The sequence below is a fragment of the Coturnix japonica genome, chromosome 6, assembly GCF_001577835.2.
Source record: "Coturnix japonica isolate 7356 chromosome 6, Coturnix japonica 2.1, whole genome shotgun sequence".
NCBI classification, from domain to species: Eukaryota; Metazoa; Chordata; class Aves; order Galliformes; family Phasianidae; genus Coturnix; species Coturnix japonica.
The window spans coordinates 10,736,353-10,880,531 of NC_029521.1; the positions used below are offsets into that span (position 1 = coordinate 10,736,353).

General features: G+C 37.4%; 2 protein-coding genes and 1 long non-coding RNA gene across 9 annotated transcripts in view; 1 reads left to right on the forward strand and 2 right to left on the reverse strand.

The window, feature by feature from the left end:
• Positions 1-28,644: 28,644 nt before the first annotated feature.
• Positions 28,645-73,929, reverse strand: LOC107315791. The gene is made up of 3 exons (XR_001556059.1): positions 73,876-73,929; positions 35,229-35,315; positions 28,645-29,235 (listed from the first exon to the last, which is right to left on the reverse strand). It is a non-coding gene; the product is annotated as an uncharacterized LOC107315791 (long non-coding RNA).
• A 50,039-nt stretch (positions 73,930-123,968) lies between these two features.
• Positions 123,969-129,818, reverse strand: RPS24 (ribosomal protein S24). Of its 4 annotated transcripts, XM_015866796.2 has the most exons (8): positions 129,713-129,818; positions 128,591-128,656; positions 128,017-128,226; positions 127,427-127,537; positions 127,303-127,305; positions 126,561-126,578; positions 124,815-124,850; positions 123,969-124,061 (listed from the first exon to the last, which is right to left on the reverse strand). In XM_015866796.2, exons 1-6 carry the CDS (start codon positions 129,713-129,715, stop codon positions 126,573-126,575), a joined length of 399 nt encoding a protein of 132 aa, XP_015722282.1. In that variant the 5' UTR covers positions 129,716-129,818; the 3' UTR covers positions 123,969-124,061; positions 124,815-124,850; positions 126,561-126,572. The 4 variants fall into 4 exon arrangements, with proteins under 4 accessions (XP_015722282.1, XP_015722283.1, XP_015722284.1 ...); XM_015866797.2 differs by lacking the exon at positions 127,303-127,305 and having other exon boundaries at positions 123,970-124,061; XM_015866798.2 differs by lacking the exon at positions 126,561-126,578 and having other exon boundaries at positions 123,970-124,061.
• A 10-nt stretch (positions 129,819-129,828) lies between these two features.
• The window catches only part of POLR3A (RNA polymerase III subunit A), a 30,443-nt gene continuing 16,092 nt past the window's right edge, over positions 129,829-144,179 (forward strand). For 2 of the 4 annotated variants that reach the window (XM_015866792.2, XM_015866795.2), the window contains exons 1-20: positions 129,829-129,949; positions 130,309-130,387; positions 130,524-130,659; positions 131,641-131,778; positions 132,375-132,546; positions 133,246-133,400; positions 133,800-134,039; positions 135,047-135,209; positions 135,331-135,467; positions 135,978-136,081; positions 136,786-136,927; positions 137,417-137,557; positions 138,503-138,572; positions 138,886-139,013; positions 139,675-139,813; positions 140,414-140,578; positions 140,826-140,998; positions 142,157-142,268; positions 142,929-143,047; positions 144,036-144,173. In XM_015866792.2, the coding sequence (XP_015722278.1) occupies positions 130,344-130,387; positions 130,524-130,659; positions 131,641-131,778; positions 132,375-132,546; positions 133,246-133,400; positions 133,800-134,039; positions 135,047-135,209; positions 135,331-135,467; positions 135,978-136,081; positions 136,786-136,927; positions 137,417-137,557; positions 138,503-138,572; positions 138,886-139,013; positions 139,675-139,813; positions 140,414-140,578; positions 140,826-140,998; positions 142,157-142,268; positions 142,929-143,047; positions 144,036-144,173 (2,616 nt within the window). In that variant the 5' untranslated portion in view covers positions 129,829-129,949; positions 130,309-130,343. Of the gene's footprint in view, positions 129,950-130,151; positions 130,171-130,297; positions 130,388-130,523; positions 130,660-131,640; positions 131,779-132,374; positions 132,547-133,245; positions 133,401-133,799; positions 134,040-135,046; positions 135,210-135,330; positions 135,468-135,977; positions 136,082-136,785; positions 136,928-137,416; positions 137,558-138,502; positions 138,573-138,885; positions 139,014-139,674; positions 139,814-140,413; positions 140,579-140,825; positions 140,999-142,156; positions 142,269-142,928; positions 143,048-144,035; positions 144,174-144,179 lie in introns of those variants that run through there. The other 2 variants (XM_015866794.1, XM_032445341.1) reach the window with 2 other exon arrangements.

Below are 144,179 nucleotides of genomic sequence, written 5' to 3' on the forward strand. Positions count from 1 at the left end.
TCTACACGTGTTTCACACAAGAATTGACAAAACTAATTTTTCCCACATTAATTGAAGTAATATATCCTGGTTCAGTAGCACAAATTTCTTCAGTTCAGCAATAAGCGCTGAACAGATGGGCTCTGAAGATCTCTGCTAGAAGGCATACCTTCCTAATGCAGGCATCTATCTAATCAGCTAAGAACTGTTCAGGTGATGCACAAGTTCTTGAGGGCATCATTTTACAATTTTCATGCTGAGCAAAGAAAGAATGGCCAAAACAACGTCAGTATGCCAAGCACAAGGCAGTTTTTTTGTTTTCTGTACATAAAAACAATTATATGCAGACAGACAACTCACAATCGTGTAAAAACAGTAAGAACAACAACAACAAAAATAGAAGAGATTTAGAGAAAGAATTGATAAGTCTTGCTGTTACAAATACTCTACTTGCAAATGTTAAAGGATTTAATCTGCTAAATGAACCTTCATTTTTTACTTTGTACCTCTAAGGCTCTAGTCTCCACAGAGCCTCTCCAAAGAAACCCCAGTAATTAACTGTGAGCAAAAGCTACCACATACAACTTCTGTCTCAGTACTATTCCCTGAGCACGGGATACAAACTACCAAGTTATTCTTCTCTTGAACAGGGGAAACTAAGTTGAGGTCTGCCTCTTAATGAACGTGTTGAGCCAACTAGCAGGCTCAGGGGGGCTTGTCATCACATTTCTGCAAAAAATGTTGGTTTTACAAGCTCTAATAATCTTTCTCTTTCTCACTGATACTTAGCGCATAAGGCCTTTGCACCACAAGAGCTGAAGATTGGTGTGAGTTGACATATTGCTTACCACAGAAAAGGAAAATTGATTAAAATAAAAACACCACATTTTCTGTAGTCTCAATACGAAAGTAATTAAAAGCAGCAGATAGGGTCCTGACAGTACCATTTTCTGGTAGGTCTGTAAACTACAGGCAATTACTGAGGATGAATGTGGGAGGGGGAATTTAAATCTCAACTCTACCCTCAGCCAATAAATCTCACATTAGCCTTTTACCTAATAAGAATGACACCTCATACAATGCTGCTGTGACCCAGAAAGGAAAAAAAAATTAAGAATTAGATAGAATTTCAAACCAAACTCTGCTTTTCTCTATGAAAATCAAAGAAAGACCCTTGCCTACTTTCCTTCAGTGTAAAGGTTATGTTCAGCCAGCTAGGAAACACAAACTGCCACGTGGCTTAGGGGACCAGTTGTTGTGTCATGAATCTGTTATTGTTCCATACACACAAAGATGCTTGCAAGTACATCAACATGTTAAGAAAAAATAAAGAAAGAGCAAAACAAATGGTTGAGTATCTTGAACAATACATAAACTGAAAGAAATTGTCATCTGCAAGAAAACTTCCACATAAACAGGAAAAAGGACTTCAGTAACTCATCAAATAAGCTGTTTGCCATGAATTATTCACTGAGTTTTACTACTAAGGCTGCCATTTGCTTCAAGTCATGCAAATCTGATCAGGAGATGTAAACCTGGGAATCAAGGTTGTGAAGGTCTTGCCTGCTCTTACACTTTCTAAGAGAGGAAATGAAGTTTGAATAATTATATTTTTCTATTTTTATCTTCCCTATTAATCTCTTGGCTGGATTACTGAGGGATGCACTCTCAGCTTTGTCCACTCAATGGCCCATTTCCTCTGGAAGTCACTAAGGGAAATTTTTCCTTTCAGTTGTAGTTTCCCTCTTTGTGAATAGAGTCTTCAACAATCAGAGGAGCCTGTAAGTCACTTAAGTGCCTGTAGACCTGAAGACTTGTTTCCAGAACTCTCCCCTGATCATGAAAGAAAGCAGTCCAAAGAGAAAGTGCTTCATGCAAAGTTTGGTGATAATATAATAAGGAAGGAAGAAAGTAGTTAGAGCCACCTAAGAAACAGAATGCAATAGTGATTAGGATGCAAATATCTTCAACAAAAAAATCCCTTGTCCATTAGTAATCATTTTAAAAAGAAAGGAGTAAGATCTTCCCATCGGTAATGATACCATGCAGGAAACTGTCACCTTCAGCCATGTATTTTTTCAGTAGATCCTGACAAACTCACACACAGTGTTCTTTCTGTTCCTGTGTGAGCATTCCTGAGATCCACCTGGCTCAAACTTTGTGAAATCCTACTGTTGCCACCTTTATTTCCAGTGCACTGAAGCCAATACTCAGTGTCAGACACAGTTTCCTGTTCATAACCTACCAGTTCACATGGATGAGCTGACTGGAACTGTCTTCACTTTGTGGTGTGACAGCTGTTTGTGGGTGTCCAGAATGTGGTGTGTCTTTCACACTGCTGTTGTCAGTGCTAAAATGTAACACTCATTGCCTCACTGTCCTAAAATACAGTGTTTGGTCTTCATAAAAGCTCAGCAAGAATCAGTGAATGTCAATGGGTCCCATTTTTTTGCATGGAGGTATTCGCTGACACTTTGCTCCATACACACTTCCATTTCAGATGCCATTTTTTCAGACTGCCCATCTGCTGCCATTTGTCTCATGGCAACAGAAAGTAATGGAATATTTGAGGGAACATTCATTCTCTACTGCCATATCACCGACAACCACCTCTGATGTTGTGAACCAACATAATAAAATAAGAGGCATTACTTTCATAGCAGCCCCCATAATAAAAGTACAATAGAATCATTTTGTCTTGAGGTATCTGCTTGTGATGGAAACAGGCAAAGAGTGAGGAAAGAGAGAGCATATGAATGAGTCACTCAAGATAGACTGATTTAACTCAGTTGTAGAACTGAACTGTGACTGAGAAAAAGAATAGCAGTGAAGGAAAGTAAGTAAATGATATCAAATTTGTTTTCACTTTGTACTTCAACCATTTTTCTGAAACCTTTTTCTTGTTGAGTTGCCTAAGCCCCGAAGCATGATACTTTACAATACCTTCCCACAAACTGTAGAGAGAATGACTTGTTTCTCAGAAAGGCACAAGCATGCACTTAAAAATAGATAGTTTGGTTGCACGTGAACATGGAAGTACTGACTAGAGAAAGGTAATGTATATATATTAGCAAATCATGTGTTTTAATGTACAATTAACAAATTTTAAGAAGATGATTTTCCTAGAAAGCAGTGCTTATATTTTTTTGAAAGAATATTAACATTGTAAGGACTAGAAAATGTTTTTACGTCAGATTCATAAAGACAGTTTTGTCATTGCTTGACTGAGTAGGGAAGATGCAGTGCAAGATTGTCTAACAGAATATTTTTAACGGGCTCAGGCATCCAAATGCCATACAAAATAGAGGTCTAATGGCATTATTCCTAAGCCCTATGGTTCTTAGTACCAGAGCCTGGCATACTTTCAGGACCTCTTTCATTAGGGTTATCCTGTGCCATATTCTTAGCAGCTTTAAGTGACTTTACAAGTGAAAACTCCTAATCTGGAAGTAAAATTCTTATTCAAATAAATATTTTCCACCACTACCTTATGTCACATGTAGAATTTAGAAAGAAAATGTACGATAACGGAAAACCAACATAGCGTTGCTATGCCTGTAGCAAGAGGCTGACAGCTACTTGAGAGTGGTGGTGTGTGAAGGAGAGTGGTTCTGCTTTATATCATAGAAAGACCTGTGGTACTGTCCCTTTCACTTTTCCTGACAGCCACTGTAAGTAAACCACATTCTCCTCTAAGCACTGCAGTCCACCAGCAGAGAAGCACCACACTGCTTTCAGAGCTGATTGCTGCCAACCAGATGGCAGAAACGCAGTGTTCCCTGCATCTACCCCATGGGGCCCAAGTCTGTTGCTCAGCGCTGCCCTGAAGGCTACAGTGCCTATGGCAGAGGATGCTGTCACCGCTGTGGCAATCAGAATTTTGGCCACAGTGTTCAACATCCATCAATAACATCACCAAGTGGCAGACATCTAACAGTAACGTTAGATGTCACTGTTACTGGTTGCTTTTTCATAAGGATGATATTTTATATACAAATATAGCCACTTACATGAGTATATTAAGAAATGTATATATCCACAGAAGCTAAAAATGAATGCTAGGGAGAATTCAGCAAGCTGCCACTTGCTCTCACATTTCCTGCCATGCTGCCATGTCTGGAGTGTGGGGTTTCAGGAGGTTTGGCAGGGAATGCACTGATGGTCCATCTGCTCACAGCAATGCCAACAATGCAGCAGGTTTAAAACTCTATTATTTCACAGTGTTTCAGTGTTTAACATTCAAGTTCAGTGTTTTCCTACTACTTAATGCTGATTTGTAAACTGTCTCATTTAAACCCTGTTTGCCTGAAAATGAAGGGAAACACCATGAATGACTCCCACAGCACAGCCTGTACTGCAGTATGGGGCGGATGGGAGAAACCCTTTGTTGTTGGCTACAGCTAACATGCTGAGCAGAAGGATCTACATCTAGATTTGAATATTCGGATAATTCCATCAGTAATAGAAACACGTATCCCCTCACTATGTTTTAATTTCCACTTGCTACACTTTCCCCCATGCTGTTTTGCATCTCTATAAGCCTTCAATTATTACCACTGAATCAGTCTCACAGTGTACACTCTGACTGTCACATGGATCTGCATCAAGATCACAGGAATACTCTCACACCTATAGTTTATCTAGACTGTTTCTATGGTTATGACAGATATATTATTGCTTTTGCTTAATTATACACCTAGCTCTTGAATACTCTTTGTGATCCTGTCCCTAGACAGCACTCTGCAACTGGGTCTGCTGATGTTAACATAAGGAAATAAAATAGTTATTTTCTTATGAGCTGAGGGAAGTTGGGGGGCTTAAAAGAGACAGAACAATAAACACCAGTGGTCACAGATGGCTCACAAACACTGATTTAAAGAGAAACAAAATAGCATCAGTCCTGAACTATTCTGTATGTGGTATTTAGGGGAATAAAAGTGTTTTGGTAAGTATACTACTGTCTTTAAGCCAATTAATAACCTCCTGAGTATTTCTACAGATTTTACTGTATTTTGCATCACACTGTACCATAATTACACCTAGAATAGCATCAGTCTTCTCTGACACCTTGCTTTTCACAGAAAATATACTTGCTTATGCAAAAACCTGTTTAGGGTTTCTTGGTGGTGTGGGTGGAATAAGGATGAAAGCAAATTCTTTCTGATATCCCAGAAATGCTGTTCCAATCCTAGCTAAACTTATTATCATATGAGCCAAGCTCTCGTATGCGGGCTGCTATGCCTGCATATGTCTCCTATATTATTATATGAGACAGTAATGTCTCCTATATTATTATGATGGCCCTTGATAACTGAGGTGGATATTGGTGGCACCACAGTGGAGAGTGAATCTTTCCACCAGTATTCCATTACACTGTGTTGCTGTGTTACAGATGGCAGCAGAGGGGCAGTCTGGCAGAATGGTGTCTGATATGGAAGTGCATATTATGCAAAGGTATGTCACTGAATTCGTCCATGCAGGAAAAAAATCACACCCACTGGCATTCACTAATGCTCACTCAACTTTTGTGGAGACCAAACAGTGAATTTTTAACACAGTGCATGGTACATTTCAGCCATGGCAACAGTGGCTCACCTCCCCTGGTGCAGAATTTTGCAAGTGCTGCATTCAGGCTCCTGTTTGTTTCTGGCAAAACTGCATAGCTAATAGTGGTGACTGTGTTAAAAAAAAAAAAAAAAAAAAATTAAAAAAAAATGCTGCTTTGTAGCTGAGAATTTGCTCTATCAAATAGAGTTTCTGAGCACTTTGTTGTAGTTCCCATGGAAATAAAATTGGAGGCATTACTTTCGGAACAATCTAAATGCAAACCCTTGATATTTCTCAGTATGTTCAAGGCAGCATACAGTATCAGCATCAGATTCATTCTGCCTGTCAATTCAATACAATTTCTTTACACCAGAATCTATTATTGCGGCATCCATTCTCACACCAACACAAGTAATTTGGAATAGTACTGCGAAAGAACACATAAGTGATATAGATCCCATTCACTGTATTGCACAATGTGGATGCTGCAGAGCTCCAAGATTTTCAGACTCATCAAACATGAGTACAATGTAGAGATCTAAAACTTAGATTGACCTTATTTCATATCTAATTGGAGTTTGGCACAGCTCCACAAACTGCCCTGACAGACTGAGTTTCCCATAGAGGTACGTGCAGCAGGGGAAGGTGTTAAGCACATCTGATCCTGAAATGAGTGGGATATAACTTCAATATACACAGCATTCATTGAGAGTGTTCATACATGAATGAAGGTAACTTCACTTGAAATGGAAGAGTTCAGTTTACAGGAGGGCTAGAACAAGGGATGGAGAGGAAGAAAAGGATAATATGAAATGAATAAATAAAGAATAATGAATAGCAAATGATAATTAAAGTGAGAGAAGCACACTCAAAGTACAGCAAAGTTTCCTGCAGGACAAATAGAGTATAAGTTCTATTGAAATGACAGTGAGAAGCATTGACTAAGAACCGGTACTTCTGTAAAAGCACAGCATAAAGAATATATGGCTTACATGTTAAAATAATGATAAATAACATCTTTAATTTCCATTTTGCCCTAAAACACATCAGAAGAAGATGTGGCAGGAAAGCTGCAAGCTGAAGTTCAGAAACTGCTTAGAAATGCACTCAATTGGCAAAGGTCAGGAAGAGAGGGACCATCACATTCAATTTAAAGCATAAGAAGAATTTTAAAAGACAGAATGTAATTACTTAATCTGGAATCTAGCCGGGCTACTAGAAATATCAGTGTTGCTGTAAAAGCCTTTAAGAGGTAAAATATCAGGTACAAAATAAGACTGGAAAGATTATACATTTCAGATCCAACAGCACAAAAAGAAAGTGCACTGCAGAGGAAGAAAGCAAAGCTGCACAAGAGGTTAAGCTAAATAACAAGAAATTTTCAAGTGAATTAAGAACGTGAGGTCAGTGAGGGAGACAGTATGGCAGTACTCTGAGAGGTGGGAACTATAATTTATTCACGAGTGGGGGAGAGGAGCTGTAATTCAAAGTGTACTTGGAGCCAAGAATCCAAGTGTAAAGTTCAAAAATGACACATTCTGTCAAAAGAGTTGAAAAGAAAGATACTACACCAGGTCAAAGCATAAAAACATAGGAAATGACTTAGAAAAATCCACCAGATCATATTTGGTTTTAACCAAATCCTTTGCCATAACAAGCAGAAATGAAGCTATTAGTGACAGGAACGTAAATGAAGTTGTAAGTACTTTGGAAACAGAGAAGTCCAAAATAAATAAAAGAAAAATTAAGCATTACAATGGAGCACAGAGGTCAATAGGAAGTGTTTTTCACAGTAAAAATAATGAATGAAAATGTACGAAATCTCCTTTCTTAAGACTGTGAGTATAAATTAAGTTTTCCATCCCATATTGCTGTGGTAAATTAATGGAGGAGAAATGCATGCAATAGCACAATATTTAAAATAATAAATACCAATGAAAGAAGTGGATACATCCTGAAAAAATCCAGTTATGATATCTTCCTGATATGTACAAATTTAATACACAGGCAAGTCCAGATTTGTGCAGAGAAACCTAGAATGTCCTGGGTTGAAAAGAACCTCGGAGATCATCTAGTTTCAACCTCCCTGCCATGTGCAGGGTTGCCAGCCACTAGACTGAGCTATATCCAGCATGGCCTTGAATGCCTTCAGGAACAGGGCATCCACAACCTCCTTGGGCAACCTGACTCTGAGTGAGCCTTACCACCCTCTGAGTGAAAAAATTCATCCTAATATCTAACCTCCCCTGCCTCAGTTTAAAACCATTTCCCCTTGTCCTATCACTAACCCCCCTTGTAAACACCCATTCCCTCTCCTGTTTGTCTGCTTCCTTCAAGAATTGGAAGGCCCATGTGAACAAAGTGAAAATATATATATATATATATATATATATATATATATATATATATAATATTATATATTAAATATATATTAATTTAAATATATTAAATATTTATATAATATATATATAATATATATTAAACATATATATTATATATAAATATATATATTTAATATATATTTATATATAATATATATAATATTATATATTAAATATTTATATATATAATATATAAATATATATAAAATATATAAATATTTATATTTTGTGTATAGTATATATATATATATATATACACATTGTATATATTATATTAAATTTAAATCTGGCTAAAGAAAAAAGTCTGTTGATGGATAGAGAGGCCCAGAGGAGAAACTGACTGTAATCACCAGCAAAGGAAACTGTTTCAATCACAGAAATAAAATAAATAAAATAAAAAAACACTTCCCCATGAAAACATGCATATGTTCCAACAGATAAGACACAGTTCTGGAAGGGGCTTTTAGAGAACCTAATTGCTATGATGCCCTGAGCACTTCCTCACTGAAGAACCCCTTTGTTTTTCTCCTAAGGAAAACTCAAATATCTTCCAAGCAATAGAAATCAGAGTTTTAGAACCAGCAAAAACAACCCTAATTTTCCACATAGTTGTAATATTCATTGCTCAAAAAAGTACCATTATTGAAAACCTTAAAATATACATATGGAGTGACCTACCAATGGCAGAACCCATCACCTTCCTGTTGAGAAGCCAACTGATTTTGCATAGGATATAATAACTTGGAAATAAAGCTGGTGCTATCATTCAATTAGTTTTAGCTTTGCACTGCAGCAGCTGAGGGAAGTTCTAATCAATACAGAGAACATTCAGCTTGCTAAACATAGAGCACTTTTCATACAAAGCTGAACATTTTTCTCCTTGTCACACAGAATTATCTTAATTATTGTTTCAAGGAACAGCTTTACATAGAATCATCTAGTAGTCCAAAACGCTACTCAGAAACTCATCACTGGAATAATTTATGATTTTTTCTTCCTAACGTCTTGGGCTTGTTTGATATGCTTGCCATTTCTCGCTGACAGGGAGGTCGATTAAATCACATTTATATTGTAAACGTATGCATTGCTTTTTACCCTAGGCGGTGGATGAAGAGATACAGAGCCCCATGGGAAAAGCAAGCCAATCCACTTTCATATTGCAAATTTCTGCTGTTCGGAAGAAATGAATGGTTGCCAGGGAGAGCTGGGAATTACTCGAGGATGCAAAATGTTATTTTAGAATCCTTTGATAGAAGTTTTCTTTCACGCACCTCACCATTTTCACATCTTCTACTAATGCAGCTCACATCAGTTTCTATGAAAACACTGTAGGAATGCACTTCACCAACATTCTTCAGAGGATCTGTATAAATCAGGCTTTTACTCTTCCTGCATAAAGCAGCCCATTCCTTTACTTTCGAAGGGAGAGGTGAGCAGGGATTTGTAACATTTTCCAAAGCATTATGTCTCCCAAAGATCATTCGAGATGAGGAAGGTCACCACATGTTTTTGAACTAAAATAAAGTGTTAAAAATGAGGAGGGTAAAGGTCATTGCTCAGGGCTGTGCTATCATTAACATAACAGAACTAATTAGGAAACATTCAGCTTTTATAAATTATGCAAAGCACTCAAATTACAATTTTTAAGATTTCTACCATAACAGAGATAATTGGGAAATATTTGCAGCAACAGCATAACCTAATGAAATAACTCTTTCATATCAGAATACTGTTCTACTAATACTTTCATACCTACAAAAGCAAGAAACAAGTATTTTTACCTGAAAATCGTTATGGAAAATGATTCATCTTAGACCTAACATCAGCAAGACCATGATATTATTTTTCCTTCACTTAATGCAACATGAAAGAGTCAATCAGTCAAGCAACAAGATAAAGAATTGACACTTCACAAGCCTAAGACCTTTTCTCTAGTTTGTGGCAAATACTCAGTTTTTCAAATTTTACCTTAAATATGTATGGCATGTTATTCAGGGATTATGTTGACTCATGGGAAAAATCTTGTGACAGAGCTGATTCCCACTTAGAATCCAGAAGAACTGGAGAGCTCAGGCACTTTAGTGTTTTGAGGTGTCAGCTTGGTTCTCTGCTTAGTTTTAGAATGCTTACATTTACTAAATATTAAAAAATAAAATGAGTGCTCTAAGAAAAATTAATGCTTAACCATCTGTTGAATGTTCCAGAGTGTCTTTGCTGTATACAAATAATATAAATCATTGAGTTCTGCAACATCCGCTTTTGATTTTGAAAGAAACAAAACAAATCTAATTGGAGGAGATGAGTGTTGTGGAAGGGAAAAGAGGGACATAAGGCTTGAAATCTCATAAAAGTCAACAGGCATAAAAATTCTACCACCAACCATTCCAGAGGGTTAAGGAGAAGTGCAAATACACATACTCGTTCATCTGTTTGTACTGCTTGTGCTACTAAGTGAGTTACAGTTTGATACAAAGCAGCCTGAAGTCATTGGAAAAATTGCTTCCATTGGCCATTAGATGCTAAGTAAGAAATACGTCCTTATTTTTTATGAAAGTACAAAGGATTTACATGTAATCAGAGAGATTCTGCTTGTGAGCTGTGGGAGAGAAAGACAAAGAATAAATTCTGGTCTACCACAGTTTTAGCCAAAAGTGCAGAATATAACTTAGTAGAGATTTATTGTATGTCATCCATCATTTCTCCTCCTATAAAACTTCACAGTCAAATACATGCACTGTATGAACACAACAATAAAAGTAGATCTCTGTAAGTTCCTGAAGCTTTTCCCCTTCACCAAAAGTAAAATATTTGCAAAAGCATTGCAAAACTCACATACGTTTCTGCTACTGCCATAACTCCTATACTTCTGCAACTCTAATGAAAATACACTCACAGAAACTTTCTGTGCTATTACTGTGTAAAGCTCCAACCAGGAATCAGAATAAAATACATTTGACTTTGTCTATCTGCCATATTTATCTGGTTCTTGATTGTGAAGTTCTAGCACTCCACCGCTACAGTTTCTAAGCACAGTTTCTAAGCTCACAACCAACTACACCTAATTCCCTGATGCACGAGGTGCTTTGCTGAAGAGGTGTGTATAAAAACCAACCAGGCACCATTGAATGATGTATAAAAAGTTTACAGTCTGAATAAATACTATTATTTCCTTGACCAGTCTTTTCCAATGTCTGTTTTCTGTTTGTTTTCTTACGTCTCTATGAGTGTTCATTGTGCACTAATCTCTTGTGGTTCACATTACAGTTGAATTCATACTTTCATTTTTCTGTTAATAACAGCGTCATGAATATTACTGAGGACACGCACACTATGAAAAATTCTCCAACTGGTATAATTCAGAATAGTGGAGACGACCAGGAAAATGTGAGACTTATTGCATATCTGGCTCTGTCACTCACCAGCTACATCACCATCGAAAAATAGTTATAGTTGTCTAATCCCATTTCTTCTTCCCTCATTGTTTCTTAGGTACCTTTGCCATAGGAACTGCTCCTATGTTGCAATAGGCAGTGATTATTAATTTTTCTGGGTGTTGGTAGGTGCTAATTTAATCCTGACTGCAATACTGATAATAGCACAGGGCCTTCAAAAATAAATTTCACAACATATTTCTACTCTTGTGTTTATCTGACTCTAAGCTGATTACCAAAATGGCAAGTATGACCTTCAGTCATTGTCAGGTATGTCATGAGGTCATTGCATTGACTGACAGATCTACCAGACATCAGGATTTGCAGTGATAGAACTCAGGTACAAATCATTCAAACCTACTGAAACTATGGCTTAAAAGGCAGCCATGATAATGAAATAAAACTGAGAACAGAGGCTCAGATTAGAACTTCTCATTATTTTCATTCTCCCTTCTGCCCCAAAGAAAAGGCGCCTTTCCACAATTGGCCCTGAGAACCAGTGTGTGAAAGATGGAAACCTTGCTCTGTTTCACAATTACTTTGGTAATTCTGTCTGAGCAAACAGAAGCATTGCAGCTTTACCAACATAATATCTTGGAATTTCACCTCCAGCAGCCCTATTTATAGCTGTAGGCTACAGGGACCTATCTGCAGGCCTGCAGCTGCTCTGCCCAACTAAGCCTGCTGGAGGACACTGCTGTACCTATGGCAATAATGCTTCCTGCGAATTAAAATAAAACTGCAATTTCTTCTAGCCTTAGAAATGAAGAACTATGACAAAAAGCATTTCAGAACAATTCTATACACTTCTCTCCTACCCCTAAAGACTGTAGAAGACAGAAAAAAAATCAGAGAAAGGTAAACCTCTGTGGACAGATATGGCCAAGGGCTATGAACAGGAACGAGACAGGTAAAGGAATAGGAGAAACAGCTGCACAAGGAAAGTTCAGAGCAGAATAAGGAGGGGGAAAAAAAAAAAAAAAAAAGAACCTAGGAGTCAGATATATGAGAACCTGGAAACCTGGAAAGTAACAAATGGAGAAGAATCTTATGGAAAAAAAATGAACAGGCGGTCAATGAAAGGCCAAAAGAATGAGCAGGAGAGGGTTACAGCAGAACAAAATTCTGAGGGACTGAAAGAGGAACAGAGCCACAGGAAGGCAATTGAATTTAAGGTGTTGAATTTGAGATGATGGTGGCCCAAAAGGAAATATTCAATATGTAGTTAAAGTGCAGAATTGCTAAAATGTGACAGGAAGGTCAAGAGCTACATAATAAAGCAGAGCATATTGAAGTTGCAATACTAGCTTTGCAAGAATACATGTCACAGTGTATGTATCCACATGGGAAAACTGATGGAAATGTGGCTATCAAACTGAATAAGCCTTTTTTTCCTATTTTCCCCTCTTTTTTTTGGTTTGGTTTGGTTTGGTTTGGTTTGGTTTGGTTTGGTTTTGGTTTGCTTTTAAAGGCAACAACAGACCATTATTTTGACTGTTCAAAGTCTGAGAAATCTGTGCCTTCCTAATTGCTCTTTCCCTAACAATTCAGTATGTAAATAACTCCAGTCATAAGGAATTAATAATCCATAAGCAATGAAGTTAAAATTAATTCTCTTGTGTCTCATTTTCTTCTTTAAAAAATACATAATACACAGTGGAAATGAAAATGGTTCAAGCTGTTTTACACCAGTTAAATGCATTCATGTTTTTTATAGTGTACTCTCTTTGTATGAAAACTGTTAAATCTTAATATTATTATTTAATAAGATTAGTAAAAATTAAACCTCACTATTAAAAAAAGAGAGAGAGAGAGAGAGCCAGAGAGAGGCATGTTTCCTTTTGTTTACAGGTAATTAGGTAATTTTAAAATAGAACAGAAAAAGAGATTAATTAACTGGGGGAAGGGAAGGAAAGACTGGAGAGGAAGTGATTGGTACTGCATGAATAACTATTAACAGACACATTGTACTCCTTCATATATTTCAGTTAAATAATAGCATGTAAATCACAGCAAAATTTAAGTGCTGAGAATTTTGCAAGGCATTAAATGACTAGTTTTCTTATGAAGTAAATCCATTAACTCTTGTTTTGATCTTGGGAAATTTACAAGAATTGAGAGAAGAAGGGTAAGAGGTTTGGAAAATCTTACAGTCCCTTGTAAGAGAGATCTTACAATGACATTTCAGGTATGCATACAAAACCTGATGTGTTGAGTCAGTGATAAAACCAAGGCCAGAGTGCCGAACCCCTAGTGCAGAGTTGCAGTGTAGCATCTGTAATTGTCTCAGGGACTAGTTCTTACTTGACATGCTTTGTTTCTCTAAAAAGCCTTTGATATGTGATCGGCATTGGAGTATGTGACTTACTGATACTTATCATGTATTAAATTAATGGTATATGTAAGTGCTAAAGGCCTGATCCCAATTTTAGGTAAATTACAGGAGGAGGATCTAACACAAGACTTCGTTCTTACCAGAGCTTATAAAAGGAAAATTCAAATAAAATAAACCACCTACTCTGATACAGGTTATGAAATACAAACACTGAGAGCAGCAGGATGAATAGAGAGAATTAACTGCAAACAAAAACACATATTTGGTGAGAATTACCACAAAAACAAAATGTGCACAAATCATTGAGCTTCAAAAATTTGGGGACAAAAGCTTCTTGTTTTATTCTGAGATAAAGGACTAAAGTTACTTGTCAGTAAGAGAGCAGCCTGCTAGTGATTATAGAATCACCTAGGTTGGAAAAGACCCACAGGGTCACCCAGTTCAGCCATCTGCCTAGACAAGATCAGCTCCTACAGGTCCTATACAGGTTGCACACAGACTAGATTCCTTCAGCTCTTTGTACTCCAGTTTAGAAAAGAACAATGTATTTAACTGTAAACACACAATCTTACCAATTCTTCTTCCTGAAAACTTACACTAGATTTCAGACTGAATTCTTCAGTTTGCAGACAGTACAGAGACCATAGGGAGACCAGGTCTGTCCCTCTCTACTGTTACATGTCATGATCACAGAATCACAGAATCACAGAATTGTAGGGGTTGGAAGGGACCTCTAGAGATCATCGAGCTCCAACCCCCCTGACAAAGCAGGTTCCCTACACCAATGTCACAAGGAAGGGCGTCCAGGCGGGCTCTTAAATATCTTCCAGAGAAGGAGACTCCACCACCTCCCTGGGCAGCCTGTTCCAGTGCTCCGTCACCCTCACTGTAAAGAAGTTCTTCCGCATATTTGTGCGGAACTTCCTATGCCTGTAGTTTATCCTCATTTTACCCTAGTCCTATCCCCAAACACACTACTGAAAAGAGACCAGACTCCACCACTATGGCTCCCACACTCAGGTATTTATAAACCTGGATCAAGTCCCCTCTCAGCCTTCTTTTTTGTCAAGAGCTAAAACAGACCCAGTTCCCTAAGTCTCTCCTCATAGGGGAGATGCTTCCAGGCCCTTCACCATCTTAGTGGCCCTCCGCTGGACTTTTTCCAAGAGATCCTGTCTTTTTTGTACTGGGGAGCCCAGAACTGGACACAGTATTCCAGATTGAGGCCTCACCAGGGAGAGTAGAGGGGGAGGATTACCTCCCTTCGACCTGCTGGACACGCTCTTTTTAATACACCCCAGTATGCCATTGGCTTTTTTGGCTACAAGGCCCACTGCTGGCTCATGGTTTAATCTGTCCGTCCACCAGGACACCACGGTCCCTCTAGCAGAGCTCGCTCTCCAGCAGGTCTTCCCCCAGCCTGACGGGGTGCATGTAATTATTTCTACCCAGGTGCAAGACTCTACACTTTGCTTTTGTTAAACCTCATCCGGTTTCTTACTGCCCAGCCTCTCCAGGCCTGTCCAGGTCTCGCTGAATGGCAGCACAGACTTCAGGTGTATCTGTCAATCCTCCCAACTTCGTGTCATCAGCAAACTTGCTTGAGGGTGGTCACTATCCCTTCATTCAAGGTCGTTGATTGAAGATGTTGAACAAGACCGGACCAGCACAGACCCCTGGGGGACGCCGCTAGTTACAGGCCTCCAGCCAGACACCGCACCGCCAACGACAACCCTCTGCACTCTGCCAGTCAGCCAGTTCTCGACCCACTTCACTGTCCACTCATCTATCATCTATCCCATACTTCCTCAGCTTTGTTATAAGGTTGTCATGGGGGACAGTATCAAAAGCCTTACTGAAATCAAGGTAGACTACATCTCTACCGCCCTCCCCCTGTCCACCCAGCTAGTGACATCTTACATAAAAGGCCACCAGGTTGTCGAGCACACCTACCCTTGGTGAACCCATGCTGAGTACTCATGATAACCTCCTTATCACCCAGTTGTCTGGAGATGGCATCCATCACAAGCTGTTCCATCACCTTCCCTGGGACAGAGGTGAGGCTGACTGGCCTATAGTTAACCGGGTCATGATGTTACACCATGATGTTACAGCTGAGACATGCAGGGCCTGACCTGTACCAAGTGGCTGTTCAGTGGGGTTGGGACCTTTCCAGTTCTTCACCTTCTACCTAATTTTGCTAATTTGTTTCTGAATATTATCTTTCATTAAGATACATTGTAATTCAGAGTACAAACAATCTTTCTCAGAAATGATCCATCACTGGAACTCCTTTAAGGGAAATCCAAGAGACTCTGACACTCCACACTTCCCACTCCTGACCAGTAAAAACAAGGTAAATCATGGATCCTGACATCTGAATAATCACACATGCTTTCTTTGTTTGTTTTTGAAGATGGGAGGAAAATCATGAAAAAGTTAAAATACTGAAGTATACAAGTCTGGCACAGGTCTCTCTTAACATATAAAGGCAAGCAAGTTTGTGTTATATTTTGCTGACAATTAAGAATTTTCAGTTAATCACCGCTGAAAGTTGATACCAGTATATCTGAACTCTGTTGGATACCAATAACTCCAATGAAAAGAAGTATTTAAAAATACATTGTGAGAAACTGATAAGTTATGTAAAAGTTTTATGACAAAGATGGTTCAAAAATTTGCACATTATTAATTTCACATTCCTGCTGAATACCCAGATGTGGTCAAAGTTAAAACTAATGATAGTAACTCCTTAGGATGTCAGAGAAAGTTGTGCTAGTAATAAATTAGAACACAAGGCTACGAGTGCCCAAATGATATAAAAGACATCAGGGTGCCGTCTAACTTAATAATAACCAAATACAAATAATTACTTCAGCCTCAGCTTAGTAAATTATATAGCTAAACAAAGGAAAAGAAAAAACCTGAACTAAATGAATCAATCTTATATCTTCATATTGCCTGCCATACCATGCCTTTCCTCCAACATTTTGCTATTTACCATTATTAACATGCCTTTTACACTAGATCTGTCTCAGACAAGAGAGTAAATGTCAGGTTTTGCCCAAAAGACCTATACGTTCTAGCTATAAAATACCAGTCTGTTGGTCACAGCAGTTTGAAGAAACATGGAAATAATCACAGTATCTTGAAAAGTTATTACTATTAAAAAATACCTCTATTAGTTATATTATTTTTTCATTAGTAACTTTGCTTTTCAGAATTTAAAACCTTATTTTAAAAAGTAATCAAACAGGTCAAGGTTGCAAGTTCACTTTCAACTATTGGAGTTACAAGAACACTTTGGTAGCCCCCTATTTTAAAATTCAGTTTTAAGAACTCAGGTAAGATATTTTGGTTTGGGCATGCCTACCTGCTTCTCTAAGGCAGCCAAGAGAGTACTTTCATTAATATCTTGATTGCTGATAGACTGTTCATGTAACTGACACTGTAGTTCCCCACTAAAGACTACATTCAAATGAATCAATATCTGAGGATTTTTACTGTGGCTATATTTCCTAGGTGTACCCAGTGGAAGTCTATCAGCATTAAAGAAGTTAATTAGTCAACTGAGAGCTGGAATCTCACCAAGCTAATTTTTGCTGTCAGGGATAATGATAGATTTTTCAAGTCTTAAACCAACAATTGGTGCAAAAGATCAACTCACTAATGATTGTCAATTAGTCGTGTAAGTGTTGACTTCATTTTTCCGCCTTTGAAAAACATGTCATACTCACTCAACAGCAACCCATACCACCTGTATTTTGCAGCTGTGAAAATACAGATATTCCAAATAAATCCCCAGAGACAGCAGGGCTAAATATTTTTTGGTAAACAGTAAATGCCTTATCATTGTAGTGTTACTAGCTGTATTCATTTGCTTAGAAAGCACACTGGAACATTCATAATGGTAAAATAATCTAAATATTTCTGACAGTAAGTTAAAGCATTCGTTGCAATAACTTAGCTATATTCAGACAAGAACTGAAAACAAGATTTGAGTTAAGAAATTGGAGATTGACTCTCACTAAATACACTTTACAAGTCATCTGCAATCAACATGAGGCAATCAGCCTTCAGAGTATTCACACAAGTAGTCAACAATCTATGATTCATATCAAAATCTTCGTGTAGTTTTGTGTACATGTCAGTGTTACGGTATCACTTCTAGCATGCCACTGTACAAGCATTTGGATGCTGTTTTTGGCAGATGATTTCCTCAACATATTAGCACCAAAAGAACTCACTCTAGAAAGAGCTAAGAGTGAATTGTAAACCTGTTTACCAACATGGATTTCATAAAAACATGTAACTTCTTAGGAATCTCTATGGTGACAATAAATAAAATAAAGGTGCAAATCTAATCCCTGTGATGGTTTCCATGTGGTTAAGATTTCCATGCTTGAAACTCAGGACAAGAACCTCTTTTTTACACTACATTTAAATGAGTTTACCTGTATAATAGGTCTTGATGGCACTTGGCAAATGCTGACAGATCATGCTCCCACCTTGCACAATACATATTATTATTTCAACTTCCCTTCACCTTTTCTATAAATTAATACAGTTATTAGGGAAATTGAATACACGTGTACTCATCCAGCCTTAAGCATCTACACTGCTAGCAATAGCAGAGGTGGCAGAAAGGATCTGTAAAGGTGGCCAGCACCTCAGAAAGTGAAAAAATAAAGAACTTGACCTCCATCTTGGTTCAAAACAGCCTTTAGCTTAGAAAATATTTTCTTTCACAGGAAGTCAGGCTACTTCCTAAATGCCTCCTCCACTAAATTCTGTGGCCACAACAGCTCTGGCTTAGTCCTCAAACTTTTGGTAAATCAACCAAAAAAGAGGTAAGCAGTAAAGGTAAGCAATAACATGCCACGAGAATATTCACTCTGAAAAGCTGATCCTATAGACACTATAGGCAGTGAATAACAGCATAGAAGCAAAAGATGAGAATATTAAATTAAAAGTCTAACTCTTGGCTCTAGCTTCAGCCATCTGTTCACCGTCCGAACTCCAACCTATAAGAAAATCTAGGCAGACATATTTCATGCCATAACACCTCTCACTGAGGGACTTTTTGACTCACCAAATCTCAATTTGAATATCCAAAAGACTACAGCATGCTTACTTATTGAGAAACAGCAGCTGAATAGATGTGCAATTTCCCGATTCTGGACCCTGGCATGGAGAGGAAGCCAACAAAGATAGTGACAGCTCTAGCAAAATCTCAAGAACTGATACAGTCTCTCTCTTTTAAAATGAGAGGGCCAGTCCTTCAAACATGTTGAAAAAAAAAAAAAAAAAAAACAACATGAAAAGACACCACTTAGTCAGAAATGGAATTGCCAACATTTGGTAATATCAAAACAAAAGAGAAAAAAAATAAAATACACCAACCCCCATCATGGTCAATAAATGAACCATATTTCTTCATGAACTGCCATGCAAGGAAAGGAATATAAAAAATATTTCTCTAATTAATGTTCTCCTGACTTTCTACCTGAAAAAAAAAAACCTAATCCTATGATTTTATAATTAATAGTATTAACACACAGGCTGCAGCTATTCCTTATTTCCGTTCCTGGCCAGAGAGCACAGAATAACAGGGGCAATCTTTGCCACTTAGCTCTCTTTGCCAGAGCTACCACATCGGTTATTTTCACCAATATTTTTTATTTAGAAAGCACGATCCTTGGAGCAAAGATGGTCTTTGGTTTTATATCTGCTTGCAAAAATAAAATTCTATCCTAAACAGGGACTCCCAGTGAAAGAAAAAGATAACAATAATATTAAAAATATGTAACATTTGGATAATACGTATTTTTAAAAGTGGAAAAATAGAGATAGTTGGCCAATAAGCATACTGATGCTGGTAGTTTCATTCAGTCTGCACTTTCCAGAAAGTCATGTGTGTGTCTCAGTAACTGGACATGTTGTAATGGGGACTTTTTAATTCTTCCTAAAAAATTTACATTAAAGCTCAGGCTAGGCTAGACGGCACATCATACATGAGGTGGGGAAGGAAAAATTCACATAACTGGAATTCTGTCTCAGCAGAAGCTGAAAGCATGGATGTTCTCTGGTTATTGCTATGCTGAGTGCTAAGATGGCTGTTAAATATTTTATACGTGAAGACTAAAACCAAGAAATGCGCTGAAACCAAGGCTTGAACATTCTCTGTTTTGAATCTCAGTGTGCAAATATACAAGTAGATTTTTTTCCTTCCCTTTTTTTTATTCCTTCCTCTGCTTTTTTCTATTCACGTTCCCCCCAGATATCTCTCCTCAGGCAGCTTCTCTGAGGGTTTTCTTTCCCACCGCAGCAGCTGTAGCACAGCGCACTTTATAAGGGCTGACAGTTAACCGAAGTAAACATAAGGACACAGCAGCATTAGGGATGTCAGCCTGCAAATAGAATTTCGTTGTAATTCTCTGCGTGAGGTCTGGGAGCTGCCGATGGCTGAATTGAGAACAGGGCTTTTGCAGATTTTATGAGGCTGATGCATGTGACTGTTCTCCCTCCCTCTGTCACATTAGAGGTATGGGTGATGGAAAACCACGTGACTGTCTGTGTGTGTGCATACACACACGGCAAAATGTATTTCTCTCCTCAAATCCTTTCTTTCTCTTTATCCCATCAGCTCTCTGCAGCTAACTGCTGCCACCAACCCCCCTGGTTTATTTGTAGTGCAGTGTACAAGAGCTGAGCAATTCCCCTGTCCTCTCCAGAAAGCCCCCCCTCTTAAAGCCCTTTTTGTGCTGCAAATACCCACTTCCAGCCCTGAATCTGCCACTAACAGCATATTTATCACCAAGTACTGCCTATGTTTTCTCTCTGCTGCACCAAAGGATTTGACAAATAAATCAAGTGCGATCATTGGATTAAACATGAAACATGCAGTCACGCGCTGCAGCTCAGCCTTTGTTTCGGGGTGTTGAGGTGATGGATGGGTACCTCCACACATAAACCTGTGTGTGGGGATGTGTCCAAACCTGGGGCAGCTGGAGGAGCACTGCAGGGAGATGAGGGTGCCCTGAGTCCAATTTAATCAGGGAAACCTGATAAGGGAAATGAAGCACAGCTCAGGCTGCAGCTGGACAGAGTCCATCTTTGTTTCATAGGGAGGAGCCATTTCATTCAGAAGTGTTTGATAGAGATAAGTGCAGGGAAGCGTCCTCGTGGCTTCTGGGATGGAAAAATGCGCACAGCAGAGGGACTGTGTTATATGTCGCCCAAAACCAAAGGCATTGATTGTTTTGCCTGTTTCTCGTCGCCAAGCAGCTGCTGCCTAGAAGGGCTGTGGCACCCGTGCCCATCAGTCACAGCTGTCACCCCCCTGCTGCCAGTACCCCGCAGCGCCCGCCCAGCCGGACGCCCTGTGCATGCCAAGCAGCCGGGTGTGGGCAGACCCCACCTCCTGCTATGGATCTCTGCATTTGCGGGACTTTCTCCTCCATGTGATCCCATAAAACGTTATTAAAAAGGTCTCATAGATCAAACAGTAAAATATTTTTTTCCTCCAGAAAGACATTTTTTTTTTAAAAAAAACCTACCATATTTTCAAAGTTTCAGCTCAATTGCAGGAAAAGAAATTATTTAGGAGCTGCAGCCATTATCTGGTGCTCGTTAGTGTGTTGTTTATGGGGCTGCAGCACAAGCTGCTGCCTCCCAGCCCGCCAGGACATTGCTCTCCACACTAAACATCTCACCCCCCAGCATCTCACTGCAAAGGAGCATCGGTTATTAGAATAAGATTTTCAGTGATACTTTAAGACATAAAGAAAATCCCATGGAGAAACATCTATGAAGACTAACGGGGTTATAAAAAATAACTTTAATAAAACTCCACAGAGTTGCATATGGGATGCTTTCCTGTGGTTTTTACTCTGTTATTCCCTACAATCAAAATCTGTTTAAAAATTTATACGCAGCACCACAGACAACAGTGGTGTCACCACACTTCAGTAACTGTTCAACTACTTCTCCTGCTGAGTAAAAATAAAATTCACTTGAAATATAAGTTGTTACATTGCACAGACGTAGAGAGCTCTGTTATCAACCAAGACCCACATCTAAGATAAAATTTAGAGGAAATTTGTTAAAATTATAACTTTGTCAAGCAAACTGATGATGTAAGTCAGGCATAATAGTACTCCATAAGACAAATTTTCTCAGAATATTATAAGAAGTATAACTTCAAACTGAAATAGCCATATGTTTGAGTTTGGGTTTTGTTTTAAATATTTTTCAAGTGAGTTCATTTCCTGTGGTCTTCTTTTACAATTTGGTAGAATTTGGTAGGAGGCTGCTTATTTGTTCATTTTACTCTATGAAGATTTATTTTCATATTTAATTCTGATCCTATGGAAGGGACGGGATATTCTGCCATTGTCTTCAGCAGTCTAAACTTCCCTCCTAGTGTTAAAGAATAATAAATTCAAATACAAAATACAAGGTGGTCAGAAAATACTTTCTAAAATCATTAAGAACTTCTATTTGTAAGACTCTGAAACCTAGAAGTGCTCCATGTAAAAAGCTGTTATGCTTCTATTATCAACACACCTCGTGATTTAATAAACTAGGCACTTCTATACACAGAGCATAAAATTTTTTGCTTTAAAACAATATTTAACAATTACAGGTAAACATAAGGAATAAAAAGAGAAATCTAGGAGGGAGGAAGGTCATATTCAAAATTAAGAATTTGTATTGTTGACATTTCTGGTCAAAAGATGCCCCAAACCATGCAGAATTGATTTTGATTTTCAGCCCTAATGATCAAAGTTTGGGGCATTGGCTCAGAATTAATGATTAGTTGGATGGAGCTGATTCCATTAACCTCAGGTGTTCATTAATCCCTAGAACTACCTTCTATCAAGGTCATTAGTGCTATTAAAAGCTAAACATTTATCATGCAATTGTATTGCCATATGGAAGATTTCCAGCAGAAATGCTTCAATTTCAGTTCCCTGGGTACACTTGCCTACATTGCGCTGACATTGTCTACAACTAGAATGATCACATGCCCAAAGTATCAACATATTTTCTTATATTGTTGCAGTTTCACTTATTTTGGGGGACTGGACTCCAATATGCCCAGATACGGACAAAATACACTCTTCCTATCCTCTGTGCTACTTGTTTGTGAATAGAAAGCAGAGTTGGCAAAGGTTCAATTGTTCAAAGTAATTCTCAGCTGAAAGGCAGTACCTGATAAATCCTCTTCTAGCTGAGACTGGAGCCCAGCTGCATAAAAGTTTCCTTTCCTTAACTCACTTCCAAGAGGAGCCAGGCAGTGATATCATCTTGTAAGCTTGTAGGATTTAGCTCTCCGGAACAGAGGTCTCTACTCCTATGGTTGGAAATGCTGTCTCAATTGAAAAGCAGTAATTAGGCAATGATCAGTAGTAGTTTTCTGAACCCCTCAGTTGTCATGCACAACTCTTCCTATCACAGCTTTGTGCTACTATTAGAACGTCTGAAGACAGAGATCAAGGCCTCTGTAGCCTAGCTGTATCAAAGGAGGTCTAAACTTGGGTTCAAACTAGGCTGATTTTACAGGCACTGAAGAACAGGATAAATGTTTATTTATTCTTTACAAACCCATCCTACCCTAAACACCTACTACTAGACTATGTTGCATAATCTTTATATTAGATAAGCAGAATCGGTGTTTAAAAAGCATTAAGCAGCTTTGATGGTATTATATAAATTTAAACATTTTTTTCTTCAGCTTTTCTGTTAGAAAAACATAAGCCAGAGTTTAACAGAATTGCTCATTTGGAGCTGTACAGCATCAATTTAGATGTAAAAGACACAGGCTCAAAAAAACTATTTTTTAAGTGCTATTCCCATCTCTAAGACCAGCCTGTCTACTCTCTGACTCACCTAAAATACATTACATTTTGCTGCACGTGCTATGAAAGGAATATTGGAAAAGGCTGGAGAAAACAGAATGGCAAGGTAACAATATGTCTTTTAATATTACCCGCAAGTCACTACTAAACAAACTAATTCTCTTCCTTCCTCCAACACACCCTCAGTACCCTACAGCTTGAAGATACTTATTACATTCTCTTATTTGAGTTTTGGCCAACTAAAATATGTAGGCTTTCTAATTTTTCAACAAACAATTGATTTGGTCCAAAGCAAAGCTATTTTCTTTCTTACTCCATACCAAATTCTTTTCCACACACTTTTCCATGAATCTATCTGTAGTAAGAGGTCAGCAGTATAATAATGTAACTCAATGCAACTGGTTACTTCAAAATACCATTTGCACTATATATGAAAATATTGCCTTTTTTTTTCTTCTTTTTGGAAGGGATATAGGAAAGACTGCACAGAACATAGGATGTAAGCCTAAAATTATTATTGATTGATTTCAGTGCTGCGCTATCAGCAACACAACATCTAATATAATCTAGTTGGTAATTTCTTGCTCCTGCTATCCTAATTAAAGGCTATTCCAAAGTCTGACTCCTCTAATGGCAAGGAACCTTCTTCTCATTTCCAACGTGAAATTTATTCATGACCAGTTTATACCCATTTGTTCTTGTGCCTGTCGTTTCAAGATTAAACAGCTCATCTCTTTTCCCTCCATTTCCCCTTCTCGTGCTCTGTGATGTATTCATAGACAGCACTCAGATCCCACTCAGCTTCATCCTTCTAACTCAAATAAGCAATCTCTTTCCAGCTTCTTCTCACAAAACAGATTTTTCATTAATTGTATAGCAGTTCTGTCCACCTGTTCCAGTCCAAGTTCACCATTCTTGAACATGAGCGAACAAACTTATGTTCTGTGCTTGAGATTTCTGATAGCTTTTTTTGTTTTGTTTTTGTTTGTTTGTATGTTTTGCACTACTGAATTAAAACTATTCAGTGTCAAGCAGATACATTTCATTTGGCAATTAATAATCAACAGTCTAAAATGGTAAACCTTATATGTTTACACTGTCTAAGGTTCTCTACATAATAGTAAATTAATCCACACACTCTTGTTTCTAGTAACAGTCTGTGAAGAGTCTAAAACTTACAAAGATCTTAGTTACCAGAGACAGCTTGGGTGCTTCAAAGCCTTGGCCTGAAGAAAACAAAGAAATAAATAGCAACAACAAAATTTTATCTCTTGTTACTGTTCATTAGAATATTTTCTGTTAAATATAAAAAGCATTTGTCCATATCATTGCCTACAGTAATACAAAAGTCCTCACTCAGAAGGTTTGTTTATGGAATTTTTACAGCTTTAGATAGAAAAACTAAGTTGCCTGTGTCTTTATTTCTATCATTTCTGTTACCCACCTGCCTAAATGCAGCCATTAGTTTAACAGCACAGAAAAAGATTTTATACAGGAACACAGCCCACCAATGTTAGTACACCTCCCAGAGCATTTCTTTCTTAAATACACTGGGATCTATTTGTTATCATTTGTAGCCTGGAGCTTGGCTAAACAACCTACAGTCAACAAAAGCATCCCTTCAATTTCTGCACAGAGACTATCTCCATCACAAGAACTCACAATGGGAAAAGAAACCACCCCTGACTTGTCACTTTCCTCCCTCTGAAAGCATGGAGGGAAGGAACAGTTATAAGAGGGAAACAGCAGCTTGTTAAGTCCCTTGAAAACTAAATTAAGCACCAGAACCGATGCATATAAAGAAGCAATCTAATCCTAGTGAAAGAAGTGCTGCATGTTCCTTTCATTGTTGAGCAGTGAATGAGACAAGCAGCAGACTGTACCCAAAACTGGAATCTGTCACCACTGATATCCTGTGCTTCTAGGGTAGCACAGTCATGACCAGTATGAGATTGCATGGTAACAACCTGACCCCTTTCTGTCAAACAGAAAATTTAGTTGGTGGACTATTCTGAAGCCTGCAGCCAAATGGAACTTCTCAGTGCCTCTCTGCACTCCTACCATTCATTTCAGACTTACCCAGACATCTCTTAGTATACCCAAGGGAGAAGGCTAGGAGACAGCTATGTAGTGCAAGAACATACAGTTATGGTGTTTCTGTGGCTATAAAGCTATTATAATAAAGAATATTAAAGATGTCTGCACGTAAAGATGATTTTGTAAAAACTGTAACCTCTAAAAACTTTTCCCTCTATCAGTATTTTACAGATCCCTCTACAATAAAACCTGCCTGCTATTTAGTATTGATGTAATTGTGAAGTAATTGTTAATATTTCACAGATGCTGCAGAACATTCAGTCCTGCTTCTTCATAAACAAATTAAGGATGAGCAAGCTGACTAAGAACAGGAATACAAACATTCATTCTCATTAGGAATAGTAAATAAGGTCTGAGTATGAATGTGACGTCTTGGCTATGAGAATTCCTGCCTGTAGAATGTTGGCAATAAGATCCTTTCTGACAGCTATTCAAGAATAGATTATTTTCCTTTCTATAGTAACAGTGGTATCAGAAAAAAAAACAAAAGTCAGCTAATAAATGTAAAGTGCTGCCTTGCTTAAAAAATATATTCTTCAATAGTATCAATTTTGCGTCATCAAAATATCAGAATGATACCATTGTTATTTGGCAGCTAAATCAGGGAAGTGAAAAAAATGAACTAGAACAAATGATTCTAATCATACACACAGACTTAGAAGTGGGTTTCTTTATAGTAATCCCCTGTACAGGTGACAAATAAAACATGAACATTAACAAAATCCTGTCACAATGAGAGAAAAAAAGATGTGATTTAACAGAACTTTTGTTTTGTTTTTACTTTTTTACTCCCTGAAGAAGCCTCCTCACACCTTGAGGATGAGGTAAATTACAAGATGAAGAAATGTGTACCAATTGGCATAGCAAAGCCTAACCATACAAAAGGATAAATTAATATCAACAATTCTTCACTCTCTTATACCATCATGCAGAGGCCAGAACATGTTGCATGGACATGCATAAACATCCAAAAGAAACCATGCAACTTTGACTTGCAATTTAAATAAGTCAAACAGCTGGGAGTCAGAAATCGCTTCAACAACCCAGTAAGGTTTGTTCTTTTGTCAACATGAACATAAAGTGATTCAAGCAGAATATCTGACGGAGAGTACAAGGTTACCCTACATATTCAAGTGAGTCAAGAGAAAAAAAATATAGGAATTTAGATCAACCTTCTCTTTTCTCCATGATAGTGTTTGTTATGTGTGGCATTTCCACTGCAGTTTTAGCATTGCCCCCCCAGAAGGATCAACAAAGACAAGGAGCTTTCAGGGGGAGTTACAACAGAGGGCAAGAAGCAAACAGATGTTTTGCTCTAAATGCCCTGCTCCCTGAGGCACTCCTGAGAAGACAACATCTATATTTATGACACTGTAGACCTGCCTGAGCTCACCAGTTACATCCTACTCCCAGTGGAAATTTAAGCACTGATTTTATGAAGTGCAGGATCAGCTACAGAGTATCTCATTTCTATGGAATCTAAAAAGTAGTTCTGTAGAAAGGCTTTTGAACAATGAGCTTGGGTGTCTTAGTCAGCAGGAGTCTTATCCTTCCAGTAACTGTTTATTTCCACGCATCTCCCAAAGTATTGTGTTCAGTTAGTAATGCGGTAGAAGCAGTTTCATTCACTTACTGGAAAGACTCAATTTCATACAAGCATGGTACATTTGCGGTTGGATGTTGCACAGTCCAACAACCTCCTGCTCAAGACAGTGACATTTTTTTTCCATTCAGTTCTCAGGAACCACTGTGATTGCTATGATCTTCCAAAAATAGTTGAGTGTGCCTTAGCAATGGCATTTGTCAGCTTCCTCAGAGCATACGGTTGTATCCCATCTAGTTGCATGGAACTGTGTAAATCCAGTTTACTTTGAAGTTCCCTAATATAATCCTTCTCCATTAAGAAAGAGTGTTCCTTTCTCCAGCCTTTCCCACTGGTGTCAGGGATCTAGGGTTCCAAAATATCTCTTTTACTAGCAAAGACTGAGAAAAAGAAGGCCCGAGGTACCTCAGTCTTTTGCTTGTCTTGTTGTACCAAACATGCTGTGACCTTCAATTGTTTTTAAAGTCTTTCTCACAAGATTTCTCCAGAAGGAGAGTTTACTTTAGCACATGCCATCAAGCCGTTAAGTACATCCTGCAGGAATCTGTTTGGGACAACAGGGGCTGCATTCCTGCTGCTACATGAAACTCACTATCAAGTGCTTAACTGCTGCAACACTTTCCTTTTCAGCATCTCTACACAGTAAATTCTGAGGTCTTTTTATGTGGTTTATACTTTCCTCTCTCAGTGAAACAGTCTATTGCTCATATCCTTGACCTGGTCTCTTACCGGTCCTTCTGATCTAGAGGATATTGTCAGAGACTAATGATTGTAGCAGTGCAAAATGAAAACATTACAGAAGGAGAATGCAATGCAACCATAACACAGTTCCACATCACCTAAAAGAACACAGCATTTAAGATGGCACGGCTCCTTTAATCCCTCTTCCCTACCAAAAAACTGCATTTCCAGCACTGCTCTGAATTTGCCCAGCCATTTTCCCCTCAAGAATGTTGTAGTTTTTTCCCCCCTTGTACATCTAATGCTAATGATCTACATCTGACAGACAATCCAAAAGACTGCACTGTTGCGCAGAAGGTTTTCACACAGTCTAATGATGGGACTTGGCAGGTCAGAATGACAGCTGGACTCGATCTTGAAGGACTTTTCCAACCCAGATGATTCTATGATCCTGTATGGCTCCTCTTTTGCTTTGTTTTTTTTTGTTCTGTTTGGTTTCTATTGTATATATATGTACATATAGTATAGATAAATAGATGTACATACACATGTATACACTACATACACTAAACATCAGAATCATGTTTCCATTGCCTCAACTCATCAGAAAGCCCATCTGTAGTATCAGGAAAACTTCTGCTGTCATGGTATACTTAAGATTTACTTGTCCTCACTGAACTTCACAGTTTTCCAGATAAACTTCATGAAGATACTAGCAAAAGGCAAATTATATTCTAGGTGTTTTATTAAAGTGGACTTGGTCAAATTTAAGTCACATAGTGCCCTCTTCATGAACAGAGCCTCCATTTGTCAAAAATAAACATTGCAAAGTAGCAGACCTTTGCTTCCACTAATTTGCAACATTCTTTCCAGAAATAAAGAAGGAAAAGCAAATGGAAAGAGAAACATGTTATTTACACTCCTTAAGTCAATTATACAACTGGGTGATCAGAGAGTTTTCTGGTTTTTCAGTCAAATTAAATCAGTTGGTGCTGTGTAATAGCTAGCTCAGCCTTCAATTATGTTATGGAATGGTCAGAACTATTTTATTCACAAGTAGGCGTTCTTTTCTACCTATGGTCCCATCCTCTCATTTAACCCTTTCTTCTTATCTAAGTCAGTTTTTAAGGAAGAAGTTCAAAAAGAATCCAATGAAATGAGAATTAACTATTCTGCTTCTCAGATTTCCTGATCTACTAAATTTGCATGGCTTATTTTTCATTTGCTTAATATTTTCACACAGTTTCTCAGAAATATCTTCATGGAATTAGATCTTCAGCTGTCCCAAAGCACACTTTCTGTAGAAATGCATTGTCCTCTAAAAAAAAAAAAAAAAAAAAAAAGCATTTTGACCCCTGCCCTGATTTGCACAAGTATAGCAGTTCTGCAAAGAATAACATACTATGACAGCTTTTATACTATCTCTTGGTTATTCTTCTCTTCTCCATCTATCACTGTCTATAGAGTGAATGTTCCACAGGAAAAAAATCTTTCTACCTAACTTGTCTGCATAGCCTTTTCACCAGAATCATAGAATTATAGAATAGTTCAGTTTGGAAATGATCTTTAAGATCACCTGGTTCTGAGTTCCTGCTATAGGCAGGGACATCCCCCTCTAGACTATGTTGCTCAAAGCCCTGCCCAGCACAGGGAGGGAGCATTCACAAGGAAGGATTTTTATAACACATTTTTCAGGAATAGCAAATACTATGTTCTTTCAAAAATGTGAAATTATGAGAACACGAAGAAAAAAAAAAAGAAAAAAAAAAAAAGCAAGCAAACAAAACAGTTATCACTTTCTTGAAGATAAGCCTTTGTTTTCACCCCCAAGCAATGATCATGCATATTACATGGCCTAATTCCTTTCTTAAAGATTTTCAACTACTTAAACTTCAGAAATTTCAACAACAATTTTACCACATAAGAAAAGGTAGTACAGAGATTACCCATTGTCTGAGCTTTTAAAAATCACTTCCAATTTGGCTTAGAAATTTGCCTAATTTAGTCAGTTTCACAAACCAGATTAATCTTGCTAGTCGATAAGATTTTTTTCAGTTCTCATATTTTCCCTGTAACCATCCTAAACTGTTCTGCTGCCCTTTTCTGTTAACTTATCTTGTGATAAATGCTTGTTTCTCTTAAACAAGAAAAAAAAAATTCTATTATATCTCTGTATTTAAAATAATATAGATAAGAAAGTAAATCTTGAATAAAGCACGTATTAATAGCAAAGTATAGTTAAACCATGTATTACATGCTGCTTGTTTCCTGCAGTGCACCAGATTTTGAAGTTGAGCTTTTGCCTTGATCTTGCCATTTGAGCTAATCTATTTCTGCTAGGAAACATGTTGGCAGTGGCAAGTGAAGGTCTTTATGGTCTAACTGAAATAATAATTTTCTCTAAAGCCTTGCTGGAGATAAACAAGCAGTGATCAGAAGAAAAAGGGGAGAAACAGATTTTAAGAACTGACAGGAAAGCCTACTTCCCCTGCCTCTTATTTCTGCATATGAAAAGGTCAGAACTGCACTGCAGGGTTTTTCCAAATACAAAAATAAACAAAATAAAACAAAGCTCTGGGTTTTGGTTGTCATTTCCCCTATTGGAAACACTGAACTAACTGTTGTAGGTAGGTTAAAAAACTGCTATTTTTACTAGGAGACTCTGCTATTCCTAAATAACCTTTGAGAGGGCCACTGTTTACGGGGTATCCTTCTGCAGCTGACAACAAAAGGGGACACATACGAATTAATTGGACCAAATCCTAATGTAACTTCTTTCCAAATAGATCCTTTGTTCTGGCTCATCTGAGCATTACCCAAGCCTATAGCATAACAAGAGGCACTTTTCCAGTGGTAGGGAGCTCTTTATTATTTTAAATCAGCATTAGACTAGGTAATATTTGCCCACCACTCTAAAAAATACATACATGTTATTAATTTATATACTATTAATAAAGTTCCATGCATTAACTGAGAATAATTCTCTGTAGAAGATAAATTTCCTCTTTTCACTCCTAGTTAGCTGTTAAACACCAGCTTGAGTATAATCAATTGAGATGAAATTCTGCTCAAATAGACTGCAGACACTGCTCACACTCAACACCATATAGCCTCTTAAAGCAAAGTAACTCTACTGTTGCAAGGGTTTTGAAGTCAAGAATTATCCAAAACAGACTTGGAAAACTATGAAAAATGTTCCTTCTTGGTCTCCCCCCTCTTGTGTTTTGTGGTGTGGGGGCTCTTGTGCTTTAAATGCATTTCATCTCAGTTCTCATTTTTTCCACAGCAAAGTTAATCAGTTTTTTCCTGTACATATTTTGTTGTTTATGCTGTACATGAACGAAATGCTTATACAGACATTAATTCATCTATTTCCTGCTCTATGTAGAGGATGAAAATGACATTAATTTCCATAGGAATCTCTCAACATATTTGGGAATCCATCTCCTTTCCACACAGTTTTGCAGAAATGCGTAGTACGTACACCATTAAGAAGTTTTATCATAAATATTAGACTACTGAAAACACTGCCCATTGTGCAGGCTCCCTGCATCTACTGACACCGTGTCTGAAACTGCATCCCAGGGTTGAATTAATTATGCATTGCAACAGCTGCCATAGATTCAGTGGTGCCAGATCTTCAGGACAAGTTTTTCTGTCAGAATAATGGATAAAGGAGCAACACCTTGACTGTGACCGCAGTCCAAGCTGAGTACAACCATTGGATTTTTATTCTAGTGCTGCTGCAGAATGCTCTTAAACATGAATTGCATCACGTTAGTATTTCTTCTATGACAAGAGCTTTGCATTATATCTCATCCCAAATTTTACCAGAAAATTGCAAGGTTCTTACTGCTGGGATTACACTGGAATTTTTTGGATGCGCTTCTCAGTAAGAAAATGTGACAGATTATGAACTCTCTACCTCTGGAGCAGGGAGCATCTTATGTGACAGTCCAAGAGGAAAGTTCTAACCATGCAGAACAAGTTTTACAATGAAACATCTTGAGGATAAAGCACAGAGGAGTGAAAGGAAGAGGGTAGGAATAGGAAGTTAGACCTCCAGAAGTGACTAATAGAGCAGTATCAGGTGGAAGGTATTTCTCTTTTATCTGAAGTGATAAGTTTAAGATGGAAGAAACAGAAAATGAGTGCTACATACACTAACTTGCAAGCATCAAAGCAGCTATATTTAATGTGAAACACCTTGGAGATAGTCAAATATATTCTGTCTTCGTTATACTTTAATCTACCTGCAAGGAAGCAACATTCACCATGAGAAGGATCTAGATAAGGGCACCTTAACACACTAGCCAGAAGGTTTCAGAATACAGAGCTCTTCAAACAATTTGCCAGAGTTCCCAAGCACATTTGTGGATGTGGACATTTAATTCCTTAACACTGAATGCATTCATAGGAAAAAAAGAAGAACAGCTTAAGAGGAAAAGGACAATAACATCACAAGAAAAATACTGTAAGAACAAAAACTGAATGTCAGTTTTGTCAGCTATCTAATCCCTATAAACCACATGATAATGACAGCACCACATGCTCAGCTATCACCTGCCCTTTTTCAGACTTCTCCTCATTTAGAAGTGCCTCCCCAGAAGAGGGCACTTATCCCTCTGCTAGTAACATCACATTCACAGTACTCATTCTAAGGGGAATTTTTTGTTTTACATCTTCAGGTTATAGTTTCTGGAGTAGTTACTCCTCAGTGAAATCAAAGTCCTTTCCTTCAGGAAACACAAGCACTCCAGAGAATAACTTGCTGACTTAACTTTGACAAGGCATTAGAAAAACAAATTGTTTTACAATGATTAATCTACAATAATTTATGTTTACTTAAAACTAGTGTTCACACAGTTCATTCACGTCCCTCTGTCTGTGAAGCTACACAGATTGTTCTGCCATAAGTATCTCAGCTGCTTCTCACTGTGTTTCAACCCAAGTCATATCTGCCTAGACATGTGCAGGGTAGAAAGAACAAGCTTCACAAACAGTTGGATGTAGTGATCTCCTCATTACTCAGATATTCAGGTTGCTGCAGTAGTTTTTATTAGCATGACTACTTAAGAACCAGGAGCTGAACAACATTTTACTGGAAAAGTATTTAGGCCCTAATCCAAAAATGCATTTAAGGACATATAGAACTGCTATGAAATTGACTTTAATGGGATTATATGTGAATGTTTTGCTGTATTTGGGTGTCTATGAACTAAATTAACATAAGTAGGAATTGCAGAATTTATCTAATTACTCTCTATATTATAAATCTACCATTACAGACATTTCAGCATTTAAGTACTCGGGTTAGGAATTGTCAGTATGATTCTTCGTGGATAACTGCTTTAAACAGACAATCCTGCAACAGATTTGCTGATGATGAAGATGAGCAAACAGTTTACCACACATAGTCTGTAAATTCCAGTTTTCCTGACAAAGATAAACACAGATATTTTGACGGGTACGTAAACTAAAGAAATGGAGTGCAGAAAATATACAGATAGTTTGACTTCTTCAAAAAAGAAAGAAAGGAAGAAAAGATTAGTTAAAGATTCCAGATACAAACAATAGCTTTCATTTTGATGTATTATGATAGAATTATGGGTTAAACTTATGGATTTCAACTCCTTATGAAATCTATGTTTAGGCAAAAAAACAGCTTAGTGGTAATGAATTGATGCAATCTGGTGAAAATGCTTTGTCACATGAATTATCTTCCTTCAGCATGTATCTTGTAACGAAGCGAGATGTACTTTTACATAAAGAGTAGAGATAATATAAAGAACAGAAACAAAGCAAATACACAGAAACAGTCTGTTTTCTGTTCAGCTGTGACAGAAATGAAATGCAAAATCTACAACGCTAAAATAGATGTGCTGAGAAGCACTGTGTACACCCAGACCAGAGTAAGTGGCATGGCTGTATGGTCACTGACACTCCCAACATTCCCTTACTGTGCAGACTGGCTGTGCTGTTGCTGCCCAATAGCAAGACCAGTCAGACATCCTGTGATGGAATCTGCATGTGCACCAATAGTTCAGAAAGAGGCACTAGCCCTGATTTAAACATAAACCATCTGAACAATCTTACAGCTGAAATTTCTGAAAAACAATACAGCAAGTACAAATTTAAAAACTGAAAGGAAGCACCTTGCATGAGGTATATTTTTAAATACTTTTAACGTTTGTTTCTTGGAAAAGATTTTTGCAAAGCAAGATTAATTAAAACTGTGGATAAGTTCCTAAAGACAAATAGATGGAAAGCAGAAAAATGAAAACAGTCTTATTCTTGGGATTTTTTAGGTGGCTAAATATTTCTGACAGGTATAGTTTCACCCTTCCAACTATAGGACCACACAAGAAGCAGAAAAATCCCTAAAATCTTCAGAGAAGAACAGCTGTAAATGTCACTCTGTGACTCTGCAGCGCTGTTCCCAGCATACTGGCACAGATGACCTCAGCAAACAGTAACTGAAAATCCAGATTTTTCTATACACTCCAAGAATTACTTTTGATTCAGATTCTCATGCTTCACTTACTATCTCTCTCACATGTATGCTTAAAAACTAGTTATATTCTCTGTGTTAATTTAATGAATGAAATTCCAGATAAGACACTGGAATAGTTCTTCCTTCTTTGTAAAATTAAACAAACAAGGTTCAGAAAAACCTAGTAAAGCTGGCTGTAGAAAAATGTAGTTAAAAAACTACTGTGGTTTTTTGCAGCAATAATACACTGAGGGATCTAAAACTAAACCCATGTTCTAGTTCAGGTACAAGTTACTGGGGACATAAAATGATGAAAACTGAAGACTTTGACAAAAGATTTTTTCTTTATTTGAATATGCTGAATGGGTTGTTTTTTGGTGGTTTTTTGGTTTGGTTTTTTTTTGTTTGTTTGTTTTGTTTTTGTTTTTTTTTTTTAAGTATTGCCTTGCAGCAACCTAACATACTCCTTACCTGTGCAATTCTAACACTGCAAAAGGAACATTTTTCTTCTCCTATCAAGAATTTTTACATGCAATATAAAGTCACTTACTGTCCCAACAGGACATTTCCATTTTTCTTCTATTAACTAAAATGATTTTTAGATTTTGATTAAGAAGCTGAAGACTATAAGCTGAAAGTTATTTATGGTCCTCTTGGGTTGATTCATGTTTTTTTTCCTAAAGGCAGTGTATCTTCAACACCAGCAGAAGCAACTGTCCTAACAAAGACAGTGTAACATTCTTCCTGTCTATTATAGTAGTTCTCACCAAAATTCTTATAATCACTTGTAATGAAATCTTAAAATCCTTTGTACTTACACTCTTGGCCTCAGCCACTCACATTGACACGAGGTAAGGCTGACCTATTCCAGTCTTGGTTTTCTGGATCCATTTCAGCATCCTTTTCTGTGGAAATAATACAAAAAAACAGTGAATAATTCTGATAACCTATAACTGGTAACTCTAGTAACAAATCACATTTCTAAAAGCACAAATGCAGATACCGTGGTTTTAATTACTTACATATGAAAACTAGCAAGAACGTGATCTGCCTTGGCCATTTTAAAACAATTAAACCAGTGCAGCATTTTGTCTCCTGTTACACAAAACCTCAAAAATCAGTTTTAATTGTGACTCCAATAGTGACAAAGATCTGTGCAAGAACAATGCTGCAGATCCACTCCAGGACAATCTGCCCCAGCTGTGGTGCTTGCTGACAATGTTGATCAATCCTGTCAGTCCTGCTGAGTAGCAATGACTTATGCTTCCATAGTGTTGGAACACATCAAATTCTACAGATCAGTTTTCTCAGATTTGTTACATATATGTTTTTGTGCCATTATGTCTGCAACACACCTAATAACAGGACACTTAAAACACTTCCATTACAATGCTTTCCAGCATAAATGTACTTGGAAGTGCTGCAGGCAGAAGGCTCAGACCAACTCAGTGCAAGTTCATCTGAGGACCCTGGCTTTACTAGGAGCATCCCGATGCTACTGTGGATGTATTTAATGATTTAATTTTCCACACTCGTCTGAAAGACAGAAGAGGTATTTGCACTACAAAGCTGATGTTCTGCACTTGCAAGGTTTAACTTCTGAAAGCTATTCAAGCGCTAGATCTATCTTAAAAGCCTGTCAAGTTCCTCCTTTAGTACCTTATTTAAACTTCCTCAACAGTTCCAAAACCTAATCAGGTAACAATAACAAACTCAAACAGTAACTTCCCTTCCAGCCTAAAACAATATACAGCATTCACAGTTTGACACCACTGAAACATACAAATCCCACTGAGTTTAATAATGAACTTTGTTTTTTATGCGTTATCATTAATGGGTACTGCTTTTCTAAAAGCAGAAGAGCTACAATGCTCCCTTTACCAGGCTTGATTCATTTTAAAGCTCCATGATTTTTTAATGGCATCTTTGTAATCCCCTTCAAGCTCTTTTCAGTAAAAACACAGGGCCCCTCATTTAACCACAGCGATCTCTTGCTTTCTTATGCAAGTAAAAGGGATGAGGCAAACACAGGGAAAGACACGCACTTGGTATTTCTGTTATGCACGTAGAGAATCAAACTCAAAACCTGGAGTAAAAATGTTTTATCTGCAGTTTTCTTGCCAACAAGACAAGGCAAACAGAAAGAGCATTCCATTTGTTGATTCTGTATTATCAAGAGATGCTATTATCTCACTTCCACATTCTAGCCTTCCTTTATTTTTAGATTTTCTGAGACAGCAGAAGGCATAAATACAGTAAATGTAGGCAAACAGGTGAAATTAAGTTGTTGGCAGGAGTGACTGGTTTGTATCATAAGTATTATCATCTCCCTCAGCTCCTGCAGGGATACCAGGAGCAACCACTGCCAAATCCCATATTTTCAAAATGTAAAAATGTGGTGACTACGGATGAAAGTCCTTCTGCTCATCAAGAAAAAGTCTCTGAAATTATTTCTACACTTCAAAATCATTATGAGATCTTCTTTAAGAACATCACCAATGTTTAAAAAATAAATAAAATAAAAATTGCACCCTTTGACACCCATCAACAATGACTGAACATTTCTGGAGACTAAACAGTGGGCATGAGCAGAGTGAGGTGGCGGGTGGTGTGTTCTGGCAGTGGTGACTGTGGTAGTGGTTAACTTTTGCTGATACGGATTTTTATGAGCACAGCATGCATGTATTGTTCATTCCTAGTGAAAAATGTATAGTTAATGGTAGTAGCTGTGTTGAAAAATGGCATTTTGAAGATTTGAAGATGAGAATTTGCACTAACAAATAGCATTATTGTGCACTTTGTATGTGTTGTACTTTCCACAGAAATACATAGGAGGAATTACTGTTGGAGTGACCTACATAGTTTACACTGTGCGTTTTGTGATATAAATAACAGTATACTATACAAAAGCACATGAAAAGAAGAAATAGGAAATCCTGTCTATTTTCTGAAAACCTCAGAGTGATCCACCAGTCATAAATATATATCAAGTATTTACTTTCACCACAGTATTAGCAAGATGGTTGCACGATTGCTAATTTGTACTATACTTCTGTAGATTTTTTTAGTCCTAATACAGCACCACTGTAAAAGAAGTGGCAGCCTCAGTTGGCTGTGGATCTAAGCCTACTGTTTAGAACTAAGGAGCTCTCTCATATGGCACTCTAGTCTATGGAGTGAACACTACTCATCCATTTACATAGTTTCACTTGGACTGCCTCTTCAAAAGTACTACACAGACACCTACACTCAATGCAGAACTGTCACCTCAAAGCATAGAAGAAGTACAGACATATGGTTAACACACTTAGCATTCTCTGCTGTACCACAGTACTTCTTACAGGTCAAATTAATATATACTACCTGTCTTCACACTAATTAGGTCATGTAAGGCCAACAGTAGTGAAAACAGCATAAAGCTGAAATTTAAGATGTGAAAAGATCACAAAAAACAAAAGTTATTTTTTATGTTGAAGACAGTTATACCAGCACAGCTTTTTCTTCACACTGTATATGAAAACTACTACTAAATAACCTCAGCAAATTTCAACAGGAAAATAGAAGCAATACTTTCTTTTCAACAATGAACTTTCTAAACCATCAGCGCATTTTTTTATATCGTATCTTGTAGAGAGCCTGCCGTATGACCAGTATGGTCTTGATCTCAGTTAAATGCATTCTTAAGATACTTAACACGTACAGCTTCATTGCTGAGATTTTTACAAGGTTGTCAAAGAGAAATACTGTTTTTCATCCCACTTTATTTGACTTTGCCTCAATAGGTAGCAATTAACAAGTGTTTTTAGATGCTGGCAAAAAAACTGCCCCTTTTGATGTTTCTACATAGCTGTCGCCCTGGAGATAAAGGCAGATTATTCAATCTTGACATTATAATTGCGAACACAAGATAAAAGACTGGATTAGCAACTCCATAACTTCATGCCTGGGAAAAAAAAAAAAAAAAAGAGAGAGATCACCATGAGGTGATTTTACTTCAGTTTCGATGGTTTAAGGAGCTCCATCAGGATGAAGTGGGGGAGAATATCACATCTTGAAAGTGTATATAATAGTGTATATAATGATTTATATAAACTTTTTCACATTCCAGTATAAAACATTACTATTATATTTTATTTATACAGTCACAGAAGAACACCAGGATATTCCTGACAGATGATTTATTCAAATCTAAATACTAGATACTTTCTGCTACAGCTATTTACAGCTAAATACAGCTATTTTTTCTTTTTTCTTTTTTTTTTTTTTTTTTTCCTTTTTCTGCATAGAAATAACAGAAAACATGGAAAAGAGGACTGGCTTTTACAACCTGTTGCCTCTAAGGAATTGCAGAGAACAAACCAGAGATTGTTGCACTATAAGCACATTGTATAAACGACTTCATTTCCTACTTAAAACATTGTGTCTTCCTCATAGCAAGCACAGCTCACCAAAATTCTGTGGCTGAGAATTTGTGGTCTAAATCAACAAGGAAATTGAACTGCTAACTGACCCATGGATATCTTTCCAGGATTTTGGTGTGCATTAATTTAATAGTATTTGAGCAGAAATTTATTTATTTATTTTTCTTTATAATGCTGTTGATCCATTTGGTGGAAAAAAGAATAAAGTCAGGCTTTGGACCTACCATCCTACCCATGTGCTTATCAACCTGTGGACGAAAAAAAAAACATGAAAGTAATATACAGTGCAACAAACAGTTCATTTAATGTCAAGATTAATGTTATGCATTTAAAGAAGCAGGATACTTCTACCACTTAAAGGGTACATGATTTTTTACTGTACTCAGATTTATTAGATGAAAAAAAATCTCTCTCAAAGAGAAAAAAAGAAAAGAAAAACAGCTCACTTTTTTCTGTATAAAATGCACAACCTGAGGAATCCCAAAAGGTTTTAATGAAATAAACAATGCAGCTGTTACAATTTTATATATATATATATATATATATATATATATATATATATATATGCATATATGCATATATACACACATATTATTTAAGTTGTTGAAGCCAATGGGATTGAATTTTGGAATCTGAACCCTGTTCCAAGCATTAAAGGACTAGTCAGAATCACAGCAGCTTAAGTTAATTCTTAAAAACTCTTTTCCCCCGGAAGACAGTAGGATGACCACACAAATCCAACCTAGCTGGTTGTCATGTGTATTCCATATATGAAATACAAAGACAGAAGTGCAAAGCATACAAAAATATTCACATTGCACTGCAAAATTAAACACAAATCTGAATCATTGGGCAGTTAATTTTGCTGGTCTGCAGGAAGGAGAGAATTTTTAATACCTATTACTGAAAACTAGTATGTAGCAAGAGATCACAAGGAGAGATAGCCTAATACCCAGCAATAAAACAATCTTCTCTTAAAAACACCGTTTCCTACTGCTCTCAAGGAATCTCACTTTAAGCCACTGGCATGTCAAACAATGAACATTAATGTAAGAAACATTTTCCTAATTTTGAATCATTATTTAGAATGGCATTTATATTGGTAGTAGTTGGTAGTGCTCTGTAATTTCATTTGCATTTTTGTTTTTAAACAATGTGTGATTTTTTGAGAGGAACACCTAAAACTTCAGTCAGAACTGTCTGCTTTCTGAGAACAAATCAAAAAACTACTAAAATACTATTGTATGCTTTCAAGTATAAGGGAATTCATCAAATGAATACATTAAGGCATGGGTCTCAGTGCTGCACATGACCACTATGTCATTTCTTCTTTCAAATTCTTGAAATTTATTCAAATGTAATGAGGGGAAGACTCTTACTATGCTAATTGTAGACACAGATATTGGTTTCCATTAAGTTGTGGCTCTTTAAATTATTTGAAGATTTAATCTCTTTTTTTACTAGTTGCAATTCACAGTGAAAGAAATCCTTTAAAACTATACACAGGTTTAGTTTTAATTGTGGTTTTTAGGGTATTTGTAAATGTGTGCAATAATTCATTTATCAGGAGATTAGCCTATATTGGTAAACAGTCCAGTATGGTTTTTTCTGTTTTTTACTCTTCTCAGTATTTTACCCCATTATTTCTAACACTTTCTTATTGAACAGAATTAAACTTATTACATTTTTGAATAATAATGCTTGATCTTCACAAGATCATTTGCAGAGAAAAGACATTCCAACTGTTTCTTAGTTTAGGGCCAAGCATCGAATACATTGCAGACTGGGAGAATTTCACATATAAACACTATGTCCATTCACTCAGTGTTAGAAAAATCTCTAGCAAACATAACTGAACACTCCTTGCACACTCCAGCACTTGACACATTTCTTCAAATGATGCTTGTTCAAAGCAAAATCTGAATACATGAACATTTACTGAAGGAGCAAATCTATAGATGGCCTGTATGCCAGCCAATGATCAGAACAGAAAGTTCTCAAAGATAAAGTCGGAAAGAAATGACTTGTGGCAGTGCTGACTACTGGAAAGGTTATCACGCGTAAGAAATGTGACATGCCAAGTATTAGTCTCAAAATTTGACCTTATTTTCTGGAGAACATAAGGCTTCTCAGAAATCCAAGTGATTTTAAGGAACATAGGGAAAAACTGAACAAATAAATTCCCAGAACTCACCGGAGGATTCAAAACGAACTTAGGGAGAAAATGGAAGAAAAAAAAAAAAAAGTGCAACATACCGCCAAAGCTGTTTAAATGCCCAGTGATACTCAGAAGCAACAGTAACATTTCAGCTAAATAGAACCAAAGAGACCCAGCTTAGGGGAAAAGCTCAGAGAGAAACAAAACTAAAAATACGCTGAGGCTTATTAAATGCACATAGAATTACCAGGAAGAATCTGCAAGGAGCCACATGCACCTCCCTGCTTCTCCATCAAGTTGGGGTACCAACATGGATCCACTATCAGATGTGGAATGTTCTGGCTGAACACCATACTAGTCCAACACTAGTAGGACACTGTAGAGATTTTCTGTACATGTCCCAGACCAGGAAAAAAAGCTCTCTTGCTATGTAACAGAGACTGGTCTACATAGGATGTTACTGTATTATTGAATAGATTTAGTGAATGAATACTAGACAATGTGATGAACTTTGTAAATGTTTAATAAGCTCCCGAAACATTATGCAGTATTAAAGCCAGAGAAGTGAGACTGAGTAAGTGTCCATCTCCATCCCTGTCTGTAAAATATGTTCATGTATCTTCAGCATCTAACAATGTCCTATGAACTTCCCATCTGCACAGAGCACTTCACTTTCCTTCTGGTTAAATATCACACTCCAGGATCATGGCATAATTTAAACAGAGTTTTGGGCTTCTGATGATCATGCTTGCTTTTAAGGGACTGCATGCAGTAAGATCACTGTTGAGCTAAGTTCATACTTGATTTTAATTTTTACTAGAACAAATTCAAGTGACCTTCAAAATTACAAAAACCTGGGGGAGCAGTGTACCATTTAAAGTTTATCTTAGATGGAGTACTTCAAGAAGAAAGTCAGAAAAATATACTTTCTGCTATAACACATGGGCATTCACAAAGTTGTAATTGAAAAGGATACCTAAACCTAAGCAAAGAAGAATAAATTCTTAAGAAAATGGAAGGTGAACATCTATTGTGAAATGTGGCTGCATCTACTTTTTGGGTTTGTTTTTCCCCCCCCTCCATAACTCAAGAGATGGTACTAGTGATTTATATTTGCTTAATGTGATACTTTAAAATGATTTAAATTTCTCAGTATTAGAAATTATTCAATGAGTATTTCAAAATCAGATCTTTGTCTAGTTAATAGAACAATTGCAGTCTGCTCACCATGGATTTTTTCCTCTTGCCTTCTTGTATCTATACTGACTATAGCAATAATCAATAATGCAAATGCACTTTCTGTATTAGTGATAGTACATCTGAGGCAATCCAACTGCCGATGTTGTTTATAAACCAGAAATATCAAGTCTGAGAAAACAAGACTAACCACTGTAGAATACAAGTAACGATGTTTTGTAAATCTTTGCTCATCTTTAAGTAACAGACAGTGTGAAATGCAGAACTTAAGAAAATGACAAGTCACAACTCCTATTTGGAAAACTTTGCCCATTTCAAATATAAGACAATCATGTGGCCTCACAGCTATTTCAAACCAGCACAGCTCTTGTGAGTTCAGATAGTAAAACGCTGGTTACTTTTATCTTTTTTCACCGCCTCTTGGATAAAAGAAAATAATAGAATGGTGACAAACTACACAACATCAAGTCCCCTGCAAGACTGTAACATTGCCCTCAGATTCTTCAGCAAGACCAGAGCCTGAACATCAGCAGAGGCTTATCAGCACCCTGTTTCCCACCTGCATGACCAGGGTGTCACAGCCAAGGGGCAAAATGGAGGTCCACAGTCCTGAGGCTTATTTCTTCTCTTCTATCATTTTAGCGCAATTCTTTATTCACATTTCTGTTAATCGCACACATTTCATTAGCACTAATTTCCTGTCTAAAATCCAGGAAAGAAAGTTTGCCCTCAAGGCAGGAAGATTAGCAGAATCATAACTTGAGTTATTTTTACAATGCCCTTAAAAGGAACAGGAAGGAAGGAACACCAGAAATGATGTACCATTATTAAGTGTGTGGCCTTATTTTATAGAATTCATTGACTTAAAATGATAATGGAATTACCGCAAAACAGCAGTGTATCTGTTAACATCACTTGATAGTATCTAACAAATGAATGCAATGCCTTAAGACTGTTTTGAAATATTTTAAAGGTCTTAAGAAGGTGTTAAATTATTAAAAAAAAAAAAAAAAAGAAAAAAATGTTTTCCTTGAAGATTTATTAATATAAAAACAAACGCAAGAAACTAATACAACATGGATTTTTCTTATTAAGATATTGTAGAAACAAAAAAGTATTTCCATTTCTGGACGTACTTAGCATTTTAGAGTGCTTTACAGTGTGTGAAGAACTTCTCTTTCCGAAGTGCATCGTTCTTATCCACTAGGCTAACTCAAACTGCTGCTGCTATTTGGCAGCAGGTCTACAAATAGTGGGAGAAGTACTACTTCAGTTAAAGATTCAGTTTTGGAGTTTTGCTGATTGTTCTGCTTTCTGGAGTTTTGTTTTGATTGGTTGGATGTTTTATTTCTTATGTGGTGGTGGCAGTAGAGATTGTGCTTTTGCATGATTTTTTTAATATTTGTTTTTTAAATAGGAGTGAAGTGTACTTTGTAAACTAGTATAACTCTGCAGAGATAAATTCTGAGTACTAAGCAGACTTTTGGACAAGAAATTCTTCCAGGGAATGTTTGCCCCTGAAGGCAAGAATTCTACCAATTTCAATGAGGTCAACACTCTTAACCTCAGTCTTGAAAAGCATCTACAAAGCAAATACTGGAAAGCAACATAATTTAATCACACTTTCTCTTGAAATAAGATTAAAGATATGAAAGTAAGAGAAGAGTAAAAATGACCCAGCAAAGCAACAATGGCATAAGGTAGTATTGTTTTGTAGTCCACTTCTAAAGCAAGTGAGCAGCCATTTGATAAATCAACAAAACCATTGGGTCCTTTTTCAATGTTCAGGGGAGTCCAAAGCCTGACAAAAAGGTTCATATCAAGGTGCTCTCATCAGAATTGCCAACATGCTATCTCCAGCAAATCTGCATCTCCTGACAGATCTTTACAAGTTCTTTACAAGATGTGGGATAATCCATCAGGAAACAGCATAGATAAAAATGGCATAGCCCGGAATCCCAGGTGAAAATGGGACATGCACTAAGGCATTACTTCTGGACCCAATCCATGCTTTCACATCTGGAGATAATGTTGAGAAACAAGCTAGGACAGACATTTTCTCCTCACCATGGGCAAATTTTATTGTCTTAAGGATCTGGCTGCACTGAAGCAAGTTTCTTCCCATAACACCTGATTTCAGAAGATTTAATGCTCTCTAGTTCTCCATTAAAACTAAAATATTTGGAAAACCCTAATTCAGAAAAGGGTTTTTTTGAGAACATTTTAGAGGCAAAGGGGCTTCCTATATAGCCAAAATATGTTGACAATATTTTTCAAAAATAAAATAGTTCCATTCTACTACTGTTAGCAAGTATTTATTTTGATTTCAGAATTTGCTTTTACTTCTCCAATGCTTCTTGAAACAGAAGTTTCCTCCACTACCCAGTTCTGTCCCTTTGCAGTTTAGGAGATGGTGCTGGATTAATCCCATTTGTTATACACTCCAGCATCCCCTGTGCCAGCCAAAAAACAGGAGCAAGCTCTGTAACACCTTGTAACACTCATACATGTCCATGAACTAGAAAGGATCATCCAGGAAGACTACACTGTAAATTATATGCAGGGGCTTCTCAGTGGGGAATCTCAATCTGAAAAGAATCAAGAACTTTTCAGCTCATTTGGGCTTGTAAAAGGACTGCAGAAGTCTGGTATCATATCTTTTTACTGCTCTACTACATAATCCATGCTAGATTCATAAATAATACCATCTGAAGTACCTGGAAAAGCCAGATGAATCAAATACTTGTGTGTGCATACACAGCTGTAAATGCACTATACCCAAAGCTATTGTGGAACAAATACCAAGCAAAATGAAATGGGTAGTTTGAACAACAATTTCTACAGTGGACATATTGCAAGAAAAACATTTTGGTTTTTTTTTAATGAAGTTCCCAGTTTTCTTTCCATTTTTGTTTCATTTGTCTGTTCTTCACACCCATTATTTATCCCAACACAGCACCAGAGAATCACCAGCAACATCCTCAAAAAGGCTCTTTGGGACTCCTAGGAGTTGCTGTTAAAGTTCAGCCAAACTAAAGGAAATTACAGATCTATTAGCTATTATTGGTTAGATCCTGACTGTGTATTGGGAATGTTTTCCCTCCTGCTGATATAGCTCAAACATCTTCTCAATATTGCCAAAATTTGTCCAAGGCATAATACTAATCAGATAAGAGTCTGCCTTTCAAGCAATGCTTAAGATACAAGGGGACTCCATATTTCTACTAGGAACTACATAAACTCAAGACAAGATACATTGTTACTCTAAGCATAGATTACAGCAGAATAAACAAATCTCTCACTGAAATCATTTACATGAGGAGTTCACAGATTGCTTTTGTTTTATTGTCAGTGATAAGGAACAGAAAATCCACATAGGTTCACTACAGAAACAAACAACTACTATTTCACTACACCCATCTCATTTGCAAACATGTCCTTTCAAGCATGTTTTGTTGAAGGTCAAGAGGAAAACACACAATCACCTTATGTTAATATATTAGTGGCATATCCCTTACATACCAATTCCTCTGTTTCCAATTGCTTTGTTGCTACTGGATAAGTTCAGTAACCAGACTACAAACAGCTACTTTCATATGTGTATTTGTGTGGTTTAAAGCATAATGTAAGTAGGTTGAATCGATGACTACTACCTCAACCTGGAAAAAAACACCACTGCTAATGCCACTATTCTTTCAGTGACCTTACAAATCTGCAGTACTATTTTACTGTTATTTCAATCTTTTGGTGCTTAAATACTTTCTATTTTTAAGTACAGGCAGATTCTAATATAAACAATCACTTTAACTTGTAACAGGTATACCATCAAGAACAACTAGACAGCTACACTTCCAGAACGCATCTGAAACACCCAACATGTCCATGGGCACCCTCAACTTTTGAGGACTGCCCTACAGCATGATCAATCTAGTACACAACAATAAAATGCCATTGGAAATAGTAAAGTTGTTAAGACACAAGGATTAATATTGTAGTCAGGCAAGCAAATGCCTTGTCCTTCAAAGCTGCTTAAGGGGGAAAGGGAGCAGAAAGGTTTCCTCTTTCATCTGTCCCCAGCAGAGAAACTAATCAGAACAGCCATCCTGACACCTCCCAGGGTGACTTGCAATCTGAGCTTCTACAAGAGTGCGACAGTAACATACACTAAAACTCCTAGTTTCTGGAATTAGTATTGGGATTTATCACAGCAACATGCTCTGGAAGGAGGCACAAAGCACGCGATTGCTTATGGGAAGCTGGTTGCTAACCTAAGGAAAATTAGGAAGTGGTTCCACTCCACAGAACAGAAGTAATGAATTTGGGAAACTAGTACAGGCACTCCAAATGGATTATGCCATATGCATATGCTGCCTAATGTGCCCTCAGCAACCCATAAAGAAGCCACCCTCCTCCCCCATACTCTTACAAGACATAGTATCTATATGCTGGGGTTTAAGGAAAATTGATGTCCAAAGTCAACTGGAGACTAGTATTTGCAGAAATACATTTACCCCAGCTCAGGGAAGTGGGACACACAGCACTATCTACTGGAAGTTTAGCCTCTGCACTAAATATTCTCTGCTATTCCACCTGTCTCTTTGCTGAGCCTCCAACAAGGAGTTACATGGCTACAGCTAAAGTTCAGTACTCCCAAATGAAAGTCTTCTACCCACAGGCGAATTGTGCTCAAATGCCACAAAACAACAACAACAAACCTATCTATTCTCCTCTAACTAAAGAAGGATTTTTAATTAATGAACTTGACTAATTAGTAACAGCTGTCAATGAAGAGAGCAGGTACAAACGTCACTCTTTCAATTAACTCATGAGATTCTTAGATTGAACTTGTATTTGAGAGGAAGCTGTTTAGAAAACTAGGAAAAACACATCCATAGGTCATTATATTTATTCCCCTGATCACATTTTCTCCATCCAGAGATACCTCTCTATCAAATGCAGAGCATTAGTACTAAGACTTAACCTTTTTAGTTTGGTTCATACAATATGAAAACATACCGTTATTTTCCCAAAACTAATGCAGTCTTACCTTGCAAATGATAAAGCAAAATACAGAACATATACTTGAATTCATCCTGAAACAATTATTCTTTGATCCTAATTAGATATTTCAAAAAAAAATAAATAAATCAGTTTCTATTATAAGTTTTCTGAAAGGCTTGATTTGAACTGTGTAAAACTAGGCCCCAGTAAAACCAGAGCATAAAAGCCATTTCTGTCACATTCTTCTCAGCCACTTTTTTGTTAAGTTTCACTTATGTTTCCTTTAACACCATTGCAGTCTCAGTTTGTCACTACAGACAGACTGTACCTATGTTTTTCATTCCTTGGATGACAATTGCAAATCCACAAATAATAAGAAAGAAAAATCATAATAATTCTTTATAGGACCCTGAAGAATCAGTGTGATCTCATTTCACTCAAATAAGATCTGACAGTATTCCTAACACAGCAGTTGTCTCAACACATCTTAGATTTTGTGAAAATCCAGAGTTTCAGAAGTATTTGCTCTACAGAGAATCATCTAACAAGCGTATCTATCATTACTTTTGAAATGCATTTCCCAAGGCCAAACTTATGTGATTCTTCTGACTCTTCTTCTTGTAAGGCACTGCTGTAAGTCTGCCTGTTCCCAGGTTCCCAGCAGCAAAAGAAAATTAAATCAGGTACTACCATTAATGTCATCAGTTGCTGTAGATTTTCCAACCAGAAGGCTAAATTGCCAATTAAAAGAGAAATATTCAAATGAATACTCGATACAAATTGTTTACTTTCTAACTATATGCTATAAATGTCACACTAACTGTCACACAAATAGAGCATAAAATGTTCTTAAGAATGAAGTGGTATGGAAACCAGCCTTTTATTACAGAAGTCATAAAATAAGGGGACAAAATTAGGGAAGAGGAATGTCTTTCCTGAGTTATACCCAAAACTTTATCATAGCCATGCTGATCACCCACTGGCTTTGTACTTCAGGTTGAGTCGCACAGACACCCAGGGAGATCCATTAGAGATCCTTTTGGAACTACAGTAGTAAAGTGGTAAGTAGACAGATGTGGTTTGTGACCAGGAGGTGTCTGTCTACATACTGGACAGAGAACTCCCTTCTTCAAATTTTGCACCACCAATAATATTAGTTCTATGTTGTTAATAAATTATTTTAAGTAGTCTACAATCATTACTGAATTATTTAAGTAATTACATGGTAACTGAGTCCCAGGATTTTCCAAGCAGAAGGAATTTTGCAGTATACATATTTTTATACTGTACCACCTTTGAAATCTTGAAAGATAAAAGGAAAAACAAAACAAACTGTCAAAAAAAGCAGCTCCAAAGATCATCAACTTGTTTAAAAAAATCTTAAAAATAAATAAATAAATGATAAACAAATAAATAATGAATAAAAATCAGACTTCATCTTACTTTGTAAATAAGCTTTCAGTGTTAGGTCTCTGCATTTTGTGTGTATATACATCCAAAGGTTTGCACACATCCTATAGCCAAAGCCTGCAGAAACAAATTGAAAATTCCTATTCATACAAGTGACTTTCAGAACATTCCATTGATATCCGAACTCATAACAAAACTGCAGACACATCACCACATTAACTTGTTCACTTCTCTAGACATTGTCTCTAGTGTAACTGTAATATACTAATATCATTGTGCAAGATGGCACAGAACTCTTCTGATTTTGAAGTTGTTGAGCAGGAGTTGGATGGCAGAACAAGAGAACTGCTAGAAATTCTGGATGCCACCAACAAGTGCACTGTCTCTCTTCCATACAAATCTCCTTCCAGCTTATCTATTCAGTATTCAAAAACAGATCTATTGGCAAGAATTCAAAATATAAAAACATTGCTGATGTGAATTCAGAAGCAGCATTAGGAGAAAATAATTCTCATAGAATGGAGTATTATGAGAATGAGAAATTTAATGCAAAGACACAAGTTATATCCTTTGCTTTCATACAACCATTTCACAGCAATGCAAAAGTTAATACAGCTTCCTTTTTAATCTAAATCATTTCACAAAAAGCTACAGAGCACCTCAGATATTAAGTGGGCAAGATGAGTATCTGGACTTCAGTTTACTTTTCAAACACAGTACGATGCACTACCAAGCTGAAGCACAGCCATTGCTAACTAGCACAGTTAATGGGAGGTAGGAAAGCTTGAGGGATCCTGACACATTTAGAGAAAGCAGGAAAAAAACCCACAGTGAACCACTATAAGCTCTACCTGAAAAAGTAATTAAACAGTATTTCGAAATAAAACTTTAACTGCTCAGGAATAACAGAAAGTAAAAGATCATATTCCTTTCTAGTTTTGAAGAAAAATAAATCCAACTTTGGTTTTCAAGTTAAAAGTATTAGTGTATGTGTATATTTAACTTGAGTAGAATTTGTGCCTATGGACAAAAAAAAAAACCACTAGGGACTAATTGCTAACTCTCCTCAGTTTGTTCAACAATTGGACTTAAAATCAGTCCTCACTCATTAGTAACTAGTGTTGTGGCACAGCAGTTCTTGATGATAAAACTGACAGCTAAAAGGAAACAACTTCCACCACAAACACCACACTGATATTGTAGCTTCGCTTAAGGAGACTTGCTCAGCACCAACTACCACCTCAAATGATAAGTTGCTAAAGCAGAAGTCTGGAAAGGATGCAGTAAATAGCTCTGGAGACACTATTAAAATGTTCTTCATACACACATCCACACAACTTTGATTCCAGCTTCTGAGGTAGATCTGAAGACAGCAGCCTGACTCATCCAGAATGTAGACAACATTCCTAACATAGGTAAGGTTGTGGTACAGAATATACCCTGTTCAAATCCACTTCAGGCCTAATTCTTCCTGTATGCTAACAAGTAGCAAAATTACAAAAATCCTTTATTTAATTGCTTTATATCAGGTTTAATCACAACACCATACACATTACTAATTATAACTCAGCTTTGAGCTTATTAATCAGAAACTTACGCTCTTTTTCTAGTATTTGATAATATTCTCTGAAGATTGATCCAAGTCCTTAAACTGTTAGATCAAGAAAATTGACATGGAAAATAGCTGTGACAAGTATGAAGCCCTATTACAGATCACCCCATCACTCAAGGTGGATGATCTTTGAAGGAGACTTGTGGCAAGTACAACCACAACTTGGTGATTTATTCATCAAATTAAGAAGACACCTTACTGGGGCTTAGGAATTTTCTTTCACCTTGCACAAAACAATTCGTTCAAGCAATGTCCATGAGCTTGCTAGATTTAGATGTCTTATTTTTCTACCCTCCTCTCTCGTAAGGCTAAGATTTAGAAGTACAAACTGCAAAATATTGCATGCTCATGGTACTACAGTAACTGCAGTAGCTCAATTTTTCTAAAAATTGTTGTGCTGGTGTTTCAGGTGAGGTGTACAATGTACTCATTATGCACCGTAATTTTTAGTCCCTTTTTTACCTGCATGCAAATTCCCTTAACAGTGGAAATTATAAATATTGAAATAGACCAAGCCATTAATTCCTTGCTAGTCACCACACAAGCTACAAAGGAAAAAAGTTTTTGTTTTGCTCAAGTCATCATGGTACCATAATACTCCTATTGTGAACATTCCTGTTTGATCCCATCAGCTCATATGGCTGGGTCTGAAGCAGGAACAGGTAGTTGGACAGTTAATAGAATTTGGTACTAGCCATAAAGAAATTATAGGTGGCAAGATCCCTTTAGAGTTCTTTTTGTCAATCCATGCTGCCTACATACGTAAGCAGAATTCATCTCTTCTTACATACGTGTATGTGTAATCCATTAATATTGTCTATACATTTGAAATAAAATATTGACACAAAACTCACTTAATTTATATTTACTTCTACATCAAGTCTGAAGAGATAACAAGACTCAAACACATTCAGAGCTTTAGCACATAAGAACCCCAAAAGAATAATTTAAGACTCTCTTGAGTAAGATCATTTAATAACTCTTTAGATGTTAAGAGGTTTTATATGCTTTAAAAAAAAAAATCATTTCCCAATTGCAATGTCATGATATTGCCTCTGAGAGCAAAGAGATAAAGTGATACACACATGCTGAACACATGGATATGAAGGAAATGGTTACCTTGGCAACAACAGCCATGTAAAAGATTCCCTCTACTAAATTAGAAGAGTGAATATTGGAAAAAAATGTGTTTTTTCCCAAGTCAGATTCTGAAAATAGGTTATTACAATTCCCTCTTATATTTTCAGAGCCTCCAACTTTCTGTAGTTAAACTGCACTTGCTTTATCCCATATATCTCAAAGTTCTGTAGTATTTGGTTACTATTCATATCTTCATTCAAATATACTTCTGCCTACTCAGATAAAGGTGCAGATATTTGAGTAGATTAAGTTTGCCAGCATAGCAAGTCTAGTTACTGTGTATACTGCAAACATAAATAAGACAAAATCATTTCAGTGTTCTGAAAAGTAGCTCTGTTATTTAGAAAAAAGAAAAATGTATTCATAGCCAGAGAGTACATAACAAATAAAAGAACAATTTCAACCAAATGAATTCCATGTTCCCAAATCACTTAACAGTTGCTGAAAGCTCTACATCACAGACAGCTTAGGAGAACATATACCAGAGAGTGCTCCCTCAAGACACCCTATCAAGCCCACCTTCACTGAAAACCATGTGCTGTTTGGCTTGGAAGAGCCAAAGAACATTCTTTTCACATGTGTGGGGCCTGTGTTGCATAGCACAATACTACCAAAAGCGAACAAATTAATGAACCGTAATAAAAGACTGAAAGTCACAGCAAATGTGAGATAGAAGGAGAGTATGTAACCTCTAGGACAATAACAAAATCTCTGCCAGTGCTGCTTCCAATTCCATGAACAGTTGCAATGTAGGCATAAGAATTAGACAGGACTAGAAATGTGTTCAGTTTATGGAGGGGCTTGTTATTGATTAAACCAGAATGTATAGCACACATAATTCTGCAAAGAATGTCCTTGAGCAATGTTCTATTCCATTCCATCAAAGAGAAGCACACTGATGCATAGTCAGCACTGTCCAACCCTCATTGTTGTGCAGAGGCACTGGAAAAGGTCCTAGTCACGACAGTTCTAACTGTATGGCTGCAGCTCTACCAGCAACATCCCTCCCAATTTCTCATCAGTAAAGGAATGTGAAATTTGGAGCTTAAATAGGAATTACAGGAATAAAATGCCTAAGCTCTTCAGAAAATCTGGGCCTTTGTATTTTACAAATTTTTGCAGTCCTCAGCGGTGCCCTCCTGCCAGTGATGAGACAACTCCATTTTAAAGACAGTGCTTGAAAGAAACAGCACTCTTTCTTCTGACAAGGTTTTCAGTGTGAGTACTTAAAGAAAACTCTAAAATCAGTTTATGGGTGTTGTGCCACTTCTCAATAAGCATAAAACTTGCTTCCCTGAGGTAACCTTCATTGTTTACTAGTGAAGCCCCACTGACAGCATGCGATGAAGCCAGATTGCTACTAAAAGAACATATTTGCTAATTTATGGCATGCTTACTTCCTTTTCCTGGTCATTTGGAAACTACTTACAAATCCTGTTATGCTGGTATTATTTGAGTAGAAATGCCATTATAACATCATTTAGCACTATCACCCCTCCCACAGAGTTAACTGTTTGTGAGCAGACTAGTCAATTACTGCAATTCCTTTCCAGCAGTAATTTGCTGCTGCTATCTTCTTCATGAAACACAGTACACATAGATGTGAGAAAGCTGCACTAAGGAGGACAAGGTACAAGGACCATATGCTAGCAAATGGCAGATAGAGTAGGTATCCAAATGAGAAACAGACAGTGCAAATTATGGTTTCAATTGGCTCAATAGGTTAATGCAAAATTTTGAATGATCTTCCAGATGTTTCTTAAAATAATCAGTTCAACCAGACTACAACAAGGTTTCGTGCCACAGTACCATAATTAGCTCCAGCCTCCTGTTACAATTAGAAAAGCAAGAGCTGCTGAGCTACCCTCTGAGTTCAGTGAACTATTTCAGTTCTACCTTACCTCTGCTGGTAAAACAACACAAATGCTGTAGACACACACGCACACACACACAAAAAAAAAAAAAGGAAGTTTCTTACTAAGTCAGTTTATGTCAAACGAAAACCATAAAGCCACTAAGCACATGGGTGGAACTGTTCTCCCCTTATTCTATTTCAGTGTCTAAATTGACCAGCTAAGCAGCAGTGAGAAGGGAAACAAAGGTGCAGAGAGATGAGCAGATTTGCTCCCAAGCACATCCCAAAAGGATACTAGAAAACGTAAACAGAACATCTGAGTTCTGAATGAGACATTTATACTGAAATTTACACTGTGTAACTCTATGTTGCCTCCACATGCCTCATCAAAACTGCAAGGGCTGCTCCGAAAATTATTATTTTTATGATGTCGGCCCACAGTATCAGGGGAGGTTGGTGATGGTGTGCCAGTGGAGGCTGAACCTTCCTGTCAGTATCCTATTACATGCTGTTGCAATGGGATGGATGGCAGCAGAGGGTTTTTCTGACAGAATAGCATCTGACATGGAAAGGTGTGTGAAGCAAATGTGTAGAACTTAATTCCCTCATGAAGAAAAAAATGGTACAAACTGACATTCATCAACACTTGCTGAATGTTTCTGGAGACCAAACAGTGGACATGAGCACAGTGAGGCAGTGGGTGCTGTGCTTCAGCAGTGCTGACAGTAGATCACCCCTATTGGTACAGATTTTTGTGAACACAGCATGCAGGGGCTCTTGTTCATTGCTGGTGAAAACGCATAACTAATGGTGGTGACTGCTGAAAATCTGTTCTGCTGCTAAGAATTTGCTCTATCAACTGGTGCTACTGTGCTCTTTGCATCTGTTGTATTTTCAATGAAATTAAATAGGAGGCATTGCAACCTACTTATATAGTGCATTTGAGCATTGCTAAGTTTGAACTTACATTACTCTTAAATAAAGGACCTACCAGACTAAGCAATATACAAAGCAACTTAGTATAATAAATGACCTGGATATTCTATTTTATGCTAAAAATAAAAAATAAATAAATAAAGGTGTTGCAATTAATATTCTTGAGGAATCTGAATAAGCAAGGAAGAGACAACAAATAGTCATACTTAAGCAACTGTGTGCAGCTTGTTACCAGAGATCTACTTTCCAACAGCAAATAATAAAACTGTACTTTTTGTGCTGTTAATTATATGCAAATTAAAATTGGGTGCACATTAATGCAAAGAGTTGAATATCCATTTAATCAGATCCTCCCTGCAGGGTCCAATGATAAAAATGACAGAAGACTTGCATTGCTAATTCTGAACTTCTCACATCTTGCACATGCTTACCTTGTAAACGAACTGCTACTGTGACACCTGCCTGCTGGGCTGAAGGCTTCTGTTGATTATGTCTATAAGAGCTAGTAGTAATACTCCTGAAGGAAAAGTTCAGTTCCCAGAGCTGGAAATCCTGAAGAGCAAATCCCCAAAGTAATAAGAATCGCTTAGATGATGATGATAAAAAAAAAAAAGACATGCTCCATAGTGAGGCCACCCATCTGTTTAAATCTAGTTTTCCCCTTTTACTTTTTTCTTAAGAAGGTGTGTTTGGAGACCCTTCTCTCCTTTGCTATCTGACTACGTGTCTTATCTCCCTCAGGTCTTCTTTCCTGAAGTTCTGCTAAGTATCTCCCCTTTCCTCCATCTCTATTTTTTCAGCTTTCATCTTCACTTCTAATTTGAGCACTGAGAGAAACTTTCCAAGGAATAGAAGGGCAAAAGCCTCCTTGATGTAGATTCTATTAATAACAGTGACAAGAGGGCCCTTAACCCTGTTTAATAGCTAAAAAGACAAGTGGCAAGGGAAGAAAACAGAAATTTATACGAATGGGACCATATTCTATTATGCTTCCTCACATGGTGACAGCACAGATTCATGAATTTTTATCCGACATGACAGCCAACATCATTCCCAGGGTCTTACTATAGACAATGAAGATTTCTCTTTCTTGCTGCATCACAAGGCACCAGTTGAACTAGACTCTTACAAAGCTGCCCATATGCAGGATGAGAATGATTTATTTTTTTTCCACTACACTGTTACAGCAAAAGCATTCCCTGTTGTGATGGTAAATCCCAGTAACCTGACAAGAGATCCCTCACTGTCAAGTTGCACAGCTTAGCAAAAGAAACCCAGGCAGTCCTGATCAGCAGCTAATACCAGGATAAGACTGAGTTAGGAGGGTATCATTTGAATTGTTTCAAATTTGTTTCAGCCAACAAAGGTTTCATAGAAATAAGATGTTCTCAAGATGGAAGATTGTTCCAGTGGGTGCCAGAAGCTGTCGATGACAGAAGCAAGCCCTGCTGTCATCACTACTCCCTCCTGGGAGGGGGATTTTCTCCTGCACGCACTGCTGTAGAGAAATGGCACAGTGAAGTAATGCGGGCACCATCCCAGTGGGGGCCGCCCCATCACATCCCAGGCTCTAGAAGGAACTCAGCTCTTAATCTATTAGCAAGGCTTTATTACTGTCTCAGTAATAAAGTATTTTTTCCAACGTCATCTAAAAAGCATAAAATGAAACACTTCACCAAGGATATCACAGCTCAGCCTAGATGCCAATACAGTTTATCTGCCCATAGCAGGTTCTGCCCTCTGCTTTTCTTGAAATACACCATGAACACTTACATAAGCTACAACGAAACATAGTTTAAAATTCTAACTCTATTTAATTGTATTGCTAATCCAGAACTGACTACTAAATGAGCATAGCAAATTTTATCTAAAAATTTTCTGAAGTGATGGATATTTTGAAATCTCTAATTGCAGATGAGATAAATACCTAATTACAGACTTTGTAGAGAGTGCATTCTTTCCTCATTAAAATGTAATCACCATGTATTCCAGAAAACATTTATTTTAACCAGACTTTTTAGATGCATTTGTGTTGAAGCTTACCAACAGAAGTATTTAGTTCATAGGAAATTGGTCTAATATGGTGTAATTGATCCTTAAAGGCTCCTTTAAAATGTCCATTCAGCCACTGCCATAAGAAATAGCTACATAGAGCTGATTTTTTGAAGGAATTATTGCTTTGCCTTGCTTTGTCCATACAAAAACCTGTTTTCTTGGTATGCCTGATTCTTTCATATTTCAGTTTAAATCATTTTTAAGCTGTATTTATGCAACATTTTGACTTAGTAAATTAAGTTTGGATCATTTGTACTATAAATGACATTCAGTGCTGAAAGCAGAGTGATAATGTTCTTCTGCTATCCAGGGGAAAAAAAAATAATAATAATACATATGATGACAAAATCTGGTAGTTCCAAAAGTTTCGAGATATAGCAAAAGTCACCTAGACATCTACAAGTGGATTTGAGAGACCAATTTTACAGTCCAAATGGATAGACAATGTTCAGCTATACTGAAGTATTATTACATTGATCTAAACACTTCTGAAAATTTGGTGCAAACTGAGCTCAGATAATTCACTAAAGCTACTTCCTCTTCTGTCATCTTACTGTTGAGGACTCAAACTTTTATAAAAAGTGCTTTTAAAAAAAAAAATCATATACTCATCCCAAAAAAGGAGATTTTCCTTAATGAGTTTCATTTTCATTTGAAGAAACAAGATATTATTCTTAAAATAATTTTAAAAATCTACACAAAATAAATTATCCTTAAGCAGATAAACACATTGTTTATTGTTTGTAAAAAGTAAAAATTAGTATGAATAAATATATACATAAATATGTTTTTAATATATCCTCCTTCGGAAGGTATACTACCAAATATTATAAGAATGTATTTGGTTGCAGATCAGCATTGTTTATACTCAACAACAGGACTGGAACTTTCTTTAGGAAAATAATTAAGAACAAATTAAAATTAATTATTTAAATACAGGTTTCCTGCCTGCTGACTTAAATCATGATTAAAATTGGTGATTTAAACGAAGCCATCCTGCTGAGAGCTACTAAAAAAAGTTTTCTGAATTGTAATCAAATAATACGCAGTATTCAGTATTAATTGGAGCATTTTATGGTTAGGCCTGATACCTGAAATGAGAGACACAAGGGTTTCCATGAGACTGAATTCTTAATTTCTCATTTCTCTTTTAGTTCTATTTGTCAGTTACAAAACTTTATTGCATAACTCATTTGTGCAGAAGACTCTGCATGACATTGGAATCAATTAAACTGCACTGTAAGAGAAAGTATTTTATAGAATCATAAAGCGGCTCAAGTTGGAAAGAACCTTAAAGGACATCTAGTTCCAACCCTGCCACTCACTAGGTCAGGATGCCCAGGGCCCTATTTCATCTGCTTTTGAACGCCTCCAGGGAGGGGACATTCACAGCCTTTCTGGGCTGTCTGTTTAGCACCTCATCACCCTCTAGTAAAAAACAAACAAACAAACAAAAACTCCTAATACCTAAGCAAAATCTTCCCTCTTCCCATTTAAAGACAGACTCCCTTGCCCTATCACTACCAGACTTTGTAAAATGCTAGCCTCCCTCCTGCTCGTAAACATCCTTCAACTACTGTAAGGCCCCAGTGAAGTCTCCCCAGAGCCTTCTCTTCTCCAAGCTAAACAAGCCCAACTCCCTCAACCTTTATAGGAGAGATGCTCCAGCCCTCTGAGAATCTTCATGACACTTCTCTGGACCTATCCTTCCTTTAATACAAGTCCCAGGCTTGGACACTGTGCTCTGGATAGGACCTTACCAGGATGAAACAGAGGAGGAGAATCCCCTCCACCTCCTTTCTGTTACCTCTTTTGATGCAGCCCAGTACACTTATGGTCTTCTGGGTTGCAAGAACACACTGTTGTCTTATGCCCAGCTCTTTATCCATCAGGACTCCCAAGTTCTTCTCTGTAGGACTGCTCTCACAATGAGTTCTTCTCCCAGTCTGCATTTATGTCTAAAATTGCCTCAAAACCTAGCACTTGGCCTTGTTAAACTTCATCAGCTTCACATATACCCACTTCTCAAGCATTTCCAGATCCCTCTGAATTGCATTTCTCCCTCCCTTCTATTGTGAAAACTTCACCACTCAGTGTCATCAGCAAACCTACTGAGGGTACACTCAATCCCACTGTTCATGTTGTTGATAAAGAATCTGGATATTTGTAATTGTTAAGGAAAGTCTTCTGACAATGCCTATGCCTCCCTCTTCTTGGCCACTGCAACTATTTTCCTCATGTTGTTCCTCTATACCCATCTCAGTACAAAATGCATAGCCCCTTTAAATGTTTCTTCACTTGCTGTTAAAACTGAACAGCTTCAAAATCTTATGCTTTCCACCAGCAACTCCTCTTTACATCTCAAGGCAAGCTATACTACAATTTGCTCATACTTAATATTCAGCCTTATCATGTTTGAAGGAGCTCACATCTGCGTATCTATTATTTTCTTGTGGAAATTAAAAACAGACAATTATTAGGAAAAGACACAACCAGAAAACATACCAAGAAAGTCTCTACCAAGAGATTTCTCCTCAGCTTGCTTTATCAAAGTAATGAAATCATAAAATCTTTAAGGCTGGAAAAAACCCTTAAATCATCTAGCTCAACTGTCAGTCCATTCCCATCATGCTCACAAACCCATGTCCGTCTGCCTACAGAGGCAGAGACACCTCTACCTCCCTATGCAGTCTATTGCAGCTCATTACTACCCTTTCTGAGAACAAGTTTTTCCTAACATGCAAATTAAGGTTCAAATTAAGGCCATTATTTCCCATCTTAAAAAGTGTAAAGAAATGTTCTCCAATGGATATTTCTTCATTGTTAAATATGCATCACTATATATCTTCAAGTCTTATTTTAAATAAAAGGTAGTAAAGTCAATACAGCAAAAAAATTGAAGTATGACATGTAACTGACATTAACAGTATGAAGTTTATACAAATTACACAGGCTCCACTTTGCATCCAACTCTTAACTCCTGACTCCACCTTTCTAAACAGCACAGGGAGTGGGTGAGAGAGTAATCTGAATGACATTGTTTCACCTTCATCTTCAATTATTTTACCATTGCTCAGGATTAAAAAAAAAAAAAAGGGGGGGGGGGGGGGGGGGGGGGGGGGGGGGGAAGGGGAGCGAAGGAGAGAAATAGATCATATAGCTACTCAATTCTATTCACAATCACCGCATCTGCTGGAGGCCAACCAACAGGCTAATGTGATAGTCAGTAGTGTGTCTCTTTGAAGTAAATCAAGCCAATACCCACACCCCAGAAATCATGGGCTGGACTTCAAAAGATTGCAGGCAGAATCAAGAGGTCCTGAGGGGAAAGTATGATGGATGACAAAGAGCTGCCCGTTTTAGCTGATTATGTAAATGGTCACAAAACTAAATCTGTGAAACTTCAAGACACTAAATGGAGAAGAATTCATAGGAATGAATTAGTTTGATCTGAAATATAAAATAAATAAATCAAGATTTGTCCAGAAACCATGCCTCTCATAATTTAACCAAAAGCTTCCTTTCTGAACAGAACTATTTAAAACTTAGCTGGAATATCTACAAGTCAGTGTTACCATTAGTTGTTATTTTACTTCTGCTTGCATACTAGATGATCAGTTAGTTTTAACATAGTGAAAAGATAAATATTCAAGCTATCTCCAGGGTATTTTCCAGAAAGCTCACTTGACAAAATCTGTAACAGCTCATCACAGAAATACAAGAGTGTCAAAGGACAAGGAAAGCTGTAATGCAGATCCTTTTCTTCCTTGGTTACCCGAGTTACAAAATCACATAATTCTCCAATAATATGTTTTCAAAGTCCCTGAAAAACCTAAAGGGTCTACGACATAGTCCCATCCGCATTTGCACTGACTGTTGGCCCAGAGACAAATTTCATGTCCACATGGCATCCCTCTGCATCAGTCCTCATTTCTACTTCCCATGGAAGGTTACAGGGAAGAGATACTGCTATTGCTTCAACCTTTTTTTTCTTCTTTTTAAAAAAAAAAAAAAAAAAAAGTTAAAAAGTTTCCAGAGTAATAAGGCTCTGATTTTATTTTTATTACTTGCTAGCCTCTAGGCAGAAATTATTCTCTAAGTATTTTAATCACACTAGCCATTATCATATCTGCATTGTCTCACATTTTTTCTTGTGCCTCAAATTTACCTATGGCCTCAGTGCGAAATCAAATGCCAGAGTTGTTCTTGTCTTGAAGATGCACAGTACCTAGCACAACAGTGTTCCAATACATGCACAGAAGTTATGAATCATTACAAAGCAAATTAAAAGGTTAGTTAACATTATTAATCATCTAGACTCTCAGAGTTTCCAATGCACAGCTTGCCCCTCAGTGCAAAACTAGGAGAGAAAACTTAAATTAATTAATTTGTCAGTTATAAAAAAGAAATGCTACACCTTGTCAAAAAGCCTTCTCAGAAAGTTTCACACACAAAAGAAAAAGCCATGAGACAAAGCTAAGTTGCCAGAGCAGGGTCAGCAACAGGATAAATCACAGCTCAGTGACTAATCTGTCCTTTCTGTAAACTGTAAATCAAGAAGAGAGATAAGCAAAATCTCAGGTTGGTCATAGCCTTAGTTTTTCACCAGCTAATAGACTTGTGTTTTAATATTTTCTATTAATAAAAAGTAGATGTTTAGTGTACTTTGTAGTCATTATTAATGAAATTATTTAAAAGGGTTTTTAGTTCATATATTTGCTTTTTATAAATATCTGAAAATAACAGTTCAGGCTTCAGAAGCTGTCATTATTCATTGCTTGTACAGTTTTGAAAATTTTAGTAGTTCAAGTGATAATATCTACTGCATAGAGAAGTCACAGAGCAGTAGCTTGTCAACATCTCAGTTCTCTCATGGGATTCAGGATCAGACCAATTAGTCTTCAGCCATCTTCATACCATCTTTCTATATGACCCTTATAGGTACAGATTTCTCTACAACAGTTTCAGTAACATTGTATTCATTGACAACAGATGGTGCTACAAACAAAAAAACCACCTACATTCAACACAGAGTAAAAGCAGTACATTACTGAGTTCCCTGCAGAAGCACCTGGGACAGATTCCCTAACTCCTGTTTGGACTAGGAGAGAAGTAAATTTTGTAACCACATTGCAAGGTGCTTCTTACTATCTTCGGTTTCCTCAACAGGACCCTTCCCATTCTCCTTCTTCTTCCATTGCTCTGTTGCAACATTCTTGAAAGATAGTAGCACAGACTAGCTTGTGGATTGGCCTTAAGGTGAAATGATCCTTCCTTAGAATCATAGTATCACCAGGGTTGGAAAAGACGAAGTTTCCATGTGAAATAACTATTCCATGGCTATGCTGGTGCCTCAAAGCATCACTGTTTCCTCTTTCAGTGCTTCTCTCCATTGATGTTAGGAGTTTTAACTCTTTTTCATTTTATTGTTTTGATAGTGTGATGAATTCAAAGCCAGGCATGACAGTAATGTAAATGATATTAAGTTGAAGAATCTCCTATTCATTTTCTTAGATAGATTCTGAGTTTTTTTTATATTATCTTGATACTAAATACTTAGGTGCTGTAGGCACTTTCCAACTCTACCATATCACTTTTTCACATTTCAACAATAGAAATATGAATAATGTGGTTCAGAATTCACACAGGCTCAGAACAAATTTTTTCAGAGTGTTAGCTGAAACTACAAAGACATTCACATTCTTTAGAATATAGACACATCATCATCAAACTTCAGAAACACAAATTTTGAAAATCCTCCACTATATTTGTGTTTAGATTGACAAATTTCTAGAAATCTGGCCATAATTTACAGTTTAAAAAAAAAAAAAAATTTAAAAAAAAAAAAGCATATACATGTGGTTAGGAAATTGATCCAATCTTTAGAATTACTATGCATCTTACTGCTCTCAATTAACTGGGATTGCAGACTTATTCAGATAATAAAACGTGGATAATAAAATATAGAATTTGCCTAGCTTATGAGGGAATGTGAAATAGCTTCAAAGACCTGTATAATGCTAGGCCACCTATCTATATAGAACAGAACAACTCCCACTTTCTGCAGCCAGTTGGCTAAGATCACTTTTTATATGCTAGGTAGGTTAAAGACACTAAATGAATCTAGAAAATAGCAAGAGACCTCACCAGACTCTGAAGTGATAATGGAGATAAAACAGAGAAAGCCAGCACAGCCTTGGGCTTAGTCCCCCTTCATGCTACTGCTTAAAGCTGTGTACACATATGCTTACAAAGACTCAAAACTTAAATAAGTTACTAAGGAAGAATGGAAGCTCCAATTCAGTGAATACTTGAAATTACCTCCCTGGCTGATTTTTCCAGAATGCTTAATCCCATTCTCAGATGCTCTGCTTACACTTGTCATGCAAAGCAACACAAGGTTACTACTAACAGAGCAGCAAGAGTTTCTCTCAGGATTTGAGTAAATGCTCTGACGCAGAACTGTGCTGATTTTCAGACAACAATTTGACATCTGCTCCATCACGTAAAAATGGGTCTTTAGGAAGACTGTCAATTCATTTTAAAGATCATTTCAAGATCCCATTCCAGACCCTCTTGCTGTAGATTTCACTTCCCCAACTGCTTAACATGCACACTGGAGCCTCCAACACTGAGCCATATAGATTTGTCTTTGTCTTTTGTGTTAATTATTAGCTGCCGCAGAGCTGTCTCTGTGGGTGAACACACACAGAAACAAAGGCGGCAAGGTTGTAAAACCTTTTATCTCTATCAGGGCACATTATTTGATAAGGTGCTAAGCTAATAGCAACGCATGTCAAATTGTGTTTAGACAGATCAGTGCGCTGGGAATTGGAGGTTATATTTGTCTCTGTAAACCAGCACCTGCAGAAGCAGAGAGAAATTCATACCAATATTCGCAATACTGTGTAAACTGTAAATTGTCTCAAAGTGGTTATTTTACAAATGGCTCTAAGAAAATGAACCTCTCATTTCATTTGCCTCATGCCTATCTTTCTGAGCATTCATCATCCTTATTCTCATGAAAAAGTGGAAATAGAGCACTGGACAGTGAGCAATGAAGTATTATGCCAAAATTGCATAGCCTACACCATGAAAAGGGTTTACGAGCACTCAAATGGAGATACTGGCTTTGAGGAAGTCCTAAGTATCTCCCCACAAAACAGGAAAAGGTACTTAAAGCATTCAAAAATGGATAAAATACTCGGGGGGGGGGGGGGAAGAACAACTAGCTCTGTACATGTGTATGATAAAGCTTACAGATGTTTCTATTCTGATTTTCAGTTACTTATCAGTACTGAGGGTAAGGTAGGGTCTGGATAAGACTAGTTAATGGAAAGACAACAATAGCATTGCTTGTCTATGAATGTTAACAGATGATAAAGGCTCAAGGTCAGCCTGCAAAACATCCTGGTGCCCCCATCCTACTGAAGTCTTTGAGTTTTCAGACAGCCTTGTCATCTTTCACATTCAAAGCCAGTTTTGCTCATAAGTACTATATGTGCTGATTACCATTGCTTCTATCAACACCTTGAATACTTTCTATGATGAAGACCACAAGATGTCACAAGGCATTTGTCCAAATGTTGGGTGCTTAATTTCCATAAGCATTATAAACTTGATTATCTCAAAGTCACTGAGATCAATGAATGCTACAACACTGCTAATAGGTTTGTGTAAATGAAGTTCAGAATAATGGAGGCTCAAATAATCTGAATTATCCTGTACACAAAATGTTTAAATTACTTCTCCTTTCTCAACAGCCCCTGTGGTAATACTGAACTGAAATTCTAATGCTTTTAGCAGTTCTATACAAGTGTTTGCAGACACATAATACAGATCATGCAACTACTTTATATGTGGTAGAATACATATTCATCTTAATGTTTGCACAAGTTAACAAACCGTGCTCCAAAAACACCACATAAGCTAAAAAGTCAATAAAACAGAAATTTATTCTTGATCTCTTTTGAAGAGAAAAAACTGTTTATAATACATCTTTCACCTGAGTGGTGGTTCCTAACATTCCTAATATACAACAAAAACCCAGCACATGCAAAAACAGGGCACTTTATCTGCTGTTAATGCAATAATGAGTTTATATCTGACACAAACAAAGCTTACAGAGACATGGAATACCTCTCATTTCCTATGTAACTCTCTTTTCTAGAAGGATTTTTTTTTTTCCCCCCCACAGCTAAGGATCTTTTGAGTTTGAGGGGACCCTTAAGGGACCTTATATAGGCCATATACTTCAATTCACCAGCAATGACCTGGGACACCTGCAGCTAGATTAGGCTGCATAAAGACCAGTACAAACTGATCTCGAGTGTCTCCAGGAATGTGGCATGCACCACCTCTCAGGACATCCTGAACCAGCACATCACCACCTTCATTGCAAAAAACTTCTTGTATCTAATCTAGTTCTCTCCTCTTTTAGTTTGAAACCATTTCCCTTTTTCCTATCACCACAGACTCAAATTAAGATTCTGTACCCTTCTTTCTTTTAGCTCCTCCTTAGATATTGAAAGGCTGCTCTCAGGTCTCCCTGGAGCCTTCTCTACTCCAGGATGAATGGCCCAAGCTCTCTCAGCCTGCCCTCAGAGGGAAGGTGTTCCATCTCTTTGGTCATTTCTGTGGCCCTCCTCTGGACACACTCCAATAGGTCCACATCACTCCTGTACTGAGGATTCCACACCTCGATGCAGTACTCCAGGTGAGGTCTCACTAGCACAGTGTAGAGAGTCAGGATCATCTCCCTCAACCTGCTGGTCACTCCTCTTCTCTTGAAGCTCAGAATACAGTTGGCTTTCTGGGCTGTGTGGGCACATCTGTGGTTCATGTTCAGCTTACCATCCTAACAGAAACTCCAGGCCCTTATCGGCAAGGCTGCACTCTAACCTTACATCCTCTGCTTGTACTGGTAGAGGAGGTTGCCACAACCTAGGTGCAAGACCTTGCACTTAATTTTGCTGAACATCATGAGGAGCTCCTGGGCCCTCTGCTTATACCTGTCTAGATCTCTCTGAATGGCATTCTGTCTCTCAGACATGACCATCACACCACACAGCTTAGTGTCATCCATAATCGTGGTGAGGGTACATTTGATCCTACTGCTGATGTCATTGATGAAGATTATTAAAGAGCAACAATCTCAACACAGACTCCTGAGGGAGCACTAGTTATCACCGGTCTCCATCCAGACACTGAGCTCTTGATCAACACCCTCTGCATATGATCTTGCAACCAGTTCCTCATCTATAGAACAGTCTACTAATCAAATCTATATTTTCCCAGTTTAGAGAGAAGGATGTTACATACAGCCATGTAATGGTGAGGGAAGCAATAACTTTTGCAATAAGTTATCCCTTTCTGACTAAAAGGGCAGAGGAGATACAGATTACTGTACACACAGAAGAAGAATTTTTCTTCTCAACTATCTCCATCACATGACTGGAAAAAAATAGCCTTCCTTGTACTCTCCCATCTTAAAACCAAAGTGATGTGTACTCCTCAGAGACAATACTTGCTTAAATATCAAGTTACCCAACCACCACTTGTTTGTACACCACACACACACACTCTATTTTGAGTACAGTAAAGAGAAAAGGAAAACAATTTGGGGTGTACCATGGTTCCTTCCCATAGAGTATGTTAACCAGCAAATGGGCAGATGGCAGAAGCAAAACATGTGAGATTTACTACACCATTAGAAAACGTTTTTCATCCAAATAAGTTTAAGTGCTTGAACAAGAAATTTAGAATCACTATACTGATTTCAAAGGCTAGGAGAAGCAATACATAAATCAAAAGACATTTCCCATGTGGCCAGTGGCATAATTAAGGATAGGGGAAGCTGAAAAATACAAATTAGAGGTCCCCCTCCCCTGTACTATCTGGAAGCAAACTACTTATCCTTCAAAATAACTCTGAAGTACTTGTTTATTCCTTGCTCCTCCTAAATAGAAAGTTATATTAAGACCATGCTAAATGTTTCCTTCTCAGTCTGCTTTTACTCTAAGGTTGATAAACACGAAGTACAAATACTGAATCAAAACATTAGAGATTATTTCTTCTCAAAATTGATTATAACAACAACACTAGTGTGTGTTATATCATTTAAATATATTTTCCAGTCATGTGGTAATATGCTTGGATAGGGTTCCTTACCCACAAAACACATCTGTAATTCAAAAGAGCAGAATACTCAGCAAGAGGATGCAAATGAGACCACGCAGAGCAACCCTGACAGAGAAACCTCATCCACCCACAAAGATGGGTTATGCATGTCGCATTTTCCAGTCTATTTCTCTTAAACATGTTTTGCACTTTCTACCGCTAAAAATAACTCTGTGGTACATTAAAAAAGGAGTAGCGGCAGAAACCAGTGCATGCTGGCTAACCACTTTCTCTCTCTCCCCACACCACTGCTTTTCCATATTTTTATTTTTTATTTTTAATAAAAAGAGGATACCATTCATCTGTAGTATTTCAGACATTTTTAGTTTTACTACAGCCACTGAACTGCCACAGTAAGCATGAAATTAGCTAAGAGTTCATCTGGTTTTTATGTATAACTGTTTACTGATACCCATATAAGTCTGGACTGGCTCAGAGAATTCTGCCCACTACAGAAGAACTGTGAAAACATACTATAACATAAGAGCACTGGCACTTATACTTCCACACACGCTTCAAGACATGTTTACTCATCACTGTTCAATGAAATGTATTTAGTATGAGTTAGTACACTGAAAATGCAACATGGTAACAGAAGTGAAGAGGGCATTAAAAGAAAGCTGTATGTTTAAAGACAATCTTCTTGGTATAGACCACCTTTAAGCCACTTGAAAAATATGTACTTGATGCTATATGGCAGTTAAATACTATTACTCCTCCAGAATATTCCACAAGAGTAAGTCATATCTACTATAAGCGCCACTCAAAAAAAAAAAAAAAAAAAAGAATAAAATAAAAAATCATCAAGTTAGATCTGAATTTTTTTAATAACAACACAGCTTAGAACAGCTTTGCAAAGTACAAAGTAGTTACTACTCACTGGGAGGGAGGACACATGTATACACCACTACAGACTGTGTACCTTACTTAATGTTTCCTTTAAAAGCCAGAAGAATAATTATCATATAACAATATATTCAAGTACAATGAGATAATAAACACTGCTGTAAGCAAAAGTCACCAAATAGTGCCACCTGGTGCACACTGTTTAGCACTGTCAGCCAACCACCATTCCCAGTTCTGCATTACCTACAATTCTCAAAGTAAAATATAACACAGCCAACCCCCTCATTCAGTTTAGAGACTGAAGAGCTATACAGAGAAGAAAGGAACAAACAAACATATCACATATCACATATCCCTGCAGGAGTTGGTGGGAATATAAAAAGCACATTGTTCCAGTGTTTCTTCTCTTAGCTCCTCTATGATCTGGAAAAGGAGCATCTGCATAAGAATATCATCATACAAATACTGGGGCACGCATGCTAGTGTGAATGGCTTTAAAAATGCCATTTATGGCCAACTCCACAACAAAGGTGAAATATTACTATTCAGTCTCTATCAAGAGCCTTCCTAGAGAGCCTTCACTGTTTCCAAATTAAGTCTCGCCTTAGAAGAGACTGGGATACCTTGGAACAAATTGCACAACCATAACCCTCAAAGCCTAAACTTTCAAGACACTTCTACAGGATTCCAAAACTGATAATATGAAATACCACTGCAAACTCCAAAGTAGGCAGCGTGATAGGGAGCCTTGATTTGAGTTCTCAATTCTGATGAGTAAGACAAATTAGTTGAAGCATTTTAAGATACCTACACAGTGCATCCAATGTCAGTGCTTCCCTGTTTTGAAGTAACCACAACTCAAATGAGAGACAGCAAGATATTTTCAAAGCAGCTGCAATTTCCAAAGATTTTTAAAATCTTTCTGGTGTTTCATATTTCATCTTGTAACTCCTATTTCACTCATATTGCAATGAACAAAACTGTCCATTTGCCAAAATGTGAGCCAAAGTAAATTTTTTGGTCATACACCAGCCCAAAGATAAAGGAATGTTTCTTCACTCCTGTATGTTATATGTCATTATGATAGAATGAATTAACTGAAATTAGCCAAACACACTGAAATTATGCATTGATCTCCCATCTGAACAGAATATCCGTAATTTACTTAACTCCCACAGACTGACCTGCGAAGGTAAGGACAAGATCCTGCCTGTTCACAGCAGCAGATCCCCCAGCATTACTTTGCTCTACAGATCCACCTGCCAGGGACAGAAACATCCCCATTGTGAAATTCCACAGTGTGTGCTGCACACCATTTGATCACCACCTGTATCTCATAGGTAATCACAGTTCCATAGAGGTATGTCAGCCTGGTATGAGTTTAAAAACTGTATGTAAACTACAATTACTAACAGGACTGACTCTATTTTTATGCTACTTCAATAAGAAATTCATCAATTTTCATTTTACATGACTTACAATTTGTATAAACAGTCAAAATACTCATTATTTGTCTTTTCTGAATTACAAAGCTATAGCTTAAAGTATCATGTGAAAGGTTAAAATGTACACATTTTATAAAGGTACAGAAGAAAAACTGTAAGAGAGAAGCATCCATATTAATTTCTTGCACATTTATTATGTAGCATTTTAACAAAAACATTTAAACAAAGTCACTACTCTTCTTCACTGTATACTGACTTAAGACAACATACAAGTGAGCACTCTGGAAGGCCAGATTCTCATATAACCCAAAGGATCCCTTCTTCTGCGCAAAGCCAGACCTCAACTAAATACTCAATTGAAGGCTGTTCTAATCTGCCCTACACAGATTTTCATATTCTGAATATCTAATCTCTAAGATCTTACATAATTTCACCAAGTGAAATTTAAGCCTTCAGTCTTTCCATGTCTTTTGACTCTTTCCAACCTTCCTCTTATGATCAAACATAAAACATCATGTTACCATGACAAAGGCTTGTGTCTATACAGAATTTATCATTTCCACCAACTATCAAAAGCATGCAGCTTAAAGCTTCATTTGTTTTCTCACTCCCTGGCCTACAATCTTTTGGTACCTTCAGTTTGACACTGAGGTCACCCTCCGTCTACCCACCTTGGAAACAGCAATAATAAAATTGAGTATTTAAAGACAAAAAGGCTTTCTGCAGTGCATATGAGAGAGTGAAATTGTTTGGGTTTATTAAACAGTTATACTTAGATGAAAAGGCTAAGTGGGCGGAATCAGTAGGTTGCACTGAATCTATACTGGACAACTGGACTTCAGAGAAGAATTTCCATATGACAGTAAACATGGCAAATTCCATTCAAACAAAATGCCACTAACTAAAGTAAATCAGCAGGGGTCTCTCCTCACTATTACAAGCCCCCAAAGACTCCCTCACCATAGAGTGATCTGGAAAAATTGACACTTAACCCCTTCTTATAAAATCATGTCAGATACCTCAGAGTCAGAATAGGACTTGGCTAGTCTGAAAGTCCTACAGCTGTATGTTATCCACGTTGCTACTATATTTGCACCTCTTCCAAGAATATACATTCATCAACAGAAAGTAAATAAAGACTATTGGATGCTGCCAAGTGAAAACTTTAGGAAAATACTACCTTATTCGCAGCATAACAACAAGATTAGTGGGGATAAACAAGTAGAAATATCACTTGAGACTCTATCAAATGAGGTGTATTTAGTTGATGCAAAAAAGTCCAAGTGTTAATATACAAGTCTTAAGTAAAGCATCACTTCGAATACTATGGACAGTCCTGGTCTTGTGTATGCAAGAACTATGAATTTAAATGAGAATTAATTTGTAGAGGACCCACTGCAGTGCTTAGAGAACTTGAGTGTCTGCAGAGATATTGAGAGGACAGCTTATATTGGTAGCAAAATGAATGCTGGGAGAGGATATATGACTACAGAAATATGTTTAGGAATAAATATATCAAGGAGGGATAAAAACTTCTTAAGACAGATTAAGGATCAAACAACTATGCTTTAGTCATGAATATTATTGTAACTAATCCTGCAGAAGGACTCTTTCAGAGTAGCTGGTATAAAGAACCTGAGGTTGATTTGAGCTCAAGCTCAATATATACATCTAAGAGACTGACTGACAGCTCAGGAGAGTTTAAAAAGGAAAAAAAAAAAAAAAAAAAAAAAACCACATTGATATTTGAACCCATGTGTCCAATGAGGTTTTTTGTGCAGAGAGCCATGAAAGATCATGGTTTCTTTTGTTATACTTGCACTCAAATCCTGTTCTTCAGGACATATTTCACTGGCTACCTACAGAAACCTGGAAAGAATGCACTTTTCCTAGAAATAAAATTATGCATTAATGAGTTAAAAAAAAAATACAAGGAGAAAGCATCTTTTTCCTATGAACAAATGGAAATTCTGTGCATTTAGAGAAAGAATTTGGATGCTAGACCATTTATTGATGGTAGCATTCAGAAGATATATCACAGAATCATAGGGTTTGGAAGAGTCCAACACCCCTGCCAAAGCAGGTTCCCTACACCAGGTCACACAGGTGGACATTCAGGCAGGTCTTGAATACCTCCACAGAAAGAGACTCCACGAGTCCCCTGGGCAACCTGTTCTAGTGCTCTGTCATCCTCACCATAAAGAAGTTCTTGCACACATACATGCAGAACTTCCTACGCTCCAGTTTCTGGCCGTTTCCCCTTGTCCTGTCTCCACACACTGCTCAAAAGAGTCTGGCCTCACCACTATGGCCCCCACACCTCAGATATTTATAAACCTGGATTAGATCCTCTCTCAGTTGTCTTCTCTCAAGGCTAAACAAACCCAGTTTGCTAAGCCTTTCTTCACAGGGGAAAGAGAAGAGAAGGCCCTTCACCATCTTTGTGGCCCTCAATTGAATTCTCTCCAAGAGATTTGTCTTTTTTGTACTGGGGAGCCTAGAATGGGACACAGAACTCCAGATGAGGACTTACCAGGGCAGAGTAGAGGGGGAGGATCACCTCCCTCGACCTACTGGTCACGCTCTTTTTAATGCACCCCAGTATGCCATTGGCCTTTTTGGCCACGAGGGCGCACTGCTGGCTCATAGCCAACCTGTCATCCACCAGGAGGCCCAGGTCCCTCACTGCAGAGCTCCTCTCCAGCAGGTCATCCCCCAACCTGTACTGGTGCATGCATTTATTCTTCTCTACGCTTGCCTTTGTTAAACCTCATCCAGTTTCTTACCACCCAGCTCTCCAGCATGTCCAGGTCTCACTGAAGGGCAGCACAGCCTTCAGGCATGTCAGCCAATCCTCAGAACTTCATATAATCAGCAAACTTGCTGAAGGTGGCCACTGCCACCTCATCAAGGTCATAAAAGAAGATGCTGAACAAGACCAGACCAAGTTTCTTGCAGCAGAAAACTATAAGTCTGTGTCCCAACCTCTACCCCTATGATTTTTTTGTGCTGTGCTTCTTTCTATCTGAGCCAAGCTGCTACAAGAGACATAGTTTTGAAATCCTGTAAATCTACAATTAGTAACTGACAGAAGAGATGCACAATCAACTGCAGTAAATTAACCATTTAAGCCATAAATCACAATTATATTTCTCACTAAGTGTAATTGTTAAAACTGTTTATCTTAATAGTAAACAGCAGTTCAAAGAAATCAACCCTCCTCTCCACTACCAGCACTTCAATGAGGTATGAGAAGGGGCGGATCCTGGCTCCAGAATCGTTGCATACACCTGAGCTCCCCTGGGTTGACCCTGCCTTCCCACCAGGTGCTCAATCACAGGTGCAAGCCATGACTTGCATTTCCACTACACAGAGATACTAAACTGAAGCTTACTTGCTGCAGTAAAGCTATTAGTCATTTTTAATTTTAACTTCTCTCTTCAGAAAATACTCACAACTGGCTGCCAGTAGCTACTATGAGGGAAGACACACTCTATATAAGCCCAAATTATCAAATGTGGAGGAAGTGTTTGACGTTATTTGGTGGGTTTTGAGAAGTGTAGGCTTCTTTGCTGTTTTATTTCTTTTTCTAAATGTGCAGTAATAACATAAACTGTATCTGGGAAAATATACTTGTAAAAACACCTCCCACCAAAATCCAAGGGCATTTTTTCAGCTTCTAAGAAATGAATATTCAGAAAGCACGTTCATTTCTTTAGATTCCACCTTTCATGTACATGATCATGACTCATTCCTAGAAGAGGAAGGCAGTGGATTCAAGGTAATACTAGTTTGGCTACTATTTCCTGACTTTGCTCTGTCTTCCTACCTGTTTTATGACTAAGACACCCACCTGGACAATGCTAATGGCAAATTAAGTACACAGAGAAACGTATGGATCCAGATATTAGAAGAACGTCAGAAGAGAATTCAGTAGTGATTAAAATAATAACCATACAATACATAGATTTCTGTTCAAGAAAGATATAGCCATCAGAGGACACCCACTAGAAACTGCATAACTTAACAGCTTGGACATTTGCCCCTTTTTCAGTCAGACAGAAAAGGTTTGTCAGGTCCCCTAATGAGTCTCCTCTGGAGTGTCTGGCAGCAATGCAGAGTGCCTTCTTCAGAAGAAAGTAATACATCATCTATGCTGCTCCAAACCTTCTACACAGCTTGCATTGCTGGGCACACCACATGGATTCCCAGGGGGCTACAGTGCCCAAATTCACAGTCATCTTACTATGAGGTTTAAATCCCTTGCATAGGAACACACAAAATAAGGCATTCAATAACTCATTTGTGATAGAGCTACATCTTCACTGTGGAACCTTAACTTCCCATTTAATGAGTAGTTTCAGAAGAACATTCTTACCAGTAACTTTATACAGCGTAATTTCAGGAAAAAGGGCAGAACATTTTTGACAACGCGGCACAGTTTTATCTCCCAGAGCAGCAGTTCAGGTTTCTTTGCCCATAGCTTTTTGCCTTACAGAAACTGAAAATCACAATACCTAAGCACATCACTTTCCCAGAAGATATTTCTTAAATTGATGTTTTAGATATTACAAGACTATCCTCATTCCATATGGATATTTAAGTGTTAGGTCTGATCCATAAAGTTTAGACAAATTTTAATGCAGACTTCATTTTAATATCCATCAGGGTCCCCTTTATTACAGTAATCCTAATTACTGTCTGTTTGAGGCATAGAATGTTGACTAAAGAAGTTGCTCCTTTTGGCAAGAGCTTTGAGAACTGCAAATATAACATCTCCTCAAAAGAAATTGAATGTTTTGTCTTCTAGCACAAAAATTACAACATTACTAATAAATTTTATTTCATAAAATGTTAACAGAGGTAAAAACAGACATCTAGCAAAAGATCTCTTCTCACAACAGCATATCCATATAAAACAGCACACAAGCAAAACATGGGAAAAGCATACAATACCTTCATAGTCCCCACATCAGCACTGAGAAATGAAGAATTAGAACATATTATAGTATGATCAGTACTGAATTTTTTATTATAACACAAAAAGAATAAAGCATAGGTTAAAGAAAAAGAAAAAAAGAAAGAAAACCCAACATTTCAGAGATGTTCTAACTTAATTTTGGACTGTGTAGCAATTGGGCAGATCAATGTGATAGGAGGATCAGCACGATAGAAAGATTACTGTAAGAAAATGGAAGAATATTGCTTACCCAAATCAGAAGATTCCAGATTCACGAGGGATAGTTCCACCAGGGAGGGATCTCCAGAAAGCAATTCTTCCCCAGGTGCAGTAAGCCCTTAAATGGAGTCTGAGAGGTGCAGCCAGGCTCCACCCCATCTGGTCACACAGCTAAATTGCCCTCACCTGTGATCCTAGTGCTTACTGAGTTTTTCCCCCAGGTGTTCAATCAGTGCTTCAGGTCATGACTCAACAGTTTCCATACAGGTGGTCTTCCACTTCTTAATACATAAGGACATTAGTAGGAACTGGTAAGAAGGACTTGGGTCACTACAGTTTGCAGTTGTATGTGTCAAGTTACCCCAAAGACACAGAGACTTTCAGTTTAACGGTCCAGGTATGAATGAATGCCTTAGTTTTCACATTAAAAATTAAAATTAAAAATTGTAGCATCCTATAGCAACAGCAAGATGACTGAAGAAGTGTCTCCTTGTTAAAACTACACTACAGGCCTAATGCTGAAGCAAAAATACTCTGGTCTTGAATACTTAACTTTTTCACTTCACAATAGTTTCATAATTCCATTCCAAAAATGCATACTAGTCATATAGTTTTGAAAGATTGTAAAGAGCTGACTCACTCCATCTGCAGATGCTCAGAATGTTTTCTTATCTATAGAAATTCTCTGGCTTAAAGCAGGAGACTAGAAGTATTTATTCGAATAATGGGACAAGATTCCACATGCGGGTGGATTTAAGAAATATCAATCCTAGCAGGGTTCTGAAGTTAAAAGAGCCTAATACATGGGGAGTGATATGCTTTACAAGAAGGGAAATGTCAAGCCATGGAAAAAATATTCCAGAAAGTAGCTATGAATTAAGTACCGAGTTCGTTTGTCACTTGATCCTCTCCTTAGAATTAAGGACTGAACTTATCATTTTGAAACATGTAGAGTAGCAGCCATAAAAACTTAGTACAAGATCGCCCATGCAAGGAGATTTTCTTCTTTTATACAAGTTTAAGGGATTGTCAGAGGTCAGAGAGAACTGAGCATCCCCTACTGAGTCACTTGTATGAAAAGCATGCTGTGGAATGATGTAGGTGTACTTGCTCTTCATGGCTATTGAGGCAGGACAAATGAAGAATGGGGCAGTAGGACAAAAGACTTGCTCAATGTTGATTCCCAGTGGGCCTCAATAACAGGGACAGATATTAACCTCTAAACAAACAAACAAGTATTCCTTGCTTTTCTGAGAACCAAATTGTGATCAAAGATTTTTTCAATTATGTCCACAAGATTATTTAAGAAATTTAGAATACATTGCTTATTACTCAGGTAGTCCAATTTTTCAGAAAAGAGCAGGACTTTTGTGTTTATGAAATCGGGAATACAGACACTTGCAAATCTCCAAATACCCTTTAATAAAATAAAAAATTATAAATAAATAAATAAATAAATAACCAGACCAAGATATTGGCATTTACAGAGTGGCAGATACAGCACCCTCCACCCTATTTATTACTGCTTCTCTCTCCCCAGAGGTGAGGACTGCCTTCCCAGGAAGCAGCAAGTATACTGTTGTTTCCTGGCAGGGGGCAGGCTAATGATTCAGAGTAGGAACATAGCTCGCATTTAAATATGAGATTGGACTGAACACCTTCCAGCCTACTTAGAATGCAATGTTTTTGTTTAGGAGATTAACAGCAGTTACTCTAAACCAGCTTGTATGTTCTGTAAATACTATTGTAAGAAAAAAATGTCTTACATTTGGAATACATTAAGCAAAGGTCTATCATTGCATCATTGACATCCTGGTGTAAGGCAGCATTTTGATTAATTGATTCCATTTTAAAAGTACCCTCTTCCTGCAGTGAGTTTGTATCAGGGCTTGGTGGTGTAAGGAAAAGAACTATTGAGTTATATTCAGATACAGTTCCTCACTACAGAGACTCCTGGATTTAAAAGGCAGCTGCCTCCTTGTCTTTCCTTAAGAGAAATGTTTATATGCCCCCATTAAAAACTAATGTCATGGTGATGTATCAGCCTCTTTGAATGTTTAGAAAACACAAGTGTATGAGTACCAGTTTCCAGAACAGAGCTAAACTTTAACATGCAGGTACTGAGTTATCAAATTTCCATAGCTCCACACCACATAGGGTATGCTGTTACCTGTCACTGGCCCATGGATTTACTGCAGTTATTTTTACTTTCAGTATTTACTTGGCACAAGGCTTTGGACCATATAACTCATTTAAACATATCACAATAATCACAACTGCACATCACATTTAGTGGGAAAAGTCTGCTTGTGTAGGGTTGCAGTAAGATCCATGCCACATTTTTTCTGCAGTTGTTCTCAAAACAAAATTTGTACTTGTAAGAGCAAATTAAAAAAATATAGTAAGAATCAGGTAAATAAAAAGTCTTTGATGGTATTCCCTCTGTGCTTGCAACAACAATTGTTTAATCATTTGTAGGGTGAAATGATTAGTTTTTTTTGTTTTTTTGTTTTTTTTTTTTTTTTGTTGTTGTTGTTGTTGTTGTTAATAGTCAAGGATAATGACCACTGGAGTGCAGCAGACCAAGAATATGCACACAGGTCTTCTCCAAAAACCAAAGCAAAGTTAGTAAAAAAGATTTTAGGAATCTCAATCAACACACTGTAGTATAAGGACTCATATAAGCCAAGAATAAAGAAACAGCAGAGTGAGTGGAGAATTCTTCTAGTGGGAGATGCAGCATTATTAGCAATAATTATAGCACTGCTAGGCTCTAAGAACGGCTGTTTCTAGGCAGCAAAGATCATTATTGCCTTTAATAGCAAACAGTAATGTGTTATTTTAAAATAGCATAATATCGTCACATAATGCCTAGAGGAAACCTTTAAGATGATCTGTAGAAAACTGTATTTCTAGTAGAGCACCAATATCCCTGCCTTGATGTTGAAATCAGCCTGTGAGTATACTGTGATACTGTGTTGCTTTTTTAAGTTGTTGCTGGGGCACACCATTTTTCTGCTTGTTGTGTGGAAGTATGGGGCTGGAGTTCACTCTAAGGTTACAGGTTTTTTCAGCCTGATTGGAGACAGGTTATTACATGGGCTGCAAGCACATGCCTGCTGTGACAGTGGGTTACATTTCATTTATCTTTTGCTGCCATGTACAACCATTGTATGAGCAAAATTTTGACTGCACACTGTATCAATGTGGGCACACTGCACTGGTTATATATATTATTAAAGTATGCTTGTAACAATGCAGAAAGAGAAACCAGTGTAGTAACTCCCTGGTTTTCTGCTATGAGTGATCCAACAATCTGTATCCAGTTTATAATAAGTTTAAAGCCATATCTATAATTAAGTAACTGCTGCCTGGAGAGGCAAGAGGTTAAAAAAAAGAAAGCCAGACCAAAGAACCACACTAAAGCTGAAGAGCTTCTAGTAATTCTACCTTTGAGCAAGCTTTTAAAATTAAAATTAAATGAATTTACATCAAGTCATTATTCCTAACCTTATGTAGTGCATACTTTACGGCCTATGGAGACAGCTTCAATCATGCTCAAGCATTAAGTTGAATTAGTGTCCCAGAGTGCCTACCCCCTCCTCCTTTTAGCAGGTCTCTGTTTAGGCACAAGGTCACAAATGGAGATGAGCTGCTTGCTACCTGCAAGTCCCTCATCTGTCTATTAAGGGTGGATCTCAAGTTTTATGGCTGTGAGGCTTATGTCAGCCAAACCACCATTAATTTAATTTATTAGGGGGAACAGCAAATGATATGATTGAAATAATGTATAGCCAAGCCACTCTGAGAATACAATATCTGCTTATTACAGGCAAACCAGTTCTATTCTGTAGCTCTCTACTGAAGCCAGTCTTTCCCTCTGGGATCACTTAAGATGTGATCCCTTTTTTTCATTTCCCCCCCTATTTCATACCTTCCCTGTGATCAAAACTTGCCATTCTCTTCTCCTATATGTACTTTTTCAGTCTCTAAGTTCATTTAATTTGCTTGCATGAGATCTGGAAGAACACTGAAGACTTGAAAAAAGAATGTGAACCTAATACAAGGTTTGAATTAGAGAGTGTCCTTTCCTACACTACAGATGGTGGTATTGCAACAGGGATTTTTCTATATATATAGTGCAACTTATCTTAAGAGTTAGTTTTAATAATAGTCGACTTTAAAAAAATACTCTTTTTGGAGCTTTTCAAGACAGTTCATCAACATGGACAATATACTTTTTGTACTATAGTTATCTTGCTCCCTTTAAGATGTTTTAACTCAGTTATATCTATCAGGGAACTGGCACTTCAGCCTACACATTATAAATGTCCTCCTGAAGTAATCTTCACTCCAGTTACACATTTCCAATGTAAGGGATACAGGAGAGCAAACTGCTCCAAAACAATACAGAGCAAATCACAAATTTAATATTCATCACCTGTCCAGTTACCTACATCAGTGCTTCCCTTTAAGTCTTACCTCGAGTTTAGTTGGTTTGGCTTCTGAATTTATAATGACACAAAGTAACTGAAATAGTTTTGACAAAAATACTTACTAAACAGTTATAGGAATGAAAAAGCTAAACAAATTTAGGACTAGATACAAACTAGTGACCATAGGCACTTGCAAGGATACAGTGTTTCTTCACTAGCTATTAACGTTCCTCCACTTCAAGTATGTTTGCCCATTGGCCTACCCAGCTACTTTAAACTGTTCCTTGTTTCAGACATCTTCTTTAGAGGGCTCTGGAATTCAGTAATCACATTCTGATCTAGACCCTTCTCTGACATCAGAAGTCATTTACCATCAGAGTTGTAGCTGACACCAAAAAGAGGGGTTTTTTTGTTTGCTTGTTTTTTGTTTGTTTGTTTTTAACACAGAATGATTGTTTCAGCATATGGACATACTCATTTTGATGGTTCTCCAGAGCACAGATGTCATTAATGCAGACAGTTGCTGGATTTAAGTTGTTAGTTATTCCAGACAACTTCTCAGTTCTATTGATATAATTGACTTTTAGAGTAGCATACAGTTACACCTCTTCTAAGGTTAGCTTAGTTCAACATTTTGCTTAGAACCTCTCCAGAAATTCAGGCAAATTTCCACTACTGGTAGCAAACAAGAAGCTAACAAATATATTCTTTGAAACTATATTTTATACAAGTATTTAGATCAAAGGTATACTGAAAATGAAATGAATACTTTTAGAGTTTGTACAGGCCTTCAGAAATCCTCTAAAACAAAGTTCTGCATGTGCATGGACAACACATGGAAGATGCTTAAATTTTCTTTATGTGGTTTGTCCCAAGGAGCATCCAAGTATCTTCTGTGTTAATTAGATTAGTATTAATCACAGTTAAAAAAAAGAAAATTCCCCTGCAGGAAAAACTTACAAAAAACATCACTCACTGTAACCCATATGAAACTGCACATGATCAATCTCTGTCTTTTTTTAATAGAAAAACTTCCCGTGGCTGTACTAGCTTTATGAACTCTCCAGTTCTAGCAATTAGACAACACAAATTAGCAAAGACAATTCCAGAGCCACACCAAAATGCAATTGTGTAAGAAACCAAAGCAAAATGTCAGCAGCTCTGCTCGAGTTGTCATCCTGATTCAATCTGAACTAGTGCAATTCTAACAGATATTCTTAACATTTTCAAGACTATCTTGACCTCAAGCTATGAATTTTTTCTGATACATACACACAAGCAAAAATGGAATCACCTGTTTGAATCATATTCTTTCAGGCAGCAAACTATAAGCTTTCCACTGTGCATTCATTTTAGTGGAACACTTAAAGTCTGCATTTATTGCATCAAAAAAGAAAAAAAGAAAAAAAAAAGAAAAAAAAGAAAAAAACATACACAAAACAAAAACAAACAAACAAACAAACTCACCAGAACGTGAACCATCATATAGTATTGCTATGGTTCATTAGTGATTTCTCAGTGAGCAAGCACATTTTTTCCCTGACTGACAATCATTTGAGGCCTTTATTTCTAAACCACAGTTCTACACTTCTGAATTGAAAAAACAAAAATGCTTAGATAGCATTAAGAGCTGAATTCCTAAAAAGAGCCTAGGAGCACTGAAAATTTATAGTTAAATGCTGGATAGATATTTTTTAATGATGGGAAGACCTTGATGTCATTTCTATCCATTTGTCATTAAAGATTATAAAGATTATCCTCACCTCTATCCTGAGCCTTTATTCTTGGAAATAAATTATAAGAGCAAAAATGAATAATAATTTAATTTCTACACTGCACTCTGCTTTTCAAATCTAGGGAGCCTTACTGTAGAATAACACATACAGGTTAAAAGGAGAGAGGTCTATTTTTCTGCCACTAAGAATTGAAGACTGTCACTTTCATACTCCCAGAAAACAACTGCTATGCTCAAACCCTCTTGTCGCAATGTCCCCAAAGACCAGTAACAGGATATCAAGTCAGTGACTGTTGTGTGGTTGGGTCAGCCAGGTTTCACCTTGGCACTACATGTTTCTCAAAGCTGTGGAACCAACAGTATGTTTTGTCAGACTTTTGTAAGTCACTGTCCACAGCAGACAACAATGGACGAGTTTCTGCCAATTCACTTTCCCCTTAAGTTTTCTTTCTCCAAGCTACTTTCTCATTTAGCAAATTCTTCAGTTCTTATCTGTTTCTTCATTATACATATTAGCAAATGACCAAAAAACAAAAACAAAATCTTCAAATACAGCTGTGGCAAATCTATTAGGTTATGACATACTTTTAAGTCAAATAAGTCAACTAAATTCTAGATGGGACAACCAGTTTTGTGTCAAATTTTCTTGGACATTTATTTTGAGGACTAACTCATTCTGACTTGAGATCACAGCATTATCACAGGCATACTAAAGCTGTGTACATTAAATATCACACACACAGCTTTACCTCCTAGTATTACCAGCCTAAAAAAACAAATACAGCTTTTAAAACCACTTATTTGTGGTGTACTTCAACAGCCGATTACTGACATCAGCTTCAGGAGTTGGAAGCTTGGTTACCACCAAAGCCAGAAAATTCACACTGCCTTATGCAGAGAAAGAGAGGAATAACTGAACAGAACCATTAATGAAACTCATGGAAACAGTTTCCTTAAAATAACAAGATCTCCTGCATATTTTAATTCCTCCATGGTTCATTTTTTCCAAAATTATTTTCAAATGTAAGAGAATGTATAAGGTATGTCTGATTCTCCATCTGGTAGCAACAGAAGGTGTTATTGTACTGTAAGTGAACAATGAAAACAAATATAATTCAGACGTAAACAGATATGAAGTTACACAGTGCATTGGAAATCAATAAGAAAGCAACTTATACACACTGCTGAAAATCATCCTGAAACACTTTAATTGAAGGAAAGCATATTTTGGAAAGAATAATATTTTTCTGTAAACAAAGAACTGGAAAGAAGCCATTCTAAAGACAAAAACCTCTATCCCAGATTACATGAGGAATGAACAGCTATTAAAAAGAGAATGGTCAAATCCGGGATACATTTCTCCTTCTAGCACAGAAGCACTTCCCTAATTTATTCATCCTTCTATCTTGAATTTCTCAATATCCCATAAGCTTCCCACCCTACTCTCTCAAGTTTTTGGTAGCATATCTCTCAGACAAAATAACTGCAGGAAAGGAGGCAGCAGATAACAATGAGGACTAGAACACATTAAGGCATTTAAACTATTTTCCTACTTTTGGAACAAATTGCAAAATAATAGGCTTACTGTCATCACTACATGCACTCAAAAGTGTTCTTTCTTAATAAGCAGAGAAAAATTAAGAGGCAGATACATCGTCTTTATGGATGGATTGAAGTTATGAGCTTTACTCCCAGCCTTGTCCATTCTGAAAATGCATTCTTCAGAATGTCATAAATAATACTTCTAAATGTATTCACATATATTTAAACATACACAAAAATATGTATATACTTTGCAAATGTGAAGAACACATAAAACACATACTAATTTGAGCATTATGACTCTGCTCTATTTCATCAGACTATTCCTACAGAACCTCAGTTATCCCAAACAGTACTTTGCACTGTTTCCCAGCAATTTGTTGGTGCTTCAGCCCAGCACCTAGTCACTACCCTAATGAGCCAGAGAGCATCCTCATCAGAAGAAACACACTATTATTATTTAGCTCCAGATCTGTGTTTGAGAGCTCCAGCAGTCTTCCTCTTGGAAGAAAGTCACCTAGGGAGGTATGAGAAGAGCTACAGGCACAGCTCCCACTCTGTGCATAAGATTGCATCCTGTGAAGACAGCAGAAAACCATTCACGTCGCTGCACTCCTGGGGATGAGTGCTCTACATGCCTCTGGAGAGCTGCAATTGTTGGCCACAGCATGGAAGGGAGTGTGCTGCAAACCCTGAGCACACACAGACAGCATATGTGCACAGCTCAGAAGGCCATGTCCTGTTTGTGACACTGTGTGCACTTGAGCCTTGACACTGTGTGCACTTGAGTCCATTGGGATCAATTTGAATGAACAAGAAATGGCAGTGTAAATACATTCTTCTCTCATCTCTGTTTACAGTTTTCTCCAAATCAGATCCCATAACTTAATACAGCTTCAGTTTTGAAGAGGCTCTCCATACTCTGTACTCAGCATGGAAATTGCTCTAACTTCTGGAGGATAATATTGAACTATGGAACAGAGTAGCTTGTAGTGAGTATAAACTGCAATTTCTGTTAAATAGCAATAAATTCAGCACAAATCACGTGTCAATGCTGTTTAGTTGAGGACAGTATTGTAAAGAAATCCTACAAAATGTTGAGAAAGGAAGGTAAAAGATGGAACTTAACTTTAAGTATACAAGAAAAACAGTTCAAAACCGTGCTCATTCTTGCAAGTTCTTACTTAATCCAAGGCTGGTTGCATTGTGTAATTCACTGTGCAACACAAAAAGGAATGAAAATGAACAATTCAAGGAAAAGTTAGCAGCTGCAGAGAACCCCGAAACAAAAAGAAAGATGGTAAACAGCACTTGGAAGAGACTGCTCTGTGCTGTCCAGTTATGCTCCACAAATAGCCTCATTGTTAATGTTTATAGTTCCAGAGGGAAAGAGTTACGCTAAAAGATGACTATTTGGTTATCACTTCTGTTAAAGTTGTTACAGAAGTAAACTCAGAATTCAGAAGATTCAGGAATACTAAGAGTTTTCATAGATATTGCTTGGCTGCATGTCTTCAATTATTTTAAAATTTTTACTTTGTATTATTATTGAATAAGCAACTTGAAAAAAATACAAACCACAAGTAGTTCCATTGATCCAGTAATGTGTTTTCTACACATAAGAGATATTAAAAGTAATAATCAGATTTGGTACAGCCAAATATAACAGGCTTATTTCTTTATAAATCAAGGTGTATTCTGTCACAAATTTGCTATGCAGCCAGTAACATCTAAAAGCTGAAAGCAAGCACGAAGGCTACACGCACTTATAAAGACAAAACATCTTCTCAAAAATTGTCTAGTACAGAAAAAGCCTGCACAGTTAAAGAAAATGCATAAAATCACACTTCATAGAAACTACTATCATAGAGAAGGTGATACAAAGCATCAGACATCAACAACTTGAGCTGGGGGCTCGTCAAGATTGTTGTTGTTGTTGTTGTTGTCTTTTTGTTCTAGAGGTTGTTTTTTGTTTATTTCTAACTGAAGTTTTAACACTTTTTCCAATCAAGAGGTTCATATTCCTATCTCCAGCTGTCAGTCAAAGAAACAGAGCAGTCCTTCACTAAGTCCTACATTAGGTACACAGTGAAGGCAGTGGATCAGCATCTGCAGCTTCACAGTGATGCAGCTTTTTAAGGCATATTTGCCACATGTCAGCAGACAAATCTTTCAGAACACCTGCAAGGAGCCAGTCCTTATGATCTTTGATCCCTTCTTGCACATACAAGAGACACCCAATTAGTATTCTGATTTCCCATAGAAAACTGAAGAGAAGCTGTTCTAAATTTGCTTTCCAAAGGGAACAAAGAAGATGCCTTCTTCAAGATCCCAGTAAGTTCATTCTTATTTCTAATTCTAAAGTACAGAATATTTTAGCAAACTGAACAAAATTACAAAATTGACTTCATTTCTGATGTGTGAATCTGTGTGATTCAGTGATTTGGCCCTGCATGTGGCAGGGGAGTTGGGTTTTGATGTTCCTTGAGGTCCTTTCCAATCCAAGCCATTTTATGAGTCTATGGTTTGCCTTGCATTTCATCAGCGTGCATTCTTTGTACATGCAATTCATTTCCTCTGGACAAAATTAATTTTCCAGACCTCTCATGTTAACAAACACAGGAAACTAGGACAGTTTTGTGTACCAAGCATCTCATTTCTCCTTCCTCCTCTTCCAAGCAGACAAGTTGCACATCACTGAAAATGATTTTGCAACTGGAAACGTACATGGTTGTTAAATTTTGAATTTTCACTGTTTGCCTGACAACCAAAATGTGAGAATTAAAGGTATTTTTGCTAAGTTATATAAAAAGACGTTTCATGCATCGTCTAGTTACATAACTTCTAGTAACTGCAATTTTTAATATTTATTAATAAAACAAACATTCCTCCTGGGAAGAATTCAGAAGCGGGCCTCAAAGACGAAAAATGGCTTTCTCATGAGGAAAGACTGAGAAACCTGGGTCTGTTCGCCCTTGAGGAAAGATGACTCAGAGGGGACCTGATCGATGATAAATAATTAAGGTGTGAGAAGTAAGGGGGATCGCCAACAAGGACACGCTGCATCTTCTCAGTAGTAGTAGCAACAGGACAAAGGAGAAAACAGCCACATCAGAATAAGGAAGGTCCACACAAATGTGCTTAAGAACTTCTCATATGTAAGTGTGATTGGACCACCTGGAACGGACCTGCTCAGAGACCAATTTGAGCGTCTATCGGATACTCCTTCCTCTCGGAGACATCTCTTCAAAACCACACTTTGAATGCCCACCTGCTAGCCAGGGCCTCGCCGGTCTAGGAAACCCCTGCATATTCTGAGCACAAGGAGTGACTCAGAGAATCAGATGACACCCCTAGTGTCCCTTACCAAACCCTTACAATTTTGTAATTCTATGTTTCTGTAATGCGCTAACACGCACAATTAAATTTTGCAAATAACAGTACCACATCATAATATGAGGAATACTACACTCAAAATATCTGTCTCCTGACTACTAATCTGGTGCAGTACAGATTCCTGAAAGAACAGTGATTTATTCTTACTTGGATGTCTGGGTAGTCAGAACATGAAGGATTTTTCTTACTATAGACAGCAAACTCTTTTTATGCAATATCCTTAATCACATGAACAATGTTATATGCATACATATGCTGGCAGGTCAAACTCAACAAGTACTCCTGATTTCAGTTGTCAGTACATTAAGTCTACTAATAATAACTCCACCAATAGCACTTAACATGATGCCCAGGTATTCCAGAAACACACTTGTCTCCTTCCTGAAGTCAGAAGATACTAACATCATTTTGCACTTTCCAGTTAATAAATATTTAGGCCTGTCTTACAATACCTGAAAAGGGAATATCATTAATAGTGAATATTAAGTTGCACCTAACGTATTTCAGACTGGACATTAGGAAATATTTATTTCTCACGAAGGTGGTCAAACACTGGAACAGATTTTCTAGAGGGGTGGCTAGTGCCAGGTAACTATATGAATTCAATTGGCAATTCAATAATACTCACACTAGTGTGTTTTTGTTAGCTCCAGTATGATCAGGCAACTGGACTTCAACATCTATAGGCCCCTTTCAACTATACTGTTCCAAATGGTTAATATTTCACATGCATTAGATTAATGAATGCAAAAATTTTATTTATAAATGGCTGAAACAAAAGCAAAGGGACGATCATAGTCTCTTACACCAAATTCAACTTCTATGGCTTCAAGTAGTCATTCAGATCTAATATGTTAAATGGTGTTCTCTCTCTTACTGAGATACATTGTTTTGATTTATATACTTACTCCAAGTAATATACAATTTACATTGCCCATGAAAGTGTGCTCCAATTATTTATACCCCATGGTTAAAAATTTATGTCTAATCCATGATTTGAACTTCCTGGACTTCTAATGTCTTGCTACAAACAATTTAAGTCTTTCTGCAAGTTCAGCATCCCATCTTTTCTTGCAGTGCAGACAGTTACAGAGTTATTAGTTGCTAAACCTTCCTACTTCTATGCTTCTCAGAAGCTCTGTCATTTCTCATTGTTAGAATATGTCTCCATACCTCAAGTTATTTCTGCTAGTTCCCTGGTACACCTCGGATTTCTCAGCATTCTCTGTCTGGATCTCCAATCATTATTATATTTGCTTTGACATTAAACTAAGCTATTAATTTCCAATACTTCAAGATCAGTTTGTTACTACTATATGTGGATAGAAGTATAGGCACTCAGAGGCTTTAATTTAGTACTGAATATAAGTGATCTACATTTGTCCTACTTAAGTCTCTAAAATCTGTGGAAACCAGAGGCATAAGCAGTTTATGACCTTTAAATTCCAGGTGTGGTAGCCTCTAAGCAACAAAGATCCTATTTATGCCCCACTCGTCTTAATATTCACAACGTACATTTTTTTCCCCATCAGTTTTGCAAGTTAGTTTCTTTTTGGTATCAAGTTGTCTTCATTTCAAAAAAAAAAAAAAAAAAAAAAAAAAAAAAAAAAAAGTCAAGGAAAAGAATTTATGTTGGGCTTTTTCTTTTGGTAACTTCTCTAAATACATATGTATATTTATTTTGCTTTAGTAATGAGATTCAGATCAGAATGGCATTTTACAATGTGCTATTTAAACAACCTGCAAGTAAGTACAAGTCAAGAATTGCTCTGTTGAAGGCAACCAGAAGTAGTAATCAATGGGTGAGTCAAGACACAGTTTTTCAACCACTTAATAAAGAATCTAAAAAGTCATAAGCATGATCCCAAAATTTTATGTAGTGAGATAGCTACATTGTCAGGAAACAGCAAAACAGAACCAAAACAGCAGATAGGCAAATCATGATATATCGAGCTGGAATCCATCACTTGGACCACTATAGCCATGGAACCACACAAATGTCTCTCAGCTTCCAAATTAATTTTGTTGAAAGAAAACAACTGCAGTTTCAGAATTGAAGCCTTGTATCATCTTTGTTCTACATGGCTCAAACACATTTGCCAGAGCATCTTCTGGACAAGTGGGAAATATATCAAAAACAGCACAAAATTACACTGACTAATCAGATTTCACTAAATGGTTTCTTTGTATTCTTGAAGAACTTTTCTGTACAGCTGGGTGGGCTTCTGATCTCATCACAGAAAACTGTCAGACAGCAGCAGCTCACATTAGTATGCTAGTCACATCCAGCCCTCCATCCATCCAGAGACTGCAATCAGGTACCTGATAATAATGCAAGTCACAGCAGCTGGACTGCTGCCGCAGTGAACTGATTCATGCTGGTGCCTTGATGCAAATAACAAGGACACTGGGGCCAGAAGATGTAGGATCTTGTCTTTATAATATAGATGCTATTTTTGAGACGGAACATTCTAGTCTCTTGCCTCTCTTACAGGTATGCAGTGTACCAACATTCCCTCTTAGCCTTTGGCTGAAAAACAGCATTGGGAAATGCATTAAAAAAAATCAACTGCCACATAGTGGAGGTTAGGGAGACAAATGTAATTTAATCAGAAAACAGCTACTGTCTTTTCAGCACTCTGGCACTATTTCTTACTGCAAGTGATATGTTCTCCCATCACCTTTGGCACTGAGTGAAAACTTGTCTAATATCCTTGACGCATAGAATGCAAGGAAAAGATTAGTCAAACACTGCTGAAGTGACTATTGATCAAAGAGGTATCTTTTCATTATGTTCAGCAGAAATGTTTTCTCCTCTTCATCTCATTCTTACCGCATGATTTCATGGAGATGTATAAATATCTCCAACTTGCAAATACAGTAAAGTTACTAAGTTTATGTACAATTTTTTTCCACTCCAGTTATTTTCCTGATTCTACTACAACAGTTTTAGTGTCAAGTCATCCAACAGAACAATCCTCAAGTGCTGGCACATCCAATACAGCCTGCAGAACAAATGATAAATTGAAGCAGCAGCAACCTATGGTATTGTCAAGCTGCACTTAGCTACAAATACTAAGTAGGAGAAAGTAATTAATTTCCTTATCCTACTTGATTTTTTCTCAGCTTTCCCAGACAATTCAACATGAAGTATATATACTGGTAACAGACGAAAGAGACCCAAAATGAGTTGTCTACCTGTTTTTTGAATATGTTGGGGATTAAATAGCTCAAAAATCATGTTTGCATTGTCTAATTACATTAAGTAACTGGTGCCAGTAACGAAACCTCTGTTGTTGAGTTTACTGTTTTCATATTACTCTGGGTTGTAGGCACTGAACTACTACACAACAATAAGTGGATTAAATTATTCATCTAAATTTCTTTCAAGCTGAAGTCATTACAATTTTAGTACAACAGAAGTTAATTTACTAAATTATTGTTTAAAGTAGAGAGCTAAGCCTTTATATCACAGCAGACTTTTGAAACTAATATGCTCTCTGGTTCAACTTGTCCATCTGTGAAGTAAACACAGTTTTACTTTCCTCAAAATTTTTAAAGGAATTTAATCAAGAATCACATAGTATGTGGCAGAAAACAGGTGGTAGCAGTTCATCAAATTGTGTTTTATTAGTTTTTGGGTTTTTAATTTCCACACATGGACTAACCTTCATATTATATCCAAACCACTGAAGAATGTTGCTAATAAAAAATAAAAAAGGAGTGAAGTGTCTCTCAAGTCACCGTGATACACAAGTGCAGAAACATAACTTTGAATCAGAGCCTGTGGTGCAGAGAATGACTCTGCCCTCCTGCTTCCACCTCCAGAAATATTCTCCAGTCTCTGCTGCACTCAGTAGAAGTGTTCCTCTGACTGGAGAAAGGTAAAGCCTGTTTCACACTCCCTTGAATTAATCCAGCTATCAAAACAGCTCAGCAGTACTGTAGCCACTATGTCAAGAATATTCTAGTATTAGCACTGTTCACATCATTCCATATCATCCTCACTGCTATGCCAAAGTACTCAGTTTTTGTACTCCCAGGATTCCTAGAACTTGTGCTTACAAGTGAGCAGCTGGAATTGTCTTAAACCAGAAAAATCCAAACTCACCCCATCCAAACTGACACCAGCTGCACCAGTGCTTCTGTCTCTCAGCCCTTCGTCCAGGCCTCAGTCATGAGCACAGTCCCCCCCCTCCAGTGTGAACTCTTGTAGCCAGCAAAAGTATGTGGAGGTGGTCCCCCTCCAAGGAGCCCAAGACCTCTATTGTACAAGTGCACGAGAAGCAATCCTGACCAAGATGGTCTGCTCTCTTATCTGCATGTCATCACTACAGTCCTAGCTGGGTAGCAGACTGCCTGCTGCATCCCCATGGGACAGGCACCATCCTGCTCTGGGGGGAGAAGCAGGGAGATGCATCAGTTTCTTCTCTTCAGGCAGTACAGATAATCATTATCAGATTTCCATTTAGACAGAAAATCCTTTGGAAAAGCTTGTTCTACTCAGGAAAATATCAGCTGTCAGGCTTCCATGGCACTAACAGCCTTTGTCTGATCTGATTCACTTCATGCAGGGCTCATTATAACCCCAGGGCCTGTTTCAGGCCAGGTCCAAACTCTCCTGCCCTGCCCAAGTTACCCTGCAGGGCAGCATCCTCCAGGTGGGAGTTCAGTGGATGGCTCTTCATCCATCCTCTGCAGCTCATCTCAAATCCAGTTCTGGCATACTGCCTCCCTCCACCCAGGAGGCCCCTGTAGGTGGTTCAACTGGTCTGAGTATCTCAATGAATACCATCACCAGCACCCAGATCTACCTGCTCCACTCCAGTCCTAGGGATCTAGGCTGCTGGGGGAGGGCACTTTTAGTTCCTCATCACAGGGATGAGCTGCTTTTCTGCACCCCAAAAACACGGCAATGGTTCCATGCTTTACCACAACCACAGCAAAGCACAGCCCAGGGATTTGTCAGCAAATACCCCCAAAGGCTTAAGCAACATGCACACCTGTGGGTTTTTTTTTTGTTTGTTTGTTTTTAAATTACATAGAACATTACACTACTGGTCTGACACTAAAACAAAACTCAGTGAGTTTGAGGAGTTTCTTTAAGGTTTTGGAGGGTTGATTTTGTTGTTGCTTTTCATTTGTTGTCTTCATTTTAAAAATATCAGCCATTAACAACTTCCACGATTTTACAAAGCACACAAAATTTCCAGAAATTGTCTGTAGCAATTGGATAGATCAATACTATGGGAAAAGTATTACACCAGATGCACCATGATGAAAGAACTGGCACAATAGAAAGGTGCTATGAAGGAAGGGAAGAAGATTATCACCTTTATTAGAAGATTCCAGGTTTGCATGGGAAAACTTCACCAAAGAGGGTTCTCCAGAAGGGATCTTTCCACACTGTTCAGCCCTTAAATGTGTCTGGGAGGTGCAGCCAGGCTCCACCCCTCCCAGTCACACAGCTGAATTCACCTTCCCAGGGCTGATCAGTTCCTTTCCCAAAGTGCTTAATCAGTGATTCAGGCCATGACTCAACAGTTTCTATACACAGTCTTTTAGCTGACTTTAGATTTGGTTTAGCAAGACTTGGAGCAACTGAAATTTTGCTCTTATTTTGGATCCTGTCTCACTCATACACAAGACTCTACCACCCTGTTTCAACTATTCTACATTTTTAGATCAAGTTTTAACAATCTTAAAGCCTGTTTTGGGTGGTTGTTTTTATATATTTACTTATGGAAGATGGTTCTATTTCAACTTCTGCTGAAAAAATGCCACTGTTAATCATTAGAATAAGGACTGTAGATGGAAATCCAATCAAAAAGTTCATGAAAGCAGCACCAGCACAGAACATATCACACTCAAGTGCAAGCACTTTGCTAATTGCATGGTTTCACAATGTCAGAGTCAAAAAAAGCCTCTATGGCCAACATGGTAAAACATTTACAAAACTCTGCACTAAAGCGTGAGCTTAAGGACTCAGGTTCTAATAACGAGCAAATGTTATCTAGGAGTTGCATGATGAAAGCATGAAAGAAGTTCCTAGTACTCCAGCCAGACAGCATGAACAGAGCTCTCCAGTCTGTGAAGATACTGCCAGGACTAATTCTCTTCATAAAAGGATACTTGAGCTGCCAGGCCCCCTGCTGCCAGATAATTGTCTGCATTGCTGTGTATTTCAGATTATTTTTTGTCTTACAAGAAGGATAGGAAGACACAGAGGAGATATAACTTACCAGAATGCAGTGAAAATGCTGAGTGGCTGACAGGCTTCTGGCTTATTTTATAAGCATCCCTTGTGAATATTCTGCTAAAGAACAGCAGTAGATGGTAAACAAACATCATACACCTTTCTCTAAGGATCTCCAGTCCTCTCTTCCTGATCTTGAGCTATCAAATATGCAACAATTCACCACCACTGCACAGCTTATTGAAATGCATTTTCAAAATAAACATTTTGTTCAGACAGAAAACACTTTCTATTGACATTAGTTTTCAATTAATAGAAATGTCTTTGCATAAACAAATTCAGTTTTCTTTAAGAAAAATAAGAAAAGTCAACAGCTTTTTTTATTTTTTTTATTTTTTTATTTTTTTATCTCTAGGTTAATCCTTAATGAAATAGAATTTTTCAGTGACATAGAAAATTGTTCTGCTCCCTCCCTCCCTCCTCTCCTGAAATTGATCAGGTATAAAACTAAAGAATGCATTACAGGGTAATAAAATTTTCTACTCAAGATAACACTTAAAATTTTTACTAATTACCTACATGTTTAAGGCCAAAATTTCTTGTGATCAAATTATACTTTGTAGTCATTATCTGAGGGAATTAACTGAAACATTCTTCACAGTTCTCTTGACACTCTAGTCCAACAGCTAATCAACTTCACCTAGTTAAGCTTTGTTTCATATTTAACTACACACAGCTTCAGCATGTAGATAGCTGTGTTTATTATGCTTCCCCCATCAGAAGAAACGTATTTTAGAATTTCCTCCAAGTAAAGGTATTAACATTACCACCAGGATGCTAGATAATCCCACTGTCAAGCTAAATACACTATTCTTAAACCCATCATTGAATTACAGAACTTAAATAGGCTATGGTTCTTTTCTACTTTCCTTTTTTATTCCAGTGTCTTGTTCAAAGTGTGGAACAAGCTCAGAGTAGCCTAGTACTGGCCTGTTGATTCTACATCAAGTTGTGCACAAAAGCATAATGTCACCCCTACCTGCTATTCCCTTGTTCAACTCTGCCATTCAATTCTGCATTGTACTTAGAGCTCACACCAAGTCACTAATCTGCTACAGTGACCCAGAGCCACTGATGTCTAAGATAGAGCTGCAAATTAGGAAACCATGGGTTTGTTTGCCCAAGATGTCTAAGCTTGCCTTGGGCAATGGAAAATTTATTTGAATAGACACAGGTCAACAAATAACGTAAATTGCTCTAAAGTCCTGTCTTTTTTTCCCCCACACTGCTTACAACGCTTCCTGCTCCCCATGCTTTTAAGCATGTATTCGAGGATTAGTCTAAACTATTGACTGCCTAAAGTGTGAAAATACCTGACCCTGGATTTTAAATGCTTCACACCAGCTTATTTCCAGAAACAAGTTTGGTCTCAGCAAGTCGGAGGATGTTCTGTACTTCTATACCTCAATTGCTTCCAACACCTGAGCTATCTCATTCAAAGCTGGCAGGTTACCTCTGCTCTGCTCTCTGTGGCCAGCAGCAATTGAATATAATGAGGCTTAAACTGAAGTGCTTTCCTGCTAAGGAATACCACTGATACCAGCACTAAGGAGTCCAGCTGAGGATTATAGCTGAAGAATGTAACTCTTCCTCTTTCCCCAATCATTTTAATCTGCCTGCGGAGAAATCCTGTGAGCTTTTCCCACACTTACGTATTTCTTAGACTCTGTGAGCTGTTTCATATGCTGCCTCAACTCCCTATCATTTATTAACATATAGCTCCATCTCAGTTCTATAAGAATATGGAAAGATTTGAGAACATATTTCCAAAACCTCCCTGTTATTGGGGAGAAAAGGGGTTATTGGAAAGAAGTAAACAAATCATAGAATTGTGGATTTCATGTAAATAAATACTTTTTAAAAAGAGAGAAAACACACAAGCTAAGATTAACACTGAGCCAGGGATCCTCTTAAACAGATGGCTGAATGTAACCTCTAAGTAACTCAGTTTCATCTCATTACTTGTTTACTGAACAAAGTCAGAAAGGGACACGCTAAGTGGGACAGATAGAGACAGCTGAAAATGCAGGAATAAGAAAAAACTTCTGGAGGACATATGGGCACTGATGTTAAACAAAGTAGTTTTAAAATGTATATACTCAACATAAATCATTCCAATTGGCTGAACAACGCTATACCACACATGTAACAGCCAATCACTATTGACAAACACCACTGAAGCCCTACCACCCAGTTCAGTCAGCACTGCAGCGTGAGCGCCTGTTGAGTTATCTATCAGGATGTGCAAGACTAGAGGATGCTGTTACCTGGGTGCAGATCCACCCACTTCTTTGTTCTGCAAGCGATCTGCTAGGCTTCAGTGTTTTAAGCAGTATGGATACATTTTCAAATGCAACCTTTTACCTTTTCAAGTCTATTACTCAATTCCTCAAGATCAAGAGTACTATCACTGTGGAGTTAGGTTCATCCCCCTACCCACACTCCCCTTTCTAAGGTAACAGCAGCTGCATACAACCTAGGCTCACTCCCTTACCCTGAGAATGTTTATATTTTCTTTGGTGAAAAATATAACATTAGTAAAGCTTCTGCATCTACCTGGGGTTTTGCAAGAACTGGATTAACACATGACAAATAAAGTGAAAAAAATGCATTTGACTCCAGACAAAAATAACTTTGGAAAGTAACAAGTTTTGAAGTGTTTATTTCCTGAGTCAGAGGACATATAGATTCTAAATAATCTGGGATTTGGCACCCTGTGTTGCCTTCCACCGGTATTTGTACCATCACAATCTATTCAGCTACACTGACCAAATTCATCTAGTTAATACACACTGACATTCTATCTGAAGTGGGGAAACTGGATGGGAAGCTTCCACCATCTGTGGTCCACCTCATTAAGGTGAGGCATTTGTGGTCTAAGGCACAGTCTCTCAGGACAAAGCTTCTAAATAAGTGTGCACAGAATAAACATGGGCAGTACAGTTACTAGCAGCTGCAATCAAACTATAAGAATTGCAGTGAAGGGATGACAAAGTAATTAATCCAAATGACAGCACTTGCAAGCTTAAGAAAGAATTCCACAATATTTGCCACAGCACAAAAATGAAATACATATAAAAACAAAGGTTTCTATTAGATAACTAGAATAAGCAGCTGTAGTATATACTGAACAGTCTTATTCAGCCAGAAATCCCACCACCGCTTTTCCAGATCCCAATCTCCTGTACTCCTCCCCTGCTGTTTCATATCCCCAATTGCCAATGAACCTCATTAGCCTTTCTACATGAGGCACCTGCTAATCCACCCATCCTTGTTAGCACAATGAAGAGCATCTGGTGATCTAGAGACAGAGGAAGTTAAAGCCCTTAACTCTATGCCTGCCAGATCCACTTACTACTAGGTATTCTGGTCATAACATTGACAAAGAGAAAAGAACTGCTCAGAATAACACCTCAAGCATCATCTCAATTGCATATACAAATGAAGAGTGTTGAGAAGTATCTGAACCTGGAGCAGTCTATACCTGACCACCTCTTAGTATCCTCAAAAGGGCAAAGAAATTACACTGTCCAGATTTTAGAGCTGGAAAAAGAAAATGCAGGGAGATGAAAAACTTTCCCTGAACAGAAACATTTGGATTTCCTATTTTAAATTTTGGTAATAGGTTCATTTGATCACATTCTCTACAACCTATCCATAAAGTCCTACTCTCTGGTAGCTGTTGCACATTTGAAAAAGCAAAAAGAACTACACATATCCTCAGTTTAAAAAGATTGAAGAAACTGAATCAGCTCCATGGGAACACTGTAACAGAACTATGCAACACTTCTTCATACTCTTTCAGTTGCAGATGTAACTGTAACGTTGTAATCCTACAATGTACCCATTGTAGGATTATACAAAACGACTTCTTGAGAAGCTGCAATCAAAACAAAGAAAGATGGGGAACGGAAGAAAAATGTAGTCATGTTTTCACCACTAGAGAACATAGAGGGTTCTACATAGGAATAGTCCCAAGAATAAGCAGGAGGTTTGTGGCACAGCCAGGAAGTAAACCAGATGACAACTCCTGTTCTGGAGTTTTTATTGAAGGTTTCAATCATGAATATTAAAAGATTTGATGAAACCATTTTATTGACATAGCTGGAAAAAAAAGTTGATGACTTGTTACTTTGGTCTTGATTTACATGAAAAGACTAGTGGGTTTAATCTCCAGCATTTAAAAGATATTATAATTAACTTGTTCTTATAGATTTCAGTATGAAATTCTGATTTTCCAATAGCCTTACAGTGGATCACCAGCAACACACATTTAATTCGAAGTAGTTTCAACCACTTATCACAGGGAGGTGGTAGTTTATTCCTGAGATAAAATGTCTTGCTCTTTTTATGGTTCCTGAGCAAAAAAAATCTTGTTCATTTATGGTTTAACCAGCTTTTTGTACTAGTGAGACCTTGTGACTTCACCACCCAGACTTCTGTAACTCCAGCTTTCCAGACAACAGGTTCTGCTTCCTGAGGGGTGGGGGAGAAGCAGTGGGGTTTGTTTTTCAGCACCTGGTATAGTTTTACCACTTAAATCAAAACAAAGGGGGGGGAAAAAAAAAAAAAAAAAAAAAAAAAAGACTTTCACCTTGTCAAAGTGATCTTAGTAGAACTCAGACATCCTTGAAAAGCTGACTGAGTAAACATGCACCCAGCCACATGCAGACCTGATCACACATAAGTCATCAGCATTAATAGCACAGATACCATAGCTTCTTAGCGCAGATGCCCTGGTTTATACTGTGTATCACTTTTTCTTATTGAAATTAGACTAAGCATCTCAAAACTGCTTCAAGGCTGTTGGAGAACAGTTTACAAGTATTTCAAGTATTTCAGCAGTCTTGTCACAAGGCACACTATGATGAAGGGAAAAATAACCCTATGAAAATACTGTTACAGTGAACTAGCAAACAAAAGTACGAACACCATGCCTTCTACTCAACCATCATAGCTTGATTCATTTCATAGCTCACACTGTTGAGTTAAAATTATGCTTCTTGTTTTATGGTGTAGGTAGATTAAGAAAAAAACAAGTGTATTTTTTAAAAATTATCTTGAAAGTATGAAGCATGTCCCACATTCAAATTTCTGTCTACCAGCCTAATATGTTCTTATAGACAAATTATTGTATTGGAACATACTTCCTCACAGAGGACCATGCCTATGACGCATGTTTCCATTCCTAGAAGTTCAAGGATATTTAACAAGTACATGCGCATCTCACTTGTATCTGCTTCACTTGAAAGTTCACATTTCTACTAAGACAAGCTGGCAAAGCTTTTTGACTACTGATAATAAGATCTGAAAACCTGCTGGCAACACAAGTAATGAATTCTCAGTCTTTCATTCATTCTATGTAATTTTGTCACAGAAAAAAAATGAACTTTATAAAACAGTATCCTTCATATAGAATGCTTGTGTGCCATTTCAGTCTATTAAGAAATGAAGTCGAAGTTCTACAGTTTTCATATGCTCTGTTTTCTACTACATTTTAGCATTTCTTAGTCCACTTGAGTCATGTATAGGCAGATGTGAAGAAAAAGTGGAACAAACCAGGCAAACCTCACATGCTGAAGGGTACAGATCATTATTATTATTATTTAATAACAGAAGTTCTGTATGATAAAAAGAATCATGGATAAGAAAATTTAAGTGGACGGCACTGCAAAATCCATAGCATCTATTTAAGAGTAGGAAACTCTCTCAGCTTTGTATGCTCTCTCTCAGAATTGTATGCAACCAGGATCAAGAAGTAAGTGGCTTTTACCTTTTGGAAGTAATTTCTTCCTGTCCCAGCAGTCAGTTTATCTGGCTGCTCAGTCAGATAACTCAGATAATTACATAATGCTGGAATGATGAACTTAACAACATGCCCCATAGCTGTGATTAAATATTACCTATGTGAAGAGCAGCAAAAACACTGGAAAATAAATTGAAGATAAGAGGAAAAATACAATACTTTCCTGAACTAGAAAAGCAGTATCAATAGAATGCAAGCATAACATACACAAAGATCAGTCCTGGTCTTGCATTTCACTTACAAAACAAGAAGCCTAATGGTGAAGGAGAATCGCTTTACTGAGTTAGTACCCAGATAAAGGGTTCAGCCTATGGAAAGGACTTAATCACCAACATGGAGAAGGTCTGGCTATGTGCTCTGAGAGAAATAACACACCTAGAAAGCAGCAATTTTCTTAACACAAATATTAAAAATGCAAGCAGTTAGATACATTGGGTATTTTTGTTAGAGAGAACACAGCATTTTACCTAAGAAAACTAGTAACATAGTGAGAAAAGTCATAAACAGCTTTGCTCCTTTGCAACGCCAATTCTTCTAATGTTCATTAATTGACAATGACTTTGACTTATACAGGAAGTCTGAAAAACAAATGTGACTTCTTTGACTGGAAACACTATTTCAATAACAAAGTAAAGAAAAAAAAACCCAAAGTTCACATATCTTGGCCATACGCAGTATTTAAGAGCTATCTGTTTCTGATGCAAAGTTTTAAATAACAACGTATGTGTAAAAACATTGTTAGTTCAGTTTTTAAAACTTGTAAAAATTATCTTTCGAGTTATTTATTCTGCTCTGTTTACCTCCAACTGAAACAGGCATTTATTTTGCCTACATAGTGTCTAGTGTACTGAAGACAAAACAATAATGCAATCAGTATTTTTCCAAAATGGATCATGTTTATTTGGGTTGGCAACAGGAAGAGATTTTCTGTTAGTTGCATCCATGCCCTGCCACCTGTGGTAAGGATCTTTTTTTTTTTTTTTTTTTTTTTTTAAATAACAGAACAGCACTGAATTGTGGATGAGTACTGGAAAATTTAATTAAAAGTCACTTCAAAACCAGCATATCCTCTAAGCATCCCAGGAAATCTATACATTTGTCATCAAATCATTAGCAAGTTTATAAAATCCAAAAACAAAAATACTGTTCAAATATGCATGAACACACACAAAAAGCAACCGCCCCCAATAATGCAAATTCTCTTGGACTTCATGTATGGTGGCAAGGCCCCCGGAGTAAGGCAAACATGAACGACCATCTGTTATTTTTGTCTGCAAAGCAGCGACTTCCCCCCTGATGACTCTTTGATAGCAGCCAAGCAATGGCAGCAACTGCTGCGGCAGGAACTGACAGCCAGCAGCCCCAGCCTCCATCTCTCTCCTCACTCACCCTGCATGTTAAATGGCTGCTTCAAACCCAAGAGTAGCTCTTTACATATTAAAACCAAATATGCCTTTTCTGTGCTTTCATTTAAATTGCAGCAAATGAAGGGAAGTGTCAGAGAGCAAGTGGAGGGAAGAAGAAAGAAAAAGAGTCGAAGAATGAAGAACCCCTCAGGGAGCATTCACAGTGCCAAAAAGATACTCATTTTCAAGCACCATCTGTCAAGATCTACTCAGAGCTTTTTCTTTCTCTGTATTTATTCCCTCCCCCAGGTTTTACCATCCCACTGCTTCAATGGCTTGAACAAAAAAAATGTTATCTTGAGACCAAGGAAACCACAGTGAGAGTCAACTCCAAGAGGCACGGTTTGGATTCTGGAGACATTTGTCTGCAGTGATAGACTTACAGCTTTCTTTCATTGCTACTATTGTACAAGTTTCAAGAAAGGAAAGAAAAATAAAAACTCTGAAGGTCTGGATGAGTCTGCCAGTTGAGATAACAACCTTCCCCAGATCAGCTGTGAAACAACAGCATCAGCTCAGCCTCTAGTTGCTAAATGGAGACAAAGAATTTCAGAACTGAGTTTTGAAACATTTTTCCATTCTATTTAAATCTGTACATGATCTGATTTGTCAAAGTAATTTATTGAGATGTAGCAACTTCAACAGGTGATAAGACCTTCTCATTGTCATAGTAGAAGTTTGTATTAGACAACCCTTAGTTGACATAGAAGGTAAATGTTAGATTTATCATTCACTAGTATGTAAATGCCATTTCTAAGTCACCCATGAAAACTCCATAGAAGAAACAATGACCATGAGAGGTCACTGGTTGTCAGCCCTAAGGAACAACATACTTATCAGGAGTAATGGGGGCAGAAAGTCGAGTGTTTCAGATCTGTGAAATCTAGTACTGCCAGAATGGTTGGCTGGAAAAAATAGAAGTTGTGTTTTGCCAGAAATTCTGCATCTCCTACTTCATTTGTAGATTCTTTAGCCAAACCCAGAAGCTTTTCAATCTTCCATACAAGTGGAACACAAATAGGGTTGGACAAAGCTACTTAAGGATAGCCAATAGAGAAAGAGCTACAGAATTTTTCATAGGATATAGTACACAGACAAATTCAAGTCAAATTTGAATTCCTTTTCCTCTATCGCAACCCAGATATTAACCAGAGGACTGCCGTCTGTCAGCTTTTCTTAAACACAATCGATTAAAGCAGTTCTTAACAAAGGAGATCCTTCTTGAAACTATCAATATTTGAATACATAAACAAAGCAGAGGTTGACGAGGAGACCCTCAAGCAGGCATATTTATAGTGAAGTGTAAAGAGGGTCCATTTATTTACTATCTCATTCAGAATCTAGCTTAGATTCTACCAGTGAACATTTCAGACAATGCATCAACAATTCAGTTCCCTGATAAGATTCTGTTTTGGACAGTAAAAAAGAAAATGCATAAAAAGGCTTCCCTGTCAGCTTTAATTGGAGAATCCCATAGTTCAAAACCATAAATCCAGATCAAAATAAACATTTCTGAAAAAGATTGTAAAGACAGTGCATCACAGTTCAATTTACCAGCTTTCAATATTTTAGGATTTTCATTTTTGACCTATTATACTTAAGCATTACAATTGGAATGCCTACACTCACCTAAAAAGATTAGACAGTTAGCTTTTATAATCAAGGTTAACAAAAAAACCCAAACACTCAACTACCATTTTTACCCTAACAAAGCCAGAACAGTTCGTATGAATAACCACAAACTTGATCTTCCAGAAGCAAGTAAAATTCAGCCATTTTGTCTCTTCTTACTTAACCAATTAATTTTCTCACATATTACTGTTCCTTTATCAGTGCTACTATTCTTTTCAAAAACAAGTTTATTCCTCTCATAGCAATATTACACAAGGGCTACATGTAAAATATGAGACAACTACTTATTTTGCCCTGCTATTCACCTTATTATTTTATTTGTTCAGTGACCCCAGAACAACCCAAGGGAACACATCAGGATGCTAGTTGAACAGGATTCTGAACAAGGTACTGAAGTGCTTAGTTTTAAGCATTCAAAGAGTGCATCAAGTACAGTGAGACCATTCAAGTCTGTAGCGATTTTTGTGATCTGTATTGGGACCTACAGAGGATTTCCAAAGTGCTGTTAGATGCAGACAATCATTCTCTAGAGCTTATTATGTCCTCTATGTCTAGAGCTTATAATTATGTCCTCCAAGGGACAGTGACTCCACACCCCCCCAGGCACCCTGTTAAAATGCATTACCACTCTGTGAAGAAATATTTCTTAGTATCCAAACCAATCGGAGTTACTGGTTTCTTCATTATATAACATATTTTCAGATATGTAACTGACTTCTTTCTCATTCTTAAAAAGAGCTCAAGAATTAGAACACAGATAAGTAAAAAAAAAATAAATAAATCACTACTAGCACTCATTGGAACCTTCTCTTTTGTAGTTCAATCAGTACTTCATATTGTTATCTATTTACACCATAGAAGCAAATTTTCGCAAGAAACAGGGTTTGGAACTAAATTGAAATTGTCTACAACAAGCAAACATTTCTGGAGTCTGATTTACTGGAAAAAAAATCATAATACCATTCTTTGTATGCAACTACAAATTTAGGGCACTTACCTGTGTTTTTACACACATATCAATCACATATGTGCTTTCAATGGCACTACTCAAACTGTTAAGTTAAACATGTTCATTGATAATTGCAGACCAGAGCCAGACTGATACCATTTATTACTACAGCAGGTTCTTCTTCCAGCATATTTTACTTCTAAGCACAGAGTCCTAATCATGAGGGGATGTTATTTTCATTGTGTTATTCTAAAATACAGCTTGTGTTATTTGCTAAAAGAATTGAATTTAGGGTCCAGTGGACATTTCGTCTTAATTCTGTCATTTGGAATTAAAAGCAGAATATCAATTTGTCCATGACCAGCTTCTTAAATATTACCTCTTCTTCCTAGAGGAAGAAGATTTCTTATTTAATCTGAATAAGTTCATTGTTATGTGTTCATGGTCAGTAACTCAAGAACATCTCATGACTCGTTACTAGAAAAAAAAAAAATACAGAAGTTTATTCAGAAACAAATTTCTGAAGCACTCAGAATACTAAAAGAACATAATATAATGATCATAAATAATCATAATATTATTATTATACACCGTAACTTGGCAAATCCTTGCAAAGTGTTTGATAGTAATCTGTAAAATCCCTTTACAGGTAGCATCACTTCATTTACAAAATTCTGTTTACAGCAAACACTAATTCAGAAAGGAGTTGAGACCTGTGCTTACATAAGTATTGAATCAGATTTTGCAAGCATTTCTAGGTAACAAACATCTCATGCAGTATATATTACCTATCTTTTACAATATTTCACATGAACCATGAGACCACACACCTTGTGTGGCTTTTTAAGTATAAATTTGTTTGTACTTTGAAATCTCTAAGTAACAGTATTTGTTAAAAGATCTGGAGTACAATTTAATGTGCTTTACCTCTTCTCTCATTTTATAAAATCATTTTTTCTCATTCCAAAGGTACACATGCTGCAGCATAAGGAGTAAACTGTTGGCAGATGGCATTAAAACACCACAGTCCCATAATTGAGTCTTACATTCATACATCTCTGCCAGTTTGGAATCTCACTGCCAATAAAACAATACCATGATATTGCCATATCCAATACAATTGTATGTTGCTGAAGTTATACTTGAATCCACTAGTAAACTCCATTCTCCCAGAGCAAAATATTTTCTCTATTCCATTTAGAAACAGGACTATAAATACATGTTTAGTAGTTCCATTTTGAATGAAAACTGAATTCTCCTCCCCAAAGAGCTCTCACACACTTATTAACAGTGTCAGTATGAAAGTGCTAGGTTTTGTTTATTTTGTTGCAGCACTTGTTCTAGATTTCTCTTACTAGAATGCAAAATGACACAGCTGCCATTGTAAATGCTTTTAAAAGCCCACTGAGCCAGGAGTAAAATATGCAAGCTTTGCTATATTGATTGTCTGAAGTCTACAAATTCAGAAGACTTGAACAGCTACAGCATCTGCTTCTGAATCAGCAGAGGCAATAATTGTAGCATGAGGTGAAGCAGTTAGGACTGCTACTCCTTCCCATGGCTGCTTTGAGGAAGGCAGTCCACATATTTCCACATTCCTATGATACCAAAACAAACTTCTAGGATATATTTGACATGTGCTGCAGTAAGATACCACATTCTGAAGTTCCATGCAGTGTGAGCCACAGCCTTGCAAATTAAGTCCTGCTGATTTACCACTGTGCTAAAATTGCCAAGTTTTAATAGCTCCATGAAGTATTAAAGCAATAAAAATACACCTATGACAATTACACTAGCATTAGGGAATGAAGTCAGAACATCTAGTCTAAAACTGGTATGTTAACAATCCCAAATGAGACTTCATAGGATTCCTCTGTGCATGATAGGCTTTGACAATGCAGTTCTTGCACTAAGCACAAGCAAGTTTTGTATAACTGCTTAATGTGCACATATCCACAACAACTTTAAAGTGCTTATAGGTGTTAGAATGTGCTAGGAAACATGATTCTCATTGCATGCAAACCACTTAAAACCAGGAATTAAAACCATCAGGTGCTAACCCGCAGCCCAAGTGGGATATGTATTTATGCTAAATAAAAGCTCATAATCCAAAAGAGAATTTCTGTCGTTAATTCTGTGTTGAAGTAAACTACAAGTAACCTATAAGCAACCCATTAAAACCTAACAAATTGTTCTGATAATGGTTTCTTAATAGTCTATTCCTAAATTCTTGTGGTCCTGTCCCTCTGTCCCCATTTATCTTCTCAAACAATTTGTTAGCAAGTCCTTTAGTTGGCTACACTGCTCAACTGAATCTGATTCATACAAAGAGAAACAGTATCTAAACACATCACTTGAAGTATGTAGAACTATGAAAGATGTAATTCACATCTCCCATTACCACTTGGTTGATTTCTGTCATCTTCCCTATGAGAGAGGTTAAGATATTTTATCTTGGTAATAGAAGTTATATTCTGTCTCACATAATTTAATTAATTTCAAGCCTAAAGTAATTTACAGAAAAAGTAATAAAGCACTATTAGTTTTAGTGTTCTTATTACATGAACAGAAAAAATCGAAACTTTGCCTGTCAGCTTGCACTTCATTTTCACTTTTTTTTTTTTTTTTTTTTTTTTTTTTTAATTTTTTTTTTTTTTTTTTTTTTTTTTTTTTTTTTTTTTTAAATATTAGGTAAACTAACAAAAAGGTAAAAACACTGAACCTGGAAAATAATAAAATGTAAGGTCTATTCTATAACAGTGGTGTTTCTAGGCATTACTTTTGGAGCAGCACACCTTCACTGGGAGACAGTTTTTTAAAATTTATTATTATTATTGTTTTTTACAAGCACAGCATGTAGGCACGTGTTAATTGCTGGTGAAAATGCATAGCTAATGGTGTTAACTATGTTGAAAAATACTGTTTTGTAGTTGAGAATTTGCTTTATCAAACAGTTTTGTTGTGTTCTTGTTCATAGTTTTCATACAAATAAATATAAGGCATTGCTTTCAGAGCAACCTAAGTACAAGTAGAGAGAAGTTCTAAAAGAAAAGTACAGGTCAGCCAAGTGAAAATTGTTGCTTTGAGTATTATTTATCTAGACTTAAACACAGAATTTTATTATGTACACATGTCCCCTCATCCTATAACATGGCTCTACAGCACAGCAAGAATTTTCTTTCCTTACATTCTGCTTCCACTGATTTCAGTGGTGCAGAAGGAGGTTCCACCTCTTCAGAACTGATTTGTAATGGAGTTTGGCACAGCCCTGTCTTTAATAGCAAGAAACATCAATGAGTTTGTACATGACCCCACCTACAGTTTATGCTGCATGTTACTTTCTTAAAATGCAGCTTGTATATCACAACAAGCAGTGTCTAAGCATTGGTAAAATCATTTTGTGTGGGAAGAATTAGAATTCTCTCACTGTCAAGAAGATTCATTCTTTGTTAGCAAGTGCCTTCTTGTTAAGGGAATGGCTGCTACAACAAACAGACAGGTCACCATCAGTGGGTGACGCTGAAGACTCTGTGGCAGCAAGAAATGAATGCAAATGAAGAGAGATGAGCAGAAATTAAGAGAATCAGGTAGTCCTGCAGCCACCACAAGAGCTCCTACAGCTCTATCTTGCATTAATTGTCATTCAATTCCCCACAGCATTCTAAAACCTAGATGATCAGATAATAAGAGGTTGAGTGGTATGCATAACATCAAGCTGATTAAATTTGTTTACTGATAATTCTTTCAGGTTCCCATGAATATCATGTAATTTTCAAGGTTTATTTCAAACAGATTTTATGTAATGTATTATTGACAACATCCTCATGGACCATTTCTACAATGTCATTCAGGATAATTATTTCACAACAGATTTTCAGAGTCTCTGATTCCTGTTGGGATTCATTTTTGCATAAATTACAGAACAGAATATTTAATCAGTGTCCCCATTAGAACCCTATGGCTTATTTTTAGGAATAAAGAATGAGAGAATAGATAGATGTCAGGATGAATGAGGAGAAAGAAAGAAATATTTGTACAATTGCTGCATGAATATTTTCATCAGCTATATTCTCTAAAGCACAACAGAGCTAGATGCTATCCTGCAGCATCTTCGCCTTTTTTAGAAATAAACACAGGTATAAATCTTTTGATTGCATTAAATTAAATATTCATCCTAATGAACCACATAATGTTGAGTTTAAAACAATTAACATTTAAATCACTTTCTTCTTATGCATGTTCAAAATAAATAAATAAGTAAAAGGAGTTGCCCTTCTTTAATAATGCCAAAGTAGTAATAAATTGAAGGATTATGAGCATGGAAAAATATTTTTTGTTTTTTGTGGTGTTTTTTTTCTTCTTCTTCTTCTTTTTTTAACATATACATGCAGATGACCAATACTGTTCTGACATTCAGCAAAGCACAAAGAATTAAATAAAAAAACATGAATGTTTCTCTAAAGGGCTACAAGTCACCCAGCATTTATAAAGAAATTAAAGCAAGCACTCAGCCTGAGCAATTGGAATCCATTTCCCTGAATAGGACAAAACAAAGCAGTTGCCATAGTCTCTACGGGAGCATCCAGCTATTTTGTCAGAGTAAGGCAGTGTTTTAGGCCATTGGAACACAACAAGAAGAAGCCAGAGTGAGTTTTGTATCTTAAGCCTCTAGCAGAGAAACAAAATACATTGTTAATGACTCTGCAGGGAACAGGGCCCTAAGTACTGCATGAAACAAGAAATAAAGTAGCATCTTGAAGTGCAATGGAGGTTGCAATTCCAACCATAAAATATCTAACAAAGAAGTCACATCTCAAATTTCTGCATGAAACATATTAGTATCTACTAAAGTGCTGATTCAAAACTTAAGTCCAAATGATCTAAAACTTTCCTATCTTTTTAATTTATTATGACAGCTACCAGATTGAAGTCACTCTGAGTCCAGTCTTACAACCCCATCCACTTCTGGGCACAACAGGGCCTTGCTCTCCTATCCCATGGACCCAGACAGGGGCAAATCCAGTTTGGCTCAGATCAGCTGGGCTAAGCCACAGCTGCTACAGCACTGGCAGATCAGCAACAGGTCTCAGCTTCCAGCTGCCTCAAGCCAAGAAGCTGGTGAGCCCTGAGTTTTCTTCCCTCTGTGTGTATGCACACACAAAAACACAGGACAGTCTGTAAGAGTGACTCAATTTGAGCTACATACAAAATAATAATAATAATTAAAAAAACCAAAACAATAATGAATTGTGGAAACAAATGACAGGCACCTGTGTTTAGGGAACTCTTCTGGAAGGTGACTTACTAGACTCCACCAGAAAATAATACCATGAAGCAGCCTACAGTGATTCAATATGTGTCCTGAAGGACACTGTTAGAATGGAGACAATAAATAAATAAATAAATAAATAAATAAATAAATAAATAAATAAATAAATAAAAAACTGCACTAAAAAAACAAGAAAAAAAAGAATCATTTTTCTTACATTCACAGATTCATTAGACATTTTAAAATCCATTTAATACCACTACACCACTTTCTCTACATGGAGACAGACTAACAATATCTTGTAGAAGATAATTAGAAATACCTATACACGCATGCACAGGAAGCATGAAAGCTTCAATAAACATAGAGAAGGTGAAAGAAAACAAATCAGTGTTAATAGACAAGAAATAATGTGGGTTTAAACAAGATTGCTTTGTCCCTTAAATTTGTTCAATAAGTACCATGTAAGGTTAGTAGTTATGCTTTTTCCTTCAAAGTACACATGTATGTAATGACTGAAGTAATGTTTAAAACTAGATAATACTAGATAGTCTGAATGGGACAGAGAGGGAAGTTACTTGATCTGTCAGATATGTGAATCCAAAAGGCAATTTCTACTCAGATTCCTTAGTAGACTTTTTCTATTATAAAACAGCAGATTCTCTGGCATAACATTATGATAAGCACATATTTATAACCCTCTCCCCATTACCTGTGTTAAGAGCTGAACAGCTTTCATAATGTTATTCTAACACAGCTGCATACATGAGCACAGTGATGTGAATTCTTTCTGGCTAAAAGCCCTTGAATTCCAGGCCGTGTTGCAGTGCAGGTCCCACAGAACTTGGCCAGCCACCAGCCCGTGGGCAGCTCTGTCCTACACTACCCAACATAACACAGCTGGTGACTAAATTCTTCGTGTCCACAACAGCCATAACCTGAGCTGGGACTGAGGCTGCCCAAGGGGCTGTCAGTAAGGTTTGGAAGGGGCACACAGAGGGAGGCAAGGCAGAAGGAAAGTTTTCCTCTTGCAGCAATGCTCTTAACCAGCAGGAGCTGTCTACAGAAAGCCATTTCCATCTTTTTGCACTCACATTTGTGCTCCACATTGAACAAACAGAAGAATTAGGACTAGGACTTTCCTGAATAACTCATTATCCAGAAAGAGGCAATTCAGCAGGTTTTGGTCTTTCAACATCATCCCTGTGAGAAGGAATACAATAGATAAGTCCAGTAATGTAACATAACAGCCAAGAACCTAGCTTTCAACTCGCAGCCAGCAACAGCAGCAAAAAAAACAGTGAGAACTGTCTAAGCCTCCTCAGGACAGAAAGCCTCACTGCAGCTCCTCATCCTGAAACTCCTGTGCTCCCCAGTACATGTTTCTACAACGTATTTATTTATTCAATTTCTTGTTCTGAATGTTGTTTGGGTCCTCCCCTCCCCCCAAACAAAACTCTGAAAATAATTTATCTTCCCAGGTTCAACAAGACCTGTTTTCCGCCAGCTTTATTTATTTATTTTTGACCTGCTTGAATTCCAGTGAGTTTACTGTAACAAGTCCACAGCTAATAACTTGGGAGGAAAGCAGTTGTTTATGAAATGTGCAATTTTAAAGCAAAGAGGAAAAGAACTAAAATGTTTTACCAGGTACCAACTGTTCCTATGCTATCCATAGCATCTTTCTGCCCCTGCTCCCTATTGGTGAGACCATTAGCTGAATAAATGGTAGTTAAAAATCCATTAACAAAAGTCAGACTTGCTAGGTTTGATCAATTAGTTTCCCCCAGTGTAGGAAGATCCTGACTCACAAGCCTTAAGGAGCAAGCTCCTTCTGTTGAGTGTATCAAGTCATTCACTAATCTCTCCAATCGCAAACTCCTTCCCAATAGTTTACTTAATAGAGAAGTTTGGGTGAAGATAGGGGGAATAAGTTATACATTCTGATATTCACACCAAGGGGCGTTTCCCATTTTTTAATTGAAATTAATCTTATTTCATTTACTTTCCTGATTTTCAACTCAGAGCAGGGAATGACAGGCAAAAAGGATCTTGCAAGATGAGCACGTCTGGATTTCATGCTGCTGACTGGGCTCTTTCTCTCAGAGTTCAGACCAAGGCTGCAGCAGTAGTGCTGGCTGTAACTGTTCAAGCTCCACAGCCCAGTGGGACTAATTACTGCATTTACAGTAAAACACGCAAGGAAATGCATCTCCCTATCTACATATAGCCAAGTTTACTGAAGTATAACCTACTACATTACACAGATTAATACTCTAGTGAGTAAATTAATCCTCAGAATTTCACTCACTACTTGTGGCTTATAAATTTTAATTGGCTTTAAGCTGCCAGATGAATTTATGCGAATGTATACTGATGAAGTAGAAGTGATCAGAAATTACTCTATCAACACTCTGAGTCTAGAGATAAGATAACAGGATATGTTGGGACCAATTTATAAACATACAAAAATGTTTGCAAAGCAGCATTCAAGCTTGTTTTAGAGGTGCACCACTGTAGATTAGATAAAACCCCACTGAGGAGGAAATAAGCAGTGTTAGGTAAAACAAGGAAGGCTTTTACAGAACACAAAAAATTCCCATTTTTCTAAAAGTCAGATGCAAAGCTGAAGTACCAGCAGTGCTTTTGTTGTTTTTGACTGCACTCTTATTGATCAGTCAGTCAATATTACTGGTACAGCAATCAGAACAGCTTCCCAATGTGCTAACCATGGTACACCATACAAGCTGATATTTCTACAGCCATTAACTATGGCACCAAGCTCTTCAATGTATTAAACAGCTTAACAGTACAGATAGTACCTTCAGGAAGCCACACACCTTCAGAAAGTTTTGTCACTGCAGAAAACCTTCTGGCTGATTGAAAACTGTTTATGAAGATCCAGTTTAATCAATTAAGCTTTCCAGAGAAAAATCAAGATAGAATCAGCTCTCTGACACACTGCAAAGATGGTCTGAGCCATTTACTGTCATCTGTTTGCTGGTACTGAAGCAGAGCAATGATTGTTCGGATGTCAGCATCAGTAAACATTCTACTACTTCCCATGACAGCAGGGGCAGCCAGCCAGTACACATTACCAACCACTGTCAAATAGAGCAGTAACTAGCAAGACAGACAATCAGGGAACTGACTTGCCCTAAAATAACGGTCAAGACTTCTTGAACCCAGTAACATGAAAGGCCAAGTCCATCTCCTACCTCCTGTCTAGATGCAAATATCTCCCTGAAAGTCATGAAGCAGAATTGCCACATAAATGAAGATATATAAATGAAGAAATGCCACATTTCTTTCTTGTAGTTACACATTTCTTCATGTGGACACCACCTGTGACATGCAACAATAATGTTGATACTATGTGTATCAATTAAGTTTGGTATGAATAAACGATATGAAATAGAGGCTGTTCTTCTCATATTCACTTCCATAAGGTTCTTAACCAACCATCTGCTAGAAGCTTCCACAGAAGTTTTAAGATGCTTCACAGATGACTTTAGCTACCAAAACTCATTTCAGAAGTCCCATGTGGCATTGTTAGAAGAGATGGTACCCTATGGGAAAGAAGAGGGAACCCGAAGTCTAAAGTAGCTCCTTCAGTCCTTTCCATCTTAAAGATGGATCAGTAAATTGCAGATGTTGATAATAGTGCTCAGGCATAACTCAAGCCCCTTCAGTTAAGAAAAAGTGCTGTAGTTTAACCTGGCAGCAGCTCAGAACCACACAGTGCTTCACATGCTCTCCTGAGGTGGAATGAGGAACAGAGTTGGAAAAATAGAACTATTTATGTGTTGAAATATAACCTGTTTATCGAGACAGAAATAAAACATAGCTATATACCTATCCATCTCCACAATCCAATTACTCTTCACCAGCCTGTTGCTCAGCTAACAATACAACTGCTCACTGGCTGATGCAGCAGCTGTCTACTAGCCAACTCTTCACAGCTTTCTGGCCTTCAACATGATGTCATGTGGTATAGAATAACTGTTGGTCTATTTGAGACTGTTTGTCCCTGGATCCATCTCACCCCACTGCTGTTGTGCTCTCCCCTACTGAGACACCTAAATTGGACCTGAATGTATTCCCATCACTAAAGAAAACCAAAACACAAACACTACTAATGCTTCCTCAGCCGAAATCATTAAAAAAAAAAAAAAAAAAGAGAGAGATAATCCAAAATCCATACATGGAAACCAGAATAATTATTTGATTAAAGTGGGATAAGATAATCTAAGTTTCCTCTGAGGCCAATTCCTTACTGTTAGGGACAAAGGTATCTTGTAGAAAACTACAAGAATGCCTTAAAACACAGTAGCACACTAAGGAATACAAACAATTACTTCACAGTCACATAACAGACTATGTAAGCCTTAAAAAAAAGCCTTTTAACATACAGCCGTTCACTCTCAATATTCTTTCAGAGTTTTCTGAGTAATCATTACAATCCCTATACAAACAAAACAAAACAAAACACCCAAAAAACAAACCTCTTCCTCACCTGGCTGCAATGAAAAGTGACTGTTACATTGCTGACTTCCTGACTGAGGCACAGAAAATGAGGTACAGCTGGGGTTAGACAGCAGCCCCCAGGTTAAGGCTAATAATGGTCATTCTGTCCAAACTTCTTAATAAGAATGAAGAGATCAAGAAAAAATTATGATTAAATTTGGTTTTCTACTTTTAAGAGAAGTTTGAACTACTTCAGTTCTACATAGCATTGCTTGTTCTAATTATTTCCACTCATGCTGTATATATATGTTTTGATCTAAGCTCTTCATTGAAATATTAAGCACACTAAAAGTACTAAGATAAGTAATAGAACTAACATCTGTTATGCATTTACTCTTTTATTCCTTGTGGAGACAGAAAGTAGATAGTAAAGCACTTCATAGTCCTTGATATAAATTTTTCTACATGGACTTTTTTTTTTCTTTAATCATTCCATGCTATGTGTAAACTAGATACCAAAAGATGGTGGAGTATGTTCGCTGATTCTATCCAGGTTTTACTTAGACAAAAGAGATTCAGACATCTCTGGCTAGGAGTTTAATAGGACAGAAACATCACTTCTGCAGGAAGCTTTATTGTTCTCTTAGTCTTCATGCACAGAAATCAGCCTGCTCCTTCTGTTTCAGAAAGCACTGGGCCAAAAAATATTTACATAGGTCACTCCAAAATAATGCCTCCTATTTGTTTCTATGAAAGCTACAAAGAGAACAATAACATTATTTGATAGAACGAATTCTCAGCTACAAAACACCATTTTCAAATATAGTTACCACCATTAGCTGTGTATCATCACTAGCAATGAACAAAAGCCTGCATGCTGTGCTTATAAAAATCTGCGTGACTGTCTGGAAGATGGTTTGTGCTGTTGCCACTACTGAAATGCACCAACCACTGCCTCACTGTGCTCACATCCACTGTTTGCTCTCCATCAGCTTTCATCAAGCATCAGAGAATGTCACTGGGTGCCATTTTTTTCCACATGAAGGAATTCAGTAACACACCCTTGCTTTATCTACACTTCCATTTCAGATGCTGTTCTGTCAGAATGTCCCTCAGCAGTCATTTGTCACATGGCAACAAAATGTAATGGAATACTGGCAGAAAGATTCAACCTCTACTGCCTTGCCACCAGCTTCAGACCATGATGTCATGGGCCAAGATAATAATATAATAGGCATTATTTTCTGAGTAGTTCTTGTGCATAGAAATAGACCACAGAGTTCTTCAGCACAGTTTTGTCTAAAAGCATCATGTAGTTTGACCTAACACATCCCGTGTGGGCCAATGAACTAGTTAGATAGTAAATATTAAAAGACCCACTCATTCACTAAACTAATTGAGGTAGTGCTGTCCACACATTTAAACAGAAGGAGTGAAAGCTATATACAAATAGAACAGCTGGAATGACTTTCTGATAAATGCTTCCAGTCTGAATAAGGCTAGAGGATATTACTCAAGGGGTGCAGAAAGATTTCCTTTGCACAGCAGCAATAATCTATACGTCCACAGAGAAACTGAATAAATGATTGAGATCAGGCAGCTTACTATGGGTAGCAATGAGATCAGGCAGCTTACTATGGGTAGCAAAAATGCAGAAGTAATACTGCAGCTAAATCTCTATTAGAGGCCAGAACTTTCCCAGTTCCAAAATCAGCTGCTTACTTCTTCAGCATGAAACTTTGTGTCCAGCTTCAGGAGAACGGGACAAAAGGTTCTTGAACTAAAGAAGTGGTATCAATAAAAGAAAGGTGCAGCCGGTAGAACTCTGTGTAATTGCTGTCTTCCCAACAAAACAGTCCAAAAATAAGGAAGAAAATTGATCTTTTAGGTCTTATATATTTAGTTCTGTGTACTCCTGTTTTCAAATGCTGAGATTTTAAACAGACATCAGATCAGTTTATTAGCACTGAACTGAAAATGTTTGCTGAAGACCAAAGCTTGCTTGTTTAGAATTCTTTTTGTCATTGAAAAATAAAGCACTAAAGCACTTCATTCACACTCAGAAAGGAATACTGCTGACAATATCTTTTGACAATAGCTGTAAATGAACAGGTTTGAGTGCAGTCTTGTTCCCTGAACTGATTTTGTTCTTCAGTGGTCTACAGCACAGAACAGAGGGGGAATCCCACTCTTCATCCTTTTTTTTTCTGCTATACTTATAGGAATTTGGAAAATACATGATTTTTTTTTTTCTTTGCCATTCAAATGGCAGAAACATAGAGATGTGCTTGTGTACTTGTCTCTTTGTACATGCGCATGTGTGTATTCGTTTGTATATGTTTATGTGTATATTGTCATATAACAAATATGGAAATCATAGTAAGGCTCCATAAAAACAAACGAACAGCACCACCATCAAGATCCAAAAATGAGTTTTTTCTCCCACAGTAACATCCTTGTTTGATACAGCAAGATTGAAGATAGTTGTCTTTACCTTGACTGGATGTATGTACTTGCATGCAGACACATGAAATGTAACACATTCCTACTTCATGTCTTCAAACATCTCAATGATTATTAAAGATTTTAGGCTTTAATACAAAAGGAAAAGCAGTTATGAGAATTATTTCCAAGAGAACTATCTTAAAGATGTGCCTTTCTTATAGTGCTGGTTGCTTGTCCTCTTCCACCTATATGAATTATGAGACATTCACCCAAGTGATAGAAATCTCATCACTTACCCTTATCTAAGAGATATCCTCTAATTTGATATGAAGGTGTAAAAATGTTTTGAGATATAGATCTCAGCAGAATTTACTGCAGATGCCCTTCAAGCTTATTCCAGTGGAATCATTTATCAAATACGTGAGAATATGTCAGAGTGAGGATTTCTGAGCCTTGTTCTAAATTGCATTTTATATATGGATTAATGAATGAAGTAATAAATCAAGAAAGACTGCTGTGCTCCGATTACTCTCTGTTCCTCATATAGAACTTTCTTTAATGTCTTAGCTGCAAGACATTGGAGGAAGTAAGGGGGAGGGAGTAGCACAGGAAAATTTAGGACTGGATAGAATCAGCTTTTCTCCTTGCAGTTATTCTACACATTGCTGCCTACTCTTTTGTTTTGATTACGTTTGCACTGTGCTGACTAAAAGCTGGGCTGAAAACAGAAATCCTTCCTCCTCAGAAACACCCATATGAGCTCCTGGTATGGATTTCTTCACATGTAAGGCAATTACTGGCCATCTTATAGAAAAACGTATGCCTTGCAGCATATTAATTCTTTATCTAAAATAAAGTGTGAAAATACATCCCAAATGTAGGTATTATACCTCATATTCCATCAAAGCTGTCAGCTGCCAGTACTTAGGTACCATTGTAAAGGTCTTGTTGATAAAGAGCACCGGTTCAACTGTCTAATAAACCTGAGAAAACTCACTAGAAGATCTACAGAAACTGAGTGAGAAAATCTAAATGGAGGGATTGTACCTCAACTGTTTTATCAAATATTATTGGTGTGAATTTGCCCTATGTATGAAATCAGAACTTCACAGAATGGCACAAACTTTCACAACACATGCTAAGATAACTCCCAGCAGGCAGTAAGCAAGCAGAGTCCAAGAAGCTTTTCTAAGTTTCATGAAGTAAATCTTCCCTCTGTACTTTGTGGGATCTGATGTTATTTGTTTTGGTTTTTGTTGTTGTTGTGGTTGTTGTTTGTTTGTTTTCAGGCATTATAATGTCCTTGGGAAGGAGTGAAAATGATAGACATTTCTGGCTCCCACAGTGGAGAAATGTATGACTTGTAGTCACAAGTACTCTGAGGAGGTTTGCTATTGTGTTGCAGGAAAATCCTGCTTACCCATCCTGAAGCTTTTCTTTCTTCCTTATCCCTCATTTGCATTCTCCCTTTAATTGAAACAACAACACAAGCTCAGTGCTTCGACAGGTTGCCATCGATATCATTTCTATCCTGAGGGCTAGATCCATAACCTACGTTGTTCTCCACAGCCTCTTTCATCTTTACTATAGAGTGTGAAGGAAGATACAAAAAGCATTTTGATGTTTTAACATGCATGACTATAGCAAGGAAGGAAAGCACATTCTAACATTCCAGATTAGTAAGGCAGACCTGGAAGAAGCTGGATAGACAGCCAGAAAGAGATGACATAAGGTGCAGGAGAGTGGATTTTAAATCGGTGCTGAAACAAGCCATGTTAGCACTGATGGCATGAATTCATAGTGTGTTTGCATACAGTTGCAAGTGTTTGTTTTCTCCTTGGGGACAGTTTGTGTTTGTTATATCTGACAAGAAGAAAGGTGAGGAAGGGAATGCTAGTATGTTTTAAAACATGACAGGGAGGAAAAAAAAAAAAAAAAAAAAGTCTTTTATATTTTCCTTGTGTTTGGAGAGCAGTTTTTTGTCTGCAATTTAAACAGGTTCTAAGTGGGGAAGAGTGGGAATCCCTCAAAAGGAGAGGTAGAGGGAAACAAAAGCACACTTGTGCGCCATAGTCAGAATGCTGAACCTAACTAATCAGTGATTTGCCCCTGCCACATCACATAACTGGTGTTTCCAACACGTTAAAAAGGGAATTCAAAGTCTGTAAGTTGCTCAGACTGCATTTACCCTGTATCACAGAGGAGCTGATTACCTGCCAGTCCAGCACCAGGACATATATTCACCTGCAGTGCAGTTTTGTTCCAAAGCATCCCAACAATAAGGGCATTTTTGCTGCTGGCCCTGTGCATACAGACGGTTTAAAAAACTGTGAATGACGGCAAGCACTGAGAGTCCCACTGATGACACACAGCAAAGGACAGAACATTTTCCCTCATTGTCTGGGATGGCTTCTTATAAATAATGAATACTAAAATCAGGAAGAATCGTCACAGTACAAAGAGCAGATAAACTCACTGAACGTAAATGATCAGTTATGGAAGACTGCATAGGAAACAAACCTAAGATAAATCACATTTTAGTACACAGGGAAAGTCATTTTACTTTTTAAATCTTCCTCATTAATAAAAATAAAAATAAAAAATAAAAATAAAAATAAAGGAAAAAAAGAAAAAAGAAAAAGAAAAAAGAAAAAAAGAGAAAGAAAATGTGTTGTTTTTTTTTCCCTGATGTATAACAGATTTTATGAGATAAAAACTGAGGTGCAAAAAATATATATATAAAAATCAGTCCTTCGGCATGGAAGGTAAGGTACATCTTACTACATGTATGGTAGCCAGAACAGGTCCATTTCCCTCTGTCATACAAGGGGAACTTCAGGTTTTGTTCATTCCAGAAGCTCACATTGCAGAGAGGTGATAGTATTGCTAAATTCATCATCTTTGTTTAATCTTGCAGATATCTTTTTCCTAACTGGAGATAACATGTTTTAAAAGAGAGATAAGTGGTAAATTTTGATGCATACAGAAGTGCCCAGAACAGGTTAACTACCCGCAGGGGACACCTGGTTGAGCAGGCAATTTTTTGCCCCATTCTTACTCTAATGGGTGCTTAACGACCTGGCTAAGGAGAGACGGTGGAATCAATGAGGCAAGGAAAGCTTTAGCAAACAACAGAATTTTCAAGAATATAAGAGTTTGTATATTTGCTTTTCTCATGTAAAAGTCTTGGCCCCCATTTAGATTTACAGCATTAGGGAATGCTTTTAAGTATTTTATCCATGTATCAATTATTCTCTGAAGAGTGCTTCACTGTATATCTACAATATTGCACTTGTGCAGTAAAAACAAGCATCTGAAGAACCCTCATGAAAACACGTAAAAGCCAATTATTGTGATTTGTGTTTACATTCCAGCTGTCTTCTAATGAGATTTTTTTTTTCCCCCATGCCATTAAAAAAAAAAATAAAAGAGGATGGTGCTGTCACTTCTGGACGTGGAGATAAAGTTCATAGCATTTCAGTATTGCCTAAGAGTTGAGAGATTTTTCTGAAAATTTATAATTTAAACATGCACTGGAGTGCTTTCATGAATTAAAAGTTTGATGTTAAATACATAAGCAGATGCACAGTGAGTCTGAATTCAACCATTTGTCCACAGCAGAGTGTTTTTTCCTGACTCAAAGAAACTTCAGCACAGTTGCTGGTCTTTGATGAATGCATAACACATTCCAGATCTAAATGGTCTAGACCCTACAAAAGGACAGTTAGTAGGAGATATTCAGCTTCCAGAGCATTTCTTCGAGTCCGCTAACATATCTATTTGATTTTTAGCTAAAGACTGATAACAAAAGGCTCTCACAGCCCTCAGGTCCACACCAGGGGGGAGATCTATGGCCCCATGTGGAAGTATGTTTATGCACCTATGCCTCTAGAAGCAGCTTGGTGAGGCAGCCCAATGGGCATCTGGCCCATTTGTATTGGAAGAGCTGAATTCTCTCCTGCAGGAGACAGGGAGTGAATACACCTCTATAATGCACTCAATATGCCGCAGCAGCACAGAGAACGTTTTCGTTTCTTAAAGGGCATCATGCATATCAAACCCTTCTCAGTCTTAATTACAAAACAAAAAATAATACGATCTTCTTACTGTATGTCTTCATTTACCATCTCATCTACTTAGCATTTTAATAACCAAATTTTAGTTAGAAACAGATGCCTTGGTTTTAGCACCTTCTTGTAATGGCTTAGTATTCTAGGTAGGATCGAAGACAGAGGAAGAAGATGCTATGCTGAGCACAACTTTTGAGCAAATGGGCTTGAATATTCATTAAACAACATTCAATTTAAACACCCAAACTCTTAAAGCAGCAACATATGGGCCTGTTTTATTTTACATAAACTGAATAGGAGGTTGTGCCATTAGTTGCTGCAGACATAATGTTCATTATAAATGAAGAATGTTTTCCTTTAGGAAACATGCCACCATTTTTGTGTCAGCACAGGGCTGTGATTCCCCCCAAAATGTTCAGTATGCAGCATGTAAGGAGCACTCTTCTTGGCAATGAGCTTCCAAATGTAAACAAAATTCCCATAGATTTTCATCAACAAAGAGAACCTGGGGCAAATTAAGCTCTTTATTGAGAAGTAAACAAAAAACTGCACCCTCACATTTCAGTAATTTACCACATTCAAGAGACTGCCTTTTCCACATAGCTTGCGACATGGGTTTGGCTGTTTATTCTTTGTGATTGAAAATTTTTGCATCAATAACTGTATGATACGTGGTTCTACAGTCCTCTGCTGGCTAAATGACTACTTTGCACAACTCCCCACTAATTTCAGTACTTCTTTTCATGTGGCTCCAATGAAAAAACAGGATATATTGGCTTTTGATTTTTGGACCTATTGGAAATTACTAGATAAGATCATCTTTTAATTACTCTGCAAACTGATGCTGTTTTACATGAAAGATGTTTTATGTGTCATCCTGCACTGTCCACTCCGAGGCAGTTATTGGAGGGATAAGAGAAATAAAAAAGAGACTTTGAGCTGAAAAATAAGGGAAGCATAGCAGCTTGAGATCGGAGGGTCTGTTTTGTGTAGTGTATTTCTGTAAACTGCCATTAGTTACCAAGAAAAACTGAATAAGAAAATTAGAAGTACAATTTAGTATTTATGTGATATGTACCTACTGTAGTGCTCTTCTCTTTTCAGTTCTTTGAGTGCAGAAAAAAGAGCATGATCAGCAGGCCTAGGAAAGTGATCCTCTTCCTTTACTCTGCTGAGGCTGCAGCACTCTCCAGTTCTAGGCTCCTCAGTTCAAGAAAGATGGGTAATTCCTAGGGAGCCCAACAGGAGGCCATGTTGAGATGTTGAGAGTCCTGGAGCATCTCTCTCATGAGGAAAGGCTGAGACACCACCTAGTGATGTTCAGCCTGGAGAAGAGGAGGATGAGGGGCAGAAAACTCTTACCAACGTTTATAAAAATTGAAAGTGTAGGTGTCAAATAGATGTGACCAGGCTCTTTTTAGTGGTGTACAGCAGCAGAACAAGGGGCAATGGACACAAACTGCAACACAATAAGTTCCATACAAAACGAAGAAAAACTTATTTACTGTGTAGGAGTCAGAGCACTGGAACAGGCTGCCCAGAGACATTGTGGAGTCTTCTTTAAAGATATTCAAACAGACACAAATTAGCCATGCTATGAATAAAATACTGCCAGTAGCCAAGAAATTCTGTTAACCTATAAATATTTTCTCTAAATAGGAAATGCAACTAACAGGCGTTCACAGTGCTTAATAACAGCAGAAATAAATAAATAAATAAATGTTAACCTATAAATATTTTCTCTAAATAGGAAATGCAACTAACAGGCGTTCACAGTGCTTAATAACAGCAGAAATAAATAAATAAATAAATAAATAGATAGATAAATAAATAAATAAAAAAAAAGGGGGGGGGGGGGAACAGAGAAATTTTTATTTACTTTATACTCTGTGCTAGATCCTTAGTTTTTAGCATTCAAATCTGAGCAACTCAGTTTCACAAAGTTTTCTCTGGTAGCACAATTCTCTAGTGCTTGTTTAAGGAAATGCAGTAGAGTTGAGTGCTAGACAAAGTATACTCTCCCCCAAAAAAAACTGTATACAAAGCAACTTCTCCCAATCCTGTGTTGTCACATCTTTAATTGTTAATACCAGAAAATCCAGAAGCAGGGCCTTTGGTAAACTTTCCTTCAATAAATAGATCTAATCAATTAAATACTTCAGGTCTGTGTTCTGATAGCTCCCAGGTTTTATGATAACACACTATTCAGCTTTAAAAAAGAACCATATTTCTGCTCTGCAACAGGATTCATCAAGCAATGTAGGAAACAAATTATGTAAGTACTACCATTATTTTGAAATCAACCTTCCCCCCCTTAAAATTTAACAGTACTAAACTACTTTCATAATGTTTTTTGTTTGTTTGTTTGTTTTTTTAAGTTGGTTATTAAAGCAAATGGAAAAGGAAAGTGTCAGACTCAATTTTCTACTTACAGCCAATGCTATGCAGAAGATACAGATCTGAGGTCATTTGCTGAAGAAGTTTTATCATCAGTGATTGAAACCCATTATCAAATCAACACAAATGATGCCTGGCTTAGCAAACAGGCTAGTAAGAATTGACTTGAAGTGATAGCAGGGAAGTAGTTCAGAACAATCACAACAGATCATCACAAAAGGCAGTGAAGCACGTTTCTCTTAACACAGATATTTCCAGTCCAGACAGTTCATTCTGTAACAAACAGGATTTGAACCCAAGGAATAAAATTATGAAGGGTTGTTTGTAACAGTATTGCACAATAATTTTATTTTTTTTTTTTGCTAAGTGTAAGCAGCAGTGTGATAAGTCATAGGTGCTTCAAATACACCTCTGCCTCATTCACTACTTACATAGGGGCTCTATGAATGAATAACAGTAACTGACAAAGACTATGGAGGTTTTTCTCATCATTAATTGCAGCACTGACCAAAAAAAACCCACAACACAATTGTCTTCTAGTTCACAGGATGCTTCTTAGACGCTTATGTAGCTGTTTCATTAACCACAGCCTTTTACAGAGAGCCAAGACAAATCAGGAAGAAGATTATTGAATTCCAGATAGAACTCCACAGGTGTTTTTTGTCATCATTGTCTGGGTTTTCAAGACAGAACACTGTAGAGTAAACAAATTACCAATATACAGTTTAGGACTACATTTCCATTTAATCCCTTTAAAGAGAAGGAAAACCAAACACAATAGAACACTAGAGCATGTCTAGTTGTAACATTGACTTGTCAGAGCTTAAATCTTTCTTTCTACCTGTCAGAAGCATTGGGACAAACACATAACTTAGGTTTATTGCTATTGTTTTGAATGAATAAATGAACACTGCATTCTCAGTGTACAAAAATATTCACACCCATGCTGGAAACCTACGTTCACATTAAAGTCTACCAGTAATTGGTGTTAAAAAAAAAAAAAACAAAAAATAAAAAATAAAAAAAAACACCACAATACTAAACTAGTTTCATCTGAACTCTTAGCATCACAAAAATATCCACTCAAAACAGTCACTATATACTTCTGCTCAAACATAGGCATGCAACCAGGGAATACATATACTGGACTTTCAAATTTATTTAATTAATTAAACAACAGTAGCTGCTACAGGACCATGTATTATTTCTTCCTTGTATGGAAACTAAAGACTTGAAGTGAATTTTGTAGAAGAATAAACCAGGTTAATAGTTAATTTCTTCTGATTCTCACAAATAGATCTGTTTTAACTGTATAACTTACTACTTAAATACATGGTTGTTTTGTTTTTTTCCCCCCTGAGCAAGACCTGTACTGCCCATTGCCCCCTTCACAGTGATACAGCATTTTTCTCAGAGCATGTGATCTCATGTATTTCAACTCACTATCAGTTGCAGCTTTCTTTCACCTCAATGCTTGTTCTCGTGCTTGCTACACGCTGTTCCCAAGAGCACATTTCTGCCCAGCTAAAGCCAAACGTTATTATCTTTCATTAGTACTAAGATTGTTTGTCTTCAGCTGACCTCACAGCACTCATTTCTTCTCCTAAGCTGGAAGCTGAGTTTGACACATTGTAGCTCTTTACTTCATGCCTTCTAGACTACACTCCCTCAGACAGGAACTGCCTTATAAGGCACTGCACATACCACAGTGAACCTGGAGGTGGAACCTCACTAACAGCTTGGGCTACTCAGTCTAGTTTAAGTCACCCCCTAAGGCTTCTATGTAACTTTTAACTTATATCGGAAAAATAACTCATTTTATCTCACTAGTCAAGTAATAGGATTGAGTCCTTACAGCCACAAGATCCCCCCATGATTTCTGAAACATTTGAGTATATAATAAAGATGGAAAAATTCAAACAAGTCCAACCTGTGAATACAGTGGAGTTAAAAGTCTTTCCATGCAGATCAACTTATGATTAGTTCTAAGAATCTTCTCCACAAATCCTGTTGTCTAACTTAGGCACCAGATTGCTCATTAATTAGAAACAAAACATAAAAGCAGTCTTTGAAATCTGCATTTTTAGAAATTGATATTCTAACATTAAGCCCAGGCTGATGTCCAAAAGGAGCTAACTGTGACAAAAAAAACATCACTTACAGATGATGGGATGTGCTGAGATCAGCAGGAAACAAAAGGATACCTTCAGCACACAGTAGGGAAAGAAGTGAAGATTCCTGCTCATCAGTGCTTTCCACTTAATTGTTTTACCTCCCACAGGAAAGGGGATTAACCTAGAGTCTCTCCACAGCATGATATGTGCATTTAACTTTTGAATTACAGAACATCTGCTACACATTGCTTAGACTGTAGCACACAAAGGCAAAATGTTGGCAGAATAGAAACTTGCATGAGGAGCCACTTTTCCCTCCAGACCATAGAAGCACAGGAGTTCTGATGGCACTCTTCAGTTGTCTGCCATTCTTCAAGTCGAATGATAGCACAGCCACATTGAAAATATTGCAGAATAGTGGAAAGACTCAAATAGGATGACCTGATTTGACCACTTTCAATCATTTCAACATTTCCTCCTCCCTCCCATTTTCTGCTTGATGCCTCCCATTGCAAGACAAGAGTACAGCTTCTGAGTAAGTGGCTATAACCTACTCACATAACAAGGGAAGTCTATTGTTTGGCTGAATCACTAGGCAAATATTTTTTTGCTGTCAATCTTAAATTATCATAATGGAGCACCAAATAACAAGCACAGTACCAGGCAATTACACTGCCTACTTCAAACCATTTGCTTTGAAATCTTACTGTATCAAGTGAACCTGTAATGAAAAGCACTTCAAATATTACAATATTGAGGAGGGAACCTTCAATTTTAAAACTAAATTGTGCTTCAGGAAGCACATACCCTTTAAAACAGTATTTTTAAGGCATCAAGACTCTGCAAAACACCTCTGTGCCAGTGTTTATTCAGATTGTTGATTGCTTAAAACTAAGGTAAGGAAGATTCTGAAGAGCAACTTAAATTTGAACATTACCATACAGCTTTGAAGTAATCAACATTTTTGAAAATTGCATGGTTTTCACTGAAAGTAAGTTTCCATTCAGTTAAAAACAAACAGTAGAACCAGTAAATGAGAGCTTCACACCCTCAACAGCTACTTTAAATGCTTACTTCCAAAGGAGTTGACCTCTTGGGCAGGACAATTCTGCTTCCTCCCAGTTTTTTCTTTTACATGAAAAATTGTTACAGATTTGTATCATTGCATTCACACCACCCCCTAGTGAGTACTTAATTACATTTAACATGGCTTTCAAACAGGGAAGGAGAAGGGCTTTTCCAGTAAATACCTTCAAAAGAGATTTAGGTTTAACTCTACCCCTTATGTGAATGCTTGCCGCATATCCTTGACAATCAATTTGCAAGTCAGAAATTTACTGTCACTTGCTTAAACACTCCAATGGACTGAAGAGTTCATCATTATATGTATGCACACACACTATGTAGCAACACAGATCTCATTTTTAATAGGCTTCCAACAACTCTTCAGATTTTAATTCGCATTTATCTTTTGGAAGAACTCCTAAAAACAACCCCACTAGTTCCACTAAAGGTATTAGTATAGGTTGTTTCATCCATACCTACCAGATCTCAGAGAGAATTTACTGGAACACTGGTATCCTCTTCTAATCACTCTGACTCAAGGACTGCTTCCCCTCCTTGGCCTCCAAACAAGACACATCTCACGTAAGTTAAAATCTTCTACCTCAGAACATGAGGTATAATTTTAAAAAAAACTGCACTCAAAGATTGGATTAGGTGCTTCTTAAATGACTACTTTAACACTACCAATGAGAAATTAAAGGTGCACTTCACAGTTCACAGAGCAGAGTTGCCCAGTTTGCCCTGAAAACCCAGAAACAAACTAGCTGTACTAGACTCTCGTATTAGCTAAAACCTCAACTGTGAAATACACAGCTCTGAATCTCTCTGCTGAAATGACTTTTTCTTCCTTCCACTCCTGCAAAAGTATATAGGCCATCAAACAAGTATATTTTTAAAGGGTTCTTGAAACCAGACTGAACACAAGAGAGTAAGTATGCCTACCTCCTCTGAATAAATACCACCTGCTTCAAATGTTGTTAAAACTATTCACCATAGAAAGCTTTGATTCATGCTTCATATTGATACTCAAAAGATGTTTAATTATGAAAGGATTTTAATACAGTGTAAATAGCACATTAACACTGAAGTTCTCAAGCTTTACAAAATCTTAACTATTAAATCAAAAAAGACAAACCAGGATTTGTCTGACATATTTTATTTAATGTAAAAGCCAGATGAGCAGCTTCTTTCCAGAATAGTTCTTCCCATGCTTCCTGATGGAATTATGTAGCCTGTAAAGAAAGAGAAAGATCAGTTCCAGAAGATTACAACAGATTTTGTACTCACTTTTATGGGGCCTTAACTTCTTTCCAAATACTGCTCCCCTTAAAACATAAGGTTCAAGGCTTTAGAGTACAGTCATGGGAATGAGCCTAGATAGCAGCATTTCTATAGAGGAGTTCAGCAATCTAGAACTGCTTTGCAAGCCTCCTGCTCCTGACATATTCACTGTATCAGATCCCAGACAGTTACTCAAATGAGCCATTTATCATCTGATCTAAGAACACACTTAGTTCTGCAGTGGTTATTATCCACAGCACAAGCCTTTTTACTTGTTCCTGCAACAAAGACAAGAACAAAGTCTATCATTTGTCTAAAGTACTATCAAGCATCTACACAAGTATCAGTAAGATGACAATTGCTCCCAAAACTGAAGTTATACAAATCCAAATCACTTCAGAAAATACAAAGCTACCCTATCCTTATCATATTTAAGTTAGTTTTGCTGCAAAAAAAGCCTTCAAATAAGTAATAGAGTTCCATTGACAGTAAATCAGAAACTTCTGATGATCCATTAACCATGCAAGTTCAAGAAACAAACAATCAACTCAGTAGTAAGCAGAAGAGGGATCTGTAAACATTTTAGTCTTCCTTATACTGGTATAGAACATCATGCAAATACAAGGCTTCACATAAACCAACATTAAACAGTATAACTACAAGCTACCTAATGTCTACTTTTACAAAGTACCCCCCAGTCATACCTGTAATTCTTTTTCCATCTGAAGTACATCCAGTTACTGGGGGAAAAAAAAAAGAAAAAATAGATGAGAATAGATTTATTAATGTTCTGCTAGTGTAGATGATATAGATTCGAAAACAGAATTTGCTTTTTCCAATTAATGCAATTACATGTGATAGGAAAACCTTTGAATTTTTACTACTGTAAAGGCTAAAGACTTGGATTTCATGCATTCCCTCAAGCTTAAAATGGAATCTAACAATAGCTTTACAGATCTTAGGGAACTCTCAGGATGCAATTACATATTCACTTATAGCTAAAGGCTACAAATAATGGTCTTAAGTGCTTATCCATCCACGTTACTGTTTGATACATTTAAAAACACATCTGTTAAAAAAAAAAAAACACATGCCAAAATCTGTCAAAATGACTTGACATTAGAAGGCATGGGGTTTTACTCTTAAAAATGACACTTTCCTGTAAGGTCTAATCAAGTGCCTAAACACTCCTTAGATCAACCATTCTCACAAAATGCATAGGTAGACACTAAAATAAATGTCGTGATTCCTATTAAAAATGCAGATTTCTGTGAATAAGGATGTTACAGCACAAAATTATGTATAAGCATGCATTTTACAAGACAAAGCTTAAATGCAGGAGTGTTTTCTGCAGTTCTTTTCTGTGATACAATGCAACTATTCCCAGATTTTCCAAAAAGCATGCTAATTCATTTGTCCTTAGTTATTAACACATGGACACAATGATCAAAGATGGTGAACAAGATCTTAACTACGCATATCCAAATTCTAAGGTAACTTTCAAGGACACTGAAAAACCCTTAAAACAAAATACAGTCCCTTACTACCAAGAATGCACACTAGTTTAACAAGTATTTGATAAAGATGCCACATTTGCTGCATAATTATCACAGCACACATCCCTACTCCTGATCCCAAAAATGCTCATAGACTTAAGGAGACTTTAAATCAACTAGAAAACTGTAACTCAAATAAGAGTTGATGAGTGTAAATACAAGACTTAATAACTAGCTTCAAATGCTAAAACTCCTCAGGGGAAGAAGCCATTCTAGGAATCAGTGCAACACTGACTCCCCTTAGCATCCACAATACATATTTGTGGATTCGCACACTAATATCACAACTACAGTAAAACCTGTTCTATACCTTTCTACTTTAAACAACTGTATGACTTCACTATTCAATTAGCGTTGAAACATAATATGATAAAGGTTCCAAATCACAACTAATAGCATTCTCATATATTAAGTGACTGCAAGAACTTCATTTATACAAAACACGAAGAACATGATTCCAGAGTAACTGCAGTCAATTTTATCTCTGCTTAGAACAGTTAGAAGTCTAATGCTGACAACAATGCAGTTTACAACCACTGGCTCAACTTTACTAAGCTATGATGCAACTTACATTTTTATAAAGATTCACAAGTACTTTTGTTTTAAGGTTAAGTTACACGGGCAATTACACTGCACTACTTCAAACCAGAACTGCAGTGTTTTGAACAAATCTATCAAGAGCAATGAGTTGTCCTTCTCACTGGAAACTCCATATTTTCCATGTCACTTCACTAGCTCAGAACAAACTTCAGTATGTAATCATCTGAACCCTCATAAGATAGAAGTTTATGGCAAGCACACAAGCATGCAAGAGAGTACAGTGCTTAAATCTGATGGGATAAAAAGTGTTTCAGTGGTGTATAATTCAGTCACATCCATGCTCATTTTCAGTACCTGCTAGATACTTCATTTCTGATGGAGAATCCCAAGAAAGTAGGAAAAAAAGCAGAAGTGGAGATTACTGAAGTTCAAGACGTTAAAAGTAATTTAACAGTTATAGATCTATGCAACGAACCCAACACCGTCTCCTATTAAGATGCAGTTGCAAAACCCACTTTGGAGCACAAACCCTCTCAGTGTTTTCTGAAGTGCAAAAAGCTGCTGAGCAAAGTGATCTTCACACCAAGTTTTCTCATCAGTTTTGATGAATTTGCTTCATCATAAAGGAACTCAGTCCCTCCTCAAGCTGCATGCTTTCTAAATTTGAACTGAGTTGCAGCCCACAGCATAAAAAGCTCCCAGCAGCAAAAAAATAAACCCACCCAGTCATTAATCAGTCCCTTAGAACCAATATAAAGCAACTATTGTTTCTTATTTCTACTAGTCTTCACCTCCTACAACACCACAAATCCTTAACATTTAAAAGAACACTAACTTATTCTGTTAAGTGTTAGGTATTTAGGTAGTCTGAGTAACTAGCATTAAGCAGAGTATTTCATTTTTACATAGCATGACTGAGTTATGAGATTAGAGCATTAATGTTAGGTTTAAAAAAGCTTAACTTTAGTTCAAGTGACATGTAAGAAACAATCATTTAAGAAGCACTGTCTCCTGTTTTATCAGCTAAGCTGCAGCAGTGAGGAGCAAAACTAAGCTACTGAGCTAATGAGAAGCTATACATGACCACACAGATTACCTTCTGTTATCCAGTAGAACAGTAAAAGAAATGGAAGAAAGACAAGGTTATTCTGTTGAATAACTTTTTTTCAACATTTCAAAAACAACATGCCAACTCTGGCCTACAGATAATTTCATCATACCTTCTTGCCAGCACCAACATTTGCCTTAGCTGTACCCCTGACTTTCTTCATTCTGTTCTTACGTTCCTTCCGCTGCTTCCTAGAAGTCTTCTTCTTCTCATACAAACCATGCTATCAAAAAAAACAAAGTTGTATGTATTATCTATTCAGTGGTAGTAACCTCCAAAGTTCCCATTCTATGAATTATTTTAGTTATTTCTGGATTTTTCGAGTACTGTTTCAATGAAGTAACAGCTAAACAGCAACACAACTTCACTGATAATAAAATAGAGGAAACATTAAGATCTTGCATGGATCAGCCCCATTTTTAACAATGATTAAGGAATCCTTCTTCGCAGAACATCACAAGTAACATCATTTTTGCTATCCCAATTCTACCTATAATACATTATACCAGAAGTAATCTATTTTTCAGACACAAATGCTAACTAATGCTATGTTAATACCTATTACATAACACTAAATTCCCTATACACAGCAATACCCCCAGAAAACTACAGGTATGCTTTTTAAAAATACAAGAAAACCAACTGCTAACACTTGAAAGCCATCCTAATTGTTTCCTATTTACTGCAGAACAAATAACCTACCCTGGCAAGCCTGTGTTTTGGTTCATTTTTCTTTGCATAGTCCAAGGAATCATAGATCATGCCAAAGCCTGTTGTCTTGCCACCACCAAAGTGAGTTCTGAAGCCAAATACGAATATTACATCAGGGGTTGTCTTGTACATTTTCGCCAGCTTTTCCCTGATTTCTGTTTTGGGGACTGTGGCCTTCCCAGGATGAAGAACATCAATCACCTAAAAAAAATACAAATATATTTTTTTAAGTCATATAAAAGCCAAAGGCAATCAGCACCCAATAAAACAGCTAGACTCCCACCCCAAACTCAGAACTTGAACTAGACCATCTAAGCCACAGAAAGTACTATTAACATAATCCAGATGTGCTCCTAACAGTTTCCTGTTTCAAATGACACGTTAGCTTGCTATCCCATCCTGAAGATTTACCTTCAGCATATAAAAATGTGTTCAAACCTCTACACACCATACAACATTAACACTTCTAAGGCCTCTTGCTTATCGTAATTTAAAATATGTGCAGTCAAAAACCAATAAGCAACTGATAACATATAATAATAAACATATTCAGTGTTTTTCTTACCATCTGCTTGCGCTGAAGCAGTCTGTTCGTCATGAACTTCCTAGTTCTTATGGTCACTGTGTCGTTCTGCAAAACAGAGTACACAGAAGTGATACAAAATCATAGTTTACAAAACCTAATGTACATGTAACATGTGACACCATTGCAGCCAGCACTCTACCTGAAGCTAAGCACACCTGCAATTTAACACACTTGTCTCATACTATAGGATGTACCCTAGAAAGCTAAAGTACACTGAAGCCACTCCCAGCCCATGAGTCAAACAGCAGCATATATATCCCCTTTATTTTAACATGCTTAAATCATTTTATTAAGACACCTAGATTACAAAAAGAAAGATCTAACAGACTCAAGAGATCACGGAGTCCAACTCCCTGTGAAAGCAGGTTCCCTACAGCAAGTCACACAGATAGGTAGGCTTCCAGATAGGTCTTGATTTCTCAACATGGAGACCCCACAACCCCTCTGAGCAACCTGTTCCAGTGCCCCACCAGCAGGATAATAAAGGAGCTCCTGCTTGCATTAGTATGGACTTTTTTACATTCCAGTTGCTGCCTGTTACTTCTTTTTCTACTGCTGCTTACCACTGAAAATAATCAGTCATCCCCCCAGCTTGTGTTCCACACTTTAGATATCTATAAACAGTAACGCATTCCCCTCTTAGCTTGCTCTTCTCTAGAAAGAGCCTCAAGTCTCCCAGCCTTTCCTTGTACAGAAGGCATTCCAGGCCTTTAGTAATCTCTGGACATAAAATAAGGTTCCTTATGAAAGCTACACATTTCATCCTGACGGGGCTTTTCAGCCAGAAAAAAACAAAGAAGACACAAGTATGACCGACAGGGCTCCACTCAGAACACAGACACACAGTACTTTAATATCTCAGCACCACCTGCACCCACGGCCGCTCCTCCTAGCAGCAAGGCGGCCCAGCAGGCCCAACCTCCTCCAGGCATCAACCAGGCCGCAGGAATCCCGGCTGTAAGCAGCGCCGTCCCCCACCATACCCGCACAGACCCCTGCGGACAGGTCAGCCCAGCAGGGCACGGCCCCTCAGGGGGCTCTCAAAGCACGGATGGCGGCACAACAGGGCGGATAACTCAATACCAATAACCCCACACTCACCATCTTGCCGGCGCTCTCCCTGCCAGCGAGCGAGAAAAGGAAGTGGCGCCGCCGCGCAGCCAATCATAAGGCGGCACAGGGGCCTTCAGCCGGGGTGGGGCCATGAGCGAGCCTGGCTGTTCCGGTGCCGGATCTGGGTGTAAAGAGTGCGGCTGTATTGACAGGGCTTCACGTGGAGGTTCTGTCCCTAAGCAGGGCGCCTCGGTGGGCTCACGCCGTGATCTGGTTCTGCTGCCGGTGAGGGAGGCTGGGGAATACGGGACTGGTGCGGAGCGTTGGAGCCCGCACCCGTGGGAGGCCGTGCTCTCTGTCCAGCAGGGGGTGTTGCAGGAGGGCGCTGCGTCTAGGAGAGTGGTTAGGCCCTGGAACAGGCTGCCCGGGGAGGTTGTGGGTGCCCCGTCCTTGGAGGTGTTCAAGACCAGGTTGGATGGGGCCCTGGGCAACCTGATCTCGTAAAGGTGTGTGTTTGGTGGCCCTGCCAGGCAGGGGGGTTGGAACTACATGATCCTTGAGGTCCCTTCCAACCCGGCTCATTCTGTGATTCTGTGTGTCGCTCTCTCCATCCCGCTTCTTACTGATCTATAGTTATCATTCAGGTGCCGCTGTAGCTGCATGCCGTCTCCGTGCCGCCATGGTGAAGGAGCAGTTCCGCGAGAGCGATGTGGCCAAGAAAATGTGAGCGGAACCGTGGTGTGGGAGGCGACTGAGAGCGGGTGGCTGGAGGGGCCATTGGGAAAAGCGGTGGTGTGGGTGGGGGGCCGCGAGTGCGCAGTCAGCCCCGAGTGACCCTGTGTGAACTCTCGCCTTCCAGAAGCCACATCTGCTTCGGGATGAAATCCCCAGAGGAGATGCGGCAGCAGGCCCACATCCAAGTGGTCAGCAAGAATCTGTACAGCCAGGACAACAACCACGCCCCGCTGCAGTACGGTGTGCTCGACCACCGCATGGTGAGGAGCCTCGGTTTCCTATAATGTCCCTTTTGGGAATGGCTTACAATAGTTACTAGTGAGATAACTGAAGCTTACTATTCAAAATATGTGCAAATGCAACTCTGCTTAAGCAACATAGGCTTTTAGTTGCAGTGGCATCGGCTTTGGTTGTGCTTTTGGATGGCTCAGCAAGGCACTCTTGGGAGTTAGGAGATGAGTTTTCCCTGCCCAGTTTTTAGGGACCCAGAGACATTCATCCACAAAACATGGGGCTGTAGGTCCATGAACTGCAGATCAGTTGCCACAGTTGCATGACTCAGAGTTGCTGCTGTCAGGAGGTGCTGTGTGAAAAACTTTTCTGCCCCATTACTTTGCTCCTTTGAGACCACATCTGGAATACTGTGTCCCATTCTGGGCTTCCCAGTTCAAGAAAGATAGGGAACTTCTAGAGAGAGCTACAGAAGCATTGAGGGTCTTGGAGTATCTCCCTCCAGAGGAGAGGCTGAGAGACATGGGACTCTTCAGTCTGGAAAATGAAGCTGAGAGGGGACCTAATCAATATGCAGCATTAAGATAAGGGGCAATGGGCACAAACTGCAACACAGGAAGTTCTATACATGTATGTATATATGTAAAATAAATTCTTTACAGTATGAGTGACAGTGCCCTGGAACAAGCTGCTCAGAGAGGTTGTGGAGTCTCCTCTAGAAATACTCAAGATCTGTCTGGACAACTGCCTATGAGACCTGCTATAGAAAACCTGCTTTAGCAGGGAGTTGGACTCAGTGATCTCCAGAGATCCCTTTCAAACTCCTGCGATTCTGTGATATGTATTTCATGTAGTGCTACTGACATGCTTGTATTGCTGGGGAAAAAAAGCGAGGGCTGTGGGTCTGCCGTCAAGTTAGTTGCCTATCAGAAGGGATGTTCTGTCTTTTATATGTTTAGCGGATTACAGCTAAAGCTTTATTTTGTGCATGTGTTCCTTTCCCTTCAAAGGGAACAAGTGAAAAAGATCGTCCCTGTGAAACCTGTGGAAAAAACCTGGCTGACTGTTTGGGCCACTATGGGTACATTGACTTGGAACTGCCGTGTTTTCATGTTGGATACTTCAAAGCTGTGATTGGCATCTTGCAGGTAAACTTAATTTCCATTTGCCACCAATATCTAGGCTGGAAAAAGGAAATTACCAAAGACAAATGAGATACTGAGATGATACAAGAGATACTGCTTGAAAAACACTGCTTCAGAGAACATACATAAGATTGTGTCAAATATTTTATACATTTCTGTTTTGAAAATAAGAGTGTTTAAGCATCAGTTCTAGTAATGTAAATCCATCAATGTTATTCTTTGTGATTTCAAATTGATTAGAATCAAATGTAGAATCATTAATCTGAAATCTTTCTGTATTTGTTTGAAGTGCAACATGTTTGAAGTGCAACATGAATATGTGCAACATAACTTGCCTTTTTGGCCATTACAGTGTATCACAGCTGTTTGTTTTGTATGGATTTTTACAGTCACACAGAACATAAGCAAAGGTGTTTTTTTTCTGTATTTTTTCCCATGTACTTGGGTTTGTTGTTATGATATATTAATCATCTTTCATCCAAGTCTGCAGTATTTTGTTAAAAAAATCCTGCATGCTAGTGAAGAGCTTAAGGTTGTGGTAGAAATTACAACTCTGCATGTTTGTGTTAAACGACTGTGCTTATGTGTTCATATTAAAGATGATCTGCAAAACCTGTTGCTGTATCATGCTATCAGTAGAAGAAAAAAAACAGTTTTTGGATTACTTGAAGCGGCCAGGCCTTACTTATCTTCAGAAGAGAGGGCTGAAAAAGAAGGTGTCTGAAAAGTGTCGGAAGAAAAACACTTGTCCTTACTGTGGTGCCTTTAATGGTGAGCATTCGCATTAGCAGTGATAGTTCTTTACTGTGATGGTTTTTATCCTGTTGGCTTCCATAGGCATCAAAATCTGAAATATCCTTGTTCTTTCTGCAGTATATGGATTTTTTTCACTTAAGAAACAGGTTGTTGCATTCTTTGTGCCAAGCTAAGTCGTGTTGACATCTCACATATGTGGAAGTAGACATTGACTGAGTAACTTATTTACTGTTCTGTTCATTGCAATGACCAATACTTAATACTTGAATAAGGTCTGTATCAAAAATACCAAGTCATGGCTTGAAGCAGTGATTGAGTATCTTTCTGGGGTGTGTGTGTGTGTGTGTGTGTCTGTGTGGTGTATTTGAGCAGTTCCTTCTTTGTTGCAGCCTGGGGTCTTGCTGATCTACTTTCATTGCTGTGTTTTCCATTGTGTTACAAGGGCAAAACAAACAAACAAACAAAAAAGCTCTGTTTAACCAGCTCTGTTTAACCATTTATTTTAATTATGGCAAGCTGTTGTTAATGATCGGTACCTTACCTTGGAAGCTTTTTACAGACTGTAATTCTGATCTTTGTTTTCTTAATTCCATTAAACTCTTCTTAGTAATGTTAGGTATGCTTGCTGTTCTCTGGGTGGGTGACTTGGTTTTGAAGCAACCCCTAGTTTGTTATTGTTAAGTTTTTCTTTAAAACAACAACATTTTCTTGCAGGAACTGTGAAGAAGTGTGGCTTGCTGAAAATAATACATGAAAAGTACAAAACCAATAAGAAGGTTGTCGATCCAGTAGTATCCACTTTTCTGCAGTCCTTTGAAACCGCCATAGAATATAACAAAGAAGTGGAGCCCTTACTGGGAAGAGCTCAGGTGAGCTTTGTTAGTACTTACATTTTCTGCTAGTTTTTGTGCATGAAATAAAGCTTTGGAAAGGTTTTCAGTGTAGCAGCTTATTGTGGACCAGTATTTTTAAATACTTATTGTAGTGCATCTATTACATTGCTTTAAGTAACTATGAAGTATTACTAAAAATGGCATAAGTTAATGCTGATGAACAGAGGCAAAAAATGAAGCAAGCTTAAGAAACTCTATAAAGGTTGGTTCAGAACTAATAAACTAAAACTTAGCTGTGTGTGCGTTGATAGCGGTTTTCTATTTGTTATTTTTAAATGCTGTTTGTTCAACAATTGAGTAAATGAAGGGAGGAAGGAAGAGTTGCAAATTGTTACATGGTGGCGTGATTTCACCATTCTCCCTTGGATTTTGTAGGAAAACTTGAATCCATTAGTAGTATTGAACCTGTTTAAAAGAATCCCGGCAGAAGATATCCCTCTGCTTCTGATGAACCCAGAGGCAGGTAAGCCTTCAGATTTGATCCTCACCCGACTTCTAGTGCCTCCGCTGTGTATCAGACCCTCTGTTGTGAGTGATTTGAAGTCTGGCACCAACGAAGATGACTTGACAATGAAGCTGACAGAGATCATTTTCCTCAATGATGTAATAAAAAAGGTGAGACATTCATCAAGCACTCTGAGACTGTTACTTTCAAAATGTTTAGCACTGACTGTAGCAAAGTGGTTTTTGTATGTATTGCTGCTCCTAGTCTAGCAAACGGTCTGTACTGTACCACTGTGATGTCTGGTATTTTATTGAAAGAAATGAAATTACAGCTTGCTCTCTGGCTACTTGTAATATAGGACCTTCACATCACTGTAACATTTTTTGAGTGGTTGCTTATAGTGAAAACATATTTGGTTGTTTTCTTTTGTGTAAATCTTCCTATTTCTCAACCTTTTCTATTTTATCTATTAATAAGAAATCAATTTTCAGTTATTAAGCTGAGTAGAAATATATCTGATAGTTTACCATTTGTTTAGAGGAACTGTTCTACCACGCTAATTTTTTTTTCAGGGTTTTCCAAACTGATTTTTGTCAGGAAAAACAAAATCAAGTTTCATAGTTTCGTGCGGGTTGGAAGGGACCTTAGAGATCATCGAGTCCAGCCCCCGGAATTCGAGCCTCTGTGTAGCAGAGCGGCACTTCTACCACTTGCGCCACAGGGGGGATTCGAACTCCGGGCCCCAGTGTTGCAAGGCGGCGTCTTTAACCACTGCACCACCGCGGCACACGAGTTAGTGAACTCTCCCATGACTGAGGAGTGATTAAGTACTGATCATTTTCCTGATTGTGTAATTACATTATCTTGGGTGGATTGGAAAAATGTACAATTTAAGGGAATTCACAGTTTGGTGAGCGTTTATCAAAAGCTGATGCTAATCAAAAGAAATTACGTTTCTTTGTTGTCTTTGTGGAAAGTCTTATACTCTAGCAATTTCCTTTTCATTTTTTCATTTCATGAACTTTTTCATTCTAATGAGTGTGAGGGTTTTTTGATGTTATTTTCCTAAAAAGAGTTGTGCTTGTTGTAAGAGTTAAAACACTTTACTAGGTAAATTTGTTGCATTTGTTGCATTTTCTGAAATGCATGGATTTTTTCTTTTTTATTCTTTTTTTAGCACAGGATATCAGGAGCCAAAACTCAGATGATTATGGAAGACTGGGACTTCCTTCAATTGCAGTGTGCCCTTTACATCAACAGTGAGCTTTCTGGAATTCCTCTGAACATGGCACCTAAAAAGTGGACTAGAGGCTTTGTCCAGAGACTTAAGGGAAAGCAAGGTTTGTCTAGGAAGCTGGTATTGGCTAAAACTATTTTCTGTGACTTGAAAGATGTTCTAGTGCATAACAGAAAGCATTTTGAAATTAACTTCTTCTGAAGGAGTTCTTGTTTGTTTGTTAGGTCGGTTTAGAGGCAATCTGTCTGGAAAGCGAGTGGATTTCTCTGGCAGAACGGTCATTTCCCCTGATCCTAACTTACGAATAGATGAAGTAGCAGTGCCTATTCATGTTGCTAAAATACTAACTTTTCCTGAAAAGGTAGGTAGCGCAGAACCAGACCATTTTTCTGCCTTTTTTATGGGGCTTTTTGGGGGTTGTTTTGTTGTTAGTTTTTTTAACCATATACTAATATAGTTATTACTTACATTCTTGTTCTAAAACAGAATAAATGTGTTGTTTATCTGCTGAGCATGTGATTTGGTTGCTGCTGGTAAACAAAACTTGCACTATCGAATGTGTACAAATACTGTGGAGGCATGTGGAGTAAGGAGTAACAGGCAGACCAGGATAGAGTGGTTTCGCTTGATGTTTTCAGAGTTTAAATATAGCTTTGTATTTTCACTGATCTATCTGCCTAAGGACTGATTGAGTGTCTTATTTATAAGTTTACTTCCCAGACTTCTCATGTATTTTCACTGTTCCCGTGCTTTGAATTTTCCTCTTCTTATCTGTTCCTTTCAGTAGCTGAAGGCTGTGAGGGGAATTGTCAGTTAAGCTTAAAATTTGCAAATGTTTCATTTGTTCCTGTTTGAAATCTTTATGCAACAGGTGAACAAAGCAAATATTAATTTTATGAGGAAACTTGTCCGAAATGGTCCTGATGTTCATCCTGGAGCCAACTTCATTCAGCAAAGGCACACACAAATGAAAAGGTACCATGTTTGTTTCTAATTACTCATTTTACATCTCTCCTCATGAGCTTGCTCTTAATGCTGTGTGAAGTTAGTTATATCTAAAGGGATTGGCATATCTTTTTATTTTTAGCAACATTCATAGAGGACAGTAGCAAAAAAGAAAGAATTATATGAAAAGGACTTACGTACTAATCCTGAAGATGTCATGCGTGAATATATACTTAGAATTCACATATTAACGATAGTGAACTGCAATTAGATTGCTTTAGGACACTTTCTATTTGGAGTTGGGGGCTACAATACTGTAGATAGTATAGAAACTTGAATGAGATTAATGTTTTGGGTCTTACTGGGAGGTGGTAAGTGAAAGGAGACAATATTGGTTACTTCATGCTGTCTGTTTTCACATGCTAAAAAGTAATTGTGTCAGTGTGAAACTTCCTATTATCCCTCATACAACTGAAACAATTATTTTGACCTTGGTGGGCTTTCTTAGTTTTTGTAGTAAAAACTGTGGTTTTTACTGGAATGACAATTTGTTACTTAAAATAGCAACTGATCTAATGTTTAGTGATGTAGTCTCTATGTTTTGTCACCTAGTCATTGCAGTACAAATACTCCAACATTTAATGGAGAACCTTGTGTTGTGAACACAACACAATTTATTAGAAGTCCTCTTTATGTCTGTCTTTTTATGACATGTTGTCATGTGTTGTTATAAGATTTTTGAAATATGGAAACCGAGAAAAGATGGCGCAGGAGCTGAAGTTTGGTGATATTGTGGAACGGCATCTTATAGATGGTGATATTGTCCTGTTTAACCGACAGCCCTCTCTTCATAAGCTGAGCATTATGGCTCACATTGTAAGTACACAGTACATCACATGATTGTTAGTGGGCCTTCATTTGCAGCTATTTGTCTCTTACTGTACAGAAATAGCTTTTTTTCTAACTGTGTGGTTGTGCTTTTTGTGTGGGAATTGATGTGTAGCTGGACACCAACATGATGTCTGACTGCCAGACAATTCTTTTAATAGCTATATTTGACCTCAGAATCTGTTTTTGATAAGCATTTCATTATTGTAGAGTTCCTGTGGCCTCTACAAAGCATTCTGTGTAGTGTGCTTTGTGTAAATACTTCATAATGGAAGTTAGATATGTCTGTGTAATGTAACCAATAATGCATTCAGTTGCTGTTGTTTCATGGCTGAGCTGAGTCCTGCAATCAGAAATTTTGATTCATGTCTGTAATAAACAGAACATATAATGCCTACAAAGAAGCACTTAGATTGAATTGTTAATCTCTCAACGTGCTTCACTGCATGCACAGCACTTTTATTTCTCTTTTTGCAGGCTAGAGTAAAACCCCATAGGACATTCAGATTTAATGAATGTGTGTGTACACCATACAATGCAGACTTTGATGGAGATGAGATGAACCTTCACCTTCCTCAGACAGAAGAAGCAAAGGCAGAAGCACTTGTTTTAATGGGGGTATGTATGTAGATCATGTTGGTTTGGGGACTTTGCTAGTGATGGCCATGCCTTGTAATATTTATCTTGCATATGAAATCCAAAATCATCTTCAGGTTCTGTGAGTATGGTTAGTATGCAGCTGTGAAACTCCTTAAAAGCAAAATGCAAAAGGGAACTGAAAATAAATTAGGGCTGTTAGTCTGACAGTAGGCTGGGTGATAATGTAATACATGTACTTTTAGCATTCTTGACAAATTCTGGATTTTTAAGTATGTATGTTGTTAAAATGCTTCTGCTTGACTACTGTTATCGGTTGCTACCAAAACAGTGTTTGTGCTGAACCAATAGGTACTAGAGAAGGCAGATGAGTCGATTTTTATTTAGGAGGGGGGAAAAAATGGAAAAAGGATAGTAGATAGAGGAATATTGGAATTGCAGTAATGTAGCATGAAAGTAGAGTCAGTAACAGTAACTTGAGGATTTTCCAGTACATTGGTTCTTTAGCGTGACTACTTCTGTTGTGTGATGACAGCTGTTATCTGTAGCATGTACTGATTTGCTGAGGTAATCTGAGAGCTTAAAAAGAAAGGTTCTACAATTAAAATAATAAGTTAAATGTATAATATAGGTTTCTGTTGTCCTGTGAATAGTTCAGGCAATTCTGAGGCAGCCAGATTCTGTATAGATGGGGTTATGGAGATGAGTAACTGGAGCAGGAAATAGTATGAGTGGGAGCTCCTTACCGTAAACTTAATTTGTTTGCTGTAGAATGGTGTTTGAAGAGAAGCAGTATTGCAGTATTTCAGTTTATGCATGTGATATGTGTTAAATCATAGTTTTTAATGTATAGTGCATGGAAGTGATGTATTTTTAAAATATTCCTGAGTGAAGTGGGTACCTAAATCTACCTAAATGTGATATCAGTGTCTTGTGGTGTGTAACTTTTATTTCTACTTAATATAGACTAAAGCAAATTTGGTAACACCAAGGAATGGAGAACCCCTAATTGCTGCTATTCAAGATTTCTTAACAGGTGTGTACATTATCTTATTTTAGAGCTGTGTGATATAGGAATTCGTTCAGAACCTTTTTCTTTTTTTTTTTTTTTTTCCCATAAGAATTTTTTCTATATTAACTTGAAAATTTATCTTGAATGAAGAAGAATAGATGTTAGCAATGCACTGGCTTCAATTTCTAGAAATCTGAATGTGATGGAACTAATTATATATGGAAAGCTGTGTAAACCATTGTTATTTTGCGCAGTACATAGTGCCCTAGTATCAGAAGGAGGTCATTAATACTGAATATGCAGTAACCTCTGTGTTTAACCACTTTTTACATTTCAGGTGCCTATCTTCTTACACTAAAAGATACATTTTTTGATCGAGCAAAAGCTTGTCAAATCATTGCTTCTATTCTGGTTGGCAAGGATGAAAAAATTAAAGTTCGTCTTCCTCCCCCAGCAATTCTGAAGGTGTGTCACACTGTTATTATAAACACTTTCTTTGTATATTTTTACTTGTGGTGATGTCTTCCATGAAGAGACCATTCTTATGTTTTCTGCTGTTTGTTTTGTACTAGATACTGTAAGGCATAAAGTGCATTCATTTTATGAGTTTATATGAACCTTTATAACAAGAAGTAGTGTTTCATTTCTTCTGCTATTCAAAATGAGAAAATATAACTTTTTTTTAGCAATGATGTGTTTACTTATGTTTAACTACAAGTGAATGAAGTACATGATTACATAAATCTTTTATCTCCTATAGCTTCACGTAGATGGCATTACATAAATAAGTAACTATAGAAGTGAAACCTAGCATATGAAATTAATGTAGCATCATATTATTTTCTTTTCTAATCAAGGGAATGTGACAGCAAGAGGGAGCTCCAGAGCATGTATGTGTCAGTAAATGCATGCACATAGCCTTATATAAAGAGTAACCACTTGGAAATTGTATTTTTATATATGTAGAAGTGCATGTTGTTTTATCTACTCAAAGGAATACTGTTATGTAGCTATTTATGGGAAGATTATGTATTAAAAAACAGAATTTTACAATTAAACTCTTACTTGCTGCTTCTAGTAGTTGTAAACTCTGTAACCCTAATTCTTCTTATTTTGTTTTCCTAAGCCTGTAACACTCTGGACAGGAAAGCAGGTTTTCAGCCTCATTCTCAAACCCAGTGATGACTGTCCCGTGAAAGCCAATCTGCGAACCAAGGGCAAGCAGTACTGTGGCAAAGGGGAAGATCTGTGTTACAATGACTCTTGTGAGTGATACTTCTAAAGCTGTGTTTTGAAAGCTTTCAATAACATTGTAGATGTTTAAATTTGGACTGCTTCTGAAGTGTTTCAGAGGTGAACTGAGTATGAGAATAGTTGAATAAAGAGAACTGTAGCTTGGTTTCTGAGATTTATTTTTGTTGGCTGTAATTAAAAATAAATTGACTGTAGTTTGCCATCCCTTATTGACGGCTTCATTTCTTGATGAATGAAGCTAAGATGAAGAGCTTGAATATTTTTTTTTTAACAAATAAGTATTTAATGCTTTTATTTCAGTTTTTAAACAAAAAAATAATTAAGACTTCTGAGAATCATTGTGAATAAAATAGTTACAATTGTCATTCTGAGGTGGCAGGAAAATACATAAGTGTTACATAAGTGTTGGTTTCTGTAGGTAATATCAGTTTGTAGACTGTTCTCTCTTAAATACTCATTAATACACTGATTAAGATTCAGTAAACATTTATCTTTGGGTTTTGCTCTTTTCTTGAACAGAGCCTTTATTTGAAGAAATGCTCTGTAACTACTTTAAAGAGTTTGAGTCATGCTTAAAAAAAGATATGAATTATTTTTGCTTTTGTTTCTAGATGTCACAATTCAAAATAGTGAGTTGATGAGTGGCAGTATGGACAAAGGAACCCTAGGTTCTGGATCAAAAAATAATATCTTCTACATTTTGCTGAGAGACTGGGGACAAGTGGAAGCTGCAGATGCCATGTCAAGGCTAGCCAGACTTGCACCTGTCTATCTTTGTAAGTTTTATTGTTAAAACAACAAGTGCAATACATCCTGTTCAAAACAAAATGAAGAAGAAGGGAAAAAAAAAAAGCCAATAATTAAACTTTCAAGTAGTGATACAACTGGTATGTTTACTAAGTGCTTATGATTGTCACATGGTGGGGGAGGTAACAAAGTTCCAAATGACAAAATTTCCTGATTTTCATTTCTATTTTTTATGTATGAGGTTGAACTAACATTATAATCTATATTTTGTGACAGCTAATCGTGGCTTTTCAATTGGAATTGGTGATGTTACACCAGGCCAGGGCCTGCTAAAAGCTAAGCATGAACTGCTGCATGCTGGCTATAAGAAATGTGATGAATACATTGAAGCACTGAATACTGGCAAGCTACAGCAGCAGCCTGGTTGTACTGCAGAAGAGACACTAGAGGTAAGCATTTTAAATTAAATCAATATATATTTTGAATAGAGATTTCATGCATATGTATTCACAGTATTTGTGAAGGTAAACATTGTCTCCTGAAGCTTAGAACTATAAGCAAGTAGGGTCTGTCTGTGTGCATCTTTAGTTGTCTGAATATCTAATCCTTTAGATGCATGTAGCCACCTGAATGTTAAAATGTTAGCTGAATACATAATAACCAGTATCTTCCCGTTCCTCTGGATGTATTGAGGTGACATAGATTAAGATTACACAGTTAATGAGAGCAGAATTAATTGCATTTACTGAATTAATAGACAACAGTAACAACAATTAATCTAGTCCAAGAAACAAAATACTCTTTTAATTAGATTTCTGTCTACAAGCTGTATTTTTATTTTTATTTTTATTATTTTTTTGTTGTTCCTTATTAGAGCAGCTGTTAAGTGGACTTCAGTTATACTGTTTTATGTTTAAGGAAAAAAAGAAAATGATCAGCTAACATTATCCAAAAGCTTAGGGACAGGATCTTAGCGTTCTTCAGCTGATATCATTATATTCATTGCCTTTAGTAGTTTTGTACATCTGTTCTCTTGGCTATCAAGGTATTTTCTTGTACTTTGTTAGTAGCAGAAAGGGGTGTATGGGAGGAAGTATAAAAGAAAAACAAAAAACAGGGAAACCCACCCTGTGAAGTACTTCTACATGTGTCTAGTTACAGTTTGCCTGAAAGAAGTCTTGGTGTGTTTTATGCTCTTCCTCTTCTCAGAGACCTTGGTTTTTAATATAATGTTCATAAAAGCCAGAGATATTAATGTTGTACATAGAGAGCATTCCAAAATTACTTCTTTATAGTAGGCATTCACACATAGTACAGCTTAGCTTAGTTCAGTACTTGGTTTAACTAGCTTGAGCTGGTGCTGCTAACAAAAAAGATTGTAATGTCCAAGCTACTGCTGCCTTAACCCAACAAAGAATTATTTTGCTGCAAACTGGAAAGTTACACAGGCTATAAGTTGCAGTTTCACCAAAAGCAAATTCGAGGCTTATTTCTCTTAATTCTATTTTTAGTTCCTGTTCACTACTGAAGGTATTGCTGGCAAGTGGTAGTATATTGTTTTTGTATGGCTTTTTACTGATAACATAACTATGTTCTTGGATTTTTAGGCCTTAATACTTAAAGAACTCTCTGTTATCAGAGATCATGCTGGCAGTGCCTGTCTCAGAGAGCTGGACAAGAGCAACAGTCCCCTTATCATGGCTCTTTGTGGTTCTAAAGGTAGGGATAGTTGAGTTTCAGAATTAGTTTGCTAATTCCATCTCTGTTCTCTGAATTACTTTTTCTGTCACAATAGCTTATTTTATGGAGGCAGCTGTGCAGGTACTAAATACACATCCTGCAAATTTGAAGTGACTCCTCTTAGTAATTCCTAGACAGCTCTCATTAACAGAACATGAGCTGGTGAACTATTTATTGTCTTGAATTTTTTGTACTAGTTAAAAAGCATCCTACTAGGACTTGTTCTTAAGACTTCTGTTGTGCCTCCCACTTTAAGTATCTCTGTCATGTGGAAAAATCAGCCAGAAATGATTTATTGAGAGTTAGAAATAGCAAAAAATCATTTCTGCTGTGAATAAAGCATTTTCATTCTCTGAGGTTTATTTTGTTGTAGAAATCATGGTGAACATTTAACCCTTCATTTAAAGTAGTTGCTGAAATATGCTTATTGGAGAAATTATGGATTAAAATACTAAGGCTAGGATCATGGGTTTTATAAAACAGAATTCATGATTCAAGACAGGATAGTATTAAGGTATTATGAAAGGCCATGGCTCCAATAAAATATAGAGCTGTTGGGTGTCTTCAGAGCAATGAAGGCAGCTCTGCCATCAAGGTGTTGATATTATTCATTTGTGAGATGTTTTTCTTCCTTTACAGGTTCCTTCATTAATATATCCCAGATGATTGCATGTGTGGGTCAACAGGCTATCAGTGGGTCCCGAGTTCCTGATGGATTTGAAAACAGGTCTTTGCCTCATTTTGAGAAGCATTCTAAGGTAATTCGTGTTGAAACGCTATGAAGAAAAGTGAAACATAGAACTTTTTAAGAAAGGCCTATAGTAAAGAAATGGGAATGCATACAGTTAAGGTAAAATGTTTTGAATGCAATTTGGGACATAGTAGTAATATTGTAAACTACAAATGAGATTTGTGGTTTATTGTTTGGTTTTTCTCAACTGCTTGTCTGAAATTTAATAATCACTAGAGAAGTTCTTTATAGCAGTCATCAGTCTTGTTAATTGATTTAACTCAAGTGTCAGATGATAACCATGACACTTAAATCTGTCACTCAAGTCCAAATTTCAGTTTCTGAATTCTGCAACATGATATCTTCTATTTCCTGAGTAAATTAAAGAAGGAGAAAAAAAACTTTAAGGATGAAACATTCAAGCTTTAACTCCAGCTTTTTGTATTGATTTAGAAAGCACTTATTATTACTTAGTAGCATATGCTAGTCTTCAAACATGAACCTTTTTGTAGCTTATGCACGATTCTGTGTTATCATAGAGACTGCTTGGTGTTAACTTTGATGCCTGCATAAAGTTCATTGTTGAAAACTGTTCTTAAGAAATCATCATAAGAAAACATTCAAAAGAATTAGTTATGCGCATATCTCCAATTTTTTTTTTATTTTTTTTTTCTGGGTTCCTTGGTCTTTAGCCTGAACTAAAGAACTTTTGTATGATTCTTTCATTTCTCTTATCATTAAGTGAAGTCAACTTGTTTGAAGTTGGTGTGGTGTTTACAATAGTGACTAGAGGCAAGGCTGGACTTAAAAATGAGCTAAAATCTGGTTTGGTAGTTTGGCAAAACTAGGTTGGGGGTACTGAAGCCTATGTCATTTTTAAAATATATTACATTTCAGAGCTACGTACAACTGAGACCAATTGTTCTATGCTTATGTATCAACTGAGTATCTTTTTTTCTGTTACGTACATAGAGAATGTTAATTGTATTTCAGCTTCTTTCCACTCTTTCCTTTAGCTTCCAGCAGCAAAAGGCTTTGTTGCTAACAGCTTCTATTCGGGGTTGACTCCCACTGAATTTTTTTTTCACACTATGGCTGGTCGAGAAGGTCTGGTTGACACTGCTGTAAAAACAGCTGAAACTGGATATATGCAGGTAACT

Bases quoted from the DNA above. Each gene is read 5' to 3' on its own strand.
- RPS24 (XM_015866796.2), bottom strand. The intron at 128,227-128,590 runs GTAAGAAAAACA...TATTTTTTTTAG, and splicing joins TGCTTCAGCGCAAGCAGATG to GTGATTGATGTTCTTCATCC. The intron at 127,538-128,016 runs GTAGGTTATTTG...TTTTTTTGATAG, and splicing joins CAAAACACAGGCTTGCCAGG to CATGGTTTGTATGAGAAGAA.